At 52.9% G+C, this 110054-nt stretch overlaps 1 protein-coding gene and 1 long non-coding RNA gene across 3 annotated transcripts; one reads left to right on the top strand and one right to left on the bottom strand.

Moving 5' to 3' along the window:
• Positions 1-11554: 11554 nt before the first annotated feature.
• LOC125114174 (uncharacterized) lies at positions 11555-13938 on the bottom strand. 2 transcript variants are annotated; one of them, XR_007131722.1, is made up of 3 exons: positions 13377-13938; positions 12147-12452; positions 11555-11810 (listed from the first exon to the last, which is right to left on the bottom strand). It is a non-coding gene; the product is annotated as an uncharacterized LOC125114174 (long non-coding RNA). The 2 variants fall into 2 exon arrangements; XR_007131721.1 differs by lacking the exon at positions 13377-13938 and having other exon boundaries at positions 12147-13041.
• On the top strand, positions 13241-102349 carry CUEDC1 (CUE domain containing 1). The gene is made up of 11 exons (XM_047757314.1): positions 13241-13334; positions 76350-76913; positions 82186-82313; positions 88590-88716; positions 89669-89861; positions 91058-91141; positions 93633-93704; positions 94825-94918; positions 96708-96766; positions 97887-97957; positions 100927-102349. Exons 2-10 carry the CDS (start codon positions 76578-76580, stop codon positions 97952-97954), a joined length of 1161 nt encoding a protein of 386 aa, XP_047613270.1. The 5' UTR covers positions 13241-13334; positions 76350-76577; the 3' UTR covers positions 97955-97957; positions 100927-102349.
• The last annotated feature ends 7705 nt before the right edge of the window (positions 102350-110054 follow it).

Raw genomic sequence — 110054 nt, 5'->3', positions numbered from 1 at the left:
TCTAGCTTTGTTAATGGAGGGAAAAGAGCCAGAGAGAAATCAGCTTTGCTTATGAGGGAAGCGAGAGAAGGCAAGGGGGGAACTTGCAGTTTAGAAAGAAGCCCAGGGAAGGAGGGAGTGGGAAAGATTTTGGAGCAGATGTCCTTGTGCTTCCTGTGGCATCATTCCCACCCTAACCCCCTGCCCCTCCACGCCTGTGTCCTGGCCTGGACATGATTAGTCAGAGGATGCTGAGACAGGCTGCCAGTGCCAGCCAGCTGGGATGATTTCAGCTTCAGTCTATGGGCAGAAAAGAAGACAGGCCCTTCTTAGCCAGAAAAAGGAAAAAAAAAGGCAGTCGCTGAAGAAACTGGCAAGATTCAAGGGATTTGTAGGGAATCCCTTCTATGGTGGGGACCCATGAGCCACTTCCGCTGAGGAGGTAGGGGGGGTCCCCCTTCCCGGAATCCCAGAGCTCCACCCCAAGGGAGTAGGCCTTGACTCCAGGGGGGCCCTGTCTCACAGAAGCGAAGTTCTGCCCCTTCATCCACACCAGAAGCTCTAGCTGGCAAGGATGTCTGAAGGAAAAGAAAGGGGCGAGGGTAGAGGTGTGGAAAGAGGAGATAGAACTTCTGTATATTCTGTCCCTGAGCCCTAGAATGGCCTCCCAAAGCAACCCTTGGCTACATTTTATCTGTTGAGAACCCCCAAAATATCCTACAAAGGCTAATTTAAATGTTGCTCCCTCTAAAGCCTTCTCTGTAACTTTTAGGCAGTGGGTTCACTTCTCCTTGTTATAACAAGAGTTGGGATATATTCAAATAAAGGAGAAGTTGTCCAGGGCCCCCCAGAAGGGAGACTAGTTCCTAAATTTGACTGGAGAGGCCAGAGGGTTTGCACATCTCCTAAACTTCTGGTTCCAAATCAGTGGGACCATGGCACACTGTTGCACCAGTGAGGCCCAGGAAGCCTGAAACTCAAGGCACTGAGCACCAAGCACGGGAACAGCAGCAACAGGCAAGCAAGGCCCCAAAAGATCCAGAGAAGGGCAAGGCCTGGCATAAGGGAGGGCCTGGAGGTGCTGTAATACAAGGTTGCAATTAAGGGAAGGGGCTTGGAATCTGACAGGCGTGGGGTGTAAATCTAGGCTGTGTCACTTGAAACTGTGTGACCCTGAGCAAGCTACATCACCTCTCTGGCCTTTGTTTCCTCAGCTGTACAATAAGGATGATGAGAGTTCCAACTTAGTAAAGTTTTTGAAACTCTAATTCACATAAAGTGCTTAGTACAGAGCCTGGTACAGAGGAGGGGGCACCTCGGATTCAATGTACCCCACCTGCCCAAGATCCTCCTATAGCCTATCTGGTGATGAAACATCAGTTCGATCAGAGGCACCAACTACTTTCTCCAAAAGAGCAAAGGAGCTGATTGCTTTCCTGCATGGCTTCCCCATCTCAGATGCTGAGGTTTTGAGGACTAGCATCCAGTCTGGGAACCAGAGCCTCATCTCAGGAATGAGAAGTTTACATGGGAGACACATCTGAACAGCACCTAGTTGAAGGCTGTGGAATATGTGGCAGGGAGGGCTCAGGTTACCTCGAGGGACTGACACCAGGCTAAGAGACCTGGAAAATGCCAGGATGTGTGTGGCTCCCTGGAGATGGTACATAGGGCTTCAGGGAAGTCATTTGTCTCCTGCTGAACCCCCGTATGAACTATATTCAGAGAAGGTGCCTGTACAGTTTCCCTCTGCAATCTCCCCATCCTGACAAAGAGTTAGTTCTTGCTGCTAGCCTGGCACAGGCCTGACCTCCTTCCTTCCCTAGAGGAAAGGGAGAGCCACCACCTATCCAGGCAGGATGGGGGAGAGAAGACTGACAGCCTTCTCCACCTGCTCTCTCCAAGGGCGTCCTGGACTCAGCGCTCTGAGAGAGGAGCCCCGCAGAGCGCGTGGCAAATGTGGGTTTTGCCAAGGCTGGATCAGTCAACCTACTGTGGTGCCCTAAGTGTCAGGCCTAGCATCCGATGTCCTCCACTATTGGACCTAATCTACTTTGCAGGCCTCCTCTCCGCGATTTCCCTCCCTGGGTAGACTAGAGTTGGAGCTGGTCTGGTGTGAGGACGCTGGGCAAATAAACAACTCTGGGCGTGTCAGCCCCCGCCCGGACAAGAGCATTGCCGAGCCCGGATTGGTTGATCCTCCGGCGTTCTGATTGGTCGGGTGAGGGGGCTCATTCACAGGCGTTGCTCCACTCCAGCTGAAGTTCACGCTAACCCAGCTTCACTCTCTAAACTCTGCACGGTTGTTGTACGCATTCTACGTATATATAGATAAAATTAAGTTTTATGATGTGCCTCCCAGTACAGTGTTGGCCCCCTAAAGAACGGCTGAATCTGTTGGTTTGTTGCATCTCACTTCCAAACCACACATGTGCGGGTGAGCCGCTTTGTGGGAAGTTGTTGCGGAGCTGCCTTTTGCCTCTGCGAGGCCACTGTTTATCCTGGGATGCCCTTTTTCTGGGTTAAGTTTTATTTTTTATTTTTAGTCTTTTTGCCTTTTCTAGGGCCGCACCCGCGGCATATGGAGATTCCCAGGCTAGGGGTCTAATCGGAGCTGTAGCCGCCGGCCTACGCCAGAGCCATAGCAACTCGGGATCCGAGCCACGTCTGCAACCCACACCACAGCTCACGGCAACACTGGATCCTTAACCCACTGAGCGAGGCCAGGGATCAAGCCCGCAACCTCCTGGTTCCTAGTCGGATTCATTCACCACTGCGCCACGACGGGAACTGCTGGGTTAGCTTTTAAAAAGACCCACCTTTCTGGCACCCATCCTTTCTATCATCTACACTTATATTTCACGTTTCCTTGCCTCTGTCACACTCTTCCATATGGTAGAAATGCTTTTCCTTCTCACTATTTTTGTTTTGTTTTGTTTTGAACGTGGTTCAATATGCCTGATCACTAGGCTCCTCTAATGAGAAAAAGCTGATTGTAGGGCTTGGGCAGGGAAAACACAAAGTGTGCTTGGAACGGTTTTGAAAAACTCTTTATTTGGAAATAATTTCAAACTTACAAAAAGTTGCAAAAACAAAAAGAGTACAAGAAACACCTATATAGTCTTTACTCAGGTTTGCCTATTGCTAACATTTTATCCTTTACTTAATCCAATAAGGTCTCTTTAATTTTTTTTCTCTGAACCTCTTCAGGGTTTTATACATTATAGACCTTACTCCTTAATTCTGCGTGTATTTCCTAAAGATTGAGATAAGCCCTTACACCAGAGTCCAGGTATTAATTTTACCCATTTACACTTACATGATACTTTTATTTAATCTACCATCCATATTCCAGTTTTGTCTGCGGATCTGATTATGTCCTTGACAGCATCTCCCTCTCCAGTTCAAGTTCTAGTCGAGGGTCAGGTGTTGTGTTGTGTTTGGTTGTCCTGTCTCTTTAGTCTTTATATTTTCTTAAATTATTTAATTTATTTTTTTAGGGCCACACCCGCAGCATATGGAAGCTCCCAGGCTAGGGGTCAAATTGGAGCTGCAACTGCCAGCCTTCACAACGAGGCCGATCCTTAACCCACTGAGTGGTGCCAGGGATTGAGTCCTCATGGATATTAGATGGGTTCTTAACTCACTGAGCCACAACAGGAACTTCCTCTTTAGTCTTTTAAAATCTGGACCATTTACATAACTGGCTTTTGGAAGTTCCCTTACACAGCAGGTTAAGGATCTTGCATTGTCACTGTGGTGGCTTAGGTTGCTACTGTGGTGTGGTTAGATCCCTGGCTCCAGAACTTCCACATGCCATGGGCATAGCCAAAACAAAAAACCAAGAATAGGCTGGGGGGAAAATGTAATTGTAATGTATACATGTAAGGATAACCTGACCCTCTTGCTGTACAGTGGGAAAATAAAAAAAATAAAAAATAAAAAAAACAAACAAAACCAAGAATATATAGTTGGCTTAAAAAAAAATTACAGACCTTTGTCTTAAAAAGAAAGAAAGAAAGAAAGAAAGAAAGAAAGAAAGAAAGAAAGAAAGAAAGAAAGATAGAAAGAAAGAAAGAAAGAAAGAAAGAAAGAAAGAAAGAAAGAAAGAAAGAAAGAAAGAAAGAAAAAAAGAAAGTTCTTCATTTTGAGTTTGTCTGATGTTTCCCTATTTTGGTGGGGGGCCGGGGGCTGCCTGGTGGCATGTGGAGTTCCCAGGGCCAGGGATCAGACAGGAGCTGCACTTGTGACTTACACTAGACCAGATCCTTAACCCAGTGTGCCAGGCCGAGGATCGAACCTGCCTCCCAGGACTCCAGACATGCCACTGACCCTGTTTCGCTACAGTGGGTACCCCTGCTGTTCTCCTGTGATTAAACTGAGATTATACATTTTCAGCTGGAATACTGCTAAGGCAATGTGTCCTCAGGATATCATATCTAGAGGCACGTGATGACCCTCTGGCCCTCCTAGGTGACATTACTTTAAGTCACCGAGTCAAGGCATTGCCTTGTTTCTCCATCATATATAATCACTGTTTTTCCCCTTGCAACTAATAAGAAGTCAGTGGGGAAACACTTTAAGACCCTTTTTTGTTTGTTTGTTTGTTTTGTTTCTTAGGGCCACACCCTTGGCATTATGGAGGTTCCCAGGTTAGGGGTTGAATTGGAGCTGCAGCTGTTGGCCTACACCACAGCCACAGCAACACAGGATCTGAGCCGAATCTGGAAACCACACCACAGCTCATGGCAATGCTGGATCCCCCACTCCCTGAGCAAGGCTAGGGATCGAACCTGAGTCCTCATGGATACTAGTCAGATTGGTATCCCTGTGCCACAAGGGGAACTCCCAAATATCCCACTCTTAGTCATAATTTCTCTAGATTAAGCATCCATTGATGGCTGGTGCAATCTTGACTGTGATGGTGGAAACATCACTTTGCACAAGAAAGTCAGGATGGGAATGTATCAAAGAGGCTGGGAATGTATCTAAAGAACACAGGAGCCAGGAAATGGCCAAATCTGGAACAATTTAAGCATCAAAATAAGTAAGGATAACAATAAACTATAAGCAATTGAAGGAAAGGAATAATTGATGACTATATAAGTAAATGAGTTAGTGTATCCTCCTGCTTATTCTTATTTATTTATTTCTTTGCTATTTATTTATTATGGCTGCATCCACAGCATATGGAAGTTCTTGGGCCTGTGAGTGCATCTAAGCCGCAGCTGTGGCAACGCTGGATCCTTCAACCCACCGTGCCACAGCGGGAATTCCATCCTCCTCCTGTTCCTTTAAATCTCAGTTCAGCCTTGTCTGGAACCAGTCCTCCAGCAGTAGCTGTGCCCTCTACGCTGTTGTACCAGCTGCACTGCTCCTCTGACCAACCGCCCTCCTGAGACAGTTACCTGACTAGGTAAACAGAGCTGAACTGAGCCCTGGGCTCGGCCTCCCCCTGCCCACAGGGAGCAGACCCTGAAGGCTTAAGTGTGGGACTTGGGCGGAGGGTCTGGACCCTAGGAACCCAGTCCTGTCATAGCCTTAGGGTCCTCTTGCCCTGAGGGGCTCAGCTCTGCCTCAGAGAGAGGTTTCTGTTTTCCCTCTTACTTTTTTATTTTTATTTTTTGTCTTTTGTCCTTTTAGGGCCACACCAGTGGCATATGGAGGTTTCCAGCTAGGGATCTATCGGAGCTGTAGCTGCCAGCCTACGCTACAGCCACAGCAACGCCAGATCCGAGCCGAGTCTGTGACCTGCACCACAGCTCACAGCAACGCCAGATCCTTAACCCACTGAGCGAGGCCAGGGATCGAACCCACAACCTCGTGGTTCCTACTCAGATTCATTTCTGCTGTGCCACGACAGGAATGCCACGTTTTCCCTCTTACTTCTAGAACTTCTTTTATTTAATTTTTGGCTGCACCTGTGGGATATGGAAGTTCCTGGGCCAGGGATTGAACCTGAGCCACAGCAGTGACCCAAGCCGATGCAGTGACCGTGCTGGATCCATAACATGATGAGCCACAAGAAAACTCCTCTGTATCCCTTTTAAAGAGATACCTGGTAAGTGAAATCTCCCTTCACTCAGCCCCTCAGTGTCCTCCAGTCACCATCCAGGAACTAGGTTTTGTGTAACCCCAGGGAGGCTCTTCTACCAAAGAATAAGATTTTTTTTTTTTTTTTTTTGGTCATTTCCACTGGGGCCCAGAGCCTTGCTCCAGGCCTGCGGAGGTAGGGCCAGCTACCTCTCCTTCCTTTCCTGGTCATTTTACTGGTGCAACAAACGGCCTCTCCCTACAAGCACAAAGGAGCCCTCCCCAGGACATGGGGACCCAAAGGCTCCTCCACCTGTGGCCTGGCTCCCCAAGTCCTCCTCATATGCATCCTGCCCCACCAGGATCCAGCCTCCTCCATGGATCTTCATCACTGGAGAAAAATCAGATCTGAACATTTAGACGAAATTGATCACAGGCAGGCCTCTTTGGGACTAAAAGAATGACAATAAGTAAAAGAGGCATCATTCCTTAAGTGCATTAGAGTGACATGGAGCAGACTTTGCAACCAGACCACCTGAATTCCTATCCTGGCTCTGTGAAGAAACTTGGGGAGTTCCACTGTGGCTCAGCGGTAATGAACCCAACTAATATCCATGAGGACGTGGGTTCAATCCCTGGCCTCGCTCAGTGGGTTAAGGATCTGATGTTACTGTGAGTGTGGTGTAGGTTTCGAATGCAGCTCGGATCCTGCATTGTAGCTGTGGCTGTGGTGTAGGCCAGCAGCAGCAGCTTCAATTCGACCCCCTAGCCTGGGAACTTCCATATCTCAAAGGCTCAGCCCTAAAAAGACAAAAAAAAAAAAAGAAAGAAACTTGGGCAAGTGACTTACTCTCCCTGTGCCTCAGTTTCCTAATCTGTAAACCAAACCTAAAGGCAAGACCCACCACAGGGCCATTTCGAGGAGTAAATGAGTTAACAATGAAATGTTGGAGTTCCCTGGTGGCCTAGTGGGTTAAGGATCTGGTGTGGTCACTGCTGTGGCTCGGGTTTGATCCCTGGCCTGGAAACTTCTGCATGGCCAAAAAAAAAAAAAAAAAACCCGCAAAACAATGTAAGTGTTAATTAGCATATGGTAAGCATTATAGGTTTGATTTATAATTATTTTAATTATTTCTAGGAGTATAGTGAAGTGCCTGGGCTCTGGGGTCACAGGCTGGGTCTGTGTTGGTTCTATCACTTATTTTATTTTATTTTTTTGTCTTTTAGGGCCACATTTGCGGTATATGGAGGTTCCCAGGCTAGGGGTCAAATCGGAGCTGTAGCCCCAGGCCTACACCACAGCCACAGCAACTCGGGATCTGAGCTGCATCTGTGATCTACACCACAGCTCCCGGCAACGCCAAGATCCCGAACCCACTGAGCGAGGCCAGGGATCGAACCCGAGTCCTCATGGATGCTGGTCGGGTTTGTTAACCTCTGAGCCACAACAGGAACTCCTATCACTTATTGTTGGACGTTAGGAACGCTTTTCATCTCCCTCTGTTTCAGCATCCACATCAGTCAAATAGAAATGGTAATAACGCCTGTCCCTCGGGGGTTTTCTGAAGACTAAATGAGCTAAAATGTGCCCAAGTACTTAAAATAAGGCCAGACATGTTGTAAATGTTCCAAAAACTGTATCAGTTACTATTTATAATCCAGTGAGGAGAAAGGTGATATTCTTATCATCATTTTAGAGGGAACAGAGACTCAGAGAGGTTAAGTAATTCACCCAAGGTCACCCAGCTTGTTAAGAGGCACAGCAGGGATTTATTTGCACTCCGGTCTGACTGGCACTTAGCCACTACACTCTAATTAGGGGGTTTAGAGGGAGTTTAGGAGGAAGGTGAAATCTGCTGCTCCAAGCTGGGATTGAACCTCTAGCCTATGTGAACTTTTTGTAGAAAATGCTTAACTCCAGGCTAGCTCTCTCTCCAGGTGCGGGTAGGGGGTGGGGGTACCTCACTGCCTCAACTCTTGATATTATTGGAAAAATCAAATTAATTGTTAATGTTTTATTTTTTATCTTCTAGGGTCACACCTGCGGCATATGGAGGTTCCCAGGCTAGGGATCTAATGGGAGATGTAGCTGCTGGCCTACAGCAAAGCATGATCTGAGCCAAGTCTGCCACAGCTCATGGCAAACACTGGATCCTTAACCCCCTGAGCAGGGCCAGGGATCAAACCCGAAACCTCATGGTTCCTGGTCGGATTCGTTTCTGCTGCTCCACAGTGGAACCTCCCATATTCTATTTTTTTTTTTTTGTCTTTTTTGTTGTTGTTGTTGTTGTTGTTGCTATTTCTTGGGCCGCTCCCGCGGCATATGGAGGTTCCCAGGCTAGGGGTTGAATCGGAGCTGTAGCCACCGGCCTACGCCAGAGCCACAGCAACTCGGGATCCGAGCCGCGTCTGCAACCTACACCACAGCTCACGGCAACGCCGGATCGTTAACCCACTGAGCAAGCGCAGGGACCGAACCCGCAACCTCATGGTTCCTAGTCGGATTCGTTAACCACTGCGCCACGACGGGAACTCCCCATATTCTATTTTAAAATCCAAACTTGTGCCTGTGACACACTCCTCTGGAGATTCTTTAGTGTGGCGTTCTGGGCCACTCACTGTCACACCCTCCTCCCCTTTCCAGCTTCATCTTGCTCCCACCTTCCACCCACCCTGCACCGTGGCCATGGTGGATACACCCCCACATCCGAAAATGCCTCACCAGTCCCACCTCCCTGCCTTTACTTACTCTGTGCCCCCAGATGGGCATTGCGCTTATCTCCAGCTAAAATCTTTTTTTTTTTTTTTTCCCAGCTAAAATCTGGTTCCTCTCTCAAGGTGCAGCTCAAAAGGCAGTTCTTCAAAGTGCCCTTTCTGACCCCGCCTCCAAGGGAATTAATCACTGCCTTGCCAGGAAGCCCCAGAGCCCTTCGCTCACACCTTGATTTTATTTATTTATTTTTCCATGATAGCTGGTTTACAGTGTTCTGTCAAGTCTCTACGTACAGCAAAGTGACCCAGTCACACACACACACACACGCCTTCTTTTTCCCACATTATTCTCCATCATCAGGGAGTAGATATAGTTCCAGGGCTGTGCAGCGGGATCTCATCGCTTATGCATTCCAAAGGCAAAAGTTTGCATCTATTAACACCGGATGCTCAGTCCCTCCCTCTCTCCCCCCCGCCTTGGCAACCGCAAGTGTCTGATCTCCAAATCCATGAGTTTCTGTTCTGTCACACCTTAATTTTAGTGTCACCCTCTGCCTTGTATTATTTATCGAGCTGTTCTCCATCCACCTTCCCTTTGAGGGGCAGTGAGGAGGGACTCCCTATTGTTCATCTTTGGGGTCTCTGTATGGCTACACAGGAGGTCAACAAACATGGTCATGGAACTGGATGGAAATAGCCTAGTCAGGCAAAATTATGGAGGAAAGTCACTTATGTTTAACTTTCCTTCTTCCAATCATGCATAATGATCTTGAAGTCTACATATGGGTGCATGTATACATATATCTATGACGTTATAAAGGAATGTACGTATGTCCTTCAGAATGGATATGCAATGAGGTCCTACTGTGCAGCACAGGGAACTCTGTCCAATCTCTTGGGGTAGAACATGATGGAAGATAGTATGAAAAAAGAATGTAGGAGTTCCCATCATGGTTCAGTGGTTAACGAATCCGACTAGGAACCATGAGGTTGCGGGTTCAATCCCCGGCCTCTCTCAGTGGGTTAAGGATCCGGCGGTGCCAGTGCCGGATCCCGCGTTGCTGTGGCTCTGGTGTAGGCCGGCGGCTACAGTTCCGGTTAGATCCCTAGCCTGGGAATCTCCACATGCCAGGATGCAGCCCTAGAAAGGCAAAAAGACCAAAAAAAAAAAAAGAATGTATATATATGTATGACTGGGTCGCTGTAGAAACTGACTCTGTAAATCACTTACATGCTAATTAAAAAATGTCTATTCAATGTAGGAAGTTTGGAAAATCTGGGAATATTAATAACACAGTAAAAGTTACCTATAAAACCCTCATCCAGCAATTGCTCACATATTGGCATATTTTCTTCTATGTTTATAACTAAATAGGCTCACATTTTATATACTGCTTTGTCACCTCGCTTTCCCATAACATGTTTTGAATATTTTTATAGACAATATTCTTTGAAAGTAATTTTAGAGAGTTCTCCTTGTGGCTCAGCAGGTTAAGAACCCAACTAGTATCCATGAAGATGTGGGTTTGATCCCTGGCCTTGCTCATAGGGTTAAGGATCTGGCGTTGTCATGAGCTGTGGTGTAGGTCACAGATGCAGTTAGGATTCCTTGTTTGCTGTGGCTGTGGTATAGGCCGACAGCAGCAGCTCTGCGGCTTTGACTTGACCCCTAGCCTAGGAACTTTCATATGCCACAAGTGTGGCCCTGAAAAAGACAAAAAAAAAAAAGGAAATTTTAATGGTTGCATGGAATTCCATTTATCTATACCTTCGCTCCACCCCACTACCTCGCAGAGGACAAGCTGCCAACCTCAGTACAGGAAGGCAGGGCCTCTGGAGCCTTACAAAAGTTACCAATGAAGGGAAGACACATGTTTTTTGTTTGTTTTTGTTTTTTGCTTTTTAGGGCCACACTGTGGCTTATGGAGGCTCCCAGAGCTGCAGCTGCTGGCCTACTACGCCACAGCCATAGTAACGCAGGATCCGAGCCGCTTCTGTGACCGCTCATGGCAGCCCTGGATCCCCAACCCACTGAGCGAGACCAGGGATTGAACCCTCATCCTCAGGGATCCTAGTCGGGTTCGTTAACCACTGGGCCGCAAAGGGAATTCCAGACACATGGTTTTTGTAAGGGCAAAGCAGGCACGTCTCGCCACCTGTCAGAAGTCAGTCCTTTCGAAAGTATTTACTCCCTCGTGGGGGCTGCTGGGCCTGGAGCTGGGAGGTGCAGGCGCTGAGTCAGAAGATACCCCCTACCTCCCAGGAGCTCATGCAGAGAGCAATTGCAATACCATGCACTCCCTAGAGGCTGGCAGGATGGACAAAAGGATAACACAGGAGTATTTTCTCTGGGTTTCGTGGTCCAATCAGTGACGATGGAGAAAGGGAGAGGATTATGCAAATTATCTGGATATTTACACCACTTCGTTTCCCACCTCAGGCCTCGTTAAGCTGCCTTTGGTGGCTTGAGGAGGAAGTGAGGGTCTCCTGATGGCTGGGACCGTGTGGTTGGTTCCAAAGCCGCAGCCACACGCTCTTGTCCACCATTCTTGCCTGGCACTCGTCCAGGGCTGTGCAACTCTTTGACGGGAAATGTCCAGGAGGACCCCGTGAAAAAAAAAAAAAAAAAAAAGAGTATGTTGGGCGTTCCCGTGTGGCTTAGCAGGTTAAGGATCCGGCGTTGTCACTGCTCCAGGGCTCTGGTCACAGCTGCGGTGTGGGTTCGATTCCTGGCTGGGGAAACTTCTGCATGGTGCGGGTGTGGCCAAAAAAAAAAAAAAAAAATTATGTTGCCAGCACCTACAAAGTGTTTTTCAAGGACAAGCATCTCTTCCAGTGACTGGTTTTATTTGATGACTGCATTAATAACACATGAAAAGATTTCGTGAACACTCGCCTCCCAGTGTAAACAGGGAAATCTCCAAGTTTGCAGACGCATTTTCCTCGCTCCCAAATGCCACGGCAACAGACAGGGGAGGAACTGCAGAGGGATCTTGCAAGTAAGCAGAAAAGTGGCAAATGAATGGCACCGTGGGCAAGTGTCACAAAATTGCGAGGAGGGTAAATTCTGAACTCTCGGTTACAACCTTGGCAAAGGAGACAGGAGTCAGGATGCAGGCATGGGTCAGTCCCTCTAGATTAGGCATCTTTAGCTGCCCTATGGACTACCTCCTGGGGTTTCAAGGGACTCCAAAACCCAACGAACCACCAAGTGAAGGGGCCCTGGGAGAGGTGGGTGGGAGAGACCCCTCAGAGGCATCTGGGCACCCAGCCCTGGAGCTCAACTCCGCCCACTAGTTAAGGCTGGGCCTCCCTGAGACAAAGCGGTTGAGGTTTCTCTCTCTCCAAGGTTCCTAACTTGCTTGACATGCAAATGATGGAAACACACGGGTGTGTGGGGCACTCTGGTTTGTGGTTTTTACCTTCAGTCTCTGTGGCTGAGCATGTGGATTTGTCTCAGCAGACCAGGAGACTGCAAGTCCTCAGGGGAGGAGGGGCGAGGTGCCTGTTCCCTGGGGTGTGTGCCCAGATGAGCAGGTGGGTCTCTTCGGCAGGCTTGTCCAGGAGAAGGGTGCAAGGCCCTTTGCAGACTGTCTGGGGGCAGAGCTGGAAGTGCATTCTGGCCTTCATCCAGTTCCTGTCCCTTCCTTGTGTAGTCTCTTCAAAGCCGGGTGCTTGGCAGGTCATCACCTGACCCACCCTACTCGCCCCCCAATGGGAGTCTGAAACTAAACCACGTGGGACAAGAAGAGCCAAGGTGAATTTCCCATGCAAGGAACAAGTTTTTCTGTGGGAGGAAGGCTCAGATGCCCCCGAGGTGACCTGGTACGTTAGGGAGATGGGGACATGGCAGGTGGTATGGGTAATAACCTGCCTTTGATTTCCTGACCTCCTCCCCACCACCTTCTCTAACCTCAACATTTTATTTTGTTTCCTTTCCTGAACCCAAACTCCCTGGGGCTGCCCCTCCCGCCGCTTCAGCTGTCCCAGGCCGCAGATGCGCGCCCACATTCTGCACCCTCTCGAGCTGCTGTCTCGGGTGTCCCGCCCCACCCTTTCCGCGGTGCGCCCTTCTGGCGCCGCTCCCGGAGCTGGGAGGGATAGGATGCCCCACACCCGCTCTGCCTGGGGATCGAGGCTCCCGTTTCCCGCCCTCCGGGCCCCCCAGCCCGCAGTCCCCGCGGCTGCCGCGGGGGTCCACCTCGTCTTCACCCGGCGCCCCGCCCCGATCCCCGCGACTGTGTTGCCGGCAGACCCCGATCCCGCTTCCCTCCTCTCTCCAAGGGGTCGGCATCCAAAAGGGTCTGGGGGCTGCCGCCCGGCCCGCACCCCCCTCCCCGCCCCGCAGCCCCGCTCCTCCCCGCGCACGGCCCCACTTGTGGCCCCGCGGCGGCCGCGCAGGGACAGCTGCATTTCGCGCCGCCCGCCGCTAGGAAGCCGGCCGCGCCTCGCTTTCCCCGCCTCCCGCGCCCCAGCCGCGCCGCCGCGCCGGGCCCGCCGCCACCACCGCCGCCGCCGCCGCCGCCGCCGCCGCCGCCGCGGGATCGCGCCCCTCCCCCAGCCCGCGGCCCCTCCGGTCCGCGGGGAGCGGACGCGCGCGCGGCTGCTCGGTAAGACCTCCCTTCGCTCCAGCCGGCGCCGCCCGGCCCCACCTTCCCGGGCCCGGTCGCCGAGGCGCGGCTGGGAGGGCCGGGGGAGCGCGAGTTTGATTCCCGGGGAGGCCGCCGCGGCTGCCGGGAGCCCGCGCCGCCCCAGCCTCGTGCGTCGTGTCCAGCCCCTGGTCCTTCCCCAGCCGCCACCTCCTCCCGGGGCGCGGGCGCGCGGGGCGTTCGAGCCCCTGGGGGCTGCGACCCGGACGCGCGGGAAGGCGGGTGGTCGCGGGCAGACAGCGCCGGGAAGGCGAGCGAGGCCTCAGCGAGCCGACGACGCCGGGAGCCCCTTCCCCGGACGCTCCCCCTTTTGTGTGCGCGCCCCTCCCCGCTTGGCTCGGGCAGGGAAAGCGAGGTGGCGAGGCGGAGGGGGGGGCGCTGGCTGGTTGGCGACGGCTGGCAGGGGGCGGGGGGCGTCTGCCGGGACCAGAGCTCTTTTTAGGAAAAGGGGAGACTCGCTTCCTGTTGTCCCCGCCGATGTCTCAGGTCGGCTCAGCCTTTTCTGGTCCCACCCGGTCCCCTGGGAGCTGCATCTCCCGCGGCTCGGCCAGGGAAAGTTCACCAGGCGCTGTCCCCGCCCCTCAGGCTCCAAGCGCCCAGGGTTCTCAACTCCTGGGCATTGGCGTTGGCGCTAATTCATTCTTACCCCTTCATTTTCTCGTTGCATTGTTGCCTTACACCTAGCATGGGCGTGCCCGTTTCTTTTCTCCTTAAAAGAAGTTTTAGTTCCAAGAAATTTATACTGAAGAGAAATTCCTGCAGAGGCATGCATTTAAGGGGAGGGAGGTTTTAGACTTTTCTTTGTGTGTGTGTGTGTGTGTGTGTGTGTGTGTGTGTGTGTGAGAGTGGAGGGTGCGGGAAATGACTGGGAGTTTATAAAGTGTTCTAGAAGTGATACAGGAGACAAGACACCTCGCTCTCCACCTGAGCCTCGCTGCTGGGCCTTCCTGTTGGTTATCCTGCCGTGCCCTGAGCCACCTGACCCAGGAGAAGGAAAGGACTCAAGGAAATGCTCTGGGCCTCTCCTTCCTTTTTCTGTGCCACACATGCTCATCTGTACAGCCAGGGTGGAATGGCTGGGTGTGTCCGAAGGAGGTGAGGGACACCAGGAATTCTGTCCTGGGAGAAGTCATCTCACACCATGCGATTTGGCCCCTGCAGGATCAAGTGTGACATGGGGCCCTCACTGTTGTTGGGGGGTTGAGGGCTTTGGGACCTCAATTTGAGCGGAGGATGGCATCTCCCGGATGGAGAGAGAAGCCTGGCTCAGGTCACCAGGAAGCTGGAGGGAGTGTGCAGGTGGGTTGGGTTTGACCTGTCCCCATCCCCCACCCCAGTCCACTTTCTGCAGCTGGAAGGAGAAGGAGACAGGGGATCAGGAGTGGTGCCTCAGGCCTGGCACATCCTACTTAAGGTCAAGAGACACCTTGGACAGCTAGGGTGGCCTAGGGATGATAATATGACTGGCAGTGGAGGGGGGGAAATAGGGGTGGATAGGGCTTGGGCCCAGAGGTTGGGGTTTTGGGCCCCTTTGAGAATCTGGGAAAAGCTCTGACTCCTCCCTCTTTCCCTCGTAAATATGCATGTGTGCGGGGACACATTTTGAATGCGATATCAGATTACCGTGCCCCTTGGAAGACCCTATTAAGACCCCTCATCTAGGGAGTTCCCACTGTGGCCCAGTGGGTTAAGAACCCCACCAGTATCCATGAGGATGTGGATTTGATCCCTGGCCTCATTTAGTGGGTAAAGGATCTGGCCTTGGTGCAGCATGGGTGGCAGATGCAGCTGGGATCCCGATGCAGCTCCAATTCGACCCTTAGCCTGGCAACTTCCATACGCCCGCAGGTGCGGTGCTGAAAAGAAAAAGAAGGAAAGACCCCTGATCTAGAATCTGTGGTCCAGCCTAGGCCGGTTAGAACCGTTCCCTCCTTTGTGTTGGGTCAGGAAATCGTCTCAGGGTTTGAAAAGCAGACCTCTCAAGAGGGCTTTTCTCATGACCTTCCGATGCAACTTTGGGCTTGTGGCCTTGGGCACCTGGAAGCTCTGAACCACATCCCAGTTCCCTATAGATAGCTGGAGGATGGGGCTGATGGCGGGGCCCTTCTCCTGGGGTTGATTTTGCTGTCTATATGGTGAGAAGACTCTGGACGCTAACTGGGCCCAGGCCGCAGTTAGCTGAATGAGAGGGAAATACAGAGATGAGGACGTGGGTTGGATATTCTGGTATTTCAGCGGAATGGGAGCCAGGTGCTTTCAGAGCCCCAGCTCCTTCTTGGGGCAGCGGCACTGAGGTGGGAGAGGGTGCTTCAGTGGAGAGTGGGTGTGTGAAAGACACTCTACTTTTTGAGGAGGTCTTTGGGCAACGTTGTTCAAGGTCAGGACCCAGGGACTGTCAGATCCTTAGATCCCTCTGGACTAGGCAAGTGGGGACCAGAGAGAATGGCCGTCACCATCCCTAGTGCATCCCCGAGAAGGCCTGGCCTACTTTTTCTGTCTTAGCGAGAGCTCCCTGGGCCTTGGACTGTTGCTCAGGTGTTGGTGACATCTACGCTTGTTGGGGATCTGGAAGAGCTTTTATTATTTTTATTTATTTATTTATTTATTTATTTTCTGTCTCTTCTCTTTTTAGGGCCGCACCCGCAGCATATGGAGGTTCCCAGGCTAGGGGTCCCATCAGAGCTGTAGCCTCCAGCCTATACCACAGCCACAGCAATACCAGATCCGAGGCGTGTCTGTGACCTACACCACAGCTCACGGCAACGCCGGATCCTTAACCCACTGAGTGAGGCCAGGGATTGAACCCGCAACCCCATGGTTCCTAGTTGGATTCCTTTCCGCCGCGCCATGACAGGAACTCCTTCTGGAAGAGCTTTTAGTAGGATCTGCCGTCTGTAACGTCTCTGCCTTGGTATTGAGAAGCCCTTGCTTCTTAGGTTCAAGTGCACGCTCCTTCCCCCGCCCGCAGCAATGAGAGTTCGTGGAGATTTTTCTTTGACGAGGCGACACAGTGTTGGGCGTGTAGTACCCTCACACTTGCTCCTTCCTTCCGAGTTTCCTACATTTACTCTGCCTCGATGGATTTCCCCGATCCTGGCAACAAGCAGCATTGGCTGCTCTTATATTCTAGGGTCTCCCAGAAGAAGCTGGGGGTCAGACAGGGATCACCTCTGACCAGACAAGGTGCCCTGGAGGAGGCGATACCTCCGCCGTCGTTGGCTCTTACGTTTACAGGAAATGAGAACTATGAAGGGCGTCGGAGATGCTGTGGTCCAGTGGTCCTTGACTTGGGACTTAGAAGTTGTTTTCGTAGGATGTCAGGGTCCTGTGGCAGTGACTAGAGATGCACATTCCTCACTGGCCAGGACTTGGCTGTCAGCTGCTACCCTGGTTGCCACAGGTTCGTGGGTTGAGGATGCCGATTGTGTCACTTACTCAGTTCCTCTCTGATGCCCTCTGCCTTCAGCCTCCCTGTAAGTGTCTCTAATGCATCAGAGCAAATGATGGACTCCTCACACGGTAGCTATCGCTCTTATCTTTAAAACAGGTCACAGGACTTCCCTGGTGGCTCAGTGGGTTAATCATCAGCATTGTCACTGCTCTGTGGCTCTCATTACTGCTGTGGCACGGGTTTGATCCCCGGCTGAGGAAGGTCCACATGTCGTGGGTGTGGCCAATAGATAAATAAATAAAACAGGTCAAAAGATAAGTACGATAATAATGCCCATCCATCAACATAAACTCCCTTTTCATAAGACGTGACATGCACCAAGTGTATCTGAGGAATGATTGGTGGAATAAAACAGTTCCAGGAGCTTCTGCTGTGGTGTGATGGGATCAGCCGTGTCTCTGGAGCCCTGGGATGCAGGTTCAATCCCTGACCCAGCACAGCGGGTTAAAGATCGGGGGTGTTGGGCTGCAGCTGTGGTGTAAGTTGCAGCTATAGCTCGGATCTGATCCCTCACCCCGGGAACTCCATGTGCTGTGCGACAGCCAAAAAAAAAAAAAAAATCCAAATCCCCTAACTTCCACCCCCAGGAAGCAGTCTGGCTACTCTGCCCATTTCCGTGATAGCCTAGTGGTTCAGAGTACAATCTGAAGTTATAGACATATCCCCAGTTGGAATCCCACCTCTCCATCTCACTCTATGACTTTGTAGATCCTTCAGTTTTTCAGTTTTAGAAAGAATGAGAGATCTATACCAGACAAAGAACAAGCCTTCTTTAGAGATACTGTTATTACCATTATTATTTCTGCATATGGATGCTAATGTTTTGAGGCTTCTCATTGGCCTTTTTAATTTTTATTTTTTGGCCTCTCCTGGGCCAAGGATCGAATCCAGGTTGCAGCTGTGACCTATGCCATAGCTGGATTCTTACTGTGCCAGAATAGAACTATCTTCTCATTGCCTTTTTTTTTTTTTTTTTTTTTTTGCTTTTTAGGGCCATACTTGTGGCACATGGACGTTCCTAGGCTAGGGGTCGAATCGGAGCTACAGCTGCCCGCCACAGCCACAGCCACAGAAACTCAGGATCTGAGCCGCCTCTTCAACCTATACCACAGCACATGGCAATGCCAGATCCTGAACCCACTGAGCGAGGCCAGGCATCGAACCCGCATCCTCATGGATACTAGTCAGGTTCGTTACCACTGAGCCACAACAGGAACTCCTTATTGTTTTTTTTTTTCAGGAAGATTTTTAGTAAAAACTGTAGAGGCTGAGGGTGGCTTTTGGAGGAGTGCGTGAGCCTTACATTTTAAGCAGAGGGGACCCTGCCGTGGGGAGATGGGGAGCCTGAGATGTCAAGGGGGATGACAGAGAAGCATAGCTGGGGGGCAGAATGACTCAGCTTTTGCAGGCCTGCTGTGGAACCCACTCCTCTCCCTTCTCTTTGGCCAATTTGCCCTTCTCAGCTGGTGGGGGTGGCGGGGGGACGGGGGAAGATTATAGCCATAAAGAGGGTGAAACGGCTTCTTATTTACATTAATGCTGATATTGGTCCTGAGGGGCAGTGCAGGGGGGCCTGGAGGAAGAGAATCTAGAGAGGGGAGGGCCGGTCCAGTGTTAGTCAAGAGTGGAAACTGGGAGTTCCCGTCGTGGTGCAGTGGAAACGGATCCAACTAGGAACCATGAGGTTGCAGGTTCGATGCCTGGCCTCGCTCAGCGGGTTAAGGTTCCAGCGTTGCCATGAGCGGTGGTGTGGGTCTCACATGCGGCTCGAATCCCTTGTGGCTGTGGCTGTGGTGTAGGCTGCCAGCTATAGCTCCGATTCAACCCCTAGCCCGGGAACCTCCATATGCCACAGGTGCAGCCCTAAAAAGGCAAAAAGACAAAAAAAAAAAAAAGCGGAATCTGCAGAGGGCAGGTGGGGGGGGGGGGGCGGTTCTGTGAAGGAATAGACTTGGGAAGTAGTTCCAGCACTCACTGAAAATTTGCTGTGGCTCAGACGCTGTTCCAAATGCTTCTCATATTTTTATTCATTTTTTAAGATTTAAAAAATTTTTTCCGTTATAGTTGATTTACCATGTTCTGTCAATTTCCGCTGCACAGCAGGGACCCCGTCATACATACATGTATATACATGCATTCTTTTTCTCACATTATCCTCCATCGTGTTCCATCACAAGTGACTGGATATAGTTCCTTGTGCCACACAGCAGGAACTCATTGCTTATCTACTCCAGACCAAGGGCTTCAGCTCATTTGATCCTCACAAGATCTTATATCTGTCTTTCAGTGAAGAAAGAGAGACACAAAGAGGTTAAATAACTTGCCCAAGTTCACGTAGCTAGAAAGTGGCAGAGCTAGGATTTGAACCCAGGAGGCCTGGCGACAGAACTTGCATCCTTAGAGAAAGTCTCAGGAAGCTGTCTACTGAGCTGAGGGCTGAGCGACGGGGGGATGCTGGGGTAGGGGGATTGGAGGGGTTCCGTGCTCTGCGTAAAGAGCCGACCGTGCAATGTTCAGACATGGTTGGGACATGCCTGGACGGTTCAGCCCAGCACAGTCTGCTGAGAACCGCTGGCTTAGTGCCAGACACTCTCCTGGGGCCTGACCCTGAGTCCAGAGGTCACTAAGTCATGACCCCTGCCTGGGAGGCAAACATTCAGCCTACAACTCCAGTTGAGATGCAGTGCCGAAGAAGGAGAGGCTTTGCTAGCCAGAATGGGAGCTGGGCAAGGAAGGCTTCCTGTAGGAGGGGGTGCTTGATCTGAGGGAGGTAACGGTGGCCGCTGTCCCCTGGCTTTTTGATCTGGTCACAGGTGTGCCAGTCTCCTGCACTGTGAACTCTGAGTAGAACCCCAGGGTTGAATTTTCTGGGTCCTGCAGCACCCTTGCCTTAGTTGGCTTCCTCGATGTCTTTGTGGTTTTTCATAGTCACCTCCTGTAAAGGCCTGCAGTGAACATGCTGAAAAAGGAATAAAAACCTTGTAAGAGTGATTGCTCAGAACACAGTGATTCACTTAGAAGCAGAACCAGAGGCGAATGAATGGAAACTGTAGAGGAAGGACTCAACTAAGGAAAACATTCCAGATGGGATACAAGATGCAAGAACGAGTGACTCACAGGAGCCAAGGGAAACGGCCATCCCCGAAGGTCTTTAGAAATGGGAACAAGTTCCATTTGCCTTGGTGGTTTAAGGGGTTTCATCAGGAGACAGGAAGAAGTAGAGGCCCCTCAAGATCTGTGTCAGCTCAGCGATGGGAGGGGAAAAGGAGCTGGAATTTTTGAGCTGGGACATTGCTCAAATCTGGCCTAAACCCTTATTTTACTGTTGAAGTGACTGAAGAATGCCCATCACTATAAGTAGCTCATCCATTGAATAATGAGCCAAACATTTAGAATGGATGAGCAATGCGGTCCTACTGTATAGCACAGGGAACTATATCCAGTTTCTCGGGGTAGACCGTGATGGAAGATTTTTTTTATTTTTTATTTTTATTTTTTGCTTGTTAGGGCTGCACCTGCGGCACATGGAGGTTCCCAGTCTACGGGTCAAATCAGAGCTACAGCTGCTGGCCTACACCACAGCCACAGAAACTTGGATTCCGAGCTGCGTCTGCAACCTACACCACAGCTCACGGCAATGCCAGATCCTGAATCCGGTGATCGAGGCCAGGGATCTAACCCGCAACCTCATGGTTCCTAGTCGGATTTGCCTCCGCTGTGCCACGATGGGAACTCCTGTGGCTGCATTTTTCAAATTTAGGAAAAGCATGTGTCCTAGAAATAGAAGGGAACAAGGCTTGCTTTTCGGAAGAGAATCTGATTAAGAATGAGCTGGAGTTCCTGGTGTGGCCCAGGGGAAACGAATCCTACTAGTAACCATGAGGTTTCAGGTTCGATCTCTGGCCTCGATCAGTGGGTTAAGGATCCGGCATTGCCGTGAGCTGTGGTGTAGGGGGCAGGCGTGTCTCGGATCTGGCATTGCTGTGGCTGTGGTGTAGGCCGGTGGCTACAGCACCAATTCAACCCCTAGCCTGGGACCCTCCATATGCTGTGGTTTTGGACCTAAAAAGACAAAAGGCAAAAAATACTGGGTTAAGGATCTGGCATTGTCACTGCCGTGGCTTGGGTTGCTGCTGTGGCATGGGTTCGGTCCCCAGCCCTGGAACTTCCACATGCCCTGGGTGCAGCCAAAAAAAAAAAAAAAACCAACCCAAATAAATAAAATGCTAGTGGTGAACTCTGCTTCCTGGGGTGAATTTAAATTGCCTGGTGCAAATTAAAGAAAAGCAGCAGCAGAAAACACTGTGGAGGATATCTTTCTTCCTCCTCCCCTGTTCACTAGGGAAGCCTGGGGTTCCAGGAGGGCATCTGCAGGACTCTGTTGCTCTCCGGTGACCAGCCGGCTGGATCCGGAGCTCTCGTGAGGTCCATGAGGTCTCCTGATTGTCTGTGGTCTTGTCAGGTGATCAGGCGGAGGAAATGATTTCACTTTGTTCAGGTCTGAGGTTAGTTTCGGTTTCAGGCTGTACCAGGAGCAGAGAGGGGGGGAGGGAGGGAGAGGGAGAGGGAGCGAGAGCCCGAGAGAGGAGGGGTGAGCTGGAAGAGTCTCACCATTGGCTGCCTCGGCCAGTGGCAAGGTGGATGGGTAGGGAACTCCTGTGCTGAGCGGGAAGAGGAGGAAGATGAGTCAGAGATGGAGTCGGGGAAAGGCAGCCATTGAGCAGCTGAGTGTCTGCAGACCGGGACGCAGGGTAGGAAGGTATCAGCAGGTATTCCTACCGCAAAACCCCAGCCCGTCACAGGACCACCACCAAGCTATGGGCGGGGAGGTCCCAGGGAAGCTGTCAAACACATTACCTGGATGAGGGGCGTTTCCCATGAGCAGATGCAGAGCCGTGAGGAAAGGCAGGTGTAAGTGTGCCACGAAGCCTACACACATCGTACACTGGTATCCTTAAAACTCATGTCTTCTGGCATTTGCGTTTCCTTAAGGGAAAAAAAAAAAAGGCAAATGAAGGTTTGAGAGCTGATAGTTGAGAACTTGCAGACCTTTGCAAGTTGGCGAATCCTCTAAGATGCTGTCTTCAGGCTGTCGTTTTCCCTGAGACAGTTTGGGGCCGGTCTGGTGGTTGCACAGGGCATCATTATCCAGGAAAATCAGCACTTTTCCTCCCATGAGTGGATCTGGGTGCGGCAGACACAGATGTTTCGTCCCACCTCCGCAGTGCTAAAGCATCGTTGCCTTTTATTTCTCGAAGGCATACATTCATTTTATCTTGGAAAGAGAGAATTTCCGAATTTTAAAGCTGAAAAGGGTTTTGAAGATCATCCAGCCTGCTCCTAGAGGAATTTCTGGTCCTGGGTCATTAAGCACCTTGCCAAGACCTGTGGTATGTAGTTAAGAACTCCGAGTAGGATTGCCTGTGTTTGAATCCACCCTTGCTGGTTGCTGCTTTGTTCTTGGGACAGGTTACTCACTCTCTCTGAGTCTTAGTTTCCTGATGGGAAATAATAATATTCCCTCAAGATTGCTAATGAGGGTCAAATACTTATTCAGCCCCAAGCACAGTGCTTGGCAAATTGCGAGTTCTTAATAAATGTTAGCTGCTGCTACTGTTGTTGTCATTGTTGTTATTGTCATCTTTTTATAAAATCATGTGGCTAGTTAGTGGATGATTTCATCACAGTCTTACAGTACACGGAGAGCACTGATGAAAGTTCTTGGGTGGAAATCTTTTTTTTTTTTTTTGCTTTTTAGGGTCGCACCTGCAACATATGGAGGTTCCCAGGCGAGGGGTCCCGTCGGAGTTACAGCTGCCAGCCTACACCACAGCCATAGCAACATCAGATCTGAGCCGTGTCTTTGACCTACACCACAGCTCACGGCAACACCAGATCCTGAACCCACTGAGCAAGGCCAGGGATCGAACCCGCAACCTCATGGTTCCTAGTAGGCTTCGTTTCTACTGCGCCACGAATGGGAACTCCATGGTGTGGAAATCTCTTCATGAATGAATGTTCATAACAGAGCTGAAAGAAATGGGCTCAGTCCATTTATTAGACATAGTTAGACGTTGGGTATGAGGGCATAGGTTTACCAAATAATTTGTATCCGCAAATATCCCTGACTAGTGTTTAGAGGTTTCCTAAGTGCCAGACTGGTTACCTCTGCTGGGAAGGTTGGGGTGTTTTTCGATGTTTTTGTTGAGTTTTCCTCAAATTGGAAACATCCTTTTCAATGAGTTGTGGTGGCAAGCAGGCTTTGGGGTGTAATGGAAATATTTCTGTAGGCTGGCTGCTATTTATCAAGGGTGAAGACAGTGTGTGTTTTTAAAAACTACAGGCTTGGCGGAAGTCCACATGTCTTAGGCCATGCCTGCACAAATGCCTTCCCAAATGATCTGCACTGACCTTTTTTGCAAATTGCTGACAGCCTAGGAGCCTCCCCAGGGAGCCTGAAACATTGTTGAGAAGGGTACGATCCTTGGCCTCGAGGGGTCTTTTGACCCCCTTGATGAGGTGGGACCCTCTCCCGTAAGGCCACTTCGGTGTATTTTCTTGGCACATGAAAACAAATGGAAATTAATTTTGTTTGGCAAATCCTGCAACACACTCTAAAGATACTGCCGCTCTCCGGGGCTTACAGAATTGAGATCTGTTTTTGATGCTGCTCCGCGGGACTTCTCACATTTCCACGCCCAAGGGAGGGAGCGTGTGAAAGTGTGATACTTGTGAGTGTGCAGTTTGGAGGCCAAGGCTAGAGAGCCCAGGCTGAGCTCTGCCACGTGTCGACTGCGTCATTCTGAGCAGATCCCTTCATTTGTTGACGTGTGTTTTTCTCGACGTTCATCTATTATTGTACCCACAACAACAAATGGCTTTTGGACACATCTGTTAAATAGAGCTGGTAAGGATCCCCAATGCACTGGACAGCTGTATGGTCTAATAATAATAGCTAACATTTATGATATGCTTATGGCATGTCAGGCATCTTTCTGGGCATTTTAAGCGTACGCATGTGTTTACTCAGCTCTGGATGAGTATGGTATCATTTGTCACGTTCCGTATGAGGCGACAGAGGTACAGAGGGTTATGTCAACACGCCCAAGGTCACAGAGTTAGGTCACTGAGGAGCCGGGATCCAGCCTCAGATGACCAGGCTGCCGAGTCTGTAGGTGGTGTTTACACCAGGGCTTTGTAACGCTGTCACGATGTGCTTCTTACTCTCTGTTCCTCTTATTTGACGGGCTGAGGGAGGGATAAGCCGAGCCTGGAGGTAGATTAAGTGTACAGATCACAGTGTTGGAAAGAATGAGGAGACGGAGCATATGAGAGCTTTTTTTGGAGTTATAGGGAAACAGCTGTTTCTAAGTTTGGGACAGAGCTGCAGAGAGCCGGCAGGGACAGAGAAGGACATTTTCTGGGTGGATTTTTCACTCTCTGCCATGAGGGGCTGTGCTGTCTGTGGATTTTCAGAGCCACGTGTCTCTTTGCTCTCCCGTTTTGTTTGGAAGCCTGTCTTTACTTCCCAACACAGCCCTTAGCTCCGATAGCTTCAGAAACTTAGAAAACTACAGATACAGATCTGAATTTTTTTTTTTTTTTGCTTTTTAGGGCTGCACCCACGGCATATGAAAGGTCCCAGGCTAAGGGTTGAATAGGAACTGCAACTACCTGCCTACACCACAGCCACAGCAACATGAGATCCTTAAGCCACGGATCGAGGCCAGGGAGCAAACCCACATCCTCACGGATACTAGCTGGGTTACCACTGAGCCACAGTGGAAACTTCAGATAGCTGATTCTCGGGACATGAAAGGAAAGGTGGGAGTTCCCTGGTGGCTCAGTGGGTTAAGGACCTGGCATTGCCATTGCTGTGGCTCTGGTTACAGCTGTGGCGCAAGTTGGATCCCTGGCCCAGGAACTTCTGCATGTTGTGAGTGTGGTCAAAAAAAAAAAAAAAAAAAAGAAAAGAAAAGAAAAGAAAGCAAAGGTGAAGGATGGGCTTTTTAGTGGAATTTCTTCTTTGTTACTGATTTTCTGTGAAGTGCACAGGGGATGTGCCATGGGTGGTTTGTGTTCAAAGGAGAGAGAATTGGGAACTTGGGTGACTTCCTTGTTTCTCGTGAGTTGACTTAAGAGGAGAATGATTCATTCTCTTAGCTTTGATCTTGGAAAAGAAGAAAGGCTAGAACAAATGAATGAGATGGCATTTGGCTGAAACCAGAGGCCCTCTGTGTGGGTCTCCCAGGGCAAAGCCTGGGCCAACACACAGGGCCTTGGTGGCTGGAGCCAAGGGTGGTGTCCCCCCAGGGGCTTTGGGAAGGGCTTCTGTTTTCATGCCACTGTCACCTCCAGCCTGCTCCATCCCTGTGAGGCTCTGGCTTTAAGGGAAAATGAATTGAAGGGTATGTCATTTTAAAATAACAAACCATTGGGAAAATTCGTGCACAGCAGGGATAATTTTGAAGTTACTAATGTAAAAATTCATTACATAAGGAGTTCCCATCATGGCTCAGTGGTTAACGAACCCAACTAGTATCCGTGAGGACGCAGGTTCGGTTCCTGGCCTTGCTCAGTGGGTTAAGGATCCGGCATTGCCATGAGCTGTGGTGTAGGTTGCAGATGTGGCTTGGATCCGGCGTTGCTGTGGCTGTGGTATAGGCCGGCAGCTACAGCTCCGATTGGACCTCTAGCCTGGGAACCTCCATATGCTGCGAGTGTGGCCCTAAAAAGACCAAAAAAAGAAAAATTCATTACATAAAATTCAACAGTGCAAAAACACTTTTTGGCCTTTAGGGATGTAAATGGCCTCTCATATTCTACCCCAGTGAAGGGTCCTTCTCAGTGAAGATCCTGGAGGGACCTCCTGTTCTTTTCAAGGACTCAGCGAGGAGGCTTCCAGGTGTGCACACGCCCTGCCTGCCCAGCTGCACCCACAAGCCACCCTTCTTTCTTTTTTTTTTTTTTTTTCCTAGGGCCACACCTGCGGCATATGGAGGTTCCCAGGCTAGGAGTCCAATTGAAGCTGTAGCCACCGGCCTACACCAGAGCCACAGCAACACAGGATCTGAGCCGCGTCTGCGACCTACACCACAGCTCACGGCAACGCCGGATCCTTAGCAAGGCCAGGGACCGAACCCACAACCTCATGGTTCCTAGTCGGATTCGTTAACCACTGCACCACGACAGAACTCCGTAAGGCACCCTTTTCTTCTCTGAGTTTTCGAGGAAGCTGGCAGGGTGGGGGAGCACATCCTTTTCAGAGCCACTTTTGTGACCTTTCTGTGGGCCTTAATTTGGATGGTGAGCTGGGGCGGGGGTCCCCAGAGGAATTTGAATCTGCTTCGGAGGGAGGGGTTGCAAGAACACTCCCTCAGACCAGCCCCCTTGGAAGCCCGACTTAGGAAAGGGATAGGGTGGTTGTGTTTTCAGACTCCCTATGGCTTCATGGCACACATCTCCCAGAGCCAAGACTCTTCTCAAGGCCCTGTTGTCTCCATTCTGCCCTGTTTTCCTTCCCGCCCCAGCCATCAACAGAAGCTACTGTTAATAGCTCTCATTTGTTTTTGCTGTTGTTGTTTGTTTTCTTTTTAGGGCCACATCTTCAGCATATAGAATTTCCCAGGCTAGGAATCCAAGCTGCAGCTGCTGGCCACAGCCACGGCCACAGCCACGGCCACAGCCACGCCAGATCCAAACTGTGACTCTACTGATTGCAACCTACACTGCAGCTTGGGGCAATGCCAGATCCTTAACCCCCTGAGTGAGGCCAGGGATCGAACCCGCATCCTCATGGATACTAGCTGGGTTCTTAACCCGGCTGAGCCACAGCGGGAACTCCAATAGCTCCTATTTGTAAGAGGACTTCCTTGCGTCAGGCATTTCACTTATGGCGTTTAACTGAGGTCTGTACCAACCCTGTGAGCCAGGGATTATTGTCTTTTCAGACGTGGAGGCTAAGGGCTAAGGGGTAAAGTCACTTGTCCAAGCCACTCACTGAGTGGGATGTGTTGTTTTGTTTTAAACTTTAATGTAAAATTTTTCAAATAAATCTTTGTTAAACAAATGAGTGCTAGACAAGGAAATGCAGTATTCTGCAGACCAGAGAAAAGGGCTGCAGAGCCCAGGTTCAATGATTTGAGACTAGATTCTGCTGCAGTAATAACCAAACCCTGACATCCCAGTGGCTTGACTCAATCTGGGTTTCATTTACGCTCACAGAAAGTCCAGCGTGGGTTAGGCAGTCCTCTCCCTTCTCTAGCCATGCTGTGTGGAACATGGGGCCGTCACAGATCTCCAGTCCCTGGCTTTTAACTGCCTCAGCAAGGAAGTGACACCTGTTACTTCTATGCACATTTCATTGGCCAGAACCAGTCACATGGCTACAACCACCTGCAAAGGAGGCTGAGAAATGTAGAGGGGCAAAGGGTTGTCGTCATGGTTTCAAAGGAGAGGATTTTGTATTTCTTGTCTCTGGTTTTAATCCATTGGAGTGCCACCAGCCTAATCATTTATCCTCAGTTATTCTTTTTTTACTGACAAGAAGAGAATACCTGTCACTTCCTTTAATCCAGGGAAGGAGGCAAGAAATGGCACTGAAGGAGAGTCACATAGTAGGAATTTTAACCTCTTCTTTATTACGTTGGTCATGTGACATTCATGTACTCACTCCGTATTTGTGAGCCTCTTTCCTTATTTGCAAAAGGAGGATAATTATTCAACCCATTGCTTAGTTCAGACTCTACTGATTGCAAACGACAGAAGCCAGCTTGAGCTATATGAAGCCACCAGGGAATGGAAGAATCCAGGACAGGAAATACGGCTGGCCTCCCAAATGCCTGGAACGGCAGGATGTCACTGGTTCTGTGGATGTGTGCCAGATGTCATGGGCCCTCAGCCCCCAGATATACCCATTCTCCTTCCAGCACCATCAGTCTGAATCGTATCTCAGAACCCGGATTCAAATTCCTGAGGAAGGAATCTGATTGGACCATTCATGTCAGCTGTATCCTGCTGGTCCAATCAATGATGGCCAGGAGGACACTGTCATATAGGGAAAGTATTTACACATTACTACCTGGCTTGGGGGCCTTCCACTGTGAATGAGGTGGGGGCAGTTCTCAAAAAGATGCCTACGCCTGGTTCAAGAGGTGTCGAGGGATAATGTCTGAGAGACCTTCGAGAACTATAAAACGCTGCATAAATATCAGCTGGCTGGGAAATGTGGGGTTTTTAGTTAGGAATCTTGGAAATTGCACTGCCTTGAAGGGGGATAGGAGAGATTATAATTTTGAGAGAGGATTTAAGTCTCGGTGGAGGCAGGGGAGCTGTCTGGTGAAAGGTCATGGTCATGGAGCAGGGACTGGAGGGAGTGGACAGGACTAGGCTGGGGCATTGCCAGGGGTCAAGCTAGGTGTTTAGGCCATTCGACCATAACATTGTAGAAGAGAGAATACTTTCACCTGTGTAAAGACGGATGCGTCTGTAGTTGAAACTGTGTGATTATGGAAAGGATGTTGGTCCAGATTATGGCACTTCAGTCCTTGTCTGACACTGTCCCAGTGGGCTGTGTGATTGTGAGCAAGTCACTCCACTTCTCTGGGCTGAGTTTAGTTCTGCTTTTTGAACTAATGTGTGTGTGAACTTCTGTATGTGTACATATGCATAATCCAGGTACCATGGGGATGGAGGCGTGGCGTCCAGAAGGACAAGTCTGAAGCCTCATTCTTCCCTTGCTAGCTTTATGACCTGGGGACATTTCCTAACCTCCTTGGGTCTCTGTTTCCTCCTTTGTGAAATAATGATAGTTATAGTTCCTACCTCATAAGGTTGTTGTGAGGATTATATGCCATGCGTGCCCAGTAAAATATCAGCTAAGGTTATTAGCAGAAGCCAAAAGCTAGCCCACTCCAGGGCCCTGTGGCCAGGAGCAATGCTTTGTGCCCAGGCCCCTTGAATCAGAGTGAACTTGAGGGCCGGTGAGAGGCGGGTGGGGTGCAGGGAGCGAGGATAGGAAGCTGAAGGGGGCGTGGAGACACGGCCCACTGAGAGGCCGTCTAGGGGTCTGGTGCTCAGAACTTTCTAATAATTCAGTTCCCTGGCACTGCGAGGAGCAGCAGGTACAGACCGCCCTGCAGGCCTGTGCCCTCCGCCGCCGCCACCGCCGCCGCTTCCCAGCGGAGAGGCTGTACCCACGGTTGGCTGGATTCAGGAAGTTCAAGGACCCCACCCCACCCCCCGCCCCGCTCCCTGCAGCCCTGGGCTGGGGGCCTGGGAGGCCCTGGGTCTCAAAGCGGACCCAGATTTGACATTAAAGTGCCGCCCGTGGTGAAACTGCGGATCCTGGGAATTTAAAAAATAAATGAAGAAACACTTCTGACCACAGACAGAGCAATTTGAGGGCTGTTTTTCAGAGGCCCCGCTCCCCCTGGCTTCTCCAGGGGGAAGGCACCAGGGAGGAAGGGGGGTCCGGCCAGGGCTGGAGCTGCCTGGTCGCTGATGTCGGGCCGGGTCCCTGCACCGGCCCGCGGCCCCTCTCGTCCCCTCCCCCTCCCCCACCCCCGGCCGGGCTCAGGGCACAGCGAGCATGAATGACAGAATAAGTTGTCCCCGTCTCGGTCCACATCCCCTCCCCTGGAGCTGGAGTGGGCGCGGGGCACGGGCCGGGCGGCGCGACCAGAGGGAGATGCCACCGGTCAGCTCCGGGGGCGGGGGGAGCTTTCATCCTCGTTCGTCCGCTTCTGGAAGATGTTTTCAGACTTGAAAATCGGCGCTTCCAGCAGCTGCGGGGGCGCCGGCGAAGGGTGTCGGGGACCGGCGGGGGTCCTCTGGAAGGGGGTCAAGGACGGGTGGCCGGGCGCTGCTTCCCCCCCCCCCCCCGCCCCGGAGTACCGTGGCCATGGCAACCCCGGCCGAGCTGCGGTCAACTCGGGCTTTCAAAAGGGGCCTTGTTCCCTGTGGGAGCCCTTCAGTTCCAGCCAGCGGGCTTTTCAGGCCTGGGGAGGAAAGGGGGGGGGGCACCGGGGAGGGGGCGGCCTGTTTGTGAGGAAGTGTCACCCCGGGTCCCCCCCTCTCCCGCCCCAGGCTTGTTTCCTGGAGGCCCCAGTTTCCACAGCTCCTGCTCCTGGAGAATGAAAAGAAACGTAAGCCTGAGGAATGTGTTCAGTTTCCAGGCAACAGGGTGTTTGTGTGTGCGTGTGTGTGTGTGTGTGTGTGTGTGTGTGTGTGTGTAATGGAGGGGAGGGAAGGAAGCTTGAAAGGGAGGAAAAAAAATTGCTATCCTGCTGGCCTCCTACAATGGGAGGCCTCAGTGCCCTAGAAAGATTTCCACAAGCTAGCCAGGGCCACCTGAAGCAGATCTTTAAGACTCACTCATCCTTGGGGCAGTGAATATTAAATGAGAAAATATCAGAGAAAATACTAAATCACTCATTCAGTGGAATGTAACCACATGGCAATTGGCCTTCTTATGTATTAGCCAATGAATTTTAGTGAGAAAGCTGATCTCGGGAGCTTGAACAGCCTTTGCTGCCTTTGGAGAAGCTTGGCCCCTGGATTTCCCTTCTTTGATTTTTGTCTTTAAGCTACCCTGGTATAAACCCCAGTACAGGAGTTCCCATCGTAGCTCAGTGGTTAACGAATCCGACTAGGAACCATGAGGTTGCAGGTTCGATCCCTGGCCTCGCTCAGTAGGGTGAGGATCCGGCGTTGCCGTGAACTGTGGCATAGGTTGCAAACGCGGCTCGGATCCCGTGTTGCTGTGGCCCCGGTATAGGGCTGCGGCTACAGCTCCGATTGGACCCCTAGCCTGGGAACCTTTATATGCTGTGGGAGTGGCCCTAGAAATGGCAAAAAGAAAATAATAATAAAATAATAATAAAAAAATAAACCCCAGTACAAAAATGGGGAAGGATGACCTGTCTGCTCTCTGAGCACCTACATCACTTGGAAGGTATTCTCTGTATGTTTGTTACTGTGAATAATGTGAATGATGAATTCCACTTAGGGCAGATAGGGGTTAATATAGCCAGATCTTTCCCCTTGATACTTCATCCCTCTTGTCCTTGTCTGAAGAGGTGGCCAGCAGGGGCAGCTGCAGGTGTGGGGGAGTTGAGAGGTTCATCTGTTAACTGTGAACACTTGGCCAGGCCTCTCTCCATCGGCTCCCCAGATCCTTCTGGGGGTCCTTGAGGAAGGTGTGGGGGAAGGTCCTAACCTTTCAGTCTCAGAAAGGAGTTGATTCTGGGCCTGCATTTAGTTTCAAGTTGCCTGAGGTCTGCCTGAGGAAAATAGCATTCAGCCTGGGGAGTTCCCATTGTGGCTCAGCAGAAACGAATCTGACTAGCATCCACGAGGACGCAGGTTCAATTCTTGGCCTTGCTCAGTGGGTTAAGGATCCGGCATTGCCATGAGCTGTGGTGTAGGTTGCAGACACGGCTCAGATCTGACGTGGCTGTGGCTGTGGCGTTGGCTGGCAGCTGCAGCTCGGATTCAACCCCTGGCCTGGGAACCTCCATGTGTTGCAGGTGTGGCCCTTTAAAAAAAAAAGATAAAAAAAAATTTAGTGTTCAGGCTGGTAGACTGGAGTTTGCTGCTTCTTTGGAACCCCACGCCTTCCATTCGTTAAGAAAGGTGGGGATCAGTAAACTTGAGGGTACATAGGTGGGCAATCTGGCCATTCAGCAAAGGTTCCTCACACCCCTGTGGAGAGCATGAGAGGGGAGACTCATCCAGAAGTTGGACACAGAGACCGAAATCAGGTGGCTGGATTCTCACGGGCCCCATCTCTCCTGTCCCTCCTCCTCCTTTTGAGGTTGGGAATTCGCCTTGTCTTATACTGTTGAGTTTGGGGGAGATGGTGCTGTTTGAAGTGGCTTCTTCATCTGAAGTGGGGGTGGAGAGGGCTCAGGAACTTTCCAAACTCTTCTGATTAGCGTGAAATAGGAGGCACGGCATGGAGCATCGTCTGGAGCTTTGTGAGAGGGAAGAAAAGATAGAGTTCATGGTCCTGGAGACATTCCGTCTAATGGATGAACCAACCAGCACATTAAAGGAACGTCAAGCCTTGGAAAGCGATGGACGTTCTGTGTTTCCTTGTAGAATCTTAGGCCAGCATCGGAATGTATGTGGGCTGGGGCCCCTGCGTGGGTGATTTTAGAAGCTCCCCAGGTGTTTTTAAAGCACAACCAGGATTGAAGGCTAGCTCTCCAGTGCAGTGTTCACCAATGGGGACATTTTTGTCCCCCAGGAGCCTTTGACAGCGTCTGGTGACATTTTGGGTTATCACAGCTAGGGGTGGTGGTACTACTGCCATTTGTGAGAGCATCCTGTAGGAAAAATAGCACATGGCAGGATGGGGAGGTAGGAGACTGGGGTTTGGTTTTTGCCAAGAAGCAAGAGGCTCATGGTTTCATGAGAGTCAGCTGAGATCCACAGTTGGATCTCCAGGCTTTCTGCCCCGGCCCCCCCCCCCCAACCCCGTGTGAGTCAAGGGTAGGAAGGAGCCCCTGTCAGGCAACATCAGCCTCAAGCGCCCAGCCCCACCCACCCTCGGAATGACACTCCCGAAGCCCTTAAGTGTATGAAAGTTACTGCCCCAGAGCTCGCTTTCCCTCTGGCTCCAGGAACAAGCAGCACCCTTTGCCTTAGTTAATGGCTTTGTGGCCGCTTCAGTCATTTATTCCCTACTTCTCAGAGAAGAGTGAGTCAGCGGGCCCTGTCTGTTGAGTCTCTTATGGTACCTGGCACGTGGCAGTTGCTCCATAAATGTTTTTGAATGAAAGAGTGAGTCGTAGCGTTCCCATTGTGGCTCAGTGGTTAACAAACCCAACTAGTATCCTTGAGGATGCGGGTTCGATCCCTGGCCTCGCTCAGTGGGTTAAGGATCCGGCGTTCCCGTGAGCTGTGGTGTAGGTTGCAGACAAGGCTCAGATCCTGCGTTGCTATGGCTATGGCTTAGGTGGGCAGCTACAGCTCCGATTAGATCCCCTAGCCTGGGAATCTCCATATGCCTCAGGTGCTGCCCTGAAAAGACAAGAGACAATAAGCAAACAAACAAATAAATTAATTAAATAAAAGAGTGAATCCCTGAATGAATGGGATATCAGAGCATTTTACTGTGAATTGCCTCTTTGATAAAAACATAGTCCTGGAATTCCCATTGTGGCGCAGCAGAAACTGGCGCAGCAGAAAGTCTGACTGGGAACCATGAAGTTGCAGTTTCAATTCCTGGCCTCACTCAGTGGGTTAAGGATCCCATGTTGCCGTGAGCTGTGGTGTAGGTCTCACACTTGGCTCAGATCTGGTGTTTCTGTGGCTGTGGCATAGGCCAGCAGCTGTAGCTCCAATTTGACCCCTAGCCTGGGAATCTCCATATGCCTCGGGTGTAGCCCTAAAAAGACACACACACACACACACACACACACACACACACACACACACACACACACACACACACACACACACACACACACACAGAATTTCCAGGGAATAGGACAGGTAACCTGAGGGAATTGGGAACCCTTTCCCTTTGGAGTGGGCTGCTCATGGCCCTTTCTTTTTTTTTTTTTTTTGTCTTTTTGCTATTTCTTGGGCCACTCCCGCGGCATATAAAGGTTCCCAGGCTAGGGGTCCAATCGGAGCTGTAGCCGCTGGCTTACGCCAGAGACACAGCAACGCGGGATCTGAGCCGTGTCTGTAACCTACACCACAGCTCACGGCAACGCCAGATCGTTAACCCACTGAGCAAGGGCAGGGATTGAACCCGTAACCTTATGGTTCCTAGTCGGATTCGTTAACCACTGCTCCACGACGGACACTCCTCATGGCCCTTTATGTCTGCAGGAGTGGCCACTGAGGAGCCATTTCTGCCCTCCTGGGGTGATCCATGTTACATTCCTTCCTCCAAGGCTTCTGGCTCTTAATTAGATTTCTTAGCTCTCACAATGACGTGAATATCCTTTTTTTCCTTCTTCTTTTTTTAATTTGGCAGCACCTGCGGCATGCAGAAGTTCCTGGGCTAGGGATCGAACTCTCACCACAGCTGTGACCCAAGCCATTGCAGTAACAATGCCGATCCTTAAGCTACTACGTCACAAGAGAACTCTAACGAATATCGTTTTCTAAGAAGTAAAAAGTATTGGGGGTTCCCGTGTGGCGTAGCAGGTTAAGGAACTGACATTGTCACTGCAGGGGCCCGAGTCGCTGCTGTAGTGCAGGTTCTATCCCTGGAACTTCCACATGCCATGGGCGAGGCCAAAAAAAAAAAGCTGTTCAAGATCGCATGTGTGGTCACCCTCCCAGGGCATCACTGTCTGAGATCCAGCTGCAGGGGGCATGAGCAGAGCTGAGGCAGGAAGCACAGTTTAATCAGAATCCCTCCTCTTCTCCGTATGGTTATAGGAAGAGAAGGGCTGCTCTTTTTTCCCTTTAAGGCCTTGTTTCTGCAACTCAGGAAGAAAAGGCCCGTGGTGTCCCTGGCTCAGGCTGGGGTGGGAAGGTATGCTGCCTGGACTGCCTGTGAGCGGAGCCCTGTTCCATGCAGGGCCTTCTGCCCCGTCTCTGCCCGTCCTAGGTGGTGACTGCTCTTGGGCCCTTTGCTGAGCTCTGGCTAGTTTTGTCAGGTGGAGTTTCTGGCATCAAACTTACCTGCCCCTGTGTGATGTGCAGTTAGAAACTTGCTCCTCGGAGTTCCTGTCATGGCCCATTGGTTAACAAAACTGACTGGCATTCACAAGGTCTCGGATTTGATTCCCTGGCCTCGCTCAGCGGGTTAAGGATCCGGCATTGCCTGGAGCTGTGGTGTAGGTCACAGACACGGCTCGGATCCAGCGTTGCTATTGCTATGGCTGTGGCGTAGGCCGGCAGCAACAGCTCCAATTGGACCTCTAGTCTGGGAACCTCCACGTGCCATGAGTGCAGCCCTAAAAAAAAAAAAAAAAAAGACAGAAACTTGCTCCCCAGACCTGTAGCACCCACATCGCCTGATTAGAAATGGAGCCTCTCAGACCCCACTGTGAGCTGCCCAAGTCAGTCTGCATTTTATTTTATTTATTTTTTATTTTTATTTTATTTTATTTTTGTCTTTTTGCTATTTCTTGGGCCGCTCCCACAGCATATGGAGGTTCCCAGGCTAGGGGTCCAATCGGAGCTGTAGCCACCAGCCTACACCAGAGCCACAGCAACACGGGATCCGAGCCGCGTCTGCAACCTACACCACAGCTCACGGCAACGCCGGATCGTTAACCCACTGAGCAAGGGCAGGGACCGAACCCGCAACCTTATGGTTCCTAGTCGGATTCGTTAACCACTGCGCCACGACGGGAACTCCCAGTCTGCATTTTAACAAGATGCCTGGAGGGTGGTGGTTGTAGGCACATCAAAGGCTGAGGAGCACCTTGCTGGAAGACTGCTCACGGAGGGGGCAACTGAGGGCATGCCCTCGTTTGAGCTGCTTAGATGCCTATCTTTGAAGAGTGCTTTAGGACAGGGCTTCTCAAACTCTGAAGTGAAGGGCAGGTTGATTATTTCATTTGTTTGGGGACGGATATGTGGTCCCTGGAGTTTCCTGGTGGTCTTGTGGTTAGGACTTGGCGCTTTCACCACTGCAGCCTGGGTTCAGTCCCTGGTCTGGGAACTGAGATCCCACATCAAGCCACTGCAGGCTGCAGCCCAAAATAAATAAATATGTAATAACAGATATGTAGTTCCAATGAACATGGCCGGCTGCACAAGCCTGACAATGTCTCAACTGGTCTCTATGCTTTCTATGCAGAGGCATGTCTGCTCTCATGCTTGGACGCGGTAGCAATATCAAATTGCTAGAAACGTCTCTCAGTCCTTGCCTACTTTCTCTTCATGTATTTATCTTGCCAAGAACCCATGACTAACAGTTTTTTGAATGGTCTACACACCTGCTTTTAGTGGTGCTGGTCTAGGGCCCCATCTTTAGGGTCAGAGAGACTCGGGTTGCATCCTGTTTCTGGCACTTATCTGCTGTGTGTTCTTTGGCAGCTGTTTAACCTCTCTGTGCCTTGATTTTGTCACCTGTAAGGGTTGGGGTGAGGATGAAATGAGGCAAGTGTGGGTGAAGCACAGAATGTGTGCTCGACAATGTTGTCTGTCACACGTGGGCAGTAGCCCCATTGTTACTGTTTGCTCATTTGGAGTATCTGAAAGTGAGGACAATGGCTCCAGTTAAGGGATATCATTGTTTTTAGGTAGACAGTGGTCTTTCAAAGTGAAGCAGATTAGTCTGAAACAGAAACTTTTTTCCCTTTGCAAATTTCTGATCGTCTGGAGCTGCTTGTAATGAATTTTCCTCTATGTGAATCCAAGCAAAACCAAGGATCAGAATTGGGACAGTGTTGGAACTTGTTTTTCAGCGATGGAAAGAAGTAATAAACACTAGGTAGGAAATCCCTTTCGTCCGCAGGCCGGGCTGTTAACCTTTCCTTCTCCTCCCCTCCTGTGTATCTCTTGGATCCTTTCTCCCAAGCAGGCTGGATGGATTTGCAATACCAGGTTGCCCAAGTCTAAGCTGCATCCTCTTTGTTTGGGGGGAGGAATTCAGGCTTCCCTCTTGGCTGTTTCATCAGAACTAGGAGGCGAAGTGAAAAAGTCGAGGACTCAAGTCAGAAGATCTGTGTTCTAGAGTCAGCTTAGCAAAGGCATCGATTGGGGTGTCACCTTATTGGCCCCTGTTTGTTCCCCTCTTTTTGATTCCAGACCCCTTTGATAACCTAAAGAGAACTTTGACACCCCCCTTCACCCTGAACAGTCAGGCACGCACAAGCACATTCAATTGTGCATTTGATGCCACGGCATGGGGTGGGGAGGGGGAGGCAGTGGTGGTTCATGGACCTCATTAAAACCTCAGGGGCCTTTGGCTCAGAAGCTCCACGAGGCTTGTTTTTGGTGTACTAGGATATTCGAGTGGCCTTGAGCATGGAATAGGGGTTAAACACACAGGGTTTGGAGTCAGAGTGCAGGGGTCTGAATCATTCCTGTGCTGCTTGCTGGCTTGTTGAATTTGGGTAAGTTAATTGTCTCCTCTAAGCCTCAGCTTCCCCATCTATAAAGTGGGGACAAGAATACCTACTTCCTAGGGTAGTTGTGAGATTAGAGGAGGCAAATTTTCGTTTTTTTTTTTTTTTTTTGGCCACTCCCTGGCCTGTGGAGTTCCCAGGCCAGGGATCAGATCCAAGCCGCATTTGCAACCTTTGCGGCAGCAACGCTGGATCCTTTAACCCACTGGACCAGTCCGAGGATCCAGCCCGAGTCCTGGTGCTGCAGCGGGAACTCCTCGCTGAGGTGATGTTTGTCCAATGCCTGTGTTGCATTAATACTGTTTAGCCTACAGAGTGCCCCATTGGCCTTTGGAGAAATCCCATGTTGGTAGCAAGAATTTTGTGCTGCCCTTACTTGAGAGCCGACAGTATCTGGACTGAGAACATGTGGTTTTCCTTTGAATGGGTGGAGAGTGGCCCCCTCAACTACCTCGGGGAAATTTGGAGAGTTGGATAGCTTTGGAGCAAGGCTCCTAGAAGCCCTCTAGACTCGGCCGCTCCTGTTCAGTAATTTCCGCGCGCTGTTGTTGGTTTTGGCTCCCGGCTGTAGGTCCTTGCCTCAGGAGCGTCTCTGAAACTAGACGCCCAACCCAGAGGAGCAGGGAGGAGGGGAAGGAAGAAGGGAGAAGACCTTTTTTTTCTCTCTCCTTAATTAACTCTGGCTCTTTTGCTCCCTGGGCTTGCGGGCTCTCTGCAGCCCCAGCAATTAGTGGGAGTGTTAACTGGGGTCAGGGCAGAGGCCAGGCTTCAGGGAGTTCCTGGGGATAGTGCCGGGGGAGGAAGAAGTGCCTCTCTGCCTGGATGAGGGGCTGGCCTCCTGCCGCCCTGCCTGCTGCCCCCTTTTAGCCGAGCCGCCCCCAGTCCCAGCCCCGGGCTCCGCTGCCCTGGAAGAGGAGTTAAAGGATTCCAAACCTCGGCCCCCACCCAGCCTTAATTACATTAAGGCACAAAGCAGTGGTGGCTGCTCGGCGGCCGAGCCGGCCTGTCTCAGCAAACAATCGCTTTCTGTTCTCACGGCCTGTTTTCCCCCAGCTGTGCCTCCCTTTCATCTCGGCCTCTTTCCCAGGGACAAGGGGCTCATTCCCAGGAGGCTGGAATCTGGGTTTTCACCTTCATCCTTCTTCCCTGGTTTTGTTGGCTTTTGTTTGTTTGTTTGTTTACTTCTTCCTCTTTTTCCTTTCCTCTCTTGTTCGGGAGGCTCCTGTGACCCCAGCCTCTGAGTCCTATCCAACCCTGTTCTAGAGCATGTGTGTGCAAGGTCTGAAAAAAAAAAAGTGTGCTCGTCTGGTTTCTGCTTCTACTTTGCATGTTGTCATGAGAGGGAAGCAGAATGCTCCCTCTTTATAGTGACACCCCACTAGTCATAAATTGAAAGTTTTAGAAGTACCATCGCTTATGCTTGGATATCACATATTGCATGGATCCATAAATGCTTTTATGCAGTAGCGAGGATGGATGCTGCTTACACCTAATTTAGGGGAGTGAAGGGGCTTGGCATCAGCCCCATGGCTAGGAAGCTACAGAATAGGGACAAAGCCTGGGTCTGACTCTCAGGTCCTTCCTACCTCCTTGGCTTCATAAGTGTGAGTCTTTTTCAGTCTACCCCCCTCCCCAAGTCTCAGCAGAAAGGCCAGCAGCAGGAGGATATCTAGAAGGAGCTCTGGCATTGATGGCGAACTTGAGCTCCAGGCCATGAGCTGCCAGTGAGGGGCCCCAGAAAACTGGCATTTCTTTTCCTTTTTTTTTTTTTTGCTTTTTAGGGCTGCGCCTGCGCAGCACATGGAAATCCCCAGGCTAGGGGTCAAATTAGAGCTATAGTGGCTGGCCTACACCACAGCCACAGCAACACCAGATGCAAGCTGTGTCTGTGACCTACAACACAGCACACAGCCACTTTGGATCCCCGACCCACTAAAGCGAGGCCAGGGATCAAACCCGCATCCTCATGGATACTAGCTGGATTTGTTTCCGCTGAGCCACGACAGGAACTCTCAGAACTGGCATTTCTAATCTCTTCACTTGACTCTGCCCCAGCCTCCAGGGACAAGGACGTCACTTTTTTCCTATTTTGGTGTTGGGCTGTTCCAGATGCTTAGGTCTTTAAAATCTCCAGAAGAGCCTCTCATTCTGTCTCCACATTCCAGTGTCTCCCAGGCCCGGCCTGCAGCTCAGGCACCTAAGTTCTCCTAAGCAGGACCCTTGGAGGCTGCTTTCTGGCCCTGGGCCTCCCTGCCCAGCTGGGTGACAGGCCTGCAGTCCCAGCCACAAGACAGCAAGGCACAGGCAGCTGGGTGATGGCTGGGCACCTGGGAGGATCTTTGCCTGCAGAGCCAGGCCTGGTGTGGCGGCACAGCCCCTGTAATTAGTGCTGTTTTGGAGCCAGCTGGAGCGTTCCTTCCCTCTGAACCCCCTTCCTCCTTTACATTTGCACAGGGCTTAGGGACCCGCCATTCTCCCTCCCACCCACATTCCCAGGAGGCTCCCGAGCCCCATATGGTGAAGCTTGTCTCTCTTATTTTTATTTATGTATTTATTTTGGGTCTCTCTTATATCCCTATGTTGGCGGGTGTTTGTGGCACAGGCAGAAATCCTATCTGCTGGCAGGGAGGGGTCTCTGAGGGGCGCTGGACCCCCAGTGGCAGCTGTCTGCTGCCTCCCTGCCTGGGGCAGAACACCTGCCTGGACAGTTTCATGCAGGCGTCTTTCACCAGAATCCTTTAGCACACTTTAAGGGCTAATGGACTTTTTGTCATGTTCTCTGGAGAATTTCAGCCCCTGGGGAAGGGTGCTTCATTGGCTGGGTTGCCCAGGTGTGGCCACCGCAGTCCTGTAGCCCTGGATTTCAAGGGTGCCTGTTAGCCTCCTAACTATGGGCTTCCCGGGCTGGGGTGGGCTTGGGTGGGCTCAGGTGGGCTGGAGTAGGGTTATCCCCTCCCAGCAAGTCTTCATCCTGACTCCTCAGACACGCAGACTTTAGTCAGAATGTGGTTTACATTCTCATTAAACTGGGAGGTGCTTACTTTCCAATGAAGTAAGCATCCTGATCATTTCCATATTACCACCCTTAACATTTGATTATATTTCCCTCTGATCTTTTTTCTTTTCATGTGCATAGGTTCTTAAAAAAAAACAGTTGTAATCTGACCGATTACATACTTCTGTATGCAGCTTTTTCATGTAACACTGCAGAATGAGCATTTTTAATGACATGGTGTGGTTTTGAGACATTTTCAAGGGCCATACGGTTGCCTCCTTGTGCAGTCCCGATTGTTGACACACACCTCCCCCCCTTGCCCCCTCCCCAGCTGGTCTTTATTTTAAGCCTTAGAACTTTATGGAGCGTGACAGTCAGGAGCCATTGTTGGGGTTGTATTGGTGTAATATTAATCCAGAGTTGCCAGGGTACTGGGAGGAGGGGCCTGGCTGTGGTTCAGGTCAGCGGCCAATGGGACAGCGGCTCCCAGCATGGCCTCATCAGGCCTCAGCACCATGGTCCTTGAAGTGGGGCATTCATTCGAGAGGCCCTTGGCTGTTTCAAGAAGCTTCTGTGGCTTATGCAGGGGTGAGGGAATGGGGCACAGGTTCACCTTGGCTCTCAGGGCCCATCGGCGTACCAGCTGAGTTTCATTTCCAGCCTTGGGCCTGGCATGATGGCCCAGGTGCCAGGAGCGTGCACCTGTGACCCAGCTCCGTCTCCTCCCTTGAGCTGTTGGGTTTTTGGACTCTTGCTCTATCCCACAGACAGGGCCTTCGCCCAAAGGCCCCTGGTACACACCTGGAGTCCTCAGGTGTAGTTCACCCTTCCCCAGAGGGCCAGGGGAGTGCAGGGGCCTTGGCTTAGCCACCCTCAATGTCAGGACAGACACCAGCCTTTTCTCCCACACTCTCTCTCTCTTTCTCTTTTTTTTTTTTTTTTGCTGCGCCCATGGCATGGGGAAGTTCCCTGGCCAGGGACTGAACCTGCACTATAGCAGGGACAACACTGGATCCTTAACCACTAGGCCACGAGAGAACCCCCTCCCAGTATTTCTTAATTACACTTCTGGTGATGATAACGATTAATAATAATTAATAATAATTATAACGCTAATAAGCATTATCCCTTGTTCTTGGAGACCCAATGCCACTTTCAGTTCTGTTGATTTACACCCTTTCCTCTTTCTTGTGGAAGGTAAGTTGAGGCAGCAAGAGATTTAAGAGGAGTTCCCGTCGTGGCGCAGTGGCTAACAAATCCGACTAGGATCCATGAGGATGTGGGTTCGATCTCTGGCCGCGTTCAATGGGTTAAGGATCCGGCGTTGCCATGAGCTGTGGTGTAGGTCGCAGATGCAGCTCAGATCCCGAGTTGCTGTGGCTGTGGTGTAGGCTGGCGGCTACAGCTCCGATTTGAACCCCTAGCCTGGGAACCTCCATATGCTGCGGGTGCTGCCCTAGGGGGAAAAAAAAAAAAGAAAAAAAAAAGATTTAGGAGTTTTGAGCAGCAGTGTGAGGAAGGAGAAAGGATTAGCCAGGCTTGGGTTCCAGTCCTGGCTCTGTGCTCTGTAAATTCCATTATCACTTATCCCCTGAGCCTCCGTTTCCTCATCTATACAAGGAAAGCAGTGAGGCCTGACTTGCAAAGTTGATGCCTGGAGCAAATCAGAGTGTTTCTGTAAAATTCTCTGGCACGTAGTAGGTGCCCAGTCAGTATTGTCTGGCTGATGTTGTTCCGGGTCACCAAATGCACCAACCTTCAAAGCCAGAGGGACTTGCCTGCCCAGCCCCTTCCCTGCTCACATGTCCCTTCCACTAAGCGCTCACCTAGCCAGCTCCGGGCAGGAAGCTTTCCTGCTTGGCTGATCAGAGGCGTCTGGCTGATCAGAGCTGCAGTTGGTTGCAGCTCATTCTGGATGGGACATCCTGCCAAGTCAGGTCATGTTCTCCTACACTTTGCTAATCCGAGTGAAAGTAACTAGGGCCCTTTCCTTCTGGCCTTTCCCCTGGACATCGTCGAGAGGGCCACTGCACGGGAACGCAGGGTGCGGTGTCATGAGTCATTTGCTGGTGTGTCTTTGTGGCCGCACTTGTTTGCAGGCTTTTGCTAGAACAGCCCCCACCCCCACCCCTGGGCCCTGTCGCCAAAATAACCCAACAACATCAAGCCAAAGAGAGAGTCATCTGGGGACAGGCTCTTGTTCTGAGTCCTTGGGCCCCAGTCTGAGGTCACAGAGTAGGCTGTCTGCTTCCAGGAGGCAGTGGGCTCTAGCCTGGCGAAACAGAGCTGGCCTTTGAGACTTCCCGAGAAGAATCTTAGAAACTTTCCAGCCATCTGCCCAATACCTTGAGTTTTGGGTACCATTCCTCTTGAGGCCGTGAACCAATAGCGTTGGTGTCAGCTGGGGGCTGGTTGAAAATGTAGACTCTGAGACCTCATAACAAACCTACTGAGTCAGAACTTACCTTTTAGGAGTTCCTGTTGTGGCTCGAGGGTTAAGAACCCGACTAGTATCCTGAGGATGTGGGTTCTATCCCTGGCCTCCCTCACTCAGTGGGTTAAGATCTGGTGGCACTGAAAGCTTCGGCATAGGTTGCAGATGCGGCTCAAGATCCTACATTGCTGTGGCTGTGCTGGAGGCCGGCAGCTGCTGCTCCAGTTTGACTCCTGGCCTCGGAACCTCCCTATGCTGCAAGTGCAACCCTAAAAAAAAAGAACTTACATTTCAGCAAGACGGCTAAGAGTTTTGGGTGCTCGTTAAAGGTTGAGAAGCACAGATTGGGGTTTAGACCACGGTTCTCAACCACAGACACACATTAGAATCACCTCGAAAAACTGTAAAAACTGTGCTGGTTCCCTAGGTCCTAATCCAGACCACTGAGTCAGAATCACTCGGGATAAGATCTGATCACGTGGAAGTTCCCAGGCTAGGGGTTGACTCAGAGCTGCTGCTGCTGGCCCGCGCCACAGCCACCACCATGTAGGATCTAAGCTATATCTGCGACCTTCACAGCAGCTCACAGCAACGCCAGATCCTTAACCCGCTGAGCGGGGCCGGGGATCGAACCCGTGTCCTCTTGGATGCTAGTTGGGTTTGTTACGGCTGAGGCATAATGGGAACTCCCAGACCCTTGGCTTTGGGCTGGATGGCCCTGAATGAGATGATCAGATGGTAATAGTTGCTGTGTATTGAGCTCCTACTTACATGAAAGGCTTTTATCTAGAATCTTCTTTCCAAACCTGAAAGGTGCCAGGCCTCTCACTGTCTTACATGAGAAAACTGAGGCTCGGAGAGGTGAAGCTAGGCGCCTAAGGCTGTATACGTATTGGAACTGGAACTGTCTGCCTGGAAGCTTCTTTTGCCATTACCTCATAGTGACTGGAGCTTGTAATGGTTTGGAAGGGCCTGGTTCTCGTTGGAAAATCTGGCAGGGGATTCTTTTCTGGCTCGGTGTCCATGGTACCTTCAGACTGTGTGGTTTTAGGACCGTTCAGTTGGAGGAGAAGGACAGCAGCTTTTCGTCTTCAGCTTCATGTGTCTCTTAGACTGAGGGGCTGGGGTGTGTGTATGGGGGTGAGGTCAGTGACAGACAAGTGGCACATGAATAATGGAAAAGTCTTCAGGAGAAGGAGGAATTTCCAAAGGTCACAGAGACTCCGACCCAGCTGTATTCATTTCAAGCTGGCTTTGCCCGAGTCGCTTTATCCCTGTGGCCCCAGGCTCCCTCCTTCCCCTAGAAGAACTCGGGGTGGGGTGGGGGGGGCACTCTTGCTGTTCTTTCTGGTTCTGCAAATCTGGGTTCTAAGATCAAAGTGGGGAAACTAAGGCATCAGCCAGAATGAGCCAAACATAGACCCCTGGAGCAGCTGGGCGGCAGCGTGGGGCCAGGCGGTGGGTGTGTGGGAGGCACAAAAAGCCTGGCAGAGCGGAGCATCTGTGCCCGAACAGAAAGCACACAGAGCCCTGAGACCCAGAAAAACCCGGCCAGGAGCGCAGCGAATGGGAGAGACACCGAGAAACAGCCCTTTCTTTGCGTGTCTTGAACCACGTCCAAACCTAACTTTTAAGTTCGAATAAGGATTTGAAAATCAGCCCGGGGCTCCCACGGACTCTAAATCCAGGTTGCTGTGTGTGTGTCTTCCTTATAAAGTCATGGGCTGTCTGTGTTTGCGGAATGGAATGAGTGAGGGGGAATGTTTGGCTGCTCTCTTTCCTCACTTTTCCTTTCAAGACTCATAGCACCCCACCCACCCTTCACACGGGGCCTCCGGTGCATTTCGGTTGGCCTCTGAGCCCCTGCAGTGCGGCTGGAAGGGTGTGTGGGGCAGCCCCCATTTATAGTGGGGGAAACACAGGCTCACAGGTGCCAAGCGAGAGCGCTGGAGGCCCAAAGCCAGTTAGGGGCAGAACCTGGCCTTGAATCCGGGTCTTTTCTTTTCGACTGTGCCTGAGGCATACAAAAATTCGTGGGCCAGGGCACAAACCTGTGCCACAGCCATGACAATGCCAGGTCCTTAACCTGCTAGGCCACCAAGGAACTCCCCCCCCCCCCCCGCTTTTATTTTGTTCTTTTTGGGAACCCAGGTCTTTTGATTCTAAGCCCAGCCCTTCTTTCCTCCAATGGGACTTCTCCAGGGATCCCCTTTCTGGCCTTCCGGGGAACTATCAGTAGCCTCTGATAGATGTAGCTCATGAAGTACCATCCATTTCCAGTGATCTGGATTGTGTTCTAAAATATGCTTTTTGGACTTCCCGTCATGGCGCAGTGGTTAACGAACCCGACTAGGAACCACGAGGTCACGGGTTCGATCCCTGGCCTTGCTCAGTGGGTTGAGGATCTGGCGTTGCCGTGAGCCGTGGTGTAGGTTGCAGACGCGGCTCGGATCCTGCGCTGCTGTAGGCCGGTGGCTACAGCTCCGATTAGACCCCTAGCCTGGGAATCTCTCTCTGTATGCCACAGGAGCGGCCCTAGAAAAGACAAAAAAAAAAAAAAAAAGCTTTTCTTTTAACTTATATCACCGACATACAATTACATATTTGCATTAAAATCATACCAATGGCCCCCTTTCAACCACCCCTTTTCTCCCCATCCCATCTCACTCCTCGGAGGTAACCACCGAGGACAGCTTGTAGTGCGTCCTCCGAGCCCTGTTTAAAACAGGCATTTTGCATGTGTTGCTGATGGATTTTGATAATCCCTAACCATCTTGCTCGCTTTGACTGCCAGCTGCATGTGCGTGCGGAGAAAGCAAACATTCTGCCATTACCTTCAGCAAGCTAAAACCAGGATGGCAAATCAGCCGGGACTGATGGTTTAGAGCAGCGATTCTCCAACCTGGATGTGCCATAGGAATCAGCCCTAGATTTTGCTGGAAGGCAGATCCTGATTCAGTGGGTATGGCATGGGGCCTGGGAGCCTGCATTTCTTTTTTTCTTTCTTTCATTTTTTTTTGGCCTCTCAGGACCACATTCGTGGCATATGGAGGTTCCCAGGCTAGGGGTCTAATCGGAGCTGTAGCTGCTGACCTATACCAGTGCCACAGCAATACCAGACCCAAGCCTCGTGTTTGTGACCTACACCACAGCTCACAGCAATGCCAGATCCTTAACCCACTGAGCAAGGCCAGGGGTCGAACCCGCAAGCTCATGGTTCCTAGTCGGATTCGTTTCCGCTGCGCCACGGCGGGAACTCCTGCATTTCTAATAAGGTCGCAGTTGGTGCAGATGTTAGCCTGTTGGAAGCCGCCCTTTTTGAGAGTAGGGAGGGTTTAAGAGTACAGGCTCTGGAACTGAACAGACCCACTGGGCCTTTCATTGCTAGTTGACTGGGCTGGGCCAGTGTGTAAGCTTTCTGGGCTTATAAATCAGGGATGAGAGTGATTCTTTACCCATAGGATTGATGTGAAAACAGAAGGAGCTGGGAAAAGTAGATAAGCAACAAGGACCAAGTGGATAGCACAGGGAACTGTACTCAATATTCTGTAATAACCTATAGAGGAAAGAAACTGAAAAAGAACGGATGTATATGTATAACTGATTTACTTTGCTATACGCCTGAAACTACCACAACATTGTATATCAAGTATACACCAATAAAATAAAGCAAAAAAAAAAATCGATAAAACCCCAAGAAGAACCGGGGCCTGGGAACCACCTAGTCCAGTGCCTGGCACATAGGGTGTGCTCAGTAAAATCAGGTATTAGTGGAGTTCCCTGGTGGCTCATCCATTTAGGGATCCAGTGCTGTGCCTGCAGTGGCTTGGGTTGCTGTTGTGGTGCATGTTCACTCCCTGGCCTGGGAACATCTGCATAGTGTGATGCAGCCAAAAAAAAAAAAAAAAAAAATTGGTTACCAGTGTCATCTGGAGAAAGACTATAAAATTGTCCAACCCAAACCAGAAAACACTTGCTGGTTGGCTGCTCTTTGGGGTGGTTCGTACTGTGCACATCTCCATTCATTTTTTAATGTTGTCATCACACCATTGTCAGGATTTGAGGAATGTCTCATGTAGTATTGTTCCCATTTGCTTCGAAGGAAACTGGGGCTCAGGGAGTTTGGGTGACTCAGGCAGATCCGCATAGCTACCAAGTAGCAGAAATAAACTTACACCTGGGTTCCAGGTCTCCTGTATACACTGCAGCTGTCTTCTCTTGAGAACCTACCACTCGTATGGCCCAGAGGGTCTGCTTTCTGCTTTGTGGTATGGTTCCTCTGTGTGTGGTTCCTAGGAAATAAAGACGCAGGTTTCAAACATTTTTGCTCCCAGTCCCACCAAAAGAATTTTGGAAAACTGTATCCCCTTAATATTTCTTTCTTTCTTTTTTTTTCGGCCGCCCTGCAGTATATGGAATCCCCAGGCCAGGGATCAGATCTGAGCCGCATTTGCATCCTATACCGCAGCTGTGGCAACGCTAAATCCTTAGCCCACTCTGCTGGGCTGGGGATCGAACCTGTGTCCTGGCACTGCAGAGACACTGCCCATCTCGTTTCATCACAGTGGGTACTCCCCCTTGCACATTTAAAAATTCACACATAATGGAGTTCCCTGGTGGCCTAGTGGTTAAGGATCCAGTGTTGTCACTGCTGTGGCTCGGGTTCAATCCCTGGCCTGGGAATTTCCACATGCTGCGGGCTTGGCCAAAAAAAAAAAAATTCACATATAACATTTTTTAATCATAATTTTAAGTAAGGTGCATTTCCAGACTTACTGGATGTCAAAGATATTTTTGTTAAAGCCTTGGGACAGCAAGCGCTGCCCACAAGTTATGGAAACTGTCTGCCGTAATTCCTAATTGGCAAAGCTGGACCTCGTTGTTAGACCCGCCAGCCACATCACACTTGATGTTAGAAAAAGTCCAGCTCCGTTGTTTGGTTCAAATGAGCGTGGTAAACAGGCATCCCTCTGTCAGCTTCCTTGTTTCCTAACTCTAATCCTGAGAGAAACAGATGGGAGGATAAGAGAGGCAAGCTTGGCAAAATAAGACCAGCTCCCTTCTCGGGGCACCCCTCCCAGGAGTCAGCATTCCTGCGTTGTCCCTTTGACCGGTGGCTTTTACCAGGGCAAAGTCGGGAGGGTGGCCCTTTCCTTGGGGAGGTGTTAGAAGGACCACCAGGAGGAGAACTGGTCGGCTCAGAGGGTTCCCAGTGGCAGGAAAGACTTCGCGTGGAAGGGGAGGCTTTGGAACTCGATTCCCTGAAAGCCGACCAGGCCAGGACATCCCTGAGTTTCCCAAATGGATCTTGGTGGGAAGACCGTGGAACCAGATGCCTCCTGGAGATGCTGCCCAGAGTTTTGCGCTGAGAACATTACATTGCTCGCCCTCAAGCCTGCGGATCTTTGGGAATATTTGGTGGAGCTGGGATAGAGCCTCTTCTTCCTGTGGGTTTCCTGGTGACAACCCTGGACCTTGTCCTGTGTTTCTTCTCGATCCCTCACTCTCGGTGAGATAGCAGTGGGCTTGCCCTGCGGCGAAGCCTCTCAGGGGCAGAGAGGAAAACTGAGGCCCGGATCCAGCCCATGTCCCCCACCAAGAAAACTGGCTGGCTTTCCACTGGGGAGGTATCCCAAGGCAAAAAAACCTTGGGGACTCATGAGAGTTGGTCTTCAGAGGCCATCTCCTGTCTCAATGCAACTGGCTCATCCTCAGCATCTCTGTCTGTGAAATGGGTTGATGTGGCAGGCATCTAGCCCCAGGGTTCACAGGCTTTGAGGTTGGGCAGACCTGGGTTTGAATCCTGGTGCTGCCGCTCAAGAGCTACGTGACCTTGAGCAAGGGCCTTTCTTCTCTATACCTGTCTCCACGTCGGTGAGTGGGAACCTCACAGGTGCTTGAGGGGATACAGGAGACGATGGCTGTGTAGTGTCAGACCCACGCAGCATGAGCAGGAAATACTCTTGCTCTTGTTACATTTGTTTCTTTTTTTTTCTTTTCTTTCTTTTTTTTGGTCTTTTTGCCATTTCTTGGGCCGCTCCCACGGCATATGGAGGTTCCCAGGCTAGGGGTCCAATCGGAGCTGTAGCCACCAGCCTACACCAGAGCCACAGCAACATGGGATCCGAGCCGCGTCTGCAACCTACACCACAGCTCACGGCAATGCCGGATCCTCAACCCACTGAGCAAGGGCAGGGATCGAACCTGCAACCTCATGGTTCCTAGTCAGATTCGTTAACCACTGAGCCACAATGGGAACTCCCATTACACTTGTTTCTTATTTCCCAGAGAAATGATAGAAAAGACCAAGTGAAGTGAAGGCATAGCTGAGACCCTCCCCTTCCCAGGATGACAACACATGCAAAGAGGCACTTTCATAGGTGTCAAGTGATGAAGAGCAGAGCAGGTCAGGAGGCTCTCACCACTGTCCCCCGAGCCCCTGCCACCCTCTGGGCCCACTATTGGCCTCTTGCCTTCTTGCTGCCCCCTCCTGCTTCCCACATTTCCTTGCAGCCTGGTGGCTGGGGTCCGTCTCGTGGGGACCTGTTGGGACCCTTGCCGCCCAGCCTCCTCTCTTGGAAAGCTGCTCTGGCTCAGTTTGTCCAGGGCCTCTCCCAGCAGGAGTTTTAGAAACAGAGTCTATGCCTTCCCCTTAGGAATTCTGCCATCTTCTCTTACAAACTTTCAACTGGAAGTTACTCCCTCCTACTCCCCCTCCTCTGCCTCCGAGAAGTAACTACTGAAACAAAGCAACCTCCAGTCTACCTTGGGATGCAGCCGTTTCAAGGAAGCCCTTTGTCGAGCAACGAATCCTTTTGTCAAGGGAATAATGACTTCCTCTGGATTTCCATGTGGGGTTTTGGGGGTTGTTGCTCAGGGTCTTTCTCAAGAGTGGGGCCCAGGCTAATTTGTAGGCTCAGGGGGGTGGTGAGGCTGCCGCCTCCCTCTCTACCAACTGAAAGGCTCCTGGTTTGGCTGCAAGATCTTCTGATTACCTTTAATCCTGCCAATGTCTTCCTGTCAGGGCGCTGGCCCGCCAGCATCCATCACGCTGGCCCGGAAGGTGGTGATGGTTTGTGTTTCTTGCTCTGTTTTGTTCCTTTGCTTTGCCGATCGCATCTCCATGGAAACAGCCTCAGCCTTTGTGTTGCCTTTGCTTTGGGCAAATCGATGCCGACTGGGGATTTTTCTTTTCTCTCCATCTCTTTGGGATCAAAGGGGAAGGTGGGGACAGCGCAGGAGGACTTGCAGTGGCCTGGAGCTCCTGGGGTGGGGGAGCCACGGTCCGTCCTCCAGCTGCGGACCCACCTGCCTGGCTTGGCCTGCGTGGTGGCCCCTCCTGAGTCACGAGGCCCCAGGGTAGGGTAGAAGGGGGTGAGCCTGCAGTGGAGTGGCCTCCTCCACCCACTGTTCCTGCAAAGGCAGCTGCTCGCTGCTTGGGGCGGGAGGCGGGTTGGGAAAGCTGGCACCTGCTAATTCTCTGGAGGAACTTTGGGCGAGGTCTTTAAGCTTTCCAGGCCTGGGTTTTCCTGGGTTTTGAACCTCTGTGACCCCTTTGACTTAAGGAAGCCCCACATCTGGGTAAACTGCAACGTTAATTGTGATATGATTGTTCTGCGGTGAATAGTAAATCCTGCGTTTGACTCATTGCCTGGTTTGAAATGCAACTTAAGAATGAGGAGCTTGGAATTCCCTTTGTGGCTCAGTGGAAAGGAATCCGACTAGTATCCATGTAATGTGTGTTCGATCCCTGGCCTCGCTCAGTGGGTTAAGGATCTGGTTTGCTGTGAGCCGTGGTATAGGTCACAGATGCAGCTCGGATCTGGCGTGGCTGTGGCTGTGGTGTAGGCCAGCAGCTGCAGCTCCAATCTGACCCCTACCCTGGGGACCTCCATATGCTGCAAGTGCAGCCCTTAAAAAAAAAAAATAGTAATAATAAGAAAAGAACTGGGAGCTTTTCTTTAGACCAGACTGAGCATCTTGTGTATGATCTGGGACCCCAGGCACCCCCTTCTCCTGACAGGGTGGCCTGCATTCCCTGGCTGATCATAGCCCTGTTCGTGGAGTCTTCTGTTCTAGGACCAGACACATGCGTTGGCCCAGGCAGCCCAGGGCAACAGCAGATCATCTGTGTCTTCCCAGACCTCCAAGAGCGAGGAGGCGAGGGTGGCCCACGCAGGACGGGGCTTCCTGAGTAGTTTTCTGCCCAAGTGGGTTGCCTGCCACACTTTCCATAGCCATCTCGGTCCCTGCTGGTTTGACGAACCACGTCGTCCAACAGGTGAAACAGTTGGCGTTTATCACTCAGTACCACGCTTGGGCTAAATTTGCTCATTGACTAAATCCGCAAAGGCCACACTTCATCTCCGTATCAGGACTCTCCACCCATCTCCTGGTCACATTTAGCAAAGGATGGGTTTAACCTCAGATTCGCCTTGTCCAAAAGCCTCCCTCGAGACTGGAGCTGGAGCCAGGTAGTCTGAGTGCGTTAGGTGATGCTCTCGTGGTGACAGAGGTCAGATGGTCCAGCCTCCTGCCTGGAAACCAGGCACGTGATGGAGTGATGCAGTGTTCAGGGATCTATCCCAGCAAGTGTACTCTCTAGCCTCTCTTTATCGTTGGGAAGGTTTCTTCTGGAGTCTAACCTGCATCCCATTTTATTTGGCCTGTCTTTAAGAAAAAGAACAAAAAACAGTATCCCTAATGCTTTGCTCAAAGACCCTTACAGCTCTGCTCAGCCCTGGCCAAACACACCCAGTTTGGGAGGGTTGCCTCCTGGCCCTCTCTTGTTCCAGCAGAACAATACCCGAGTTTCCTGTTGATAAGACAAGGAGAATAGTAGCTGCCTTGTTGGGTTGGTGTGAAAATTAAATCCTGTGCGGACGCACTTCATCAAGTGCCTGGCATGTGGTTCATTTTCAGTTACCCCAGTGGACTCTGAATGTATTTAATGTATTTTCTTTCCTGCCTACCTTTTTAAAAATTTATTTATTTTTATTATTATTTTTTTTAATTTTTAGGGCTGCACCCGTGGCATATGGAAGTTCCCAGGCCAGGGGTTGAACTGGAGCTACAGCTGCTGGCCTAGCCGCAGCCACAGCAATGTAGGATCAGAGCTGTGTCTGCGACCTACACCACAGCTCACAGCAACACCAGATCCTTAACCCACTGAGCAAGGCCAGGGATCGAACCCTCGTCCTCTTGGATCCTAGTTGGGTTTGTTACCACTGAGCCACAATGGGAACTCTTTTCCTGCCTGCCTTGATGCCACCCAGATTTCGTGCTTTTCTTCACAGCCACTCCTGAATGCAGCCCCTTCTTCGGCTGGTGGGGCATCTTCCTCACCAGCCTGTTCCTGGATCCCAAGAGGCCAGGTGGGGCTGCTTCTGAGCCAGTGGGCCAGGGAACTGGGGCGTTCCGGAGAGAAAAACCTTTTCACAGTAAACCCTGGGGGGCACTGTCCTCATGCCTGTTTACAACTGACCTCTGGGAGCTCCCAGTTGGCACCCTGACCTCCCTTCTCTCCCCAGTGGCTGCAGCAGGGTCCCTGGCACCTGGTCCAGATAGGCCTTCAGCACACATCACCCCTGCTCCCGTGGACAGCAGCCTGGGTCCATGCTTTGTCCAAAGGGTGACATGTGGCGTTGCTCTGACCCCCAAGCCACAGGAACAGAGGTAGCTATTTTTTGCAGGGTTTACCCTTTTTTTTCCCTTCAAACCACAAATGGCAGAGAGGTTGAGAGCAGGGACGCTGAGGCCAAACCGCCTGGGTTCTCACGCAGCTCTGCCACTGTGGGCACCTTCCCGTCCCCGGGTTTCGGTCTGTCTGTGGTGCAGAGGCCGTGCTAAAGAAAATGTTTGCTAGGAGTTCCCGTCGTGACGCAGTGGTTAACGAATCTGACTAGGAACCATGAGGTTGCGGGTTCAATCCCCGGCCTTGCTCAGTGGGTTAAGGATCCGGCGTTGCTGTGGCTGTGGTGTAGGCTGGCGGCTACAGCTCCGATTAGACCCCTAGCCTAGGAACCTGCATATGCCGCGGGTGCAGCCCTAGAAATGGCAAAAAGACAAAAAAAAAAAAAAAAGGAAAAAGAAAACGTTTCGTAGAATTTCCCTAGAGTTTTGAAAATTGTACCCAGTGGCGTTGTTTGATAGGACGTTTCTTCCCTTCCCTTTCTTCTGGTCATCATGACTATACCAGCAGACCTCAGAGACAGTGCAGGTTCAGTCCCCGTCCACTACAATGCAGTGAATATAGCAGTAAAGCAAGTCATAGACTTTTTAAATTTTTTTTTGGTTTCCCAGTGCATATTCAAATTGATTCCAGGAGTCGTGGCTTAGCGGAAACGAATCTGACTAGCATCCTTGAGGACAGAGCTCTATCCCTGGCCTCGCTCAGTGGGTTAAGGATTCGGCTTTGCTGTGAGCTGTGGTGTAGCTCGCAGATGTGGCTCAGATCTGGCGTGGCTGTGGCTGTGGCATAGGCTGGTAGCTACAGCTCCAATTCGACCCCTAGTCTGGGTACCTCCATATGCCATGGGTGTGGCCCCAGAAAGACAAAAAAATAAGAAAAAAAATTGTTTCCAGAGTTCCCCCTGATGGCCTAGCAGGTTAAGGATCCAGTGCTGTCACTGCTGTGGTTCGGGTCACTGCTGTGGCACAGGTTTGATCCCTGGGCCAGGAACTTCCACATGCCTCAGGTATGGCCAAAAAATAAAGAATAACAATAAAGGATGAGCTTATATATTTAAAAAAAAATGTTTTCACTATACTGCCGTCTATTAAGTGTGTAATTATAGCATTATGTCTTAAAACATGTACAGGATGCATTAATTAAAACTATATTATTGCTGGAGTTCCCATTGTGGCACAGAAATGAATCTGACTAGGAACCGTGAGGTTTCGGGTTCGATCCCTGGCCTCGCTCAGTGGGTTAAGGATCTGGTGTTGCGGTGAGCTGTGGTATAGACTGCAGAAGCGGCTTGGCTCCAGTTGGACCCCTAGCCTGGGAACCGATTACTACACAAGCAGCTTGTGGCACATGGAGAAAGTTTTGGAGCAGCTGGCAGAGAATTGTTTTTTGACATGAGTGAGTTCAAGGTGTTTGCCTTATGATAATTCATTACCTGTATTTTATGCAGTTTTCCGTAGCTGTTTTATTTAAAACAAACAAACAACAAAAGGCTTAAAGGAGAAAGGAACTTGCTTAAGGATCCATGTGACAGAGCCAGGACCAGAACCTCTGCTCACAGGTTCTCCCTTGGGCTTCATTTCCTGCTGTTCTCCCCACCCTTTGCGGGTTGTCTGCTCCGCGACCCCCAGCCCCCAGTCTGTGGCTTGCAGGAAAAACTGCAAATTTATAGTTCATGTTGGTCGGCTTTCAAGGCCAAGCTGAGACAGCCTAGGAGGAGACAGTGATACCCCTTTGACTCAAATGGGGCAATTCTTTTTTTTTTGGTCTTTTTTTTTTGTTATTTCTTGGGCCGCTCCCCCGGCATATGGAGGTTCCCAGGCTAGGGGTCCAATCAGAGCTGTAGTCTCCGGCCTACGCCAGAGTCACAGCAACGCAGAATCCGAGCCACGTCTGCAACCTACACCACAGCTCACGGCAACGCCGGATCGTTAACCCACTGAGCAAGGGCAGGGACCGAACCCGAAACCTCATGGTTCCTAGTCGGATTCGTTAACCACTGCGCCACGACGGGAACTCCAATTCTTACAGAGATTAAGTCAGGAGTGAAGGTGTCTTAGTCATTTTCTGATGTCCTGGGTGGCATGTGCGTTGCAGGGACAGAAGGTGCCTTGACCAGTTTCTCTCTTCCTCTGGTTAGTTCGGAGATACAGGCTCAAGTTTGCAGGCTTCTTTGTGTTTTCAAAACCCATTTCAGTTAATTTCCTTAGCTCGACCCATTGATTCCTTGAAATGATGTCTTTTTTTTTTTTTTGTCTTTTTTGGGCCACACCTTCGGCACATGGAAGTTCCCAGGCTAGGGGTCCAATTGGAGCTGCAGCGGCTGGCCTACGCCACAGCCACAGCAACACGCGATCCCAGCCGTGTCTGTGATCTACACCACTGTTCATGGCAATGCCGGATCCTTAACCCGGTGAGCGAGATCAGGGATTGAACCCATGCCCTCATGGATGCTAGTCAGGTTCATTAACTGCTAAGCCATGACAGGAACTCCCGAAATGATGTCGTTTCTTTAATAAGTACTGTCCCTCTCACCCCCATTATGGGGGGTGCACTCACAGCCTCCCCTGCCCTTTTCCTCTGACTCCCATTGCTCTGGAGCAGCGCAAGTGGGCAGTGCCAGGGCCACCACGGGGCACACCCAGGAGAGGGGACAGTAGATGAGCCCTGCCAATACTGAGCACCCCCTTCGTCCTGGCAGGGCAAATGGGAAGGCCTTTTTCTTTTTTCTTTCCCTTTTTATGGCCACACCTGCAGCATATGGAAGTTCCCCGACTAGGGATCGAATCAAAGCTGCAGCTGAGGCCTACACCATAGCCACAGCGACAGCAGATCCCAGCATCCTCGGCGACACTATGCAGAGTTCTTAACCTGCTGAGCCACAATGGGAACTCCCTGGAGGGCCTTTTCTGAATCTGGTCCTTGAGACCAGGGCCCTGCAGATGTGGAAACCAGACTTGGGTTCCTAGTTGATTCCTGCTTCTCCCGGCCTGAAGTGTTGCGTTTCACCTTGGGAACCGGGACAAAGCTTTGATCGTGGCTGAGGCCAAGGACACCAGTGGGGAGAGGGCCTTGAACTTACCCTGGCTCTGCCTGCCCAGGAGAAGAGGGTCTTCGTGCTTACCTGTCCCGCCCCGAAGTATGTGGAAGAACTTTTCTGTTGGAGGTCAGGTCCCCCCCAAAGTAACTGTAACAAAGCTCTCCATCACCAGGGCTTCATGATGCTGAGGAGGAGGGCTCCCCTTAGGTTCTAGAACAACACCGCCTGGAGTTCCCATCGTGGCGCAGTGGTTAACGAATCCGACTAGGAACCATGAGGTTGCAGGTTTGATCCCTGCCCTTGCTCAGTGGGTTGAGGATCTGGCGTTGCCATGAGCTGTGGTGTAGGTTGCAGACGTGGCTCGGATCCCGAGTTGCTGTAGCTCTGGTGTAGGCTGGCGGCTACAGCTCCGATTGGACTCCTGGCCTGGGAACCTCCATATGCTGTGGGTGCGGCCCTAGAAAAGGCAAAAAGACCAAAAAAAATGAAGATAAAAATAAAAAATTTAGATTGATCTTACCACCCGTGACTAGTGGCTACCCTCTGGACAGAGTGGGTCTCTGAGAAGCTGCAAGTGGCCAGGCCGAGATGTTTCAGAACTGCCCGCTCTGCTCTCCTACACACTCGTGTACGTACATTTCCCGTTTCCGGGAGGCCCTGTGTACAATGTCCTCTTACCACAAAGTCTGCTGTTTAAATATTCTTATCGCAAGTGAGGCAGAGCTGCCACTGACCGTGACTGTGCCCCATGCCTGGCTTGTCTGTGTCCTTGCACACCTGGAGACGAGTGGGCTGAGCTCCCGGGAAGCTCTGCGCCTGAGTCCAGATTCCGAGGTCACAGACTGCCAGCCCTGGGGTCCCACCCCAGGGTTCCTATGCTCCTCTCTGCTCCTCCCCCTTTAGGCAGAAGGCATCTGCTCTCCGTCCATGCCTAGTGACTGTTGGATGGGCACACTCATGTGCCTAAGCCCCAGCCACCAGGGTCGCCAGCCCACACTGGCAGCTGTGATCTTATTTCCCGTTCTGGATGTAACAGCTCAAGTTAGAAGGCTCTTTGCCTCCTGCGAGAAGGTGGGGACGAGGAACAGCTTCATATTTTTTTGAGCAAGCTGGGCGGCGGGGTATTTCCCACTTAAGGTATTTGCCGCCTAAGCGGGTCCTCTTATTCCCTCTCCCTCTCCTTTCCCAGCGCCTAGCACCTGGGGGTGCTCTGTGAGGTTTGCTGAATGAATGAATGAAGGAGCGGTCTCTGCCTGCCAGAGCACCATTTGGGACAGACCTCGGCTCATCCTCTCTCCTCCTCTTCCTCTCCCCTGTGGTATAGACAGACCCTCACTCCCCTCCATGGCCCTTCTTTCCATGGCTCTCAGGTGTACACTGCATTTCCTGGCTCTCTCCTGCTGTATTCCAAATGCCCCAGAAAGTTTTCCTGCGTGGCTGTCTCCCCCCAGCCCTATGGCATGTGTGACTCTCAGAGCATGTGAGCAGTCCTCGTCAACAGGGCTGTCACTGTCTCCTGGCCCACTCCGTGCAGATGGGGACAGAGCCCCTCTGTGCAGGCAGGATTTCCTGTGTGCTGGTGGCCCTCGCTCTGAATAGCCCAAGCAGTGCCCCCTTCTGCCCAGTGATTTGCTGTCTCTTTTACAACCCGCGGCCTCATCCTGCCTGATTTATGCTTTTATTTATTTATTTTCATTGTGGCAAAATATACGTAACATAAAAGTTACCATTGTAGGAGCTCCCGTTGTGGCTCAGAGAGTTAAGAGCCTGACATAATATCTGTGAGGATGTGGGTTCAATCCCTGGCCTTGATCAGTGGGTTAAGGATCCAGCATTGTCACAGACTGTGTTGTAGGCCACAGCTGTGTCTGTAGTTTCGACCCCTAGCCTGGGAACTTCCATATGCTGCAGATACAGCCATAGCAATAAATTAAAAAAAAATTTTTTTTTAACCATTTTATTTTATTATTTTTTGTCTTTTTTTCTTTTCTAGGGCCACACCTGCGGCATATGGAGGTTCCCAGGCTAGGGGTCTAATCGGAGCTGTAGCCACCGGCCTACACCACAGCCACAGCAACGTGGGATCCGAGCCACCTCAGTGATTACACCACAGCTCATGGCAACGCCGGATCCTTAACCCACTGAGCAAGGCCAGGGATCGAACCTGCAACCTCCTGGTTCCTAGTCGGATTTGTTAACCCCTGAGCCATGACGGGAACTCCTTTTAACCACTTTAACTATTTTTTTTTGTCTTTTGTCTTTTTTGTTGTTGTTGTTGTTGCTATTTCTTGGGCCGCTCCCGCGGCATATGGAGGTTCCCAGGCTAGGGGTCTAATCGGAGCTGTAGCCACCAGCCTACACCAGAGCCACAGCAACGCGGGATCCGAGCCGCGTCTGCAACCTACACCACAGCTCACGGCAACGCCGGATCGTTAACCCACTGAGCAAGGGCAGGGACCGAACCCGCAACCTCATGGTTCCTAGTCAGATTCGTTAACCACTGAGCCACGACGGGAACTCCCCACTTTAACTATTTTTAAGTGGCAATTCAGTGGCATTAAGTTTGCTACAATCATCACCACTATCCATTTTCAGAACTTATTCATCATCCAAACATAAACTCTCTGCTCGTTACATAGTGACTCTCCACTCCCCCATCCCCTCAGCCCCTGGGGAAACTCTATGCTAATTCAAACTCTAGGAATTTGCCTCTTCTAGGTGCCTTATCAAAGTGGAATCATAGAGTCTTTGCCTGTTTGTGTCTGGCTTATATCACTGACCATGTTTTCAGGGTTCATCCATGTGGTAGCATGGATTAGAATTTCATTCCTTTTTTTGGAGTTCCTGTCGTGGCTCAGTGGTTAATGAATCCGACTAGGAACCATGAGGTTGCGGGTTCGATCCCTGGCTCTGCCCAGTGGGTTAAGAATCCGGCGTTGCCGTGAGCTGTGGTGTAAGTCGCAGATGCGGCTCGGATCCTGCGTTGCTGTGGCTGTGGTGTAGGCTGGCGGCTACAGCTCCGATTAGACCCCTAGCCTGGGAACCTCCATATGCTGCGGGAGCGGCCCAAGAAATGGCAAAAAGACAAAAAAAAAAAAAAAGAATTTCATTCCTTTTTATGGCTGAGTAATATTCTGTGGTTCCATAGGTATAGACTACATTTTGTTTATCCATTCATTTGGTGATGGACCCCTTCAGGCTATCATGAATAATGTTCTATGAACATTGATGTGCAGATATCTGAAGTTCTGCTGTCAACCTCATGGTTCCTAGTGGGATTCCTTAACCCCTGAGCCACACGGGGAACTCCTCTGTGCATGTTCAAATACACGACCATGCATGCCGATACTTTAAGATACTTTGTAGGAGCCACCTGGCCCCGCCGCTTGGTTTTTTTCGTGTCATTCCATGTTGTACCTGAAAGTCTCTGCTGTGTGCCTCGCCTCTCCATCCCCTGGACACACCTTGGGTTGGGTGTCAGTCCCAAACCCTCTGCACGGACAGCTTTGCAAACGGGGGGCCACCGGCTCACCAGAGCGGAGCCGTGGTGGGGGACATGCGAACTGGCCTTGGCACTGGGGAGGCCGTGCTGCCCAGAACCACCTTCTCCATTAGTCTGGGCTTTTCCCAAGTTGCTCTGCACACTGGGACAGCTGAGCCGTGAGCTGCTCTGGGAAGGAGGGCCACCCACCTGGCCCTATCCAGCTGCAGCCTGGCCGGGCAAACCCTCCCCCCTGGGAATTCCTGGGAGTCAGCTTCCTCTGAAGTGGGGAAGTCACTGAGAGCTGGGCAGAGCAGTGAGCAGCATGCGTGTGCGTGCGTGCGTGCGTGTGTGTGTGTGTGTGTGTGTGTGTGTGTGTGTCCTGGGCTCTAGCAGCACAGGGCAGGCAGGTTTCTCTTTGGGGCTCTGAGAAGGAGCCTGGGGGGGCATCAAGGCGTGCCGAACCCTCACACACTTGGAAAGACCCAGCTTAGCCCTGGCAAAAGGCCACCTTTCAAGCCAAGGACCAGCCTGCCTTTTGCCAGCACCTTTTTCTGCAGAGCCCCAGGCAGCTGGTGGGAGAGTACAAAGAGGCCTGGAAAATCCATAAACTGCATAATCGGCCCCTGCATCTTGGCCGCTTGACTCTGTTTATTGCTTCCTGTCCCCGCAAGCCCTTTGCAAACAGAGAGGCTTTGAGGGGGGTGAGCTGGATGGGGTGGGTGGCCCGTCCCTGCCCCACGGGTGGCAGCACACAGCTCAGGGAGCAGGCAGCTCCCCGAAACAAGTCCATTCCTTCCCTTCTTTTCCACTGCTCACTGCCACCCCCAGAAGGCACAGGGGCTTGCCCGACAGTGTGACAGGGGCCCCGGAGGAGGGCCGTCTCCCCAGAGGGCTGTTCACTTTCTAATTGACAAAGGACAAGGGTCTCCTTTCTATCAGTTTCCTTAAAGGCCTGGAGGTTAAGCTCTAACGAGGGGCAGGAGGGGAGCCGGGTGAGACCTTAGCCTCTGACTACCCCTGCAAGGTGGGGAGGGGAGCTGGGTGTCCGGTCCCTGGGGTCTAGACTGTTCCAAGGACTCTGGGTCTCGCACGGAGCCGACTTATTCTTGTTTGTGTTCCATGTTTAGGGACAGATTTCTTTTGTCGACCGACTTGTCTTCCTTCACGTCCTCTCACCTCAGCAGCCTTCCTCCTCTAGGTTCCAGAATGAACGAATTCACTTCGCCACCTTTCCCAGCACTGCTGGGAAAGGGACAGGGAGGCAGGGACTCTTTCAGGGAAGAGCTACAGCCCCAGAGTTTACCTAGACCCTCACTGCTGGAGGGGGGCCTCAGTGGGGCGGAGGGGGGGGCTTTGCTGTGCTTTCCTGGCACCTGGGAGACTCGTGACACCTGCCTGGTTGGAGGAGGGATGCTGTTTGGAGGGGCGGGCAAGGGAGGCGGTCTCCCAGGGCTGGGGCGGCCCCTCCCATCCGGATTAAGGGGGGGACCTGTCCCTCTGCTCACCCTTCCATCTGCAGCCTCTCTGTCGCCTCCCTTTGCCCCCGATTTACCCCCCGCTGGAAGGCCTCGATGATTTAAAAAGCAGAGGGCATGAGTTGGCCTGTGCTCTCTGTGTGGACCTGGCCGTGGGTCTGCTCGTCCTTTTCTGCAGGGGGCCATCCAAGCTGACTTCCACGTGGGCCCTGTGTGTGTCTGAGCCTGTGCTTGGGGTTGTGCAATGCTGAGCCTGCTCCACCCTCCCAGCTCCTTCCTGAAAGTGAAATGCTACAGTCCTTGCTCAAGAACAAAGGCCCTGCATGTTAATGATTTTCAAGTGTGGCCACTTCCTCTTGCCTGGCCTAACTCACTCAGCTGCTGCCCTGTGGGCGGCGGCGGCTGCGGCGGTGTGGTTGGGATGCAAACACAACCTGAAGAGCCCAGACGGTGGACTTGGAGGCCCTGCTGGGGGCCTGCAGCCCGCTGGCCCTGGGACCCTGGTGGCAGAGAAGGCAGGTGGCTCCGCTGTCACCTGGGGCACACCCCCTTCTTTTCTCTCTCCCTGCTCCTGGCCACTCCACGAAGCCACTTCTGCTCCAAGGTGGCCCCACGTTCCCAACCCTTCTGGAGCCTCAGCTTCCCACTTTGCCCAAGGCAAAGGTCAGAGGCTCCCCATTGTAAGTGGGGTGACAGTGCGGTGAGTGGTTGGGAGTGTGGGCTTTGGGGTACGATCCTGACTCCACCACTTCCTGGCTGAGACACCGCAGGTGGGTTATTTAACTCCTCTGTGCCTCAGCTGCCTCACCTGCAAGGTAACCTCTCCTGCCTCTTGCCAGGATTCCACGGAGGTAAAATGCCCAGCACGGGGCCAGGTGAGCCCCTGCTTTCAGGCACCTGCCCAGCCTAGAGCCTGGCTGAATGGAAGGGGCTTGTGGGACTTGCCCCCAGCCCTGGAAACAGTCAAGTGCCGGCACATGTAAAACACAGTCCTTTGGGGCAGTCAGCATGTTCCGAGTGAGAGAATGATCTATTTCGGGGTTTTTAAATGACTGGGATCAGCAGACCTTGGCTACAATTCACAGATGTTTCCCACTGTGGAAGCTGGGTTTTCACTCCTGCCTTTCCTGTCCCTCTTGCCTCCGTTTATTTTACACACGCACACCTCTGGATATTTTGCACATGCACGCAGGTTCCCTCGCCCAAAGATTGCAGGAATCCAGATTCGCTCCGTGTCCCTGGGCGGTGGGTCTGATCACCCCCACGGCGCCTCTGTCAAGGGTTCATAGTCCTTGAAGGATGAGTCAGTCACAGGTTTGCCACCTCAAGCATTGCTTGAGCACTAGCTGAATACTCATGTGGCCTTCGAGGAGTCGTGGGACAGAGGAATGTCTAGCTGCTTTTGAAAGGTCCCAGCGATTGCCACATCGTCTCCATCGTCACCTCACACCCCCTTAAGCCTGGGGGACTTGCAACCCACGTGTAGGCTGCGGCCATTCCGGCTACAAGCGCGCTCCCACGCAGCCCTCATGCCCATCCCTCCTGTGCTGGGAGGGCGTGCAGGGTCCACACATACACGGCCAGAGGCTTCCCTGGGAGGGACAGAGCAGCTGCAAGTTTGGGCTTGTGGGGTGATTTGACACCGCCTTTGTTTGATGACTCTTGATGAAAGAAGCCCAGGTGGGCAGACCCAGTGTGTAGAGACTCCTGGTTGGCTCCGGCTGGAATGAGGAAAACGGATACTCACGGGAGCAGGGAGTGGCGTGGCTAATCCAAAAGCCATTTGTTTAGGGCTTGAAGCCAGAGATAAGTTTTGTTTTTTGGGTTTTTTTTGTTTTGTTTGTTTTTTGATTTTTAGGGCCGAACCCACAGTATATGGAGGTTCCCAGGCTAGGGTGGAATTGGAGCTGTAACCACTGGCCATAGCAACCTCAGATCCGAGTCTCGTCTGCTACCTATGTCATAGCTCATGGCAATGCTGGATCATTAACCCACTGAGCGAGGCCGGGGATCAAACCTGCATCCTTGTGGATGCTAGTCAGATTCATGTCCACTGAGCCACAAAGGGAACTCCCAAAGAGAAGGTATTTTTGCAGCGCTCTCTCAATCAGCCAGACAAGAATTCTTTTTACCATGTTCCTGCAGTGAACCTTGGCTGCAGGAACAGCCCATGGAACTCAGCTCAAACAGCGGTGGACCCTCTGGGGACTCAGGGGAGACACAGAGGAGGTCGAGAGTGAAAGGGATCTTGGAGATCATTTTGTCTTCCCTGCCCATTTTTCAGATGGGAACCTGAAGGCCCAGGCGGCACAGTGACTTTTGCCCAGGGTCCCTAGGCTGGTTAGCGATGGAGCTAAAATCAGCGTCCAGGGCTCCAGACTGCACCATCCTGTAATGTAGTGGTCCTTACACTTTCCTGGGCATTGGAATGATCTGGGGAGCTTCTGAACATGCCGATTCCCAGGCTGCATCCCCGAGATTCCGATTTTATAGTGGGGTGAAGAATGGGTTTTTTTTTTAAAAATTACGATTTATTTGTACGGCTGTACCTGCAACATATGGACGTTCCTGGGCCAGGGATTGAATCCGAGCCACAGCTGTGACCTGTGCCACAGCTGGGGCAACGATGGTTCCTTTAACCCACTGTGCTGGGCCAGGGATCGAACTTGAGCCTCTGCAGTCAGATCCTTTAACCCACTTCGCCACGGTGTAGAACTCTGAATATGCGTCCTTAGCAACCTGCTCAGAGGAGTCTGGGGAAAGGAGTCTCCACCATCTTCTGAGATGCGTTGCTGTAATGCAAAGAGCATTCGCTTCTTAGACTGATACAGAAAAGGACATGGGTGCTTCCCGAAGCCATGCGAGCAGATCAAGTCGGTAGCAGAGTGAGGGACAGGCAGTGATGCAAACAGCTCTGGAAATGACAGCATGAGGGCTGCCACCTGGGCTTTAAAACAAGTTGCAAGTAAGGACATGTCAGAAGCCTGGACAGGCCAGCACACTGGGCTCTCTCCTGTAAGGCCATGCAAGTTGGATGTGGCACGGCCCCGGACACCCTCTAGGTCACACCCGACTCTGTGTCCCTATCTGCCAAATGTCTCTGACAATGGCAGAAGGTTATAATCTGCAGCATTAGATTATCGTGAGGATTAACACAAGGCCCAGGGAAACACAGCCCAGCCCTCAGTAAGTGGCAGGTTCTCTGATTACACATAATTGCCGGGGGAGGGAGGGGAGGGCAGGCCTCTGCCGAATGTCTTTAGAGAATGGACTTCTGCTGAGGATGTCATTTGAGGAAAGGGGCTCTGGTTCTATAGCTAAAGAAAGGGCAGCCCTGGGGGACTGGGATGCAGCCCCCTTCTGCCGAGGGGTCCTCATGCTTTGCACCTAGCACGGTGGTGCCTTTCCCGGGCCCTGACCCATCCTTGCATCCCTGAGAGATTTCAGCCATGGAAAAGCTCTGACTCAATAGGGGGCTGTTTCTCTCCATTTTCTAGGGATGGAGATTGGGGCCCCTGGAGGCAAACTAGGCTGGTTACGGTGCCCTTAGGAACTCCTGTCCCCTTCCCCTGACTGTCAGATTAGAGGGCCAGGGCTACCAGCCACAGCGGGCCTGAGGCCTTTCCCTGCCCTCCCTTGTAGGAGTTGGTCCTGCAGGGAACCAGGAGGCCAGTGCCTTGGCCAGGATGTGCCACTTCCCGGTTCTGATTCTGGCCAGACTTGTGGCAAGTCAGGTCAGCCCGACCTCACCCCTCACCATCCGTGCACCTGACACTGCGGAAACCATTCTGGGCATGTTTGGGGAAGAGAGAGAAGGCTCAGGGCCTCGCCCCGCCCTGCAGCCAGCCTAGTGAAGGGAGGGGCTTGCAGGGGGCGCCCTGGGATGTGGAGGGCGCTGCCAGTACACTTAGCGGTTGTCTAGGCCAGCATGGCTGGAATTGTATTTTATTTTGTTTAATTTTTGTCTTTCTAGGGCCGCACCCGCAGTATATGGAGGGTCCCAGGCTAGGGGTCAAATCGGAGCTAAACCAGGACCACAGCAACACGGGATCCAAGCTGCATCTGCGACCTACACCACAGCTCACAGCAGTGCCAGATCCTTCACCCACTGAGCGAGGCCAGAGATTGAACCCGCAACCTCATGGTTCCTAGTCGGATTCGTTAACCACTGCGCCACGACGGGAACTCCGTGGCTGGAATTTTAAAAAGACAACTTCCCATTGCAGTGACGAGAGGAGTGAGTCCAGCGCCCGGGCTGGGTGGGAGGGTTCAGGAAAATCTAAAGAGGTGAGTGTGGCCCGTGGCCACTGTGGCACCGTGGGAGTGGATGGTTTGAGGGAGCTGGTGCACGTGGCACCGCAAGCACAGGGGCCGTGGGCTGGAGCCCTCCGTGCGGGGTGGGGTGGGGGTGCACCCACCCAGAGAGAGCACGGTGGCCCAAGAGGCCATGATCTGGGTTCAAATCCCAGCTCTTTAGCCACTGGGCTCTGTGACCTCTGGCAACACCCACCATCTGGCACTGAGCACAGGAGGTTCCTTCCGCCCTTGTACCCGTGGCCTCTCCAGGGGGCATGCGTGGGCACGTGGGTATGTGGAGTTGAGCAGTGTGGGTGAGGAAGGGCCTCAGGTGGGGATGCCCTGCAGCTGGCTTCTGGGCAGTCGGGGCCTCAGCGGTGGGAGGGGAACTTTTGGGGGGGGGAGCGAGGGGGAGGGAGCAGCCTGTGGTTGGGGAGAGTAGCTAGCCTGGTAAATGGCTCTAAACCATCCTATCTGCTCTCTGGGCCCCAGGTGGAATTTCTAATGGTGTCCCGGCTGCCCTAGGGGGGTGCGAGGAGGTGATTGCCCTCCCAGTGACAGCTCCTGGAGATGCCATGGGTAGAAGGGCAGAAGGAAGAAAAGCCAGGGTTGGCCCAGGGCTCAAGCCCACCCTTACCTACTGTGCTCGTATCCCAGGCTGGGCACCTGAGAAAAACCAACTTGCGGCTTCCCCTCCACGAGGAGCTTCCTTGGAACTGGCCCTGGGCTGCCCCGGGGGGCCCTCCTCCCTGCGGTCTGACCTCTGAAACAGCTGTGGCTTAGCCATCGCCTGGCCCACTGAGCCTCGGTGGCCCGGGCAACCCTACGGGAGTGGGTGCCATGTCCCTGACTCTGAGGCTGGAGGAAGCTCATGGTTCAGGGGAGGCAGGAACACGTCCCTCGAAGGCAGGACTAGGGAGGACTTGCCAAAATAGTCAAGGCTGGAAGGATTGAATTGGGATTTGAAGAATTACAAAAGTTTGAAAGCCCTAGAGACTGTGTGGTTTGCTTTTCTGTTAAGATTTTGTGTCTGTCATCATTTGAATTTTGCTTGGCTTTATAAAGTCAGAGAACAGTAAAAGTCAGGGGTTAAGAGGGGCAAGGACTCTGGGGCCAGATTGTTTGGATTCAAATATTGGCTCTATCATTAACTGTGTGACCCTATGGAAGTGAAACTCTGTGAGTCTGTTTTCTCATCTGTAAAGCGGGTATTACAATTGCTCTTCTGTGGGGCTTTGGTGAAATAATGCTTGCCAGGTGCTTAGAAAGTCAGTGGCACATAGTAAGTACTCATAGATATCTGCTCTCTTATTAAAAAATAATTCAGGAGTTCCTGTTGTGGTGCAGCAGAAACGAATCCGACTAGGAACCATGAGGTTGCGGGTTCGATCCCTGGCCTCGCTCAGTGGGTTAAGGATCGGGCGTTGCCGTGAGCTGTGGTGTAGGTTGCAGACGCGGCTCGGATCTGACATTACTGTGGCTGTGATGTAGGCCAGCAGCTGTAGCTCCGATTAGACCCTTGGCCTGGGAACCTCCATATGCCATGGGAGCAGCCCTAGAAAAGGCAAAAAGACAAAAAAAAGAAAACCCCAAAAAACAGTGTTATCACTTTGGTAGTCTTTATAGGTTGTTTACCTTATTTCAAAAGTAATGCACATGAATCCAAATTTTTTTTCTGTCTTTTTGCCATTTCTTGGGCCGCTCCCGTGGCATATGGAGGTTCCCAGGCTAGGGGTCTAATCGGAGCTGAGATGCCAGCCTACGCCAGAGCCACAGCAATGTGGGATCCGAGCCGCGTCTGCAACCCACACCACAGCTCACGGCAACGCCGGATCGTTAACCCACCGAGCAAGGGCAGGGACCGAACCCGCAACCTCATGGTTCCTAGTCAGATTTGTTAACCACTGCACCACGATGGGAACTCCATGAATCCAAATTTAAAAGATGCATGAGGATTTACAGAGAAAACTTCCCCTGATCTGTCTCTTATGACCTAAATCTCCCCCTAGTAGATGATCAGTTTCTTAGGGATCCTTTCAGAGTTCCCTGCCTCGCCCTCTCTCTATACACACAGACATACACTATAGTTTAGAGACCACGTTTGCTGTTCTGTGCCTTGTCTTGTTCCCCTTAGCAAGAGGTCTCAGGCACAGAGACACACAGAGATGCCTCCTTTGTGTTTACCATTGCAGAGTGTTCCACTGGATATGTGATATGAATTCCATAAACGTGGAATTCATGGATCAGTGGGTGGATGCAGAGTGGGGAGGCAGCAGGAGTTGGGACTTCTATTCCCGGGACCCCGCCGCCCCCTCCACTCGCCCTGAGACCCCTCCCCAGTCTTGGTTTCCTGGCCTGGACTCCCTGGGCAGGCTCAGACTCTGGATTGTGGGTGTCATTCACTGCCCACCTGTCCCAGGGACCCAGACCATGCAGGACCAACCTATGCGGGGGGTGGGGGGACCTTCTGACTAACTGCCTGAAGGAGAGGCCTGGGACGGCAACCCTCTTTCCCAAAGAGCTGGACCTGGGCCAGCATGAGTTCATGCTTGGAGCCAGTCCAGCATCACTGCCTCGTACCTGAGTGGCCAGTGTCCCCCTTCTCCCAGCGGGGCCACTGCACTTGGTCCCAGGGACAAATACATTCCTGCCAGCCCAGAGGGGTTCCCCAAGGCTGCAGCCCCTGGACCAGGCAGTGAGGCACAGCCTCCCCCTGGTCCACGGAGACCGGATCTCCTCTCAGGCACCCGCGATTGAGTGTCTTGGCTGAGCTGGTGGCGTTTGTTGATGGTGAGAGGGATTGTTGTGGAAATAAACCCAACCAGTTCAGGTAGAGACGGAAAACAGTTGGTTGCCCAGGCAACTGACAGCCGTGGTGGGGTGCAGAAAAGATTTCTGTAAGGAAATTGCCATGGTTCTGTCTTTGCTTCCAGGAGGCTTTGCCCAAACACTCCTTCCCGCCTTCTCCCTGTTCCCCCTGCCGTAAGCACCCGGCACCCCAGCTTCTCCAGGGGCAACTCCGCCTGGTTAGGACTCAATTCAATTCACAGTGACTGAGTTCTTGCCACGCGCCTGGCTCTGTGCTCAGCCTCAGGGATGCAGAGGAGTGGTCGGGGCGGATGGACTTAGCATCAAATCTAGAAGCAGATCTCCTGGGCTCAAATGTCAGTTTGGCCCTTTAGCTGTTTGACCTTGAGCAAGGTATTTGACTCTCTTCCGTGTCTCATTTTTCTGTCTAGAAAGTGGGAATAGCATTGAGGCTGCGGAGAGAATGAAAAGTTATTCATGTGCATAACTTGGAATGGCTGTTGATACGTAAAGAAGCAGGAGTAAGTGTTCTGATATCATTCTTACTATTCTTACCACCTCTCTACCGAGGTGAGCCAAACAAATGACATGTTACTCATGCCTGAGAAGCTTCAGCTTGAGTCTTTTGTTTCTTTCTTTTTAAATACATATAATTTATTTTGCTTTTTAGGGCTGCATCCCACGGCATATGGAAGATCCCAGGCTAGGGGTTGAATCAGAGCTACAGCTGCCCGCCTACACTACAGGCACAGCAACAGGGAATCTGAGCCCGTGTCTGCGACCTACATCACCGCTCACGGCAACACGGGGTCCTTAACTCACTGAGTGAGGCCAGGGATCAAACCCACGTCCTCATGGATACTAGTCGTGTTTCTTACTGCTGAGCCATGACGGGAACTCCTATCCTGGGTCTTTTCATCTGGAAGGCAGAGTTGATCTCAGCCCTTTTACAGCAACCAAGCCCGATGTTTGGGCCTCAGGAAAGAAATTAAGAAAGAAAATGTCTTTTTCTCTTCTTTTTTTGTCTACATATTTTTAAAAGATATTTTAGGGGAGAAGTGGATTTTCTTTTTTTTTTCTGCCCCAGCCTTATTTTATTTTTTTGGTCTTTTTGCCTTTTCTTGAGCCACTCCCATGGCATATGGAGGTTCCCAGGCTAGGGGTCCAATCGGAGCTGTAGCTGCTGGCCTACACCAGAGCCACAGCAACGCAGGATCCGAGCTGTGTCTGTGACCTACACCACAGCTCACGGCAATGCCAGATCCTTAACCCACTGAGCAAGGCCAGGGATCGAACCCTCACCTCGTGGTTCCTAGTTGGATTCGTTAACCACTGCGCCATGACAGGAACTCCTCTGCTGCAGCCTTAGATTGGTCTAAATGATGGGGGATGGCCCAGAGAGGTAAGCAGCTCATCCAAGATCACACAGCCTGGCCTGGCAGAGCTGAGTCTGTCTCTCCCTCTCTTCCTCCTCTTCTTCCTCTCAGGTCCAGCCAAGCCACCTTTTCCCAATGGCTGTGCCTAACGGTCCTCTCTGCCCTTCCCGACCCCCACCCCCACCCCTGCCCCACGCCACCTCCCGGGAGGGGGCACAGGTGTGGCTGCCCAGCAGCTCGGGGCGCCTGGGGAATGAGGCTGGCTTTGTTGCAGCCCCAGCAGCTGTGGCCGTTTGAGTTTCCATTAAGCCGTTTCCGCGCCTTGAGCTGGAGCAGGAGGCTCGGCATTTAAAGGTCACCCGGCTTTTGAAGCTGCAGTGACATTAATAGCTTGGGAAGAAAGCAAGCCTGTGCGGGGCAGGAGGACAAGGCGTCTCTGTCAGCGCTGCCCCCCTCCCCTCCGCTGGGCGCTCACTCGCGTACACACACACACACTTACACACTCGGACACTCCCCCGCAGCGCCCCCAGACCCTGACAGCCTCTCTCTGTCTCTTGTCCCCCACCCCCCTGCTCCCCTTGTGGGGCCTCTGCAGCTCAGAAGCCAAGAAGCTCGGCAGACTTCCCTGCGCCCTGCCCCCATCGCCTCTGAGGTGAAAATTGGACAAGGATGCAGCTGCCCCGGGCCCCACAGCCTCTCCATTAATGCTGCCATTACCCACTTGAGGTTTCCCCAGGACTTTAAACCATGGTTACACAAGCATCCCCCGGGGGTCACATGACCTCCTTCTGGCCCTGCTGGCTTTTGCAGCCCGGATTCCTAATGAGACAAAGTAAGCCTGGGCCTGGTCTCAGACGGGAAATGCGAGGGCTGGCAGGCAGGGTGTATCGTGCTTGCCAGTTCTAAGCTCTTGGTAGGAGTTTGCCCGGAGCGCTGGGTTGAGTTCCGAGGCTGTGTGGGTTCCACAGGACAATAGCTGGATGGATTAGTGATGTCTGTCAAGGACGTGGGATAGACATTAGTGGCCTGTGTGTCTTGTATGTCCCACCTTGGGAATAAATGATTTCAAAACTCTTCCAGACTTGGGTTGTAAGACTCCTGGGGCAGCTGGGTGGCTCCTCTCCCTTCTAATCCGCCCCAGAGTGGGGGTGGGGCTGATTCCAGTTCTTGGAGAGAAGCAGCTCTGCGGTCCCTTTCCTGGGAGCAGCCACAGCCTGAGCCCTGGGACACCACCTAGTGGCCTGGCATGGCCATGCCATTGGTGCCATTGGGCTGGGCCCAGATCTTAGGCCACAAGGGACAGCCAGTCCCTCTGCAGGCTGTGATCACAGCAGTTACAGATGGATCACAAGATCCGGTCTGTCCCTCCTCCCTGGGGGATTTTCAGAGGAGGGAGCCTGGGGTGGGGAGGGACAGAGCTGGCCTTGGGCAGTCCCACCCTCTTCCAGAAGAGCGAGGGGGCGGGACAGGAGAGGGCTGGCACCTGGGACCTCGGAGCTCTCAGCCCAGCACCTCCTCCTGTAACCCTCTCCCTTTGGGGTTGAGTCCTGGCGCTCCCAGGAGACAGTAGAATCTCTATTCAGATCTTGCAGGGGGTTAACCTCCTGTTCCCCTGGAGCTGTCACTGGCTTAGAAGGACCAGCCTGCCATCAGCCTTGTGTGCCAGGGATGAGGCCCTCACACTGGGTGGCAGAGGGCCGCAGCATCTTAGCCAAGTCACTGGGCTGCCTTGGGCTTGGTCGGTTCACCTGTGAACTGGGGTCACAATACACCGTGCCCTGTATACGTGATAGATTTGTTGTGAGAACTAAATGAGGACCTAGTGGAGACAGGGCTTTGGAAATGAAGAAAGCACCCCCATCCCCACCCCATAGCCCAAGGGGGTGGGGAGGGGAAGAGAACCTACAGTTACCACCTCCACGTCCTTCCTTCCTTCTTATCCACCTGACCAATATTTGTTGACCGTGCCTGGCACTGTTTTGGGGCACTGGGGATCGCAGAGCGAATAAAACCCTTGTGGAGCTACATTCTAGTCGGGAAGGTGGTCATTGATAACTAAACATATACTCTCTCTGGTGGTCGAGAGGAAAACAAAGCAGGGCAAAGGCGAGGGACCACCTTTAAAGGTGGCAGATGGGCTGGGTGCTGTTGGCTCGCTGATACAGTGATGCTTGCGTAGGGACCACAAGGGAGGGAGGGAGCCACAGAGATATTTGGGAGAAGAACACGGCAGACTGTGGAAAGACTAAATGCTGAGGCTTCTGGATGGAAGCGTGTGTGACTTGTGGGTGGAATAGCAAAGAGCCAGGGTGGCAGAGCAGGGAGAGCTAGGGCAAGGGAGAGGGGGGTGTCTGTGTGTGTGTCCGCATGGACGTGGTGTGTGGGCAGTGTCAGAGAGGGGCCACGGTGACTGAGTTCTTGCCACGGGCCTGACCCGTGGGGTCTGGTGGCCCACAGCAGTGCTCCGGGTTGTGTCCTGAGGACATGGAGGGCCACTGGGAGGGCTGGAGCCGAGGAATGTCGTGACTGCCATGATATGGTCTGTGGGGACGTGATGGGGTGAGGCCAGGACACCGAGAAAGGGCTGGCAGCAGTGCAGGTGAGGAGGGATGGCTGGATTCTGGAATCCTTTTGAAGACAGAGAAGACAGGATTTGCTGCGATTGGAGGGGAGCACTCAAGGAGGGTTCCCAAGATTTTGGCTTGAGCCAAAGAGAAGGCAAGGTTGGCTGGAAAGGAAACCTTGGGTGGAAAGGAATCCCAAAGTCAGATCACCTGTTACGTTGGAGCTGCTATTGAACAGCCAAGTGGAAGCAGTCGGTCGGCTGTGCAAGTGTGGAGTTGAAGCATGTTCCCGGTGGGACCTCAGGGCAAGAGAAATTGAGGAGCCAGTATTTTCAGGGTGTGGATGGTATGGAAAGTCATGGGGCTGGATAAGCTTGCTCAAGGTGGAGTTCCCGTTGCGGCTCAGTGGGCTGAGGACCTGACGTTGTCTCTATGAAGATGATTCAATCCCTGGCCTTGCTCAGTGGATTAAGCATCTGGCATTGCTGTGAGCTGTGGTGGAGGTTGCAGACGTGGCCCAGATCTGGTGGGGCTGTGGCTGGGGTGTAGGCTGGCAGCTGCAGCTCTGAGGAGACCCCTAGCCTGGGAACTTCGTGTACCACAGCGATGGTGGTAAAAAGAAAAAGAGAAAAAAGAAAAGAAAAAAAAGATTGCTTAAGGTGTGAGTACAGGAAAAGGGCCAAGATCTGGGCCAGATCCCATGCCCACCTGTCTCGTTGGGTGCTTCCTCTGCTCAGACGCCCATATAAGCGCTGTTACAACCCCCTTCTAGGTAGGTGTTATCCCAGTTTTGATAAACGAGGAAGCTGCAGCTCAGAGAAATAAAATAATCTCTCCAAGTCACACGGCCTTAACAAGGCCCAGGCAGAATGGGAAGCTGAGGTTCTCGCTGCTGGGCTCTCACATCTGCCACGTGGGGTCAACCTGGCCCTGCAGGAGACGGGTTGGTATAACCTTGGGCAAGGTCAGGAGACCAGCCCTCCAGCAACAGGCCCACCTCCCTGGGCCAGGCGGGGAGTGACTCAGGCCTTGGCTGTCTACTCAGGCTTGGAGGGAAGCTTGGCTGCCAGGCCCAGATTCCTTTCCAGGGAGGAGGAAGGCCTGGCTCCCTGGGGCCTGGGGGAGGAAAGGTGCGGGGCTTCTTCTGCTTCCCACTCCCCAGGTTGATCACAACCTGCAAGTTCAGGAGAGCCTTTGAGTCTGCCTCCCAGACATCTCAGGGGCTCAGCAGGTTTGATTCACCTCCTTTTCCAGAAGTCAGGGGTTCTCTCCCTCTGTTTCCCTGCCAGCGCCCAGCCACTGGGGTTCAGAGAGGTGGAGGAGTGAGCACCCCAAGGTCACAGAGCCAGGTCTGGGGCAGAGCCAACAGAGCCACGCCTTGCCCTCCCTCCCCCAGTGCTGGCCGGGTCACATTTCCTCTGCTGGAATGTCAGCCGGGATGTGCCCAGTCCCCAGCCTTTCCGAGGTTCCTCGGCTCTTAGCCTTGCAAGCCTGACTTGGCATTTTTGGCGCTTAGGAAGTGGGTTCCTAATTCTGGCCTCTTTACATGCTGGCTGTGTGACGTTGTGCCGGTTACCTAACTTCTCTGAGCCGGCTTCCACAGCTATGAAAGAGAGACTATAACATCTATCTCTGGAATTGTAATACGGATTAAATATGAAAGCACCTGGCATAAGCTTGTAAACCTAAGTCGCCTGCCTTCATTTTTTTCATGTGTTTTAAATGGCTTTTTCATCTGAGCTGTGCTGGTTGCAGAAGGCAGCGTGGCACGGATGACTCTGACCCTGAAGACTGCCCTTCTCTCTCTGCTCCCAGCCACGCTGGCCAAACCTCAGCCCTGGCCTCAGCCTCTGCACTGGAGCTTAGTGAGGGGTGAGGCGGATGGTCCTCAGAGAAGTGGGGGCCTTCACAGCCCCGCCTGGTGTTAATTATAGGCAGCCTGGCTTCCGGAGTCTGTGGGTCCTTGCAGAGTCCTGTGAAAATGGCATTTTGTTGAATCCAGGTTCCCTGCATTCCAATGACCGTTTGTTTCTGAGCCACGCTCTCCTCGTCCACAGAACTGCCTTTTGATGGGAAAGTCTAGGCTTTGCTGCTCCTGGCTCCTGTGTCTTGTATGTCTCCTCCGGCCTTGAGTTTCATCTCCTCATCCATAATGTGGAGCAGGCTGTGGGGCAGTCTTAGAGGTGTCAGCTGTTGATGTGTCGCTGCAAACACACACAATGCTATTTTTCAAGGCTTTGCACCTGCAGAAAATGGAAGAGGCTGCTGGGGTGGTGGTGTCTCCAGCTGCCCAGGCGGCCTACCCCCCCTCCCCCCGCCACCCCCCTCAGGCTGCAAGGATCAGTATCTCCTCCCCGCCCCCCCCCCCCCAGGGAATTCCAGGGCTTGATACCCAGATGCTGGGGAACGATCGCCCAGAATCCCCTGCGGCATCCGCTCTGGGAGTGGTTGGGCCAGCGTACCAACTGCCCCTGGCTCTGCGCCAGCCTTCTGGGGCAGTGGGGACAACAGTCACGCAGCCAACCGTGTTCCAGGCACTGCTCCGGGAGCTGTCTTGTTTAATTTTTATCGAAGCTCCATTCGTATAGGTGAGGGATTGGGCACAGAGAGGAGAGAGGACTCGTACCAGGTCCCCAGCTGAGAGGTCCCAGAGCTGAGACCCACAGAGCAGGAGTTGCAGCCTGGGGCTGAACTAGGGCACTTGCTTAAATGGTGGGAGTGCAAGAATGCCTCTTGCGGGCTTCCTGACCCTGGAAGAGGCCCAGAGCCCAAGGGATCTGGAAAGAGGGCTGTTAATGGGAAAAATGTGGACCCCATCATCTTCCTTCTTCCTGGCAGAAGTGGGTCGGGTCCTGGGTTCTCCCTCCAAGGGGCTGCCCTTGGCAAAGTGAGAGTTGGGCCCCTTCATCTCTTGTCCTAAATAACTCGAGGGTTGGGGTGAAGGTGGCTTTGCTCCAGAGGCCTCAGTGCAAGGCATTGACCCCTCTGTACGATGACAGCGGCTCAGCAGATTATAGCTCAGGGCACTGGCTTCAGGGACCTCCTGGCCCTGAGGTTCTCGTTAGAAGCCTCAGGGCAAGTTTCCAGAACTCAGGACAAAGGCAGCCACGGGGTGGAGCCCCACGTGGGAGGGTGTTTTGGCAGCACCCTCTAACCTTCCAGCATGTCGGGGGTGGTGGGAGGTGTGGGTGTGGGGAGTCGGGGTGTCTAAAGCTGGCCGGAGGAGGCCGTGTCATGCTTGGCTACTTTCCCGTGTTCATTCTCATACCACTTTTCTTGGACTGATCATCTGAGGTCATTCCTCTGTGCTTCCTTCTGAAATGCCTTTGGCCTCTCTGAGCTGTGACTGGCTCAGCTGGGATGGAGGAGGTTGGAGGAGAAATCACACTTCACCCAGGCAACAGAATACTACTCAGGCATTAAAGACCATGAAGGAAAGCTCTATGTGCTTTTTATTTCTTTTTAATTTTTTAATTTTTTTGTCTTTTTAGGGCCTCACCAGTGGCATATGGAGGTTCCCAGGCTAGGAGTCCAATCGGAGCTATAGCTGCCGGCCTACACCACAGCCACAGCAACGCCAGATCCGAGCCACGTCTTCGACCTACATACACCACAGCTCATGGCAATGCCGGATCCTCAACCGACTGAGTGAGGCCAGGGGTGGAACCCGCAACCTCATGGTTCCTAGTCGTATTCATTTCCATTGCACCATGACGTGAGAAGATGATGAAGTGGAAAAAACAAGTTGCAGAGTAGAATTTGTGGTTTGATCACGTTCCAGTAAAAATAAATTCATCATAGGGTAGTAATATGTGCATAGAAAAAAGTATGTAGATGTAGCTACACCAGTGTTAACAGGTTTTCTCTGGGGGTGGGAGGGGATTATAATTCTGTAATGTCAGTGTCTGGAGGCTGCCCAGGGCCCTTGTGCTTCTAGTTTCCAGTTCTTGAATACACTGCCTCCCTGGGACTAGGCAGGCACCCACCCTGCAAGCCCCACAGCAGGAGCCCTGGACAATTTCCACCATGTCCCTTGAAGAAGGTAGGTTTGAAGGAGATAAGAATCTCAGCATGGTGGCACTGGAAGGTGCTGGGGGACAGTATGAAGTCCCATTTTACTTGTGAGGGGACTGACCTAAAGGGACAGAAGGAATCAGTGGCAGTGTTGGGGCTTCTGGCCTTGGGGGGGTGGGGGCGCTTCCACTGCACCTTCTTCATCCTCTGGTCTGGCCTTCCTTCCTCATCTGTTAACTGTCGCGAGATGCTGGCAAGAAAGATCAACACGTTGATTGGCTCACACCAGCCTTTCTCTCTCAGCCATTGAGATGAAGATCCCAGGTACTAGAAAAGGACTTAAGGATTCCCTCTGATGGAACGGTCCCTTGAATAAAGCTGTCACTTTTCCTCCAGTGGCAACATTGCTGTACATCTTGGGATAAGCATGAGAAAGTCAGGACTTGATGTTTTTAGACAACCGCAACTCTCAGCTGATTGCACCAACAGAAATGCAACCTTGATAGTGATTTACCTGCGTCGTTCTGAGTGGGCTGCAAGTGTTCTGTTGCAGATTTCATGGAGCTAAAAGCACACACAGGAGTTCCGGTTGTGGCTCAGTGGAAATGAATCTGACTAGTATCCATGAGGACGCAGGTTCGCTCCCTGGCCTCGATCCGTGGGTTAAAGATCCGGCGTTGCCCTGAACTGTGGTGTAGGTCGCAGACGCGGCTGGATCCCGAGTTGCTGTGTCTGTGGTGCAGCTGCAGCTCCGATTTGACGCCTAGCCTGGGAACTTCCATATGCTGCGGGTGCCGCCCTAAAAAGAACCTCCCCCCCTCCGCAAAAAAAAAGCTCACACAGTGGATAACAGGATGGTGGGGTCCTGAAGGGAGGAGCTGAATAAAGCAGATACTGGATGGGGCTGGAGACCACAGCGGGGGCATTGCCTATATATACAGAGGCCCTCCCACCCCAGTCAAGTCCTTAGGGGTGGTTGACAGTGTGTATAGTGGTTGAGACCTGGGTCTCAGAGGCCAGGGTTCTGGGTTCAAATCCTGCCTCCCCCACTTCCTCTGGCCTGTGCCTCAGCTTTCCCGTCTGCATAAGGAGGAGACTCGCACCTGCCTCATATGGTGTCATGAGTTAACCTGCACGGAATACATAGGATGTAAACTCTGGTTAACTGGTAAAGAGCTATGGCTGTTTAATTAGCGCAGCTGGAGGGAAAGCAGACGGAAGCTGTTCTCCTAATTTCCTGGGCCACCGCCCTGAGCTCCAGGGTGTTGCATTCCGCCCCTGACTCTGTCTCCCTCGCTTTCAGGTGGGACGGTCCGTGGAGCCGGCGGCAGGATGCTCCCCGGGTGTGGATGACCAGCCGCCCAGGCACGGCCGAAGCCCGGATGCCGCGCCCTAGTCTCCTGACCGGGGGACCCCGCCCGTCGTGGGACTGAGCTTCCCGGAGCCCGCCGAGCGAGCAGCGACGGCGCAGGGACCCGGGGGAAGGGGCTCGGCGCCGGCGGGAAACATTTTCCCCCAGCGGCTCGGCAAGATGACCAGCCTGTTCCGCCGGAGCGGCGGCGGCGGCGGCGGCGGCGGGGGCGGCTCGGCCGGGGCGCGCGGAGCCGGGGGCAACGCGGCAGCCTCGCAGGAGCTCAACAACAGCCGGCCCGCCCGCCAGGTGCGCCGCCTCGAGTTCAACCAGGCCATGGACGACTTCAAGACCATGTTCCCCAACATGGATTACGACATCATCGAGTGCGTGCTGCGGGCCAACAGCGGCGCCGTGGACGCTACCATCGACCAGCTGCTGCAGATGAACCTGGAGGCGGGTGGCGGCAGCGTCTACGAGGACAGCTCGGATTCGGAGGACAGCATCCCTCCGGAGGTAGGGGCGCGGCCCCAATAATTCAGCAGGAGCTCCAACAACTATTTGATCCTCCTAGAGGATCCGGGTTATACCCCTGCCTGGGTTCTATCTAGCAAGCAGCCTTATTCTCCTAGGGAAACAGTATCAAGTCAGCCTGTGGCTTTATGTTATGGGCAAAAATCATGCAGTCACTCAACAAACACCGGGCACCTACTCAGGGCTGTACCAGGCACGGTACTAGACCCTGGGTCAGGGGTCATCAGAATCAAGGAGCTTGTTTAAAATGTAGACACCTGACCCCCACCCCAATACACCAAAACCTGAAACCCACTTCCAGGCTGAAGCCCTGTAGTCTGTTTTGCCCTTTTTTTTTTTTTTTTTGGTCTTTTTTCTCTTTTTTAGGGCCTCACCCATGGCATATGGAGTTTCCCAGGCTAGGGGTCCAATCAGAGCTGTTGCTGCCAGGCCTACACCAGAGCCACAGCAATGCCAGATCCAAGCCGTGTCTGTGACCTACCCCACAGTTCATGGCAACGCCAGACCCCCAACCCACTGAGCGAGGCCAGGGATCGAACCCACAACCTCATGGTTCCTAGTCGGATTTGTTTCCGCTGTGCCATGACAGGAACTCCTGTAGTCTGTATTTTTCCAGACTCCTCCTAAACTTCTGGGTATCCATGTTGACCAAGTCAGAGTTTCTGCCCTCACAGAGTTCACAGTCCAGTGGGGACGAAAAGCAGGTGTCAGGTTATGACAGCCTGGAGGGGTAAGTGCTAGGACTGGAGATATAGCAGCAGCAGAGAAGAAGCAATAGCTTCCCCGAGGAAGTGTGAAGAATGAGGGCAAGTTGTGTGGGCAGAGGAACAGCTTGTGCAAAGGCCCAGAGGTGAAATAGAGCTAGAGGCTTTAGGGGACTGGCAGCAGGACCTCCTGCCAGGGTTCTGGAGTGAGCAGAGACCAGGAGGCCAACCCACTGAGAAAGATGGGGGTGGAGTGCAGGGAGCCACGGAAGAGGGGTGACGCATCAGACTTGTGAGTTCAATTCCTGTGATCCAGGCGTGAGCGATACTCAAGCAGTTCTCTCCTCTCTCCAAGGAGGTGGCTGGGGGAGATGGGACCACCCCACTGCATCAAGGCCCAGCTGCTGGGTGTGGCCAGGTCTCCTGGGCCCATCTGAGAGTTCAGTACGCATCTGGCCCCCCAGTCTCTGCAGGACCCGTGGTGCCAGGTGCAGAAGGGGCCCACAGTCTTTCAGCAAGAGGGTCCCTGCCTATAGGGGCAGCTGGGACATGCAGCCATGAGCAAGATGGAAGTGATTCAACTGTGCCCTTCACTGAGTCCCAGCCTGGGCCAGGCACCATCCTACCTGCTTTAGATGTATCATCTCTTCAAATCTTTTTTTTTTTCTTTTTTTTCGTCTTTTTAGGGCCGCACCTGCAGCATATGGAGATTCCCAGGCTAGAGGTTGAATTGGAGCTGCAGCTGCCAGCCTACAGCACAGCCAGAGCAATGCCAGATAGAGCCACGTCTGGGACTTACACCACAGCTCATGGCAACACCGGATCCTTAACCCACTGAGGGAGGCCAGGGATCAAACCCGTGTCCTCATGGATGCTAGTTGGGTTCATTAACCGCTGAGCCACGACGGGAACGCCATCTCTTGAAATCGTCATAAGCTTTGTGAAGGTTTATTATTATTATGACCCTCGTATACAGTGAGAAACCTAGACCCCAATGTGGCCTCGGAGTCCCTTCTCCACACAGCCCTGCAAATGGCCATTCTCCATTAATCAGAGTCATCCAGGTGGAAAAGAAGCTCTGTGGGCAATGACGTCTGGCTTATCTGGGTGTCACCTGCAGCACCCAGGACAGTCATTGCACATATCAGGCACTCAGGGAGCGTCAGCTGAATGAATAAATGTTGTTGCTGTCTTTGCACAGCTTTCTTTAGTCTCTTTCCCTGGGAGAGCCCTCCTTTGCTCTGCCTGGATTAGCCAGTGGAGGGAGTTTTGGAAAAACCAGATGCTCTTGGAGTTCCCTGGTGGCTGAGCAGGTTAAAGATCTGGTGGTGTCACTGCTGGGACTCAGGTTCAATCCCTGGCCTGGAAACTTTTGCATGCCGGAGGTGCGGCAAAACCAAAAACCAAAAAGCAAACCCCAAAGACAGATTGTGGAGTTCCCGCTGTGGCACAGTGGATTCATGATCCTGCTTATCTCTGTGGAGGCACCAGTTCAATCCCCAACCCTGCCCAGTGGGTTAAGGACCCAGTGTTCCTGCACCTGTGGTGTAGTTCGCAGCTCCAGCTTGGATGCAGTCCCTGGCTTGGGAACTTCCATATGCCGTGAGTGGGGCTGAAAAAGAAAGAAAGGAAAAAAAAGATGCTCTTTGTGAAAAGGAGGGATGTGTGTAGGGGGTGGGGGTGGGGGGTGTGTTCGCCGATACATCCTTTAAGTGTGAGCTGGCAGGAAAGTTCTCTGCACACACTGACCCCTTCCACAGTCTCATTTGTTCCGACAGTCTGGCGGGTTGGATAGTTCCTCCTACAGCCCTCTGACCCTCTGCAAAGCCTCCCTGAGCCCCATCTCGGCACCCCTCCTTGGTTGTTTCCCCAATGCCCGCCCCCCCCCATCTTTGGAGCTCTGCTTGGGCCTATTGGCAGGCAGTTCCTGAGCCAGCGGGAAAGTGCTTTGGAAAATTTATGAGCAGCAGCTGGAATGACAATAACTGCTGACTGGGGGCTGATGGATGGTGGACTGGCCCGAGGGGTATCCTTGCCCGTGGGAGAGAACTATTGCCTGTGAGATAAATGGCCCAGACCTTGGCCCCAGAGCACCTGGCAGGCATCCATCACCCACACGGAGTTAAGCCGGGAGGCCCCAGAACCAAAAACTTCAGCACCTTCAGAGCCAGAAGAACCACCTCCCTGTGGCTGGTGGGACGGGGGCGGGGGATGGGAGAGGGGCTTGGGGAAGCCAGAAACAACGGCTGGGGTTTACCCTCCCTAGAGATCCGGGATCAGCCTTTCCGGAGTGTGCCTGGCCTGCTCTCTGCCTCCTTGGCGTTCCTTCATTCTGCTCCGGGAACCTCTGATGCGTGTCTGGGTCTTGCAGCCCCGGGAGGCCGCACGGAGGAGCAGGAGCAGCTGAGAGGGGCAGAGACCTCCCGGTGAGGCCGTGGAGGCCTGATCTCCCTGAGCCTGAGGGCCCGACGGCTCCAGGCCACAGTCAAGGGAAACCCCAAGGGCCTGCCTTCTGTGCACAATTCCTACCAAACGCTCCCTCCTCGCCCATCTCTCCCAGACCAGCTTCCGTGGAGGCAGGTCCCGCCAGCAGCTGAGGAAGCCCCAGCTTGGAACCTCATCCCTTAGAGCCGTTATGCGCTGGAGGCTCGCCAGGGCACAGGACTGGAGTTTCTGGTGTTTCCCGCCACCTCCCCTCTTGTTTTCTTGTGGAAATTTGGGGTAAGGAGAGCAGTGGCCCGCCAAGCAGCTACGTTCTTTTTCTGCAAAAGCATCTGTTTAAATACTTTCCGCCTCAAAGGAAAGAACGTTAGTGCATTCCAGGCAGGAGGCCTCCTTGGGTCAGGTTGGCTGTGGGGGTGCAAAGTGTGGCAGTGTGTGGACGTGTGTGTGCACCCACTCACTCCCCTGCCCAAGTGCCATGATGTCCCTTTGAAAGTTCGGGTGCCAGTGTATGGCCGGGCTGGGGCAGAGCTGTACAGAGGCAAAGGCAGAGGCATCTTAGCAGTGATTTCTGCAAACTCACTTGGGGTTCAAGTTTGGGGCCAAATGACAGCCTCTAAGCCCTTCCCAAGTTCTTTGGTCTTGGAGGCCATGGGCACAGAGCTGGCGGGGGGGGGCAGAGGAAGAGGCTGGAGCAGGAGGCTGCTAAGGTGTAGGTCACGTGGGAATTGTGACGTGGGCTTTCCAGATCGATGGCTTTCTCCTGCTCCAGACTTTTCTGCACAGGGGTTCAGTTCAGTCCATCTGTCAGGAAGCCTGGCCTTTGCCCAGCCCTCGGCCTCTCCTGCCCCTTTCGCTGACTCCTGGATGAGGAGAGATCTTGAGGAGGAAGAGCCTGGGCGCTCCCTTTGCTGCTCTCTGCCCTGAGAATCTAACCGGGTGTGCAGGTGTGATGCCTGAAGAAGGAACTCTTACTTTAGAGACCGTGTCCAAGTTAAAGCCTCTGTTCTAGAAACAAGAGTGTGGTTTTTGTCGTGCTAATCCATCAGTTTCCTCATCTGTAAAATGGGGTTAAGGATCCATTGCCTACTTTACCAAGTTCTTTGAGCTGAAGGTGAGATAATCAGCATGGAAATACTTTGAGAGGGTGGAAGGATGTTAGTTATTGATCAAAAGTAACCCATGGACAGTAGTCCCCCGTGTGGCTTGGTGGGTTGAGGACCCAACCTTGTCTCTGTGAGGATGTAGGTTTGATCCCTGGCCTCACTCAGTGGGTTAAGGAACAGGTGTTGCCACAAGCTGCAGGGCAGGTGGCAGACACGGCTCAGATCGGCGTTGCTGTAGCTGTGGCTGTGATGTAGGCTGGCAGCTGCAGCTCTCATTCGACCCATGGCTCAGGAACCTCCATATGCCACAGGTACAGCCCTAAAAAGAAAAAAAAAATAAAGGTAACCCATGTACAGAAGAGTCCACGTGTCACAAGCGTGCAACTCAGTGACGTTTCATCAGCACCGGGATCAAGAAATACCAGCAGAGGCTGGAATCCCCCTCGCTCCCCTTCCCAACCTTCCCCACCCCCAGAGGTCACACTGCTGCAGGGGCAATCCCTGAATCGGTTTTGCCGGTTTTGCACCAGACCTGGATGGCTCCAAGCACTCCTCCGGGCGTTGTGCTTTCGCGTCTGCTGTGTGTGTTGGAATCATGTGTGTAGCCAGTGAGCTGAGCGTGAGTATAGGCAGCCAGCCAGTCGTGCGGAGTGGTTTCACTTCACACTCCCACCACCAGCAGCAGAGTTCCCGTACTACACATCCTCGCCCACACTGGATTTTGTCTAAAAGGGTATTTAAATTCAAGGAAGAGTGGGAATTCCCATTGTGGCTCAGCGGTAACAAACCCAACTAGTATCCATGAGGATGCCCGTTCAATCCCTGGCCCTGGTCAGTGGGTTAAGGATCCGTCGCGGCCGTGGCTGAGGCGGAGGCTGGCGGCCGAAGCTCAGATTCAACCCCTAGCCTGGGAACTTCCATATGCTGTGGGCGTGGCCCTAGAAAGAAAAAAATTTCAGGGAAGCGTTGTTATTATTTCTGTCTTTATTGTGTCTGATACAGATTTTGGAAAGGACCTTGGAACCCGACAGCTCCGATGAGGAGCCCCCGCCTGTCTACTCCCCGCCAGCCTATCACATGCACATGTTCGACCGGCCTTACCCTCTGGCTCCGCCCACTCCCCCTCCCCGGTAAGAATCCCCCTCCTCTCAGTTGCAAAGGGGGCGGGGCGGGGCGGGGCGGAGGAGGGGGGGGAGGAGGGGTTGGGATTGAGTCCAAACTCGGTGGGAAGCTCGCCTGGGGCCCTCAGTATCCTCTCCCTCCAAGAACAGGCTTCTGCTGCCGTCCGAGGTATTTTAGCTAGCTACCTGAGGAGAACGTGCCAACTGTAAGGTTTGTAAACATTTACTGAATGCGGAGTTCCCATCGTGGCTCAGCAGAAACGAATCTGACTAGCATCCCTGAGGATGCAAGTTCGATCCCTGGCCTCACTCAGTGGGTTAAGGATCCAGCGTTGCCATGAGCTGTGGTGTAGGTCAAAGATGCAGCTCAGTTCTGGCATTGCTGTGGGTGTGGTGTAGGCCAGTGGCTACAGCTCTGACTCAACCCCTAGCCTGGGAACCTCCATATCCCTCCATATCCCTAAAAAGACAAAAAAAAAAAAAAATTTACTAAATGCCTACTCCCGAGGCTGGGTGCTGTGCTGAACACCGGACAGGACCCGGAGCAAAACAAGGCTCAGCCTTTGCTTTCTGGGGATTTATAGTCAAGAGAGATGCAGAGCAGGGATGACAAACACATGGACTGAGTCCTGACCTTCCCCTCCTGAGCCCGTGGCAAACATCACTTAATTGATCAATGTGCTCTTTCCTGCTAAGTCGAGAGAGAACCTCGGAATCCTTCTCAACACAGCACTCCCAGATAGTCATCCGTAGTGGAGTGGATATCTGCCATCCCCATTCTAGGGGTGTTGTACCCATTTGTAAGCAATGGGAGCAAGTAAGTCTTTTTCTGGGGTAATTGGATATGTGGAGGCAGACAAATAGACTGCTAGGTCCCTGGAGACTTCTTCCAGGTCAGGGACTCTGTAATTGAGAAGTTGAAAATGAAGCTGGTTGGGGAGTTCCCGTCGTGGCTCAGTGGTTAAGGAATCCGACTAGGAACCATGAGGTTTCGGGTTCGATCCCTGGCCTTGCTCAGTGGGTGAAGGATCCAGTGTTGCTGTGAGCTGTGGTGTATGTCACAGACGCAGCTTGGATCCTGCATTGCTGTAGCTGTGGCTGTGGCCGGCAGCTATAGCTCTGATTGGACCCCTAGCCTGGGAACCTCCAATGCCGCAGGAGCAGCCCTAGAAAAGGCAAAAAGACAAATAAATAAATAAATAAATAAAAATGAAGCTGGTTGCTAGCCAGGTCCCCTGGGCCTTTGAGGTGCTTGCTTTCCTGGGCTCCATGTTTGTGGTGGGCTGTTGAAGCCCAGCTGCCTCTTTGTCCCAGAGCTGCCGGTCCTTAAAATGACTCAGGCCTGGGGTGGGGAGGAGGAGGGGGACAGGAAGGCCCAGGGGACTTGTTCCAGGGATTCTTCCCTTGTGGGGATCTTGGGAGCCACAGACAGCCGTCGTGGGGAACTCTGCTGTCATACAGGGAGAGTCGATAGTAACAGCTACCATTTACTTAGTCCTTCGGTGCCAGACACTGACCAGGTTCTTTGGCTACACTGTCGCATTCGAGCCATCTAACAGTGTGTGAGGTCGGCCCTGTTGTCATGTCCATTTTACAGATGAGGCAACTGAGCCTCAGAGACATTTCATAACTTCCCTAAGATGGCAGAGCTGGGATTTGAACCTAGGTCATTCTAACTCCAAGACCAATGAATGTTCTTCGCTGTCGTGCCCTGTCATCCTCCTAATGAGAGAAACCTCTGTGATCGCCGCTCAGGATGCTGAGAGAGGCCTAGAGAGTCATGGTGGGGGTCAGGGGGGCAGGGTGTTGTTTCAAATCAGGGACTGGAGCAGAGCTGAAGGCCTTCCTGTATCCCAGGTGATACCCGGAGGCTGTAATGGGGTGGCAGGGGAGGCAGGAAGGAAGTGCTTAGGTCTGGGGGAGACCTTGGCAGGACTCGTAGCCCAGGATGGGTCGTGGTGCCCAGGGCTAAATGGCTTTGGCTTTTTTATTTTTATTTTTTGGCTGAACTCCCAGCGTGTGGAAGTTCCTGGGCTGGGAATGGAACCCGTGCCACAGCATCGACCCAGGCCGTTGCAGTGACAATGCTGCATCTTTAACCCACTGCTCCACAAGAGAACTCCTCCTTTGACTTTTTTTTTAATGGAACAATATCAGATAGAATTCTATTTTTAAATTTTTTAATCTTTATTATTATTTTTTTTCCCTCCTTTGACTTAAAAAATCTCAAGATGCTTTTGCAAAGAGTTCAGTTCCTATTAGGTGGAATAGTCCTATCTATTTTTCAGACGAGAAAAGCAAGGCATTCCTGTTGTGGCTCAGCAGGTCAACGCAACATAGTGTTCATGAGGATGCGGGTTCGATCCCTGACCTTGCTCAGTGGGTTCAGGATCCAGTGTTGTCATGAGCTATAATGTAGGTCACAGACAAGGCTCAGATCTGGCACTGCTGTGGCTGTGGTGTAGGCCAGCAGCTGTAGCTCCCATTTGACCCCTATCCTGGGAACCTCCATATGCTGCAGGTGCAGCCCTAAAATGGAAAAAAAAAAAAACCCAAAAGGAAGAAGAAGAGAAAACCAAACCCATAAGAGACAGAATCTCCGTTGCAAACCTGCCATGGATATCCTGGCCACAACCTCTCTCCCTCCTCTGGGCAATGTTGGGTGGGGTTGAGCAGGGGTTGTGCAGCCCTGTGACCTCAGCATAAACCAAGACTCAGGAGGCCTTGCTCACACCCTGTGACTTTGGATAAGTCACTGCCCTTGACTGAGGTTTGGAAGTGAAGGCTTTGCTGGGCTGGGGGTGGATACAGGGATGAGCACTTGAGCCGAAGGGTCAGACAGAAGCAGCGTGTCCTCCCCACCCCCCCTCCTGTAGCTGCCTAACTTCTGGATCTTTAGGTCCCCTTGACTCCCTTCTCAACCTCCCTGAGCTTTGTCTGCCTCACCTTGAAATGGGAATACAGAGCCCCGCTCAGTACTCTTGTGGCGGTGGCATGAGATGCTGTGTGGGCGGCACTTAGCACAGTGCCAGCTATGGACCAGCCCCATCACCAGTGGTTTATGCTCCTTCCCGCCCCTGGCTGCGCAGCTGGCCTCTGAGATCAGCTCTGACAGTGAACACTGGGACCAGTGGTAAGGCTGTCCCTCACAGGCCAGTGTTCAGCAGAGGCAGGGCCAGCCTCTGAGCACGTGCCCCTTTGCCCAGGGATGGCCCCTCAAGGCTCAGATCTGCACCCAGCCCGTTTCTAGGGCCTCATTCAATCTCTCCACCCAGGACACCCATTTCCAGCATTGAGTCACCTGGGCATGCAGGTGCCGAACCATGTGCAATGCAGAGAGGAATCCAGCGCAGCCAAGGAGATCAGAGTGTTGGGGAGGCACCCACACGGGGTGGGGGTAGGGGGTTGGAGGGAAGGGAAGGCAGCCTAGAGGCAGTGAGAGCCAAGGTTGACCTGATGAAGCGGAGGATAGGAGGGCAAAGGGCACAGCATGTGCAAAGGCCTGGTGGCAGGAAAGAGGGGGCCATTTGGGGGAACTCCAGGAAAGGTGGAATGGCCGAGTGAGGCTGGAGAGTCCAGCAGATCGGGGAGGGCTTTGTGGGTCCTCCAGGGAGCTTGGATCTTATCCTGCAGCCAACAGGGACAAGCCGGACAGTGATATGTCAGGTTCTAGGAATCTCACCCTGGCTGCTGGGGGCATTCAGATTTGAGTGGGAGGTTGGGGCAGGAATGGCCTGGCTCCCTGCTGCCATCTCCAATCCCTGGGGTGCCTTTGAGACGGCAAATGGAGCAGGGTTTGGGAGCTGGCCGTGCTGGGGCACAGAGAAGCAGGGCCATCCCAGGGGAGCCTGCCTGGGATGCCAGGATCCCTGGGCACAAGTTTTACCAGGATGATCTGTGTCCCGGGACAGGCCTGACCCCATCTGAGCTTCAATGTCCAGTCTTTACCAAAAATCCTGCCTGGAAGGCTTGTGGCCAAAATCCTTCTGGGCTCTGATATTCTTTGGGTCCACGTGGGGGTCTGATGGGGCATGAAGTTCAAGTTCTGGGGTCCAGAGGCAGAAGCTCTGGGCCAGGAGAGCCTCCCCAGCTTTCTCTCTCCTTCCCCTCCCCCAGCCCGTCCTTTCCTCTCTGTCCTGAGTGGTAAGACCAGCCCTGAAGCCCAGAGGCACCCCTCCTCACAGGCCACCTGCTGTTCTTCCGCTGAAATTACAGCCTTGGAAGTTTTTTATTTGCCTCTCAGCTCATTTCTGACATTCCTTTCCGACCACAATGGAGTTGCCTGGCCGCCTGCGCTCAGGGGCCCCCTGGCTCTCGCAGCTGTGTGCAGATCCACTCTCATCTGCCGATGCCCTGGGCAGGGGGACTGGGAGGGGGCTGAGCCCCGCAGCCGGGACACACAGGCTCCTGGTCTTTGGCCCCTTCTCACTCGAGTTTTCAGTAACAGATGGCTAGAGGGGTCCAGCTGCAACTCTGAGGCTCCTCTCCCCACAGCTTTCCAGGGTGGCTCTGGCTGGGGTTGAACTGGGGGACCCATGTCCTGGGTGAAGTCCCTGAGGAAGGGTGGCGACCCTAGAGAGGATTTCCCCAGGGTGCCAGGTCAACCAGAAGGGGTCCTCAAGTCCCTGAGAGGCAACGGGCCAGCTGCTTCGCTGACTCTTTGGTCTTTAGAGAAAAATGAAGCCACCAACAGTGGCGGGAGGCGAGAAGGAAGCGTGCCTGGGCTACGTATGATGCAGGCTCTTCTCCAGACCCGTCCTGCATCTGCACAGTGAGATGGGCTGGGGTTCCCTGGCTCCCGTCTGCGGGCCGGGCTCCCACCACGCACTTAGCAGCTAGTTATCCTGTCTGCTGCCACCCCCGCCCTGCCCCCTCAGCCTGCCAGGCCACCCGCCCAAAATAGAAAAGGAAAGGAAGTTATTTCCACAGTCAGTGGCAGCCCGGAAAAGCTCCCCTCCAGTGAGGGGGCGGGCGGGATTCCTGGAGCTGGAGACCAAATCAAAGCCAGACCCGAGGGAGAGTGGCCCCCACCTCCCCGCCGGCCCTCCTCGGCTGCCTTCTCTGTGTGTCATTTCCCTGATTCAGCAGAACACGTGTCTTGCGGTTGCCACGCTGCAGGCTGCCGAGGAGCCGTGGGGAGCTCCTGGCTGGGGCCCCAGGCTTCCCTCAGGCCAAGGATGGCAGGGCGGGAGGTTGGGGATCAGGCAGGGCGCACGCCGGCCATGGCCTCCTTCCTCTCCCGCCCACCTCGCTGCTGGCCTCGCCTAGCCCAGGAGAGCGGCGCCCCCGGGCCCCTTGGAACAAGACCCCTTCCAAGCCCGCACCTCCATGTACCTCAACAGCCTCCAGAGGGGCTCCTCTATGCCTGGGCAGGGTGGGGGGAAGCAGTTTGTAGATGAAGAAGCTGAGCCCCAGAGGGGACAGGGTCTCACAGGGGACGACCGGGACTACTGTGCTGGCTTGTCTCTACACCAGATCTGGAGCCTGCCCTCCCCTGCCCTGTGGGGATCTTGGTATCCCCACATCCCCCAGCCCCAGCAAACCAACATTGGGGCGGGCTGGGCTGTTGGCAGCTCTGTCTGTTCCACTTGGAGTATACCTATTCGCAGCTGTAAGCTCATGTCGTGCTGGGTGCTGGGGACAGAGCGTGAAAGCATATGATCCCTGCAGCCATGGCTAAAACTACAATAGCCAGCATGGACATGACCCCTGTAACCATGTCTGAGACCACAACACCTGGAGTTCCCGTTTTGGCACGACAGGATTGGTGGCATCTCTTGCTGGGCGCGGGTTCGATCCCCAGTCCGCACAGTGGGGTAAAGGCTTCAGGGTTGCTGCGTTCAGCGTAGGTTGCAACTGCAGCTCAGATCTGATCCCTGGCCCAGGAATTCCATAAGCCATGGGGTGGCCAAAACAGGGGACCAAAAAAAAAAAAAAAATCCTAACACCCAACATGGAGATGACCCCCAAGTCCACGTCTAAATCCACAACCAACATGAGCGTCGTGAATACAGAGCTCTCTAGGCCCAGGGACCTTGAAGGCGCTGGGTGCTAGGAGCAGCGAAGGTCTGGTGCAGCAGGAGCCCAGGCCCAGAGGCTGGGGGTGAGCCGAGGCCCGGTTGAGAAGGTGAGCTAGAGCGCCGGGCCTTTGTGCCAGAGGCCGTGGAGACCCAGGGAAGCCTTGGCGCGGGAGTGCCGTTCGGAGCATCGTCCTGGTGTGATGGGCCAGGACAGCTGTGTGTGGGCCTGACTGTGTCTTCCTCATTGTCACCTCTCCTCTTCCAGCATCGATGTGCTGGGCTCAGTGCCCCCTTCCAGCCAGAGGCGCTATCGGAACTGGAACCCCCCACTGCTAGGCAACCTCCCTGAAGACTTTCTCCGCATCCTGCCCCAGCAACTGGACAGCATACAGGTAGTGGGGCGTCCCCTCCAGCCCTGGCCTGGGCGGCATCTCTGCTCACCCACACCATTCCTGCCAGGCCGGGTGTTTAAGCCCAGGCAGAACTATTTTTGATGCTTTGTGATTATAGGGGGACAAAAATGCTGAACCAAAAGCCTCATCTCCTGTCTGGACCTGGAGGTTTCCTCTTCCCCCCGGGGAAGGTGACAGCCCCGAGGACCCTCTTTGGCTGCGGCCTTCACCCCAGGCTGGAGGCAGTGGGTCGGGGGTGGTCAATGGCAGAGGACCAGAGCACCTTCCTTCCCTCCCCTGGGAAAGGGCCAGGGAGGCTTCTCCGCAGAGGTTGGCCCTTGCAGCGTGTCTCCCCTGTGACAGCTGGTCCAGGGAGAGCTTTGAGTTTGGAGACCCATGTGTAGGCTGCGGAGCAGTTTGCAGATCTCTCTCCAGGACTGCTCAGGCTTTGATAAAGGAATGGGGTGGTCCATGGTAGGGCAGGGAGTAGTTTGGGTTTTTTTGGTCTTTTTAGAGTCGCACCAGCAGCATATGGAGGTCCCCAGTATAAGGGTTGAATTGGAGCTATAGCTGCCAGCCTATATCACAGCCACAGCAACGCAGGATCTGAGCCGTCTCTGTGACCTACAGCACAGCTCACGGCAACGCTGGATCCTTAACCCACTGAGCAAGGCCAGGGATCGAACCCCAGTCCTCGTGGATTCTAGTCTGCTAAGCCACGACGGGAACGCCCAGGGAGTAGTTTTTAAGCCTTTGCTGCTTCCTCTGCAGAGAGGTCGCTGGCCTGTTAAGTTGGATTTTGGCGGATGACTAGATCCACATAGGAGGTGCTGGCCGCAGGGTGCGGCTGGAGCATCCTGGGAAGGACCCGGGTACCCCCAGGTGTGCGTGGATATTTGTGCAACGTGTGTCCTTGGCAGCAGGTGGTTCACAAGCTCGCTCTCCTCCTCAGGCTAACTCCGGGGGCTCCAAGCCCACCAGCACAGAGGGAGGCCTGACCCCTGCAGCCGGGCCCGGGCCCCGGGACCAGGACAGTCGCTGGAAGCAGTACTTGGAGGACGAGAGGATTGCCCTCTTCCTGCAGAACGAGGAGTTCATGAAGGAGCTGCAGCGCAACCGTGACTTCCTCCTCGCCCTGGAGAGAGGTGGTACCTCCATTGGGGTGTGGCGGCCACGGCTCCAGGGCTGAAGGAGGGGGTGATGTTGGCTTTAGCCTGGAGCTCAGGAGAGGCACTGAGCTGGAGGGCCAGTTATCCTTGTGGGAGCCCCGAAATCCCGCCAAGAGGCGCCTGAGTCATCAGCCACCCCCGCACACCACCCCCCAGGGACTCAGAAGGAGAGAGGGATGCCCTCTTAGGCGTGCCCTCTCCCAGTCCCCCTGCATTCTGCTCTGTGTGGGCACTGGCTTTAGCACCATGTGTCTGGAGCTCCAGGAACTGGTGGGTCCATGGGTGCCAGAATGGGGGATGTTAGTGCCGGGCACTTAAGTTTTTTGGGGTATTGAATTGTCCTTGGGTTAAAGACCCTACTCCCCGGCCAGGTTGCCTTTTCCCTTCAGGGTGGGAGTATTTGGGGCAGGGTACAGGGAGGGGGCTGTGGGAGAGGAGTGTGTGTGTGTGTGTGTGTGTGTGTGTGTGTGTGTGAGACATCATATTGTGTGTGACTGAGCACGGGGTGCAGGGTAAAGGCTGATCTGAAACAGAGGAGGCCCAAGGGTGGCCCCAGCTCTACAGCAGAGGCACTGGGAGGCTCAATGCCTTTCCTTTTAAATAAAGGGCTGGACAATCCGATTTCTCAAGGTCCCTCTAATAGTGACATTCTAAAGTTCCAGGTGAAAAAAAGAAAGGGCGTTCCTGTCATGGTGCAGCAGAAACAAATCCAGCTAGTATCTGTGAGGATGCGGGTTCGATCCCTGGCCTCGCTCAGTGGGTTGGGGATCGGGTGTTGCTGAGGCTGTGGTGTAGGTCGCAGACGCGGCTCGGATCCAGCGTTGCTGTGGCTGCGGCTTAGACTGGCAGCTGTAGGTCCGATTCGACCCCTAGCCTGGGAAATTCCGCATGCTGCGGGTGTGGCCCTAAAAAGCAAAATAAATAAATAAATAAATAAATAAGTAAGTAAGTAAGTAAGTAAAGTTCCAGGTGGGCATCAGGGCAGTAGTTCCTGTATCTGAGAATTCTGGTTCTTTGAGAGCCCATAGGCATTGTATGGGCACCTATTTCATGAACGCCTGTGTGCACACGTGTGATTCTGGGAGTGGCCCCCAGCCGCCTCCTGCATCTCAGCGCAGGGTGCGTCTGGGTGGAAGCTAACTTCCTTGACCACAGTGTGGTCCTTTTTCCAGATCGACTGAAATACGAGTCCCAGAAATCTACATCCAGCAGTGTGGCTGTGGGAAACGAATTTGACTTTCCCTCTCCTGCCCCAGGTAACCTTGGCTTCCTGAGAGGGAGGCCTGGAGGGCGTGGGGGGCACACAGCCCAGTTTGTGGTTTGCATGTTTGGAGTTTGGGGTAGGGTGACGACACAGGCTGGAGCGGGGGCTCCACTGCCCCCACTGCTACACTCACCAAGGAGTGAGATGGCCCTTCCAGCGAGCAGCCCTGGGGTTTTTGTTTTTGTTTTGTCTTTTTAGGGCCGCGCTCGAGGCAAATGGAAGTTCCCAGGCTAGGGGTCGAATCTGAGCAATAGTTGTTGGCCTACGCCACAGCCACAGCACCTCAGGATCTGGGCTGCATCTGCAATCTACACCACAGCTCTCGTGGCAACGCCAGATCCTTAACCCACTGAGCAAGGCCAGGGATCGAACCTGCATCCTCATGGATACTAGTCAGATTGGCTTCCACTGCGCCACGATGGGAAATCCAGCCCTAGGTTCTTACAACCCAGCAGCTGCTGGAGCCCACTCTTGGGATTGGCCAACAGGCTGGCTGAACTCCTTAGAAGTGCCTGGAGCAAGAAGGGGACACACCACACCACATAATGTCCCCTGGGGGGATGGGGGGGCAGAGGGACCTGGAGACCTGGTCACTGACCTGGGGCAGGTTATGGTCTTGTGGGGAACACAGGAGACGCGCCCGAGAAATGAATCAGCGAAGCTGAGGACACACTTGTTAACTATACAAATGCGTATCAAGGGGAAGGGCACCATTAGTCCGGGAAGAGTTCATTCATTCATTTATTCGTTCATCCAGTAGCTGGAGCATATCTACCGTGGGCCAGGCCCTGCCCTAGTGTTGGAGAAGGGAATGGTGAACTTCATGTTCAAGGTGGTGAGAAGCGGAGTTCCCATGTGGCGCATCGGAAACGAATTTGACTACTATCCATGAGGATACGGGTTCGATCCCTGGCCTCACTCAGTGGGTCGGGGATCCAGTGTTGCCATGAGCTGTGGTGTAGGTCGCAGACGTGGCTCAGATCCTGCGTTGTGTAGGCTGGCAGCTGGAGCTCCCATTTGACTCCTGGCCTGGGCTTCCATATCCTGCAAGTGTGGCCCTAAAAAGCAAACAAAGAAAAAAAAAAAGGTGAGAAGCAAGAATTGCCTCAGGAGAGGGCCAGGTCCTTCCAGGAACCCTAAGCAGCTGAAGGAAAGCCAGGGTGGACAGCAGGCTGCCGAGATGCAGGGAGCTGGAGCTGGAGACACCCAGAAGGCCCTGGTTGCACACTGGACATCTGGACTCTGCCTGTGTGTATGCAGAGTGGGCCCTGCTCTGCCGGTGCCCTCCCCGCCACACACACACAGGCTGCCTGCCTCAAAGAAAGAATTGGCAGCTTTTGCCTGAAACAGATCTTACGTGGCGTGGGGGAGGGGAGCAGAAGGATGGGCAGCTCAGCTGATCCCAGCTTGAAGAGAGAAAATCCCGTGGAACTGATTCATAAGCAACAGGCGGGGAGCTTAGGCCCTGCCAGATGTGCATCCGGGGGTTTTAACGGCGGCCTCTTGTCCTTGATCCTGAATTAACTATAGATACCCGGACCCACTGAGATGGATCAGAATGACTCACGGGGACTTAGCAGGCAAGGTGACTCGGGATTAGCGCAGGGGCTTTAGAAGGGCCATGGGAGACCTGAGTGGGTGCTGAGTGAACGAGAAGCCTCTGGGGGGCTGCCTGGGTCCTGACTTTGGGACGAGGTCTGTTCGCACTCATTGTCTAACCAGTCAGAACTTCTGTGTTTGGGGGGGAGTCATGGAGAGGCTGACTCTAGGAGGGAATCCCCAAGGGGGTGCCTGCTGTGTGCCCCGAGTCTCCTTCTCTTTTTGCTTTTTTAGGGCCGCACCTGCAGCCTATGGAGGTTCCCAGGCTAGTGGTTGAATTGGAGCTGTAGCTGCTGGCCTGCGCCACAGCCACAGCAACACCAGATCCTTGACCCACTGAGCGAGGCCAGGGATCGAACTAGTGTCTTCATTACCATCAAGCCACAACGGGAACTCCTCGAGCCTCCTTCTTTACCGCATCAACTCACACACCGTGGCAGGAAGCAGGCAGGTCGGACATGTGTCAGTGAATGTTTAATAACCTGTTGGGGTGCAGGGGAAGCCCCAGTGCCTAGCATCTGGTAGTTTCCATGGTGTAGACACTCTGACCACCACGGCAGATGGACTTCACAGAACACGGAGTCAGAGGGGTGGAGCCTGCGGGAGCCAGCCCTCTGTAACGCTGTCCCTTTTTACAGAAAAGGGGACAGTGAGGCTTGAGTGGGGAAAGAAACGCCCCCCAAGCCCCAGTGTCCTTCGTGCATGAAGCTCCCCACCTCCCTGTTAGGGGAGAAGCCTTCCGTTTGCTCCCTTCCTGGAGTGGAAGGTTGAGCTGAGCCCCTGTCCTGGGGGACAGCCCTGACCCATTCCTCCCCCCACCCCCGGGGGTCTGTGTGCCACTCTCGCTCTCCAGCTGACCCTCAGGGGTGTCTTCCCCCTTCCAGGAACCAGCGATGCCAACCCTGCTGTGTCCGAAGATGCCTTATTCAGGGACAAGTTGAAACACATGGGAAAATGTGAGTCCAGCCCTCCCCTCCATGTCCCCCTGGAGGGAACCACCCAGAATTTTCTTTCTTTTTCTTTTTCCCTTTTTTTTTGTACTTTTTGCCTTTTCTAGGGCCGCTCCCGTGGCATATGGAGGTTCCCAGGCTAGGGGTCCAATCAGAGCTGTAGCCGCCAGCCTACCACAGCCACAGCCACATAGGATCTGAGCTGCGTCTGCAACCTACACCACGGCTCATGGCAACGCCAGATCCTCAACCCACTGAGCAAGGCCAGGGATCGAACCCGCAACCTCATGGTTCCTAGTCGGATTCGTTAACCCCTGAGTCATGACGGGAGCTCCCCACCCAGAATTTTCAATGCAGCTGATTCTTGGTGAACCAAAGTAACATTTTAATCACAGCGGGCTCCCTCAGGCTCTCCTGCCTCACTCCCCTGTGCAGCTGAGTCTGGACGCAAATTAAGATTTAAATCCTCTTGAGCCAGCTGTCTGTAGAAAAATAATAATGTCCTGACCGCTCCCCCCCCCATTTTAGACTTTACATTATTGGTGGCTTGTGGGGGCTCGGCTTTTGGGCCCTGACTGAGTGAGGAGGCCCGAGCTAAGTCCACTTTCTGTGGGTGGGAGGCCCTCGGGGTCAGTGACCTCTTCTCACAAAGTTGTGCTAGCCGGGGCTCGCCTTTGCATCCCCCCCTACACCCCCCACCCCCCCCCACAGCCAGACGCACAACCTGTGTGTGAGAGAAGCTGCCATCCTTTCAGGCTCCATTTCAGAGAAAATCTCGGATTAGTCATGGAAATCCCAGAACCAACTCTGGAGGTGGAGCGGGGACAAGGGGAGGTGGCAGGAAAGAAAGCCAAGATGCGTCGCCGTCTGTCACAGCTGGGGAAGGAGGAGTACCCGGATCTCCGGCTGCTGGCTGCTGGCCCTGGCCAGGCTCTTGGTGGCCTGTGCTGCCCCTGTCGGCTGACCTGGGATGGCAGCCTCCCTCCTGCCAGGGGCGGCCAGCCTGCCTTGGTCTGCGATTGCTGCCCCCTCCCCGCCTCCCCCACCAGCCTGCCCCCCTGCCCTCCATCCTGAGGGCAGCTCCCTGCCACCCTGGCTGCATGCTCACAGATCTCTCTGCCCACAGCCACCCAGAGGAAGCTCTTTGAACTGGCCAGGGCTTTCTCAGAGAAGACCAAGATGAGGAAGTCGAAGAGGAAACACTTGCTGAAACATCAGTCGTATCCTTTCCAGCCTGGCCCGGGGTGGGGGCGGAGGATGCCAAGGGCGCTAGAACCCTGAGCTGGACTCCGAGGCTGCCCCTTCCCCAAGACGGGGACGGGGCCCTGTGCCCTCCCCTCTCCACTGCCAGCCCTGCTGCCAGTCTGCCACCTGGTCTCTTGGTGCCAACCTTGATCCCCACCAGAAGGCATGGGGGGCAGGCCAGGGTAGGCTCAGAAGTGCTCCCACAGCTTTTCAACTTTTTTCTGGGGTAATCTGCATCTTGGGAGAAAACTTGGTTCTTCCATTGAAATCACCAAACCTTTTCCTAATTTATTTCTTCCTTTCCTTTCCTTTCCTTTCCTTTCCTTTCCTTTCCTTTCCTTTCCTTTCCTTTCCTTTCCTTTCCTTTCCTTTCCTTTCCTTTCCTTTCCTTTCCTTTCCTTTCCTTTCCTTTCCTTTCCTTTCCTTCTCTCTCTTTCTTTTTTCCATTTTGGGCCGTACCTGTAGCATGCGGAAGTTCCCAGGGAATTGAATCCAAGCCAGATTGGCAACACTGGATCCTTAACCTGCTATGCTGGGCTAGGGATCAAACTGGCACCGTCACAGAGACAAGTCAGGTCATTAACCCAATGTACCTCAGCGGGAACTCCCCTTTCCCTCATTTCTTTTTTTCTTTTTATAGCTGCACCTGCGGCATATGGAAGTTCCTAGGCTAGGGGTCAAATCAGAGCTGCAGCTGCCAGCCTACACCGCAGCCACAGCAACTTGGGATCTGAGCCACATCCACAACCTAAAGTTTGTGGCAACGCCAGACCCTTAACCCACTGAGTGAGGCCGGGATTGAATCCACTTCCTCATGGATACTAGTCCGGTTCTTAACCCACTGAGCCACAACGGGAATTCCTCCTTATTATCTTAAGTTGAATTAAGAATTCCACATTCTCAGAGTTCCCTTTGTGGCTCAGTGGTTAACGAACCCAACTAGGAACCATGAGGATGTGGGTTTGATCCTGGCCTCGCTCAGTGGGTTAAAGATGTGGCGTTGCCGTGAGCTGTGGTGCAGGTCACAGACGTAGCTTGTATCCTGTGTTGCTGTGGCTGTGGTGTAGGCCGGCAGCTACAGCTCTGATTTGCCTCCTAGCCTGGGAACCTCCATATGCCACAGGCGCAGCCCTAAAAAAAGAAAAAAAGAATTCCACCTTTTCATTTCAAGCCCCTCGGCCCTGCCTTCTCACTTTTGTTTCCTCTAGTTCATGATAAGATTCTCTACCATTTTACCCAAACTCTTAGCCATGCTTGTCAAACAGGACCCAGGCTATTAGAGGCTGAGCAGCCAAAGGAGAACAGGGAGAAAGTTGCTTCTCTGTCCCCAGAGGTGGGAGTTGGGTGAGTCAGGGCCTGGCTGCTCACCTGACCCCAAGAAAAGGAGCTTATGGAGTTCCCATCGTGGCGCAGCAGAAAGAAATCTGACTAGGAACCATGAGGTTGTGGGTTCAATCCCTGGCCTCGCTCAGTGGGTTAAGGATCCAGCGTTACTGTGAGCTGTGGTGTAGGTTGCAGACGCAGCTTGGATCCCGCATTGCTGTGGCTGTGGCAGAGGCCGGCAGCTGTAGCTCTGATTAGACCCCTAGCCTGGGAACCTCCTAAAAAGACAAAAAAGTAAGGAAAAGAAAAGGAGCTTATAGGAGGTGACAGGGAGCTTGGGGGGATAAGGCTGGTGTAGTGCAGGCCTCCTGAGCTTGCAGCTGGGAACACCATGGCTGGGTCCACCTATTCCCGGGACAGTTTTCCTGAATGGCCTGGCAGGCTGGGAGCTGCGGCATCAACAGCCAATCTCTTGGACGATGTGGAGGGCCATACCTGCGGTGAGGCGGGGCAGGGGGAGCGTGGCTCGGGGAGAAGTGGGAGCTCTGAGCTGCCTGTGATGGGTGGCCCTCCAAGAGGAGGCCCTGGGTCTTTCACAGGTGGACCCAACCTGTCCGGGAGGGGACACCCGACCTGGGAGACCCATCAGGGTGGGTGGGCAGGTGACCCAAAGAAATGGGTCTCCCCGACTTGGTCCATATTGCCTCTCCCTTCCTTCTACTCCTGAAAGGGGGCCTGGCCACATCTCCACCTAGATCTCCTGAGCACACTCTGCCAGGTGCTGTTTCTGGGGAATATCCTCAGGGGTGTGAAGGGACAGACAGGCCTTTTTTTTTTTTTTTTTTGGTCTTTTTGCCTTTTTGCCTTTTCTTGAGCCGCTCCTGTGGCATAGGGAGGTTCCCAGGCTAGGGGTCGAATTGGAGTTATAGCCACTGGCCTATGTCACAGCCACAGCAACGTGGGATCCAAACCACATCTGTGACCTACACCACAGCTCACGGCAACGCTGGATCCTTAACCCACTGAGCAAGGCCAGGGATCGAACCCAAAACCTCATGGTTCCTAGTCGGATTCGTTAACCACTGCGCCATGACAGAAACTCCCAGACAGGCCTCTTGAGAGCCAAGCACAGGGCAGTTTCAGTCTTGGGGCCCAGAGGCCTTACCACGTTCATTCAATCCCTCCCCGAGGCACGGGGGGCAGAAGATGCCGCCTCAGACATTCCTAGGCCCGCAGCCAAACCCTGTCGCTCCTGCCTCAGAGCACAGGGGCCCTTTGGTGGTCAGGAGACTTCCAGAAACGAGGACCAGAAGGGCTCAGAGGTCCTCTGGATGGTCCAACCTCCTCATCTCATTTTACAGATGAGGGAAACTGAGGAAAGAGCTTGTGCAAGGTCTCAGAGCTCCGGGATGGAGCCAGAGCAGCAGCCGGGGGTGGCCCTAACCCCACTCTGGGCCCCGCTGCCTCTCACCAGACCCCCACATCACCCCTGGGGATCAGCATGTGCCCCCAGCAACAGCGGGGTGGAGAGGGCTGGGTCTCTGTCTTGCCCCACCTGGGGGACATGCCTGAGTGCGACCCTGCAGGGTGCAGGATGAGGTTGTTCCCTCTGCTTTGCAGATGATGACTTCCGGGGAAGGCGACAGGAGGCGGCCAAGGTGGAGGAAGCGCTAAGGGAAGGACAGTAAGAGGTAAGGCCCTGCCCACACCCAGGTGTCTTCTCAGGGGTCCAGAGGCATCAGGCTCAGGTGACTGGATGACACAGGTCTGGGGTTCCTTCCCTTGTTGTTGTGGCAGGGGCTTCTCCATGGGAACTAGTCTTTTGCATTTTTTCCCTCTTATTTGACCAAAGATAATCACACCTGCCTATGCCAGATGATAGGAACAGGAAAAGAAAAATCAGCTTTGACTTTGAATGGTTTACGGCACAGATGAGCAGCCAGGACACACAGCACACTAAGAACCATTTAAGAAAAACTGGAGTTCCCCTTGTGGTGCAGCAGAAACGAATCCGACTAGGATCCATGAGGATGCGGGTTCGATCCCTGGCCTCGCTCAGTGAGTTAGGGATCTAGCATTGCCAGAAGCTGTGCTGTAGGTCGCAGACGCGGCTCGGACCCTGCATTGCTGTGGCTGTGGCGTAGGCAGGCAGCTGCAGCTCCGATTCAACCCCTAGCCTGGGAACTTCCACATGCTGCCGGTGTGGCCCTAAAAAGAAAAAAATATGTATGTATAAGAAAACCTGAGATAGCCTCACCCTGGTCATGTCCGTTCTTGCCCGTGTGGGTTGGTGGAGGAGATGAGGAAACGGCCCTCTCTCCAGGCAGCTCCGATTCTGGCTGGAGCTCTGGGCTCTCTCTAGGCTGCTTTTCCACCTCTTCCTGTGCATCCCTGGAGACGAAACAGGGCATGTCAACACCTCCTCCGGGGCTCAGAGGAACCTGGCCCTCTTCCAGCCCCTTCCTCATCAGGAACCTGCCCGCCTCCCCCTCCCCACCCCCCGTAGCTGTCCTGGTCCCAGGCATCAGCCATCTACAGGGCTTTCCTGAGCTCTCGGTGTGGCGAGTATGGCCCTGTTTCAGGCTCTGGAGCAATCCTGGCTCCCCTCGGGGTAGGTACAGTGAAGGGAGAGACCAGGTGTGCAGGACACAGCCAGGAATGGCACAGGTGCCCTCTCCCCTCAGCCTGGGATGCTTCGCATCACATCTGGTTGACTCACCGCCACACCCTGTACCAGGCACTTCCAGACCCTTTCTGTTCTCTCAGGTTCTCCTCACCCACGTGGTTTCCCCCGTGCTTCCTGCTGGTCTGGAATGCGGAAACAAAGCCAGCCAAGGGGCGCCCCCCCCCCCCAGTCCCTCGCAGTGCCGCTGCCACCTCCTTCTCACTGGTCCCCAGGGGCGATGTGCCAGCTCAAAGCCACCCCCATCAGGACTTTGCTCATCGTTTGTTTCTCTCCTGAGTCTTCCAGCGTTCCCCTTCGCGGCTCCTTCTTCAAGGCGACATCCTCCTCTTCCCCCCCCCCCACCGCCCCCTGATCTTAAAACCCAAAAGTCGGAGTTCTGGTCGTGGCTCAGCAGTCAATGAACCCAAATGGCATCCATGAGGTTGCGGGTTCGATCCCTGGCTTCCCTCAGTGGGTTAAGGATCTGGCGTTGCCGTGAGCGATGGTGTTAAGTCACAGATGTGGCTTGGATCTCGTGTGGCCGTGGCTGTGGTGTAGGCTGGCAGCTGTAGCTCCAACTGGACCCTTAGCCTGGAAATTTCCATATGCCGCAGGTGCAGCCCTTAAAAAAAAAAAAAAAAAAAACCTCCATATTTTCCTTCATCACCCACCTTGCAGAAAAGTGGCATCCTCCTTCACCCATTGCAGGCTGGCGACTCAGGGTCACCTGCCAGGTCTGGGGCCTTTTCCTGTGTCTCGTCCTCTAGCGCTCTCTTCTGCACAGCCTCTCCCCCGAACCTGTCCTCCCTTGACTCCTGCGGCTCCGGGAGTCCTGGGCCCCTTCCGCTCTGCTGTGGATTCTCTGGCGCTTTAGGGCTCCTGTTGCTCCTCCCACTCCCTCAATCCCAGTTCTTCAGGGAGCGCTGCCCTTGATGCTCTTTGAAGCCTCCCTATTCCCGACTCTTCCGAGCGGGGCCACCAGCCTCTTTGACTGCATCAGCAGCACTTCTGTGCACTTGGCCCCCACATCTGAGTCTCCGTCTTAGGTCTCCAGATCCGCTCCAAAGCCCCAGCTGCACCCGTGATGGTCTTTCTGGTCCTGGCTGTCAACTCACTGAAAGCCAGACCGTCCCCTCTCCCGACTTGCTCATTTCCTTTCTCTTCCTTAGTCCTCCCATCACTGCCCTGGTGCCTCTTATCAGCTGCTAGTGTCTTCACTGCCTCTGCTCTGTTCACGAATCACCAGAACACCACCACTTGAGTTCCCCTTTTCCCCTAGCTCTTTTTTTTTTTTCTTTTTTTGGTCGTTTTAGGGCCACGCCGCAGCATATGGAAGTTCCCAGGATAGGAGTCGAATCAGAGCTGTAGCCGCCAGCCACAGCAGTGGGGGATCCAAGCCGCCTCTGTGACCTACACCATAGCTCATGGCAACGCCAGATCCTTAACCCACTGAGCGGAGGCCAGGGATCCAACCTGCGTCCTCATGGTTCCTAGTCAGATTCATTTCTGCTGCGCCACGACGGGAACTCCTCTCCCTTGCTCTTTGAATGCCTCTTCTCAGTAAAGGCTCCGGGCCTCTTCAGCCTGGCGTGAGGGTCCCACCAAATTCCAACCCCACTTTACCTTTCTGCCCCTGCAGGTAGCTTAGCTGAGCTATCCCTGTATCACTGAGCAGGCCAGGCACTCCCCTACCTCTCAGCCCAGCTGCTTCCACACCCATTCCAGCATTCCCCCCCCCCCCCCCCCCCCCCCGCCGCCACCAATTCCAGCTGCCAGAGTCCCTGCTGATCTGCAAGCTGGAATGTTTCTAGGAGCTGGGATTGACGGGTGTGACCCCAGGCAGAGTCCCAAGGCTGACATAGAGTCTCAGGGGGAAGGAGAGGGCTCTTGTCTTTGGAAGCTTCTTGCCCCAAACCATCTCTCCACGAACCAGTGATGAGGAAACAACCACTGGATTCCATTGAAAAAGCCTCCTCCTGTCCCTTTTCCTACCAGGTGCCAGCAGTTCCTCCTCACCGGCCACAATCTGAGCCAGGGGAGGCAGCCAGACAGCAAACTGGCCCCCAGCTGAAGAGCCCAGCTGCAGCCGGACAGATGGTGCTTGAGTTCTGAGGCCCAGTGATTCTCCGGCCACAGTCCAGCCCAGCCACTGCCACTGCCACTGCCACTGTCCAGGGACTCAGAACTTTGGAGTTGCATGCTGTGATTGGAGGAAGGACCTGGGGTGGGGTGGGGTGGGGCCACAGCCAACCAGGCCCTTTTGTAGCCAGGCTGTTCTATGGAGGATGAGTGGAAATGCGGGATCTACCCTTTTCTTGAAAAAAAAAAAAAAATTTCCCCCAGAAAACAGGCAAAGATTGGAGGACCCCAAAAGGCAGGATGACCCCATCGGTGGCTCACTGGCCTGAAGGTAGAGCCCCTGCCTTCCCCCTGTCCTGGTCTGTGTTGCAGGAGCATAGACACTGCCTGATCCCCTCCCCACCCCCCAGCTCCCTTCCAGGCACCTTGGGCCCTTTATTCGCATCTCAGCCTTTCCCCTGGGAGTGCTGGTCCTCAGTCACCCCTGCACAGAGCACTGGGTAAGAGAGCCCTGGGCGTTGCTTAGGCCCCCTCTGCAGAGTGATGGGCCACTCCAGAGAGGTATCTGCTGACTGCCCTGCCCCGGCCCCTCACTCTACATCTGTTAGGGGCCGAAACAGAGTCCCCAGCAGGGATGGGGAGGCCGGCCACCCCGGAGCTGGAGGATTCTGGCCAGGCAGGGATAGTCTTTATTCTGGCAGAAGACAAAAGCCAGTTCTGGGGGGGGGGACCCTGCAGTCCCATGACAGTGGGGGCTTAAGGGCTCTGACCCCCTAGCTGGACTAGAAGTTCTGCTGTTGCTAAGGGTGGGCAGTGGCCAGTTCTTTAGTAACCCAGAGAGGGTGCAGGACCGAGGGGCAGGCCAGCCCCCGTGGGAGCCGCTGGGATGGAAGGGCTTGCTGGGTGCCCCTTGCGGAGAGTGAGAAGGCGAAGGGTCCAAAAGGAAGAGAACAATAGCCCTACTACGAACCCGACCCAACACCAAGCACTGCCAATGGGAGGGAGGCAGCCCCGCCTCTGCGGCCCCGCCCGCGGAGATGGGCAGGCGCTGACCTCGGGAGACCCCGCAAGCCTGGGCAGGCACGAGGCTCCCTCCCTAGCGCGGGGAGCCAGCCCAGCTGCGCGGCAGTGGGTGTTGGAAGTGGGCGGAAGCGCGGGCACCCTCCCGATCCCCACCACCCCCTATGGCCCCCGGACGATCCGGGCGCAGAAGAGGGGGAGTCCCAGTCCTGGTCCGTGTATGTGGCTTTGTTAGTTTTGTTTTTGTTTTTCTCCTACGTGTGGGTTTTTTCTTGGAGCTGTTTCCTAGGAATTCATGTAATAAAGACGTGGTGTTCTCTTTGGTGCTCTGACGTGGCGGCGCGTGGGCTGACCCTCCCCCGCGTGCCCCGTGCCCTGGGGCCACCAGCCTGGTGTGCCCGCAGCGCACGCAGCGCCCTCTCAGGCGACACCTGCCATCACCGCCCGCACCGCAGCCTCGCCCACCTGCTGGCGGGGCCGCCTTCCTGTTTGCCCTGGGAAAGTAAACCGCTTGCTGACAGGCAGAGGAAACACTGGTCTCTTGCGAAAGCTCCAGCCGGTCACCTCCCTAAATAAACAGAAAACTGCTAGAGTAACGGCTGCCTGGAGGCTGCAGGGATGTGTCATCTCCGACTTCAAAGGGCCCGCAGAGATCTCCCGGTTCAAATCTCTCTCGTTCCCCCGCCCCCCTCGACGGCTCCGCTGGACTCCTTCCCACGCCAGGGAGCTCACTGCCAAGAGAGGAAGCTGGTGCCCTTTCCAGAAAAGGCAGGTCTCAAGGTCAAAAAGTTCTTTCTGGTGTTGGGCTTTGAGCCTCCTTGTGGCTTCAACCTGCACATCTTGTTTCTGGGCTCTGGGTCGCCCAGGCCAAAGTCACTGCTCTTCCCCCGATTCCATGTTTGAGTTCATTGGCCGTTCTCCTTCTGGACAGACAAGGGCAGATTCCTCCTGCTTCCCCTACAGAAAGGTTCTGCCCTGCCCCCTGCCCAGGTAGACCCAGGTGGGCTTGTAAATTGATATACCTGGACAGCCCTGGACAGCTGATGATGCTTCAGACCTAGTGTTTGGACCGGACCAATCAAGATTATCCTCTAACCCTGGCTCTTTGCATTCTTTTTTTTTTTTTCTTTTTTATGTCTTTTTAGGGCCACACCCACAGCATATGGAGGTTCCCAGGCTAGGGGTCCAGTTGGAGCTGTAGCTGCAGGCCTACACTGTAGCCATGGCAATGTGGGATCCGAGCCGCGTCTGAGACCTGCCCCACAGCTCACAGCAATGCCCAATCCTTAACCCACTGAGCGAGGTCAAGGGATCAATCCCGCAACCTCATGGTTACCAGTTGGGTTCGTTAACCACTGTGCCACGACAGGAACTCCCATGCTCTTTGCATTCTTTACTGATAGCTAGTGGATCAGTGTAACACCCCCCACCCACCTCCCGCCCCAGCATAGCCCCAGCACCTGGGACCTTTTTAGAAATGCCAGTTCTCAGCCCCAGTTACTGAGTCAGAAACTCTGGGGTACAGCCCAGCAATCTGTGCTTCTGATATGCACTAAAGTGAGGGTCTGGCGCCAAGCCAGTACCTAGTGCTGGCTGCAGAGTAGAATTACCCGAGTAATTAAAAAAGATCCTGATGCTGGAGTTCCTACTGTGGTTCAGTGGGTTAAGAACTTGACTAGTATCCACGAGGGTGTGGGTTCAATCTCTGGCCTCCCTCAGTGGGTTAAGGATCCAGCATTGCTATGAGCTGTGGTGTAGGCTACAGACATGGTTTGGATCCCACATTGCTGTGGCTGTGGTGTAGGCCGGCAGCTACCACCCTGGTTAGACCCCTAGCCTGGGAACCTCCAAATGCCATAGGTGCAGCCCTAAATAGAAAAGGAAAAAAAAAAATCTTGCCCACTAATGGGCACTTTACAGATGATGAAATGATAATTCAGAAAGGTTAGGTAACTTATTCAAGAGCTAGCAAGGTGTGAAGTCAGAAAATAGGGCCCAGGCCTGCCTTGCTTCAAAACCTGTGCTCCTGAAGTTCCCATTGTGGTGCAGTAGAAAAAAATCTGACTAGTATCCATGAGGATGCGAGTTCGATCCCCAGCATTACTCAATGGGTTGGGTATCCAGTGTTGCCTTGAGCTGTGGTGTGGGTTGCAGGCGTGGCTCAGATCCTGTGTTGCTGTGCCTGTGGTGTAGGCTCCGATTCAACCCCTAGCCTGGGAACTTCCATATGCCACTGGTGTGGTCCTAAAACACACAAAAAAACAAACCAAACAAAAAACCCTGTGCTCCATCGTCTACACCCTGCTGCTCAAACTGTACTCTATGCATCGGAATCAGCCTCACTTGTGAGCTTATTAGAAATGCATGTTATTGGGTCCTACTCCAGATTTCCTGAATCCAAACCTGGGGTGTATTTTATTTTATTTTATTTATTTTATTATATCTATTATATATCTATATATCTATATCTATCTTGCTTTTTAGGGCCACAGGTACAGCACAGGGAGGTTCCTAGGCTAGGGTCAAATCGGAGCTGCAGTTGCCAGCCTAGGCCTATAGGCACGGTGGATCCAGGCCTCGTCTGAAACCTACACCACAGCTCATTCGGATCCTTAACCCACTGAGCAAGGCCAAGGATTGAACCCACATCCTCATGGATACTAGTCGGGTTCCTTTCTGCTGAGCCAAGATAGGAACTCCCTATTCTGTTCTATTCTATTCTGTTCTGTTCTGTTCTGTTCTATTTTTGGCCACACCAGGGCATATGGAAGTTCCAGGCCAGGAATGGAATCCCAGCCGCAGCTGTGGCAACACTGGCACCTTAACCCACTGTGCCACAGTGGAAACTCCATAAGGTGTATTTTTAAAACCCCTCCAGATGATTCTGATACATGCTCACATTTGAGAACCACAGTTTTACAACCTTGCTACTCAAAGTTTGGTCTGCAGACCAGCAGTGTCTAGGTCATCCAGGAGCTTGTCAGAAACAGAATTGCAGACTCTGCTCCAGACCAACTGAACTGGAAAGTACATTTTAACAAACTCACAGTTGTATGCACTGTCAGGCTTGAGAAACACCACTCTACAACACTGGTTCTCAAACTTATCCTCCACTGGAATCATCTCCGTTGCTTCAGTCCTATTCCCAGAGATTCCGGTTTAATTGATTTGGGATTTAGCCTGGGAATCAGACTGTAGCAGCTCCTCAGGTGATTCTACCACATGGCAAAGTCTGAGAACCACTCACCATCATGCTTATTAATGTACATGAGACGGAGGGCGTTTGTAACCAGAGAAGGAGGATGCAGGGGAAAAAGGCAAAGAGAGCTGCCCAGCTCCAACAGGTGGGCGGAAGAAGCAGCCCCTGCTCCATGATGAAGCCCGGAGTCCCACAGGGCCTGGTGATGGTGCCAGCCTTCTACTCGCACATCATCCCCATCTGCCAGGCCTGGGCTCTTGGAATCTGCAAGGGGACACTCAGATTTATCTTCTGCAAAAATGCTGAGCCAAGCTATCTGGAGTCGGGTCCAGCCAGTCACCTGCCCCCTTTGTGTCCTCAGGGCTCAGGCCCAGCTTGAGAGGAAGGTCTGGGGGATGCTGTGCCCAGAAGAACTGGCCTAGCTCTAACCATACTGGGGACCCTCCCTCTGTTCTCCTGATGCACCTGATAGGGGTTTGAGGTTTGAAGAAACACAGGAGGAGAACTTGGTTTGAAGCAGGCAGACAAGGTGTGGGATGACAATGACAAGAGCTGCTTATCTCCTGTATGCCAGTCACTTTTCTGGGGGGATTTACATACATTACTTTCTCCCATAGCTATTATTTGAAATTAGTATGAATACTCCCATTTCCCAGATTGGGAAACTGAGGCATAGGGCTGTGAAAGTCCTTACTCAGCATCACTGTCAGTACGTTTATACCTGAATTTGAACCCAGGCATCTGGACCCCAGAACTGGTGCCTAAACTCTGAGCTATAGAGTGGGGTCTCGGGAACAGGTGATAAGACTTAGAACCCCTACATAAGTGTAATTTGTAGAGGACGGGAAGATGCTGAATCTTTCTGCATAAAAACATCTCCACAGTGATATGTGGTCCAACAGTGTGCCCGGAAGTCATCTATTAGCCTTCTTTATCTGGTTTTCGAAACAATCTCTTAGCATTTCCATTAAATGGCAAATATGCTATTGAGAGAGAAGCACATGTACCTCTTTTGCCCATTATCACAGCAAAGATTAATATCCATTGGATTAGCTGGCTGGGCCAGCTGGAGGAAGATTTGGAAATTTCTGGAGTTGATGGTGCGGTTGGGGGGAGGGCATCGAAGGGGGCTGTGTAGATCTGCTGCCACCTGGTGGTTTTCTCTAGAAGTGGCCGTCACTGGCCTTCGAGAGGCCAAACCATGGTGCCAGAAAGACCCCAGCACCTGTTTGCCCTGAAGCCAAACAGACAGAGGAAATTTACTCTGTTCCAATGGTCTCGTGTTTCATAATCATTGCAAAGCAAATATATTTTTGGATCTTCTTTTCTTAAAAAAACAACCCTGTCATTTCTCTAAGAGTTGCAATTCTTTTTTTTTTTAATTTAAAAATTTTAATGTTTTTATTTTATTTTATTTTATTATTTTTTGTCTTTTTGCCATTTTTCTTGGGCCGCTCCCGCGGCATATAGAGGTTCCCAGGCTAGGGGTTGAATTGGAGCTGTAGCGGCCAGCCTACGCCAGAGCCGCAGCAACTCAGGATCTGAGCCGCATCTGCGACCTACACCACAGCTCATGGCAATGCCGGATCCTTAACCCACTGAGCAAGGGCAGGGATCGAACCCGCCACCTCACGGTTCTTAGTCAGGTTCATTAACCACTGAGCCACCACGGGATCTCCTATTTTATTTTATTTTATTGGCTATGCCAGAGGCATGTAGAAGTTACTGTGGCTGTGGTGTAAGCTGGCAGGCATATGGAGCTTCCCAGGCTAAGGGTCCAATCAGAACTGCAGCTGCTGGCCTACACCACAGCCACAGGAACACCAGATCCAAGCCACATCTGCGACCTCCACCACAACTCACGGCAACACCAGATCCTTAACCCACCGAGCAAGGCCAGGGATCGAACCCTCATCCTCGTGGATGCTAGTCGGGTTCATTACCATTGAGCCATGATGGGAACTCCTTAACTTGGTCTTATTTGTCCGTGCTGTTCTCTAGGGAACTCTTTCTAAGAAGCAGCTCTGGGCTAAGCAGCAAGCTGGGTGTGGGGAGGCAGAGATAAGAGTCCTTTTCCTGCCTCAAACAGGCCCAGCTCAACAGACACAGACAAGTAAACAGAGTTACAACACCAAGAGCGCAGAGTGAGAGAGATAAGCTCAGGGAATGAGCAGGTCCTAGGGGCACATCCATGCAGTCCAGCCAAGTGCCTGCTGGGGCGGAAGAGCTGTCCCAACTGATCCTTGAAAGGAAGTGGAGGTGGGGGCCTCGAAGGAAGGACGACGGTCTGGGCCAGAGAGAGGCTCTGAGCAGCAGCAGCATGGCTCTCTGCCTGCTCCCTGAACACCCCCCTCTTTTCTTTCTTAAATTTAATTTTTTGGAGTTTCCATCGTGGCTCAGTGGAAATGAATCTGATGAGGATCCATGAGGACACAGGTTCGATCCCTGGTCTTACTCAGTGGGTTAAGGATCTGGCATTGCTGTGGCTGTGGTATGGGCCAGTGGCCACAGCTCTGATTCAGCCCCTAGCCTGGGACCCTCCATATGCTACGGGGGCGGCCCTAAAAAGACAAAAGACACAAAACATCAAAAAATAAATAAATTTAATTTAATTTTTATTTTATTTTACTTATTAAAAAAATTTTTTTTTGGCTGCACCCACAGCTTATGGAATTTTCCCTGGCCAGGGGTGGAACCTGTGCTACAGCAGTAACCCAAGCTGCTGCCATGACAAGGCTGGATCCTTGACCCTCTGCACCACAAAGGAATAGAGGGTTCCTTTGTATATTGGAATATACTTGATTTATAATGTGTTAGTCTCAGGTGTACAGCAGAGTGATTCAGTTATGCATATACAGATATCCATCATTTTTCAGATTCTTTTCCCATACAGGGTATCACAGACACATATTTTCTTCTTTTTCTTTTCCTTGTGTGGCTGCACCTGCGGCATATGGAAGTTCCTGGGCTAGGAGTCGAATCAGAGCTGCAAATCAGGCCTCCTATGCCACAGCCACAGCAATGCCAGATCTATGCCGCAGCTTGTGGCAATGCCAGATCCTCAACCCACAGAGCAAGGCCAGGGATCGAACCTGCATCCTCACAGAGATGACTTCAGGTCCTTAACGTGCTGAGCCACAACGGGAACTCCTATTACCGAATAGTGAATAGAGTTCCCTGTGCTATATAGTAGGTCCTTGCTGATTGCCTATTTTGTATAGGTAGAGTGTCAAACACCCCCTTTGTGCCCTTCATCCTCCTGGGCCTCGTCCTGTGGATTGAATATATTATTATTGCTTCCCTCGTCTTTTTTAAGCAACAGCAAATTGCTCCTGGATCCTGGCGCTCTGCCAAAGGGAAATAGCGGTATTTACGATTTCATCAACCAGCTGGGTTTTTTACCTACCAAGGCTACTCCGCTGCTGGGGAGGCTCTTGTTCTTTTGGTCAAACTCCTGGGCATGATTTACAAAGATGTAGGCAGAGGGTAGGGAAGTCACAAAGCGTGACTCAGACCTGGAGTTCCCGTTGTGACACAGCAGAAACGACTCTGATGAGGATCCAGGAAGATGCAGGTTCCATCCCTGGCCTTGTTTAGTGGGTCAGGGATCCAGTGTTGCCGTGAGCTCTGGTGGAGCTTGCAGATGGGGCTCAGATTCCTTGTTGCTGTGGCTGGGGCGCAGGCGGGCAGCTGCAGCTCTGATTTGACACCCCTAGCTTAAGAACATCCATATGCTGTGGATGCGGCCCCTAAAAAGCAAAAAAAAAAAAAAAAAAAGGATGACCTAGACCCTATGGCTGGTATAGAGGGGCACAGGTGGCTGTGCCCAGGTCTGAAGGGAAGGGAGCAGAGAGTGACTGGAGCCTGGGTGACAAGGTTACCTTGCAGAGCTGGGACTTTATGTTCCTGGATGGTACAGGGAGGGAGCCGGGGGAAGAAAGTGACTTCCTTCTCCTCCATCCTTCCAATCCCCGGTCAGTGCTTCCCATGGGTGGTACCCGCTGGAACCCAAGTAGAAACAGAGGGCAAGGGGCTAGAGGATGCTATCCTAGCAGGCAGCCTCTGGGGACACAGAGCAGGGTAAAGAGGGCACGAGTGACTGTGGCTCCGGGTGGGGAAAAGGGAAGCTATTCAGTCCCAGTTCTTCTGGATCAGTGTCGTGGGCTGAATGGTGTCCTAGAATTCACCGTTTAAGTCCCATCCCCAGTATCTCCGGATGTGACTGTCTTTGGAGAGAGCATCTTCCAAGAGGTTGTTAAGTTTTTTTTTTTTTTTTTTTTTAGGTCTGCACCCTCGGATACAGAAGTTCCCAGGTGAGGAGTCTAATCGGAGCTACAGCTCCTGGCCTCTGCCACAGCCACAGCAACGCCGGATCCTTAGCCCACTGAACAAGGCCAGGGATCAAACCCATATCCTCATGGATCCTAGTCGGGTTCGTTAACCACTGAGCCACAAAGGGAACTCCCCCGAGAGGTCCTTAAGTTAAAATGAGGTCATTAGTTTGGACCTGAATCCAAAATGACTGGTGTCATACGAAGAGGACATGGACACACACAGAGGAGAGACCATGTGAAGATACAGGACAAGACAGCCGTCTATGAGCCGGGGAGAAAGGCCTCCGAAGAAATGAACCTTGCCAATATGTTGGTCTCCAGTTTCCATTGTTTAAGACATCCAGGAGTTCCTGTCATGGCGCAGTGGTGAATGAATCTGACTAGGAACCATGAGATTGTGTGTTCGATCCCTGGCCTCGCTCAATGTGTTAAGGATCCGGCGTCGCCGAGAGCTGTGGTGTAGATCACAGATGCTGCTCAGATCCTGCGTT

Source organism: Phacochoerus africanus, chromosome 14, assembly GCF_016906955.1.
Source record: "Phacochoerus africanus isolate WHEZ1 chromosome 14, ROS_Pafr_v1, whole genome shotgun sequence".
Taxonomy (NCBI): Eukaryota; Metazoa; Chordata; class Mammalia; order Artiodactyla; family Suidae; genus Phacochoerus; species Phacochoerus africanus.
The sequence above is the reverse complement of the archived record's forward strand: the minus strand, read 5'-3'. Positions and strand labels throughout refer to the sequence as shown.

Bases quoted from the DNA above. Each gene is read 5' to 3' on its own strand.
- CUEDC1 (XM_047757314.1), top strand. From the start codon at position 76,578: ATGACCAGCCTGTTCCGCCGGAGCGGCGGCGGCGGCGGCGGCGGCGGG. The intron at 88,717-89,668 runs GTAGTGGGGCGT...TCTCCTCCTCAG, and splicing joins AGCAACTGGACAGCATACAG to GCTAACTCCGGGGGCTCCAA. The intron at 94,919-96,707 runs GTATCCTTTCCA...ATGGCCTGGCAG, and splicing joins CACTTGCTGAAACATCAGTC to GCTGGGAGCTGCGGCATCAA.